Source organism: Sminthopsis crassicaudata, chromosome 5, assembly GCF_048593235.1.
Source record: "Sminthopsis crassicaudata isolate SCR6 chromosome 5, ASM4859323v1, whole genome shotgun sequence".
Taxonomy (NCBI): Eukaryota; Metazoa; Chordata; class Mammalia; order Dasyuromorphia; family Dasyuridae; genus Sminthopsis; species Sminthopsis crassicaudata.
The window spans coordinates 270,933,995-271,078,173 of NC_133621.1; the positions used below are offsets into that span (position 1 = coordinate 270,933,995).

The 144,179-nt window shown below is 34.9% G+C and overlaps 1 long non-coding RNA gene across 2 annotated transcripts; it reads right to left on the minus strand.

Moving 5' to 3' along the window:
- Nucleotides 1-241: 241 nt before the first annotated feature.
- Nucleotides 242-87,081, minus strand: LOC141544649 (uncharacterized). 2 transcript variants are annotated; one of them, XR_012482732.1, is made up of 3 exons: nt 51,203-51,313; nt 2,530-3,759; nt 242-1,339 (listed from the first exon to the last, which is right to left on the minus strand). It is a non-coding gene; the product is annotated as an uncharacterized LOC141544649 (long non-coding RNA). The 2 variants fall into 2 exon arrangements; XR_012482731.1 differs by lacking the exons at nt 2,530-3,759; nt 51,203-51,313 and adding exons at nt 61,131-61,184; nt 84,407-87,081 and having other exon boundaries at nt 1,190-1,339.
- Between the last annotated feature and the right edge of the window lie 57,098 nt (nt 87,082-144,179).

Here is a 144,179-nt window from a genome sequence, read left to right on the forward strand (position 1 = left end):
GTCAACATGTTGGTTATACTTGTGACATCGCAAGATCTAATCAAGAGATACATTCTCTCCATTGTTTGTTCCTTACCTGATGATATCCTGTAGAACTTCTATAACATTCTCTAACATTTAGCACCACAATATATTTTGAAGAGATTTGGACAATGGTTTGGCTAATTCAAAGCCCCACTGAGCAAGTAATAACTCCATCATCATATATGTATTATACTGTGTATATATTGTGGACAGCAAATTGGTCATCATTGATATATTTATTTGAAAAAGCATGTACTTCTTGGAAAGAAGGCCAATGTGTATATGAAGAATAAACAAGTAAATCTAGTTTGTCAATACTCAAATACAGAGACAAATCATGAAAATTTAATGACCTATAGGTATTTGGCTGAAACCCAGTATGAAATCTGTGGCAGTTGAAACACATTTTCATGAACTTTTAATGAATACAGATGAAAATAAACTAGATAAAAAATGGACAAATCATTCCTCTTACAATTATTGGTGATATGAATAGCTCCCAAATACCTAATATCTTTGTGGTTTATATACTTTTATCTCTGTTTTTGCTGCAAATTTACAACAAACAGTTGTACTTAAAATACTTTAAGTATTATCATTCCTGGCTAGGGAACACAGCTAATAAATGAAAAGGACTAGATTTGAACTCTGTTGTATAGATGGCAGATTTATTAAAGCCATTCTTTTGAAGTTTCTCCCTGGTTTTCCTACTTATGGGACACATTTGTATTATATGCCCTTTTCTCCAGTTGTTTTTGAGAAAATATAGATTATGTCTCCATCTGATTGAATCTATTTTTGTTAAGTCTTCCCATTGTTTCTGGAGGCAGAGCTTAGTTTGATTCCAATTTTTTCAAATACTGAAGCTTATGAATTGTTCACATGCATCAATTGGATTTGCTAGACTACATGGTTGAATATGGCTAGAACCAATGGCCATATTTGACCTACATATAACTTCAAATAGTGTAAAAATGCGGACCAACTTCAGAGAAGTCATTATTTGTACTATTTAAGAGTTATCTGTATACCAATAGTACTGGCTGAAGAATCCTCTGTCCCCCTCCTTAAATGTTCTTTTTCCTTTGTGTTGTCCAATCATAAGGACTCCTCAAAAGATTCATGGGAAAGTAGAGTAAGGGAATTGTGAAAGATTTATCTTTTCCAAAGTCATTAGGTGGGACTGAGTCCAAACCTCAAAATGGATGAGCCCAGGTGATCTTGTAAATTTCAGAAGGTCATGAGACTCTGGAAGGCCACTAGATCTGTGGCTCTAGTGTTTACTGGAGTGGACAGTTGTGGTGGTAGCAGCAGGCTGGAAGAAAAAGAAGAATTAGCATTTAAGAAAAAGGAGACACTGGAAAAAAAGATCTGCATTGGAAATACACACACACACACACACACACACACACATACACAGCGTTTGCTTGAACCTTGTTAATGAAAAAGGTGAACTCATTAATTTGAACAATTGTTGAACTGAGTTATGTGTGAAGACGTACTTTAAGCCTCCTGAAAGATAGTTATAATTTACAACTTGGCTTACAAATGAATTTACAAGTCCTATTTAAATTGTTCTTTTAATGCACACTCGAGTTCCCTTATGCTCATCCTTGTTTTCTAGGGGGGAAGAAAATAAATTATCCTATTATCTAAGGCATGGAATAGCAGTTTTAATTTCTTTCCATGGAGGAAAATTTAGATTCTCCAAAGTAACACTTGTGTAAACACTAGCTATTTTCCCTTTGAAGCAGGGTAACAGTGAGGAGAAGGGAGAGGGAGAAGCCAATGCATGTTCTAAAGGCTTCCAATTTTATTGCTTTTTCCTGCTATTTCAATGTCAGACTTTTCCCAAAATTGAATCTTGGGAAAAGGGTGAAGGCAGGTGAAAGGGAAAAAAAATAGTGAAGGTTCAGATTCTTTGTGGCTTTTGCCAAGGGGCATGTAGCTAACCATTTCAATTGATGTGGGGATGTTAGCACAATTTTGGAACCTTTGCATTTGTAGGGCTCAGTGGATTGAGTCCAAGACAGGGAGTGAGAAAGATCATAATTGTTTACTATGTATATGACAATAGACAAGACGCTTACCTTCAGTTTGCCTCAGTTTCCTCATCTGTAAAATGTGGAGAATAATAGCAACTACCTCCCAGCATTGCTGTGAGGATCAAATGAGCTAATATTCACAAAGTGCTTAGCACAGAACCTGGCATGTAGCACTATGTTAGTCATGATGATGATGATGATGATGATGATAATTATTAGAGAAGATGTTCCTTAGAGGATTCTTGTGAAGTTGTGGGAGGCTTTCTATATACCGTCGAGTGCAGACTTCATTAGCTAGATTTCTGGTAGGTCCTCTAGATTTCCTTTGACTTTTTTGGGTATTTTCTCTAGCACTAACCTTAAGAATATTGTAAGGTGCCAGAAGTAATGGATATTATCCTTTATTTTCAAAAAGATCATAATTGTTTACTATGTATATGACAACAGACAAGACGCTTACCTTCAGTTTGCCTCAGTTTCCTCAACTGTAAAATGTGGAGAATAATAGCAACTACCTCCCAGCATTGCTGTGAGGATCAAATGAGCTAATATTCACAAAGTACTTAGCGCAGAATCTGGCATGTAGCACTATGTTAGTCATGATGATGATGATGATGATGATGATGATGATGATAATTATTAGAGAAGATGTTCCTTAGAGGATTCTTGTGAAGTTGTGGGAGGCTTTCTATATACCGTCGAGTGCAGACTTCATTAGCTAGATTTCTGGTAGGTCCTCTAGATTTCCTTTGACTTTTTTGGGTATTTCCTCTAGCACTAACCTTAAGAATATTGTAAGGTGCCAGAAGTAATGGATATCATCCTTTATTTTCAAAGAAGACTAAAATGACATTACTGTCTTCACGTCAGCTTAGCATATCCAACTGTGGCTGATGAGACCAATACAACCTTGGAATCCTGTGCCACAGGCCAGACACAAATAATCCTCATGAACATTTGAGGTGGCTTCTCTGGGGCTAATTCAATCCTGTTTTGCTCATAGAGCACATTTTTCTGATGTGAGTACACCATGCTAAGTGGTACTATGCCAGTGTCTCCCATGACGTGCAATTAATTCTAAAGGTCTTGAGAGTATCTCTGTATTGCTTTTTCTGGCCACCTTGTGAGTGCTTATCCTGTTCCCCAATAAAAAATATTTTGGCAAGTGTCCATAAGGCATTCAAAACAATGTGGTCAGCTCAAAAGAGTTGTACTCTCTCTAGTAGTTTGGATGATTGGCAGGTTAGTTCAAGAAAGGCCCTCAGTGTCTAATATTTTATGCTATTTGATAGGAGCCTCAAATTCTTCTTAAGACTTCTAATGGAAGTAATTCCATTTTTTGGCATGGTGCTGATATACTGTTCAACTTTCACAGACATACAGCAACAAGGCAAGCACAACAGCTCTGTAGCCCTTTGGTTTGATTGTCAGTCTAATATGTCTTATCTGCCAAGCTTTCCCTCAGAGCCTCTCAAACAGTGAGCTAGCTCTGGCAAAGAATGTTCCAATTCCATAATCAATGGCAAGATAAGAGAATTTATCCACAGCATTCAAAGCTTCTCTATTTGCTGGAACAATGTTTCCACATATGGATGATGTGGTGCTGGCTGATGGAGCAACTATGAATTAGAGAATAGATCCATACTTGGTTGCATCTCAGTTTCACAGACTATACTGAGTGCACAATTATCTGCAACAAAATAGAAACAAATGTTTATACCAAAATGGTTGTAATTACAGTAGCAGTTGTGAGCTATTGCTGAGGGAATCGTTTTCATGGGGAGAGGAGGAGAGATGGAAACTATGAAGGAAGTGGCCCTACCCAAATCAAAATCAGAGACTCTCCAGGTAAAAAGCAAAAAGATATTATGATCTCATAAGAAATGGGAAATCCCAACAGATTTTTCAACCAACACCTTTACTGCCTGCTGTGCTAGACCTTATGCTGAGTGAATAGAGAGTATCATTGACTGATTGGGCTTCTGTGGAGCCAGGAGAAATTAGCAAAGTTCATTTTCTCTTAGGCAGAATAGTAACAAGTTTAGGGAAACTAGTTTTATACTCAGTACCACTATTAATATTTCTCATGGATTTGAATTCTTGTTCCTATTGCCATCTCTCCAGACAGAGAATGGTTTGTAGTCTGGAGATGTTTAACAGAATGACTCTCTTGCTTTGATTTTGTAAAGCTATTGTCCAGTGCTTTATCCACTGAGAGCAAAAGGATGAATGGGCTTCAAGAAAAAGTTGTATTCTTCTCTGTTTTGGCCACTTTAAAGTTAATTTTCAAGGAGAAGAATGTCTTAGAAATAAAATCTGGGGAAAAAATTAATACAAAGAAAGAAGTGATAATAGCAAGTCTAGAAAGGAACAAAAAATCTGAAGACTTATCAATTGGTACAAGATAAAGTGAACAGAACCAGGAAAGCAATTTATACAACAGCAAAATGTTTTGTTTTGTTTTTTTAATCTTCATTTTATTTTGTTTTTCTGTTAACAAGCATTAATTTTCTTTCCCTCCCAGGACTTTCCCCTTTTGAAAGAAAAACAAAAGCAGAAACAAAACGAGGGTATTAAACATGAATACTCAAACCAAACTCATCCCCACATTGTCCCTGCCCATAAATGTATCTATTTTTTTTTTGTGGTGATAAAAATTTGCAATAAAGGAAAACTAAAGCCCATGATTTTAATCTTAAGCATGTTCAATTTGTTATCAAAACTAATATTGCCAATGAAGAATGATCAATGGCTTCTCAGTAGCCAAAGAAATTGATCAAATATTCAGAGTAGTTATTTATGCAAATGATTACATAGGGTGCAATGATGCAAATTAAATTAAAACTGTGATTGTTTTAAAGCAGGGTTGTATGGTGGACTTAAATGTTATTAAACCATGCTGACTTGCAAGATCCCAATCTAAGGATTTATAGCAATGGGGAAAATTGAGTTGAACCACATCCTTTGGAAAGTCCCATACCAGATACCACTTGACAACAGAGACACCCAAATTATTAGGCAAATTATCTCCTTACCAGATTGATTCATCTACCACTTGTTTTCCTTATTTCCCTCCCTCCCAATGTACAACGCAACTTTCATCAAAGCAGATTATGATTATGCTTTATTTATATATCATTGTTCAGCTGTCATCCAATTGATGAATACATTGATATCTTTGACCTCCTGTTTCCCCCGCGCCCCCCCCCCCCCGCCAAAAAAAAGCGTTTCTTATTTTTATTTTTATATTCGTGGGTCCTTTTTCTCATTTTCCATCTCTTTCACATATAGGCTTAATGTGTCACTAAGTGAAAGGTATTCATGATTTAAGTATATACATACACAAAGTATACTTTGGGGCATAAGTCTGAAATTGCTCTGCATAATTTCTATACTAGCTCACAAGTCAGCCAACAATACATTAATATAAGTAATTCTACATTTTCTCCTCCAGAATTTTTTTTCTTTTTTATCTTTTCCCATTTAGTAGTTATAAGCTATGACATCAGACATATTCCAGTTTTTCATTTATCTAATTACTAATGACACAGGACATTTTCTATATGGCTATAACTTGTTTTTTTTTCTCCATGGAAATTTATGTCATATATTTTTCTTTTTAAAAACAAATATGATACTTTAATGTTTATTGAGCATTTTATGTTCTTATGATTATGCACATGCATTTATTTTATTTTATTATTTTTATGAACTGCTGCCAAAGCAGTGCCTACAGGAAAAAAAATATTTCTTTTTAATTTTTTAAATTAAGACTTTTTTATTTATAAAACATATGCATGAGTAATTTTTCAACAGGGAGCCTTGCAAAGCCTTCTGTACCAAATCATCCCCTCCTTCCACCCATCCCCTCCCCTAGATAGCATGTATTCTAAAACATGTTAATATGTTAAAATATAAGTTAAATTCAATATATTTATACAGTTATCTTGTTGAACAAGAAAAATCAGAACAAAAAGGAAAAAAACACTAGGAAAGTAATCAAAATGCAAGCAAACAACAACTGAAAGAGTGAGAATGCTATATGCATTCATTTTACATAAATTTCTATGTGCATTTTGTTGGGAGAAAAAAAAAACCAGAAAAAAACGAGAAAATCATGAGAAAAAAACAGAAGACAGAAACAAAGTGAAAATAGTATATGTTAGTCCACATTTAGTCTCTATAGTTCTTTCTTTAGATGTGGATGCCATTTTCTATCCAAACTATACTGAGATTACCTTGGATCTGTGAATTCCTGAGAAGAACCAAGTCTATTATAGTTAATCATGGAATAATTTTATTGCTATGTGCATTGATTTTCTGGTTTTCTTTGATTTACTCAGCATTAGTTCATGTAAATATTTCCAGATTTTTAATAAACAAGCCTGGGCAGCATTTTTTAAAGAACAATAATATGCAATCACTTCTATATAGCAAAAGTTATTAAGCTAGATATCTACTCTTTTTTCCCCCCAATACTTTATTACCACAAAAAGAGCTATTATAAACATCTTAAGCATCTAGGTAATTTGTATTCTTTTGTGATTTTTTTTTTGAGACACAAACCCAGTAATGGCTCTGTTCAATCAAAGATTATGCACAATTTGAATGTCTTTTGGACATAGTTCCAAATTGCTCTCCAGAATGGTAATATCAAATATCAACTCCACCATCAATGCATTAGTGTACCTATTTACCCATATCCCTTCTAATCTTTATCATCATATTTTTCTGTAATCTTAGCCAATCAGATAGGAATAAGATGGTACCTCAGGATGGTTTTAATTTGCATTTCTCCAATCAATAGATATTTAGAACATTTTCCATAAGTCTATATTTGGATTTAAATTCTTCATATACCAATTGTCTGCACATATATTTTGACTATTGTTCAATAGGTGAATAGCTTGCATACTTATGATTTGAGTCAATTCTCTATATATTTTATAAATGAGGCCTTGAACAGAAAAACTGGATGTAAAAATTATTTCCCAGCTTTCTACTTCTCTTATAACCTTGGCTGCACAGCTTCTATTAAAAAGTTTTTTAATTTAATGTCAAAAATTATCCACTTTACATTTTATAATGTTCTTTGCATCTTATTTGGTCATGAAATTTCCCTTTTCCAAATGAATTAATGGTAAATTATCTCTTGCTCTCCTGATTTGCTTTTAACTATCAAGCCTTATGCTTAACTCATGCACCCATTTTGATCAACATAGGATCAAGAAGTGCGATGTTGAGTTTTTGGCATACTATATTCCAGTTTTTTTTCAGCAATTTGGACAAAGAGTAAGTTCTTATTCCAGAAGCTAGAGTCTTACAGGGGTGGAGCTAAGATGACAGAGAGGACCCACATTTCTTTCTGACCTTCTCTAACAACCCTCAGACTAATTCACAAATCCAGCTTCTGAATTAGTTCTGGATAGCAGAATCCACAAATATTGGGAGTGCAACAAATTACCAGCAGAAGATAATTTCAAAGATAACCAGAAAAGGTCAGTTTCAATCCCACACAGAGGTAAGTGGGCCAATTGCAAGCAGGTGGAACACAGACACCAGGGCAGACAGCACAGATGGGGGTGGTGCAGACTCTGTGCTGTAGAAAATCTACAGGAAGGGATCTACAGCAGTGTTAGCCACTCTGCCCTGGTTGCAAGCTAGTAGATCAGCAGAAAAGTTAGAAAACATCCAACACAAATACAAAAAGGTAAATAGTAAATCTTAAAACTCCAGAATCTCATGGGACCTGGCCATGCCCACCCAGCACTGGGAGTGAGTCAGCACAGTCTCAGTGCAGCTGCAGCTGTTGCTGCTTGTAGAGAAAGCTTGGAAAACCTCACCTGCCCTAAAAACAAACATTATTTTTAAAAATGAGTTGAAAAAGCAGAGAACTCTCGCTATAGACAGTTTTATGGTGAAAGAGAAGAACAGATTTCAAATCTTGAGAAGACTAAAAGCAGATCATCTCCAGATGAAGCCTGACATAAATTGGTCGCCATCACACAAGCCTCTCCTAAAAGAAAAGAAAAAGTATCTTTAAAAAGAGCTGGAAGCAAAATAGGAAGGGAAATGAAAACTTGGCAAGAGGATTTGGAAAAAGCTTATAATTCATTAAAAAATAGATTTAATAAAATAGACAAACTCCCAGAAAAACAGAATTTGTGAAATGGAAAAAAAAAAATCCCATAAACAAAACAACTCATTTAAAAATTCAATTGAAAAAATACAAAAAGTAGGGGGGAAAAGTAAACGAAGAAAATAATTCATTAAAAATAAATTCAGAACTGAGCAAATGGAAATGAATGACTGAATGGACTATCAAGAAACAGTCAAGTAAAACAAAAACAAAAAAAAAATGTAAAAAACCTTGGGAAAAGGATTGATCTGGAAAATAGGTCTAAGGATTATTGGGCTTCTGGAAAACCATGATTTAAAAAAAAGAGCCTAGACACTTTTTCAGGAAATCATCAAAGAGAATTGCCCAGATGTCATAGTTATCAAAAGGTAAAGTAACCATTGAAAGAATTCACCAAATACCTCCTGAGACTCCAAAATTAAAATTCCATGGAATACTGTAGCTAAATTTCAGAACAATCAGACCAAGGGAAAATATATTACAAGCAGCCAGAAAGAAACAATTCAAATGCCAAGGAGCCACAATAAGGATTACTTAGGATCTAGCAGCTTCCACCTTAAAAGAGTGAAGGACTTGGAATATCATATTCTGAAGGGGAAAGTAACTTGGAATGCAGCCAAGAATAAATTACCCTACCAAACTGAGCATTTTCTTTCAGGGAAGAAGATGAACATTAAATGAAACAGTTGAATTCCATTTATTTCTCATGAAAAGACCAGAGCTGAACAGCAAATCTGACTTCCAAATATAGAACTCAAGAGAAACATAAAAAGGTAAAAAGAAAAGAACTCTTGAGAACTGTATTTCTGTTATGGATAGACATAGTGTTGTATAATTTGATTTTACTGTTATAAAAATAGAGGTGGAAAGGTGATTGTACTACAAAAACACGGAAATGAGGGAAATCATACCTTCATAAGTGGCAAAGAAGCTTGAGTTTTCCCGTTTAATCAAATAGCACCTTCCTATAGCCATAGACTATTGTGTCTTGTATACCCAACCTATTCTATTGCTCTACCAGTCTATTTCTCAAGCAGTATCAAATACTTTTGATGACTGCTCCTTTTATAATAGAGTTTTAGGTTTGGTATTGGTAGACTACCATCCTTTGAATTTTTTCCCATTAATTCTCTTAATATCCTTGAATTTTCTGTTTCCAGATTCATTTTGTCATGCCTTATAAAATAATTTTTAGGCAGTTTGATTTGTATGGCCATAAAGTGAATTAATTTAGACATAATTGTCATTTTTATTATGTTAACTTGGCCTAACAAAGAGCAACTTTCTTTGTGTGAAAAGTGTTTGGAAATTGTGTTCTTATAGACACCCAGGAAATTTATTTTCTCTAAAGTCATTTTAAATGGAATTTATCTATCTCTTGTTACTCAGCATTTTTGCCAACATGTAGAAATAGTGATGATTTATTTCAGCTTATTTTGTATCCTACAACTTTGCTAAAGTTATTTCAAGTCATTTTTGGTGGATTATCTAAGTAGACCATCATTTCAAGTGCAAAAAGTGATGAGTTTCTTTCTTCATTGCCTATTCTAATTCCTTCTAGTTCTGTTTTCTTATTGCTAGAGGCTACATTTCTAGTACAAAATTGAATGTAATAAATGGGATCTTTGTTTCATCACTGATGCAATCGGGAATGTATGCACCTTTTTACATTAGAAACAATACTTGCTAATAGTTTAAGAAAGAAGATGCTTATAATTTTAAGAAAAAATTCCATTTATTCATATAGCCTGAAGTGATTTTAATATTAATGGATGCTGTATTTTGTCAAAAGTTTTTTTCTGCATCTATTGAAATTATATGATTTCTGTTACCTTTCTTACTGATATGGTCAATTATGGCAATAATTTTCTTTATATTAAACCAGCTCTGCAGTCTAGGCATAATTCATATTTGGTCACAGTGTATTGTCCTGTTAATAAATTGTTGTAATGTTTTTGGTGACATTTTGGTGACAAATTATATGTATATATAGATCTATATATATATATATATATATATATATATATATATATATATATATATATATATAGATCTATATATACATATATATTATATATATGCATATTATATATACACATATATTATATATATACATATATATATGTTATATATGTATATATATATGTATATATATATACACATATATATATACATATATATTTGTTTTGGCTTGTCTTGTGTCTTGGTTTAGGTATCAGCACCATATTTTTGTATAAAAGGAAGTTGGAGTTGTTTTATGAATGATTGGTGTAATTGATTTGTAAATGCATCTGGGCCTCGGGAATTTTTTTTTCCTTAGGGAATTACCTGATGGCTTGTTCAATACCTCTTTTAAAAACAGGAATATTTAATGCTGCTTCTTTTGTTAATGTGGGCACTTAATATTTTTGTTAATATTCAACCATTTCAATTTGTCAGATTTATTAGACAAAATAGATCCTAATTAGTGCTATAATTTCTTCTTCAATGGTAAGTTAAAACTTTTCATTTTTCATGGTAGTAATTTTTTTTTCTTTTTCTAATTAAATTAACCAAAATTTATGTATTTGGTTGACTTTTTCATAAAACCAATTATTAATTTTATTAACTAGTTTAATAATTAGTTCAATTGTTTTGTTCCTTTCAATTTTATTCATCTCTTCTTTGATTTTCAGTACTTCTAATTTGGTATTTGATTTTTTTTAAATTATTCTTTTCTCAGCTCTTCTACTTCCATGATTCTCTTTCTCAATTTTATTCATGCAAGCATTTATAAATATAAAATTTCCCCTAAGAACTATTTGACTATCTCACAATATTATGTAATTGTCTCATTGTCATTCTCTTGAATGAAATTTTTGTTTCATTCATTCATTCTTTAGGATTAGTTAATTTGTAATTATTTTTAGTCTATCTTTCCCTGGACCTTTACTGAATTTAATTTTTATTGATTTTATCAGAAGAGGATGTATTTACTATTTCTACCTTTTTGCATTTCTTTATGAGATTTTTTGGTGCTATAGAACATCTTATCAAGACTTTTTTCCCCTTTATTAGGTCTGTTTTAGCTTTTTGCTAAAACTGGATGCAGATGGCATTTTCTGTCCAGAGACTATTGGAATTGCTTTGGATCACTGAACCTCTGAGAAGAACCAAGTCTTTCATAGTTGATAATTGTGAATTCTTGCTGTTACTTTATAAAACTTATTTCTGGTTCTTCTGGTTTGGCTCAGCATCAGTTCATGTAAATTTTTTCAGGCCTTTCGAAAATCACCTTATTCCTCATTTTTTACGCAACAATAATATTCCATTATCTTCATATGCCACAATTTGTTCAGCCATTCCCCAACTAGTGGGTAGATACTCATCTTTCATTTCTTTGCTATTACAAAAAGATATATCACAAACTTTTAAAAAATATAAATGCGGGTCATTTTCCTTCTTTTATGATTTTCTTAGGATACAGACCCAATAATGGCACTGTTGGGTAAAATATATGCAAGTTTAATAGTCCTTTAGTTCCAGATTGCTCTCCAGAATGATTGGATCATTTCAACATTCCACCACCAACAGTTTTTCCACAAACCCTCCAACATATATCATTATCTTTTCCTGTCATCTCAAGTCAATCTGAGAGGTTTGAGATGGCATTTCAGAGTTGTTTTAATGTGCATTTCTCTAATCAATAATCATTTAGAGCATTTTAATATGAATTTAGATGAATTTAATTTCTTTTTTTTACATTTTGTTTTTTTAATTAAAGCTTTTTTATTTTTTTATTATTATTGTAGCTTTTTATTGACAAAACATATGCATGGGTAATTTTTCAACAGTGACCCTTGCAAAAACTTCTGTTCCAACTTTTTCCCTCCTTTCTACCCCCTCCCCTAAATGGCAGGTAATCCTATACATGTTAAAGATGTTAAAGTATATGTTAAATTCAATGTATACATATGTATACATATTTATACAGTTATTTTGTTGCACAAGAAAAATCGGATTTAGAAAGAAGGTAAAAATAACCTGTGTTTTTTCGCTGGGTGTAGCTGGTTCTGTTCATTGCTGATCAACTGGAACTGATCTGGATCATCTCATTGCCAAAGATAGCCACTTCCATCAGAACTGATCCTCGTATCGTTGAAATGTATAATGATCTCCTTGTTTTGCTCATTTCACTTAGCATCAGTTCCTGTCTCTCCAAGAGATGGCTTTAATTTCATCATCTCTTCATATCCTTTGACCATTCATAAATAGAAGAATGACTTCTATTCTTATAAATTTGACACAGTTCTTTATATCATTTAGAAATAAGTCTTTTATCAGAAACACTGGCTGTGAGATTTCCCCAACTTTGTAATTTTCTTTTAATCTTGTTTCTGTTGGTTTTGTTTGTGCTGAAACAATATAATGTAATGTAATCAAAATGGTCTATTTTGCATTTCATAAGGTTCTCTAGTTCTCTACTTTTAAATTCCTCCTTTCTTCAAAGATTTCATAGGCAAACTATCCCTTGAGCTTCTAATGTGTCTATGGTATCGATCTTTATGCCCAAATCATGTACCCATTTTCACTTCTAAGCCACCATTCTTTGTCTTTTTTTCATTAATTCACTTGATATTCTTCCCCTTTTGTTTAGGTGATTTTAAAAAAAAAATTCTAGCTCTACAGAATAAATTTGGCAGTTTTATTGGTATAACACTTAACAGAAAGATCAATTTTAGGTAGAATTTTCATTTTTCTCATAATAGCTTGGCCTAACTATGAACAATTGATATTTTCCCAATTGTTTAGACTTTACTTCATTTGTGTATGAAGTGTTATGTAATTGTGTTCATATAGTTCCTGGGTTTGTCTTGACAGAAAGACACCCAAATATTTTATTTGGTCTACAGTTATTTTAAATCAAATTTCTATTTATTGCTACTGGACTTTGTCAGTGATATTTAGAAATAATGATTTGTATGGGTTCATTTTATATCCTGCAACTTTGCTAAACTATTAACTTTTCAAGTAGGTATTAGGCAATTTTCTAATATTCTCTAAGTATATGATCATTTCATCTTCAAAGAGTGATAGTTTTATCCCCTCATTGCTTATAGGAATTATCCTTTCATTTATTTTTCTTTTCTTAGTTAAAGTCAATATTTTTAGTACAATGCCAAATAAAAGTGATGATAATAGGCATCCTTATTTTGTCCCTGATCTTATTGGGAATATGTCCAGCTTCACTCCATTACAAATGAAACGTCCTGTGGGTTTTAGATACTGCATATTATTTTAAGAAAAAATTTATTCCACGCTCTCATGTTTTTAATAGAAATAGGTGTTGTCCTTTATCAGAAGATTTGTTGGCATCTGTTGAGATTATCATATGATTTCTCTTAGTTTTGTTATTGATATTTTTGATTATGGCAATAGTTTTGTTGATTATGGCAATAGTTTTCCTGATACTGAACCATCCCTGCATTCCTGCTATAAATCCCACTTGGTCCTAATGGTTATCCTGCTGATATGTTGCTGTAAACTCATTAATTTATTTAAAATGTTTTATTCATTAGGGAGATTGGTCTGCAATTGTCTCTCTCTGTTTTGGCTCTTCCTGATTTAGATTATCAGTTCCATATTTGTATCATAGAAGGAATTTAGCAGGAATCCTTCTTTGCCTGTTTTTTCCAAACAGTTTATTTAGTATAAAAATTTTTCTTTAAATGTTTGGTAGAATTCATCTGTAAATCCATATGAACCTGAAGATTTTTTTTTCTTAGGGAGTTCATTGATAGCTTGTTCAATTTCTTTTTTTCTAAAAGGAGACTATAATAATAATTAATTTCCTCTTCTATTAATCTGGAAAATTTATATTTTTTGTAAATATTCATCCATGTCAGTTAAATTGTCAGGTTTTCTGGCATAAAGGTGAGCAAAATAGCTCCTTTATTTTTGGTCTGTTCACCCTTTTCATTTGTGATTAAAAAAAAAAAAAACCCTATCACTATTTTTCTGATCAATTTAACCAAATGTTTTATTCATTTTATTATTTTTTTCCATAAAACCAGCTCTTACAATAGTTTTCTTAATTTCAATTAAGCTCTTTGCATTCCAGAATATCTAATTTGGTATTTAATTGGGACTTTTAAATGTTGTGCCTTTTTTAGTTGCATGCCCAATTACACTGAAATTTACTCATTGCCATGACAGGACACAGCAGGATTGGCATTGCTCTATGAAAAGTAGTTTTTACCATATATGTCCAAGCATTAGTAATAATCCCAGTCTTAGAGTGAGAAGATTTAAGGTTCAAGTCTCAAGTCTCCTACTGTTATAGCGCAGATTGAGAACTGGAAGGCACTGCAGGGGCCCAGGCCTAAGCCTCTAATATGTCTGTAAGAGATGTGTTAATTTTCATAAAGTTGCTAAATCACCTTCTAGGTAGGGATGTGGCTTAGTGAATAGTCAAGACCACCTGAATTTGAATCTGTTCTTGGGCTCTTGGCTAACTGTCCAAATGATCTAGACAAATCACCTAACCTCTTTTATAGCTTGTTTACTCATTTGCAAAATAATTATCAGTAGTGCTTTTCTCACAAAATTTTTGTGAGCAGGTTGTGAGATAATGTATGACAGATAACTGCTATGAAAACGTAACATGCTACATAAATATTAGCCATTGTTATTTTATGATAATTTTACATAAACTTACTACTTTACTTTTATGTATTTTGTAGGACAAAGGAAAGATAGCAGTAGATACTCTTGATGGCCTCACTCAGTCACCTGAGACACACAGAGAGGATTGTAATTTACCTTCCTCAAATTATACTAAGGGTAGGAATAGTTTTAAATTTTCTAATGGAATACCAGTGTTAACAGAAATGGAATCTGTATTAATATGCAAGAAAACAACACAAGTTCTATTCCATTGACCCATAGTATAATAGAGGTGACTTTGTGTTCTCTTGGAGGCTCTGGCATTGGTGTCTAATATCTGACAGGCTTTACCAAGCTAAAAAGGATGATTTTGGCTTCAGGGTGATGATTTTTCAGCTACAGAAGTTCTCAAAGATGAGTTACTACTTGTTTCAATGAAAAAAGAATTACATACCTATTGTGTGCCAAATACACAAACTTTAGATTAGAGAAAGTCCTTGTTCTCAGAGAGTCCTTGTTCTCTGCTAGCGAGATAGAGCCTACACAGATAACTTAACACAGATAATAGGAAAAAATAGATACTTAACAGTTTAATATTTATTTATTTAACAGTATTAACAATTTTAAGTATTTATTGTTTAACAGTTTATATTTACTTGGGATTGTATTATTTAAGTCATATTGCTATGTGAGGTATAAAATGGAAAAGAAAATAAATTATCAAGATTTTAAAAAAATTAATGAAGGTAGCATTTATGCTGTGTTTTAAAGGATGGACATGAATTCATTAGGTCACGGAAGTCCAAGAGGACTGGAATGAAAATGTCAAAGATGGAAATTGTGAGCAAAGAGGCAGGAAAATGACGGTGAAAAATCAAGTTTTACTGGACATAATATAGCAAAAATAAGTAAATATTAAAAGATAAGTTATTAAAATTGTAGGAGGACTAGCTTTGTATGTATAACCAAATCACTTAATCTTGAGTTCATTTTCTTAATCTGTAAAAGACTTACTTCACAGGATAATTTTGGGGAAATTATATTGTAAACCTAAATGTTCTACATTACTTAATGTGTATTATACATATTGAATTCAAGCATAAGGTGTATGAATTTTACTTTGTTTATAATAGAAAAGCACTGAAGAGACTGACATGATTAGGTGATTAAAGCGATCTCTTTCATGGAAAGAATAAGTAAAATAGTAGAATCTTTCTCTAAGTGACCAAAAATATTAACAATCTCACCAAATTTCTGCCTACTTTTTATAATTCTTCTATCAATCAGCATGGCATATATGATAGTGAACTAGACATGATGTCATAAATACTTAAGTGCAAATTCTGCCTTATCTACCCACTAACTGTGATTCTCAAAGAGTCGTCTAATTTCTCTGTGCCTGCTTGTGGCTTCTTTTGCTTTAAATCTTGCATCTTAGATATTCTTTACTGTCATATTCACTACCAAATATAATCAGTTCCTTTAACAACCCTGTTCTCCCTACATCCTTGCTGCTTCAATTCTGTTGAATATTGAAACATATAGAGAATTGAAAGTTGCCAAGGAAAACCCAATAACCAAATCTGTTAAATTTGTAACTTGATCAGGTATACTTTTCTAGTTCTGAGTTAGGTCTAAATTTAGCTATTGTTCCTTCTGCAGAATAATGTACCTGGGTTTTGTAACAGTTATTTTCCTAATGCACAGATGTTTTTGTTTTTTGTTTTTTGTTTTTTTTTGTTGTTGTTGTTGTTGTTGTTGTTTTCTTACTTTGTTGTGGCATTTCTGTTATCTTTTGGTTTAAGGTACCAGAAATCTGGCTAATGATTAAATGAGGAAGGATATTGCTGTGTATGAATAATTTATAGTATAAATCTCTAAAAGACAAGCATTATTTCCATGTAACTATTTGAGGTTAAACACATTTATACTTTTAAAGTAATTTACCATATTTGTAATTTATAGATATAAATTATAAATTAAATATATAACATATTAATCTTATTGTTCCCATTCACAGTATACATGTTTACTTTTCACTTATTTTTCTTATATTAAAAGGACTTCTAAGGTTTCAAATAGTGGTATTTAATAGCTTTTTTTAAAATAAAGTAATGTGTAACATAGAGATTCTCTTTAGTGGTCTACACTAACCCAAAATAGGTTTTTTAAAATCTATTGAGAAAATGACCTTTTGGTATAATCTTAGAGTCTATTTTATCAGAGCCAAAGGATCTGAATTCTAAATATACTGCTACTGCTGCACAGATTTAAACTCCTAATGTGTTTCTTTACCTTTGGGAAAATAAAGTATTTCTGACATATAAACTATCAGTACAATTTAAACATTCACAATGAACATGATTCAAAAGAGAATTTAAGCATTTGGTAAAGATAGTTATTGGACTACTGGACAAATTCTCAGAAATGAGGAAAACCAGTTAAAGAATCAAAAAGCAGAATGTGATTGAGAACTCTATGAAGGCAGAAATAATTTCTAATTAGTGCCCATTCTTATTTCATCTTATTTTTGAAGCACAGATAGTCTTTAATTGACATATTTATCAAGTGCCTTGTATGAGATTATCATTGTTGTTGGGTACTGAAGCTCTAAAATAGTGTTATCAGGAAGTTTATATTCTGAATGAGAATACAGGATGTAAATACAAAAGTAAATACAATAATGTCATGGAAATGTTGAGCACTAAATGAGGCATGGTTTTCAGGGGAAAACAGTAGCAGCAACTTCATAAGATACTGAAGCAGAATTTCAAAGAAACAAGAAATTCTAATGGAGGGGAGGTTAGGAAAGCAGCAGTGCAGTCCAGGCTGAGAAGACAACCAACACTAGGAGGTGGCTTTAGGAAATAAAAGTCCTGTGTAGAAGCAAAAGTAGGACAACTTGATTAGATTGTAGACTGCAAGGAGGTGAATAATGTATAATAAGGTCAGAAAGGTAGTTTCTGTTGCTGATATGCCGTAAATATCAGCTTTCTTCCAAATCCTCAGTAAATGTCCTAGTCCCCTGCTATACACAAAATACTTTGTGAAACTTTAGGGCAGATAAGAGAAGAATGTGACATGGCCTGAGCTGTTATAGAGCTTACACCCTTGGAAATGATACTGTTTTTCTTGGTGATCTCATCGGCTGCTCATGACTTACATTAATACCCTTGTGGAGGAAAGATTTCCACAGTGATATATACTCAGCCCTAGAGAGACACTAGAGCTCCTTCCATATGTCACAAATGTTTTGGTTATTCATTTTTTTTAAATTATTATAGAATTTATCTATTTACAAGATATATGCAAGGTAATTTTTCAGTATTGACAATTGCAAAACCTTTTGTTCCAACTTTTCCTCTCCTTCACCCCACCCCTTCCCCCAGATGGCATCTTGACCAATATATGTTAAATATGTTAAAGTATAAGTTAAATACAATGTGTGCATACATGTCCAAGCAGTTATTTTGCTTTATAAAAAGAATTGGACTTTGAAATAGTGTACAATTAGCCTGTGAAGGAAATAAAAAATGCAGGCAGACAAAAATAGAGGGACTGGGAATTCTATGTAATGGTTCATAGTCATTTCCCAGAGTTCTTTCATTGGGTGTAGCTGGTTCAATTCATTACTGCTCTATTGGAACTGATTTGGTTCATCTCATTGTTGAAGAGGGCCATCTACATCAGAATTGATCATCATATAGTATTGTTGTTGAAATATATAATGATCTCCTGGTCCTGCTCATTTCACTCAGCATCAGTTCATTTAAGTCTCTCCAGGCCTCTCTGAAATCATCCTATTGGTCATTTCCATAATATTCATATACCACAATTTATTCACTCATTCTCCAATTCATGGGCATCCACTTAATTTCCAGTTTCTGGCCTTTACAAAGAGGGCTGCCACAAACATTCTTGCTCATACAGGTCCCTTTCTCTTCTTTAAAATCTCTTTGGTATCCCAAAGCTCAGTAATAACATTGCCAAATCAAAGGGTATGTACAGTTTGATAACTTTTTGAGCATAGTTCCAAATTGCTCTCCAGAGTGGCTGGATGTGTTCACAAATACCAACAATGTGTCAGTGTCCCAGTTTTCCCACATCCCCTCCAACATTGTGTATTATCTTTCCCTATCATTCTAACCAATCTGACAGGTGTGTAGTGGTATCTCAGAGTTGTCTTAATTTGCATTTTTCTGATTAATAATGACTTGGAGCATCTTTTCATATGAGTAGAAATAATTTCAATTTCCTCATCTGAGAATTGTCCATTTATCAATTGGAGAATGGTTTGATTTCTTATAAATTAAGAGTAAATTCCCTATATACTTTTGAAATGAGGCCTTTATTAGAAACTTTGACTGCAAAAATGTTTTCCCAGTTTATTGCTTCCCTTTGAATCTTATCTGCATTAGTTTTGTTTGTACAAATTTTTTTCAATTTGATATAATTAAAATTTTCTATTTTGTGATCAATAATGATCTCTAGTTCTTCTTTGGTCATAAATTCCTTCCTCTTCCACAGGTCTGAGAGGTAAACTATCCAATGATCTTTTAATTTATTTATAGTCTCATTCTTTATTCCTAGGTCATGAAACCATTTTGACCTTATCTTGGTGTATGGTGTTAAGTGTGGGTCAATGCCTAGTTTCTGCCATACTAATTTCCAATTTTCCCAATAATTTTTGTCAAACAGTGAGTTCTTATCCCAAAAGCTGAGGTCTTTGAGTCTGTCAAATACTATTATAAGAAATTGACTACTTGATCAGCAAAATAGGTTAGTTTCAAAGGACATTGTCTTGTCCTTTGAACCTAACCTATTTTGCTGATCAAGTAGTCTATTTCTTAACCAACACCAAATGGTTTTGGTAACCACTGCTTTAAAATATAATTTTAGATCTCGTACATGTAGCTTGGACACCTTCATCTGATTTATTTTTGATATAATTGCATTGAAGTTCATGAACTTTTGTTTTTCCATATGGACTTAATTTTTTTCTAGGTCATTAAAATAGTTTTTTGGGAGTCTGATTGGGATAGTGCTAAATAAATGGATTAGTCTAGGTAGTAATGTCATCTTCATTATATTTGCTTGCCCTATCCAAAGGCATTTAATTGTTAATTATTTAAATTTAAAATTTAAATATTTTTCCAATTGGTTAGATCCGACATTGTTTGTTTGGAATATGTTTTGTAGTTTTGCTCATATAGTTTCTGATTTTCCCTTGGCAGATAAGATTTCTAAATATTTAATACTTTCGATAGTTACTTTAAATGGAATTTGTTATTCTAAAGTATTGGATTTTGTTAGTGATATATAAGAATGCTGATGATGGTTTATTTTGTATCCTGCAACTTTGATAAAGGTGTGGATTATTTCTAATACCTTTAGATATTCTACTAGAATCTAGGGTTCTCTAAGTATACCATCATATCATCTGCAAAGAGTAATTTGGTTTCCTCATTACCTATTCTAATTGCTTTAATCTCTTTCTAGACTCATTACCAAAGCTAGCATTTCTAATACAATATTGAATAGTAATGGTGATAGTGCACAACCTTGTTTCCATCCTGATCTTATTGAGAATGGTTCCAGTTTATCTCCATTAAATATGATGCTTACTGATGGTTTTCAACAGATACTACTGATTATTTTAAATAAAAGTCCATTTCTTCCTATACTCTTAAGTGTTTTTTAATAGGAATGGATGTTGGATTTTATCGAATGCTTTTTCTGCATCTATTGAGATGATCATATAGTTTTTGTTAATGTGGTTATTAATATGGTCAATTAATACTTTTTCTAATATTCAACCAGCACTGTATGCCTGGTATAAATCCTACTTGATCATGGTGTATTATTCTGGGGATGATTTTCTGTACTCTTTTTACTGATATCTTATTCAAGATTTTAGCTTCAATATTCATTAGGGAGATTTGTCTATAATTTTCATTCTCTGTTTTCAACCTACCTTTTTTAGGCATCAGTACCATGTCTGTGTCATAAATGGAATTTGGTAGGACTCCTTCATTCCCTAATTTTTTTCAAATAGTTTATATAGCACTGAGGCTAATTTTTCTTTAAATGTTTGGTAGAATTCACAAGTAAATCCATCTGGTCCTGGGAATTTTTTATTAGGGAGTTGATTAATAGCTTATTCTATTTCTTTTTCTGAAATGGGGCTATTTAAGCAATTACTTTCTCCTCTGTTAATCTGGGAAGCCTATATTTTTGGAAGTAGTCATCCATTTCACTTAGGTTATCAAATTTATTGGCATAAAGTTGGGCAAAGTAACTCATTATTACTCCAAGTTTCTCTACATTAGTGGAAAGTTCTTTTTCATTTTTAAGAATAACAATTTGATTTTTCTCTTTCCTTTTTCTAATCAGATTTATCAATGGTTTATCTATTTCATTGGATTTTTCATAAAACCAACTCTTCATTTTATTTATTAGTTCAATAGTTTTTTATTTATTTTTTTACTTTCAATATTATCAATTTTTCCTTTTAATTTTAGAATTTCAAATTTGGTATTTAATTGTGGGTTTTTAAATTTGGTCTTTTTCTAGCTTTTTAAATTGCAAGCCCAATTCATTGATATTCTCTTTCTCTATTTTATTCAAGTAATCCTCTAAAGTTATAAAATTTCCTTTTATTACCACTTGGGTGCATTCCACAATTTTTTTTTGCATGATTATCTCATTGTTGTCATCATCTTGAGCGAAATTATTAATTGTGTCTATAGTTTGCTGTTTCGCCCAATCATTCTTTAAGATGAGATCATTTAGTATTCATTTACATTTTGGTCTATTTACACCTAACTTTTTGTTGAATGTGGTTTTTATTGCTTTGTGATCTGAAAAGAAAGCATTTATTATTTCTGCCTTCCTGCATTTAATTTTGAGGTCTTTATGTCCTAATATATAGTCAATTTTTTATAGGTTCCATGAATTGCTGAGAAGAAAGTATACTCCTTTCTGTCACTGTTTAGTTTTCTCCAAACATCTATCATACCGAATTTTTCTAATATTCTATTTACCTCTTTCTTTGTTTTGTGGTTTGACTTATCTGATTCTGATTATAGTTTTGCTATCTATTTCTTCTTCCAACTCTCTTAACTTCTCCTTTAGGGAGTTAGATGCTATACCACTTGGTGCATATATATTTAGTATTGATATGGCTTCATTGTCTATGTTATCCTTTAGCAAGATATACTTCCCTTCCTTATCTCTTTTAATTAGATCAATTTTTGCTTTTACTTGATATAAGGATGGCTACTGCTGCTTTTTTTTTTACTTAACCTGAAGCATAATAGATTCTGCTCCAGCCTTTTATCTTTACTCTGTATAAATCTTCTTGCTTTAAATGTGTTTCCTGTAAACAACATATTTTAGGGTTTTGATTTTTGATCCAGTCTGCAATCCACCTCTGCTTAATGGAGAGTTCATCCCATTCACATTTATGGCTAAAATGACTAATTCTGTATTTCCTGCTATCTTATTATCCCCAGAGTATACGTATACTTTTATTTTTCTTGCCCCCCACCCTTATGCCCTTTCCCAGTATTAAACTTATCAGCCCCACTTGCATCACACAGATCTCCCTCTTTAGGATCACTTCCTCCCCACTTTGAATCCTTTCCCCTGTCTTGTACCCTTCCCTTATTACTCATTTCCTTATCTGAGGGAACTTAGTGAGGGGGAGAATCATTGTGTGAATCTTACTCTCATCAGAAGAGGCTCAAAGAGTAAATAATTAACATATTTGTTTTTCAGAGAATTTTCTCTCACCTCGTTAAAAGGGGGGAGAGGAAAAGGGGAAAGGAAAAGGAGAATAAGTGAAGGGACTTGGAGGGAGGGGGGAGGGATCCTAAAAAAAAAAAAAGAGGGAGGGTTGCGCGTCACAAGGGGGGTCTGTAAATTAAATATCGGGGAGGGGGATCAAGGGGGTCAAGGGAAAAAAGTATAATCTGGGGATAATACGATGGCAGGAAACACAGAATTAGTAATTTTAACTGTAAATATAAATGGGATGAACGATCCCATCAAACGGAGACGGATAGCAGATTGGATCAAAAAGCAGAACCCTACAATATGTTGCCTACAGGAAACACACTTAAAGCAGGGAGATACATACAGAGTAAAGGTAAAAGGTTGGAACAGAGCCTATTATGCTTCAGGTAAAGCCAAAAAAGCAGGGGTAGCTATCCTTATCTCAGATCAAGCAAAAGCAGAAGTAGATCTCCTTAAAAAAGATAAGGAAGGAAACTATATCCTGCTGAAAGGTAGCATAAATAATGAAGCCATATCAATACTAAACATATATGCACCAAGTGGTATAGCATCTAACTTTCTAAAGGAAAAGTTAAGAGAACTACAAGAAGAAATAGACAGTAAAACTATAATAGTGGGAGATCTCAACCTTGCACTCTCAGATTTAGACAAATCAAACCACAAAACAAACAAGAAAGAAATTAAAAAAGTAAATAGAACATTAGAAAAACTAGGTATGATAGACCTTTGGAGAAAACTGAATGGCAATAGGAAGGAATATACTTTCTTCTCAGCAGTTCATGGATCCTATACAAAAATTGACCATATATTAGGACATAAAGATCTCAAAATTAAATGTAGGAAGGCAGAAATAATAAATGCCTTCTTCTCAGATCACAATGCAATAAAAGCTACATTCAGTAAAAAGTTAGGGGTAAATAGACCAAAAAGTAATTGGAAACTGAATAATCTCATCTTAAAGAATGACTGGGTGAAAGAGCAAATTATAGAAACAATTAACAATTTCACCCAAGATAATGATAATGATGAGACATCATATCAAAATCTTTGGGATGCAGCTAAAGCAGTAATAAGGGGAAATTTTATATCTTTAGAGGCTTATTTGAAGAAAATTGAGAAAGAGAAGATTAACGAATAATGGCTAACTTATTGGGGAGCTCTATAATATACAATAATAATTTGTACACATCATGCATAATCTCTCTTGACTTTCCTATGGAAGTATTTGAGAATGTCCTACTGAAAATATAAAGGATAGGGAGAAATCAATCATTCCATATGGTTCTAATGCAACAGTATTAAAGGAGTATTTACTAATTATAATTATTTTATTTTCTCATTCATCATTGAAATTTATGAAAACATTGCCTCAATACCTCAATCATGGAGGGTTGTGAAATATTGAATATAATAAGTGAAAAATAGAAACAATATAACACATCTCTAATGAAACTTAGTCACCTTAGTTTTCATTTCAAATTCTGATTACCACTCCAGAGAATTGTCTTTTTCAGTATGAATAGTATAGGCAGGATTCTTGATTCCTCAGACACCTCCATTTAGCATGCAGTCTGCATCTTCAAACTTTAAAATACTGGTAAACGCAGACTGTAAGCAGATGCTTTGACTAGTATTGGACTTGAAATACTGATATCAAAGAATCTTGATGGATTTGGCTCTTTTCAACAACATGAAGTTATTCAGACTAATTCCAGTTTTCTTGTGATGGAGAGAGCCATCTGCATCCCAAAAGAGCACTGTGGGGAATGAATGTAAATCTCAACATATTATTACTTTTTTTTTTTTTTGTTATTGTTGTTTGCTTGTATGTCTTTCTCTTTTTTCTTACAAAGCATGATATCTATGGAAATATGTACAGAACAATTGTACAAATTTAACATCAAAGTACTTAAAATAGATTGGATTACTGTCTAGGGGAATGGGTGGGGGAAGAGAAGGGAGAAAAAAATGTCAAAAACAAGGTTTTGCATGGATAAGTGTTACACTATCTTTGCATGTATTGTGAAAATAAAAATGTATTTAAAAATGCAGTACAATAGGAAAAATATTAAATAAAAAAGATTTCTTAAAATTAAAATGAAAGTATCTTTCACAAAGTTCCCTGCAAAATTTCCTCTTGACTACTTTTTAATAATTTTTCAAGACTATATAAAATAATTATTTGCAATTATTTTTTTCCAAGTGCAATACTAAACTATAGATTGGAAAATAAAAACAAGTCAGAGAAAAACTACAGACAGAAATGTATTACCCTTCTTGTGCAAGTTCTGCTCCACTTGATCAGGATCATCAGACATCAAAACTAAACCTTCAGCACGAATGAAATGGCTTCTTTGAAAGGACCAACCAATAGATAAGATTGACATCCTGTGAATTCAGCTTTCTAAAGCTGAAGATGAGATCTACCAACTACTTGATTCCCTTAACATTACCACAGGAAAAACACAGAGAGAATTTAAAGCAACCCAACAATGAATTAAATGAACTCAAAAATGAAAATCATATAGAAAAGATAAAAATTAAATGGATCATTTCTCATAAAAGAGTCCATGCAAGAAGGATTAACCCAAATGCAGAGGGAAACCATTTAAAGATGCCCAAAACAAAGCCCATCTTCAAAGGAGTGATATTGAATGGTGTCAAGATACATTTTAAGGACAGTTCCATTATCCTTTATGCTGGGGGAAATAAAAAAGATTGTAAATATAAAGTCGATTGATAAAAGATAAGTATTGATTTAAGAGAGCAACTACATAAATTTGAGAATGAGAAGGCAAAAAGAAAGATGTCTATAAACAATACTGTCTGATAAATATTTAACATTTTGAAATGCAATTTAAAGCTATTTTGATCAAAATAAATTAGGAATTTGAATTTTCAGCAGGTTTCTGTTATTAGTTACTTTCAATGTAAAAATTCTGACATTCAAAAAAGAATGAGGAAGCATTCATGAAGAAAATCAACCCATTATACGTTTTTTTAGACAAGATGACCCATTTTGATTAAAAATATTGTGTAGGTAGCCCATGAAAATTTAAATGCATAGTATTTTGGTTAATGAATGTAGATGGAGTTAAGAATTTGTAAATAAATATTGTTCAATGTGTAGTTCTAATAATTTGCCTAGTATTACATGAAATGCTTTAGTGGAATAAATCATTAGAAATGCTGAAACAAGATAAATCCTGAAACAATATGCTAGGCATAATATAACAATTCAAATTACTCATCCAAACTGAGATGATGTAGGACATTATAGTTACCCTTTTCATAACTACTGAAACATGTTTATCAATCTGACTAGTTTTAATTCAATCAAATGTAAACTGATTTTGGAAATATTAAACAATTGATCATATTTTAATGAAATCATAAAGGTTATTAACTACTTTTATTTAAATTTTAGGACAATAATTCTCTTCAAAGAGATGGTGATTATGCATTAAGAATGAGTTTTGGTTGTGTGGTAGTAAGGCCAATTTTTTTTTAAAATGTGCTTTTGATTCCTTACTACATACTATTTATGCCAGTATTTTTTCGGTTCTTACTACTAATACTTACATAATGTACAGAATTGCAGTTTCTGGCATCAGTGTCTTTTATTTAATGAAATTTGTTAGTTTTTTGTTTTTTTTTTTACTGTCTAATAGCAGGTCTCATTTTCTGTGTTGCTTTTCACTTTTACAGTGAGCGGAAGAAGACCAACTATTGCAATATGTAGCAATTTCAGGTGAAAAAATTAGATTTTTATATTTAGTCTTTATGATCAGGTGTGTGAATCTATTAGTTTCTTAGTGGAATTTACTGTTTTTGTAGTAATTCGGTAAATTTTGCCAATTGTCTTTAGACAATGTTACATTGCCTTTTAACTTGTTTAATCCTTTTGAAAGATTACTAGACTTTAGTTGATTTTTACAAGTTAATGTTATCTTAGATAAAATTTTAAATGCTTTTTTTTTTACTTTTTAACTAACTTACTATTAATCAAAAATGCAATAACTTTCTTTACATTTTAGTGAACATACCCAGAATTTTATATAAGAATATTAATACATATGCACATATATGATTATATTTGTGTAGATGGTGGTCTTCCTACTCAGAGAATGAAATGAAATTATTTCCCTTTTTTAGTGACCTTGCCCCATACTATATATCCATAACTGGAAGAGCTACCATATTTTCTATAATTTTCCTTATTTTCTGTCCATTAATTGGAACACTGTAACCAGTAGTATAATTTAATCCCCTTTCATAATAAGGATCTACTCTGAAGACTTAACAAGGACAGCAACCCCTCTATTCACACACACCCACACCCCTTTTTTTTTTTCTCTCAAAAATTCAGATCAATCCCTTCAAGTAATTTTACGAGGCCTGACAAGCCTACCAGTGCATATTATCATGCTCCAGGGGAAACTATGAGAGGAAATAAAATTCATCTTTTTCTTATATATCCTTATTCATATAAGGGCAAATGATGCAAAGAACTTTTTTCTGAAAAATAGAAGGTTAAAAACCCTCATGTTTCTATCAGATATAAGAAACTATATATTCTATCCTCCACTATTCCCCCATTTTCTATGTGAATTGTACATAAAAAGCTTTATCTCTTAAATGGCTTTCTTGCTATTATAATTCTGAAGATGGGATGAGGAAATCAAACTGAAATTAATGTTTTAATGGAAGAGGTGTAGTATAGGGAAAAGAACTTTGCATTAACTTTGGCCCTAAGAACTAAGTTCCAATCCTTTTCTCGATGACTTCTTTTATGATTTAACTTATTTTCTTTGAGTCTTACTTTCTTCAACTGCAAAGTGAGGTAGTTGCATTAAACAGTTCCTAAGACTTTTTCCGGTTCTAAATTCATGATAATCATAAATATGTTCATGTCATGCTAGTAAGCTATATATGAAATCATTTATATCAATTAACTATGAAAATATATTTATTTCATATAAGCCAATTCTGATATATGAAATTAGTAGTAAAATTTTTACACACATATTTCTATCAGGATACAATAGGAAAGCTTCAACAAGAACTTGCAGATTCGCAAAAAGAACAATCCATGACTTTACAAGAGGTTCTGTCACCTTATCAAACAGTTTTGTAAATGACCCAAAAACTATAGGAGAAAGAATTTCAAACTAAAAATAAAGTATGTATGCAAAAATATCACTAATTTCTCATTAATGAAAAGTTTTCACAATAATACTTTTTTTCACCTATGTTTTCTGATAATTGTGACTGTCATTTAAACTGACAGAACAAGACCTCTACCATCTACCATTTGTACCCATTAGGTTAGATCAGCTAGTACTTAATGTAGTCCTCTTCTTCCCAACATGAAAAAAATACCCATTGCAAAATTTCTAAGTTAGCACCTCTGTTGAAGACGCAATTGCCAATTAGATAAATTTAATAACATATATTTTAGATAATTGCATAAATATAATTCGTCAAAAATCTACATCGCAAAGTTACTTTTCCAAAGATTACTTTTCTTTGAAACATGTATTTGTACTTTAGAGGGAAGTTTTATTATGTAGCTTTATAATCAACAAGCATTTTACGCAAGATATCTCTGGTATAGTGTGTTGTTTTGGAATTAAGAAAATTAAGTTCAATCATTCTTTATAATTTACTTGCTATAAGACCCCAAGAAACTTTCTTAAAGCTATTTACTTCAGACAACTCTTTAGGGTTTCTATTCTAGATGATTTGATCTACACTAATGAAGTGTCTTGTACTACATTTTAGTGCATTTTACTTATGTAATGTTGGGTGTATATGCCTATCTAAAATAATAAAAGTGGATTGAATATAGTCACATTTAGAGTATAATTATTCCTAACTTTGTCTATGCAATGGGCTACTACTTGATGGATTAGTACATATTTTGTGAAATTTTAATATGCATGTACACGCCTCACTAATTCAGAGTTAAGGAAAATATTGTGATTTAATTTTTTAAGATGAAAAATTTGAAACATTTTGTTTAGAATTTTTGTAGCTGCCAAAATGTCAAGAAAAGAATAAGCAGAAATTGCAATATGTTAAGGAGAAGGAAAATTATATACAAAAGTTAGAGTTAAAGCATTTTTATAATTTAGTATTATGACTAGTTGTAGAGCAAATCAAAATGATAAATTATCAAAATGTATTTAATAGAACATGATGCAAATCTACTTTTTCCAATGGAAAAGAGGAATGATCTACTAAATAATAATAAATAATAAATATTTAATAAACACTAATAAATACTAAATAATAATAACTTACTTAAGTATAACTTATTTTGAGATGAATAAATACATTGTACTCATCACTAGGAATGTAAATATCAAAAGTGTTTTGGGCTTCAAGCAGAACTTACCTCCTTTAAAGTGACTCATACTTTGATCCTAAGACTTCCAGAGATGAAAAATAAATTGGATGAAATGTTCCAAAAACTATTGGTGTTCATGTTGGCACTTTATTCAAGACTTGCACTTTGACCATAATGAAATCATTGGCATAATTTCAAAGGATAAGAGAGGGAAGGACTGATATACTTAGATTTTCATTTCATTCCACCAGTAAATGGGTTAAAAAATTCCAGTACAGTATTCCCCAAATGGGAAGGAAAGATTTTCCTCATGCTGAAAGAATAACAAATAAGTGAATACTGTTGTTTTTTTAAAAGATACTAGAATTTGACATTACTGAAACATTCTGATAGCTTACATCACTAAAGTTAGGGGAAAGACTTAAAGACCTTTTGAAAAATATAAATGCTTAAATGAGAAAACACTTGCAAATTTGTGCTATGTTGTTAACTAGTAGTAGTACTATACATGTGAATTCTGAAACTCCTTGTCAGGAAATGTTAAAATGCTCTTTTTACCAGTTAAGACAACTTTGATGGGCCCAGACTGCCTTACTTAGTACCTACGATGGAAGTCTCCCAGTTTGGTAAAACCCTGATGGGAATTATGTTTTCCCAGAATATCTTTAAGATAGGCTCAATATTTCAATCTATAACTTTTTATCTTCCCAACTCTTCTGTGCCATTTCTCTTCCTCTCCTAAGAAACACCAAATTTATATTTACTCTCTAAAAGGTATGCTTATTGTCCAGATCCGCTCATAGGAGAACTACTGGTGCCAGCCCTGTGTCCTGATTCAAAGACAAGGAGTGAAAAAGTGGGACTCAGCAGAGTTTAATCTATTCAGAATTACACCAGGGTTAATATACCTAAATTTTCCTAATCAGTTACAAATGCCTAAGTATTCGGTTAGATTATTAGTACATCTATATTCGAACAATATTCAAAACATCATACGCAAAAGTATTCAGATAGTAGGTGAGATAATAGAATGTCTGGCAGATGTCCTCCACATTAGCAGTCTGTAATCAATCATGCCTTCCTCCAAAGATCCTTGGGACTAGTAATCATCAAGGTTAGTCATGTCCCCCAACTTCTCAGAAGTCCTGCCATTTGTAAAAGGGATGGAGAAGCTGAGTCAGATGTGATTGGCAAAGTTCTCCAAGGGCAAAAGGGCCATGTACCTTTTCCAGGGATCTCTTTACATTCCGTGGTCCTCACAATTATAATTTTTGCTAAGTCCTTTTTAGGACTAAGCCAGCTGTGAGGTATGCTCTCACTCCCCCATCACATCTTCCTTTTAATGATGTCTTTCTCCTGACTCTGGTTAGACTGCTAAACTCCTCTATGGATTTAGCCTGCCATTCAATGTCAATGTCCTACTGATAGCTTCTGGCATATTTCTGTAATGGTTCCTTCCAAATACCTTTCTTTGCTAACTCTACTGCTCTCCTGAATCTATTTCTTTTTACCCCTTCTGGTACCTATTTTACATCTTCATTCTGTCTGTAAATTCTTCTCATTAATAAAGGTATGTGTAGAGGACCACAGATAGCGGGAAACTCTGGGAAAGGTTTACTTGAAGCAAGGATACTCACAGGAGGGTGTTTACTCAGTGTGACTGATGAGACAATGGATCTCTGGTTCAATATATTTATGTGATGTATTGATATAATTAGTCTAGTTAGCATATACTTAAGTGTGATATGGTGAGGTAATGGTTCTATATTTGGCACATGCCCAGTGTGTTGCAGTGATGTAATTGTACTAAGGTATTTAAGGCCTGAGAGGACTTGAAATAGACTCAAGACTCCATCCTTGACAATTTTCATGGTATCTCTCCTGTCTTCATCACTTCTCTTCTCCACCTAAGAACATGGCCTATCCAGAGATCCTCCAGAAAGCTAGTTCACTCATTGCAGGTATGTTTTGGCAAAGAGAATGTCTTTATGAATTTTCATATGTATCTTAGATTTTGTATTTAAAAGTAGGAGTGGCTACTCTCACCTCATCATTTCTTTAAACAATGACAAGTGACTAGAAACGTTTTATTTTACTGTCATTAATTTGCTGTCCTGCAGTTTTCATCAATATTTATCAAATAGAATTGACATCTTAACATGTATTGAATTTGGGCTCTTTAGAACTCAATAATGTCAATGTTTATGTGTCACATATTTCAGTCAGTCCTCCAATCCCTGGGGTTGAAGGAAAACAGGTAGCTATCCTGCTAAGCTTATTGGTTTGTTGAGCCTCATGGGGAGCATGAGAAGGGCACTTTCATGTAGTATATTCCCTGGGTACGATTACCAGAATTTTGTAGATGAGAAACACATTATTTTCTCTGGTTCTGCAATTGCACATATCACCTTGGTGACATTGTAATTAATCTAAATTTATTTGCTTTTTCAGTCAAGGCTATTACCTTAGAATCTTCTTAGAATGATAAAAAGGAATCACATTTCTTTGCAAATTCCTTTTAAGATCTATTGTTGCTTTAGGCCTAACATAATTTAAGAAGGATTTGTTGATATTCAGTGAATTTGCTTGGTATCTACTCACTGTAGTAAGAACTGGACAGAAAAGATGTATAAGAAAGAAAGAATAAAGTGGTAAATGTGGATTATTCAAGCTTTATAAAAGCTAGTAATGTAATTTTTGTGCTTTCTTCTTTCAATCTTACCTTTGTTTTAAATGTCTTAATGTGCTTCAATAATCATTTTAGGAAAAATTTTATAGCTGTAAGATAAGGATAATGATGTGTTTTCTTGAAACTTACAATTAAAAACAATTTAATCTTAATTTTAAGTTAGTATTTAACTTGAAAGATTTTTACTTCTATACTTTGCTAAACTGATACTTTATAGAAATATGCTGAAGGGCTTAAGCAAAAACTGGATGCAATATCTTCAAGAAATAGCCATGAATGAAGTTTTCAAGAAGAAGGTATGAAAAACTTGAAACAGAAATATGTCAGACCAGATTTTAAGCATCATTTAGAAATACCTAAATACAGTCAAGTAGAACAATATGACCACATATTAAAGATCAAGGGAAGGAAGGAAGAGACTGAAGAATTAAAAAGTCAATCCATTCTTAAAGGTTAATTTATCATTTTTATATTTTTAAAATATTTCCATGTAAATATAGCTTAATGATTTTTCCCTCTTGTGTAAATCCAGAAACTTTTTTTCTTAGAATTTTCCCCCTCTACCTTCTAGTCTCCATAAGCTTGATATCATTATTAAAAAAAAAGAAGAATAGTATATATTGCCTACTGATGTGAATTCTGAAAATAGATTATTCTCTTCCCTTGTCAGGAAATGTTAAATTACACATCCTGGATACTTTGTTTCCCATCTAGTTTTATAACCATAGTTAAGGCAACAACAATGTGCTCAGATTACTCTAATTTAAGATAGCAATAGGAGCACAATCTCTCCTAGATTGTCTTTGCTACTATGTTCAAGGCATTCTCCATACATCAGTATCTCCTTGTTCCTGCCTTTATTTTCCCTTTTCCCCTGAGATGGTGTGAACCTGAATCCTTTCCTGAACTAAACCACAAGTGAGGTACTCTCTACCTCATAGCCATCTTTCCTTTATTGTTTCCTTCCTCCTGCTTAATTGTGATTGCTAATAAGAAACTAATCTTTCCCTTTGTTAATTAATGTAATAAATAGCATAACCTTGGAAACTATGATAAATATCTAGTCATGATTATTCCATGTAATGAAACAAATTTTTATTTTCATATAATAAATTTTACAACTCTTTTCTCTCCCAAATCTAATTCTATTTATCACTCCAGGTGCCTATTTACACCTTTGAAATCATAAGCAAAAATAACCATATATAGTATCAAGTTTTTTTTTTAATAATTGGTATAATATTAAAAATAGAGGGAGTTGTTTTAACTTTTGTTTGTTTTTCAACCAAAATTTTAATTGGAAGAAAACATTTTGAAAGCTTTTGGAGGTATTTTTTTCCAAAAGTATATTTTATGTTTTTATCTAAGGAGACCAAGTTCAAGGACAAGAACTAGTGAATCCAATAGAAATGGAGCTTTTTTTTCCAGTTCAGATGTAATTCAACTGATCTTGTTCATGACTCCTTTCAAAGTGAGAATCTATTTTTAGGAATTTAGAATTGCTCTTTGAATCAATGACTGAAATTAAAATGAAGGCTAACCGAATATGGCAACAAAAGTTTTATAATTTTCAGGATAGAGTCAAGGATTTTTATTAACTTTGTTCTTGGTTTCCCATTTGGTTTAGATTCAAGAACTGAATTCTGTGAAAGAAAAATCTTATATATCAAGAGCTTAAGGCAGAACTAGAGAGATACAAAAAATAATTTTCTCAAAAATACAGGTACACCTAAACACAGACTGGAAGAAAAAAGTATATAAATTTAGATTGCTTTTGAAGATTTCCATTTGGAATATAACAGAGCTTTAATAATCACATTTATGACCTTAATGGGAAATGTGGTTTAATTGTGAAGTAATATATACATATACATATACATATATATACATGTATATATGTGCATATATATACATGTATATATATATATATATATATATATATATATATATATATATATATATATATATATATATATATATATATATATATATATATATATATATATATATATATGTATGTATAAAATGTCAACTAAGTACAGTCAGAGGACCTGGATTCAAATCTTTTCTCTGATGCTTGCAATTGTATGACCTTGGACAAATCACTGAATCTCCTGGTGCCTTTGTTTATATATGTTTAAAATCAGGATGTTTGATTATGGGGCTTTTAAGATGCCTTTTTAGTCCTCAATCCAATGAAAATGATCCAATGAAATTATTAATTTTTAATTGTGTTTCATTTATATGCCTTATTATTTCTTTTCACTATTTGAGGCAGCTCTTCCAGGAAGAAGTTAGAAAATTGTAAATTAGAAAAACATTATGATTTCACCAAATGACAAGAATAAAAATTTTATAGTATTTTGGGAAATGTATTAACAGGATCATAGCAATATATGAGACATTGTAACTACTCTTGTCCCAATAGTGAGAGAACATCTTGGTGATATTGGTGGTTTTATGGACTGTATCCATTTGAGAGCCTGAGGACTTGTTTTTTTTTAAACCCTGAGTGATTTGGATGCTACCTGATACCCTCAAAACCTAGTAATTTCACACAAATTTATAGAAAAGTGTTTTTAGTGGTGTCCTTAAAATTAGATTACTATAGAAATCTAGGATTTGCAAGTATCTTTTGTGGGGTGTTTTTTGGTTTGTTTTGTTTAGGCTTGGTTTGGTTTTGGTTTGTTTTTTGAGTTTCCCCAGGACTTTCTGGAAAACAAAAACAAAACCAAAAACAAACAAATTTTTCTTCACTTAATTTCTTTATACTATTTGTTAGGAAAAGACCTTAATGGAAATAATTATGTAAAAAAATGTATATCATATACTTTTATTGTTTTAAGAGTGAAGAAACTATTCAGGGACAAATCATAGTTATGATAGTATTAACAAAAAAAAAATCACCAACCAATAACAAAAATTGTTAGCCATTTATGTGCTTTGAAATGTTCACAGAACTAATGAGAGAGTACCTATTGCAGACTAATGAATGAAAAACTGAAACAGTAAAATTTCAATTAGATTTCCTACAAATCCCTTTCTGGAGCCAATGAATAACAAATTTCTTGATACTTCTATGGTGGTTCTTAGAAGAAATTCAATATATTTTATTGGAAAAACAGTCTTCAGAAAATTATAGGGAAGCCTGCTTTTCAAGGGTTTGTCATTTTGATTTTTTTCTTTCTCTTTATATTAAAGAAATAATGTGAAATACTCAATTTAGTGAAATTTGATGCTTATTTATTTTTGTGATTTATTTTTTAAAAAGATGATTTTTCTATTCATAATGCTTTAAATTTTTGTTTTTTGTTAAAGTTTAAAGGCTATGGTTTAAAGTTTTTTTTTAATCCACAAGTATTAGTCATTTTACTTCATGATAATTTAAAAGTGAAAAGGTATGTAGTAAACATTTCTTAATGTTCTTTTTGACTTTGTAACTTGTAACACGTTAGTCAAAAATTTGATTGTATTTAAAGTATCCTCCATATTAATGCTTTCTTTTCTTTTCTTTTCTTTTTTTCTTTTTTTTGGGTGGGGGCATAATCATTGTTTATTCCAATGATACAAAGCTGATGGGAACAAAACTCCTGTAGTTTACACAATTAAAAAATGAGGAAGAATGGACTTGGGAAAACCAATTTGATATTTTTTTCAATGGTTCCATAATTTAGTATCTTCAAATCATTTTCTTTTCTTTATACATATTTATTGACTTATGATAGCTTATTGAATGTAATTTTGTTTTCATTTAATACCAGTGCCATTTAATTAAACACACTTGTGTATGTACCTAACTTTATCATATTCCTTGTGTCTTTATTTCTTCATGGATTTTTAAAATGCTATCCCCTTCTTGTTGGTATTTGCCAAAAAAGGATTACTGCAAGGGCACAAAACACACACACACACACACACACACACACACACACACACACACACACACATACACACAGAGAGAAATGCATATACATATATGTGTATTGTAAGAAAAATATCAATTTTTCATTTTGGCTCTTATATGTTAAATTTCCTATTGAATTCAGGTTTGTTTGAGATAAAATCCTGAAAATATTAGTTTGGATGATACAAAGGAACTAGGGAAGGAAGCAGAGAAATAAAATGATTGTGAGACTCAGTGATGAAAAATGAGTAAGAAAAAACAAGGCAAAGAGTGAAGAGTGAGGAAATCCTAGAGTGCTGTCTCAAAGGCCTGGAAGGGCAGAAGAGTTAAATATATTTGAATAGTCTAAGGTATAGGAATTGTATTTAATAGTATTGTGTGTGTGTGTGTGTGTGTGTGTGTGTGTGTGTGTGTGTGTGCAAAAGAGTGAAAGTGAGCAGTAAAGATGAGAGAGGAATAATATTAGTTTAATAAAGACTATATTCTTTCAAAAAAGGAATAATTCAAATAAGTTGTTGAATGTAACAATTATTATATGGAATATAAATGATTGAAATCTAGTTTAAAGATAAAGAAGTTATCAAATGGATTAAAAATACTACTCATCAAGATTTTGCTCACAGGAAGTATACCTAAAACAAAAAGTTATTAAAAAATTAATATATAAACCTCTTTGGAACCACTTCCAAATAGTGAAATAACCAAAGGATTTGAGTTTTTTTAGAAACTAAAGGAAGATTTGAATCAGGTCTTCCCATGTCTGCATTCTCAATAGCTTAATCATTCTCTCTCTCATAATCTGACTTAATACCTTACAATTGTTAAGTCCAATAAAATTACTTTTTTTGGATGTGTTGAATACAGAGGCCTGCATAAAAATGTCAGTGGCATAAATACGTAGCAAATATAATACATGCATACAAGTCAAGAAGAAAAAACACAGGTTTTATGCCATACTTTGTAACGTTTGGGATATGAACCAAGCCTACCTATTAACTTGTCCTTTAAAATTCAGAGATTTATTTTGAAAAAAATATCTGCTTCATAACAAATTGTTCAGGAACAACATAGCTTGCCAGCTTATAGCATAGTCCCAGACACTTTGTAAAGACAATTCATCAAAAATTTTTGTCACAGGAAACATAAGTGGACTTCCTGGGAAGCAGGAAGAAAGGAATGACAGGCAATTGACTAAAACTCCAGAGCTAAAAAAACAACTACAATCTGCTTACAAGACTACCTGAGGCAGATAAGAGCTTAGAAAGTATTGTCCCAAGTCAAGACTGTGTGGCACAATCCAATAACCTTGCCTAGGACTGCACAGCACCTCCCATAGATTGGGGATAGAACAATTAGGGCAAGTCATCTTCCTAGAATTTCAACTGTTACCATCATTAGGTATAAAAACAATTCATAAGGCCTAGAAATACTGATAATAATAATAGAGATTGGAGTATGGTAGGCTTCCAAACATGGTATTAGAAATTCAATAGTGTAAGATGATAGGTGAATTTTGGGGGCATTGCATCTCCATGTTTGGCTGCAAAACTGGAAGAGAATGCCCCTTTGGAAAAAAAAAATACTCACAAAGAGTGAAGACTGCACACAGTTCACCCATATGTGGGCACTATAAGCTGAGATGGGACACCCTCTTTCTCTCTTTTTACCCTGTGGCTCTGACAAATGGCTAGAGTGTTTCTCCTCTGTTTTATTTGGCCTTATCTGTTTTCATGGCAGAAGTGATCGAATCCCCAAAGGAGTTAGGATTTTAAACCATAAGAAATATGGGATATTAAAGCCAGCCAGCTAGCCCAACAGAAAAGTCAGAAAAGTCCAAAAAACCACATGCCTCGTGCTCAAATCAAATGTGGAGTTTATATTTGGACTTGGAATTGTGCCTTGTAAGAAATTATGTAAATGATGAACCTAATCTTCTTCCCTTTGCAATGGTCTGAGGGGGTATAAAAGAAAGACGAGTCTACCCACATGTTCTGGAGTAAATGTGTATATTTTTTGTTATAATTTTGAAGTAAATATTTCTTTGTAAAAATTGATCCAAATAATTATAACCAAACCAAATGAAGTACAGGAAACTTGTCTATACAATGGAGGGAATACCATCTGTGGGGATCAAAGCAATTTTCAAAGAATCTGGAAACCCCCTACAAATCTTCTTTTATTCATTTTATAACTATAATTAATTTTTTACAGTACATAGGCATGGGTAATTAATATTTTTTACACGATTATCCCTTCTATACACTTTTCTAAATTTTCCCCTCCCTCCCTCTACTCCCTTCCCTAGATGATGGGCTATCCCATACTTGTTAAATGTGTTACAATATATCCTTAATACAATATATGTGTGCAAAACCAAATTTCTTGTTGCTCAGTAAGAATTGGATTCTGAAGGTATAAGTAACCTGTGTAGAAATAAAATAGTGCAAACGTTTTACATTCAATTCCCACTGTTCCTTCTCTGGGTGTAGCAGTTTCTGTCCATCATTGATCAACTGGAAGTGAGTTGGATCTACTTTATCTTGAAGATATCCACTTCCAACAGAATACATCTTCATACAGTATTGTTGTTGAAGTGTATAGTGATCTTCTGATTCTGCTCATTTCACTCAGCATCATTCATGTAAGTCTGTCCAAACCTCTCTGTATTCATCCTGCTGGCCATTTCTTACAGAGGAATAATATTCTATAACATTTAACATTCAACATTCATATTTTACCCAGAGAGATACATACAGAGTAAAGGTAAAAGGTTGGAGCAGAATCTATTATGCTTCAGGTAAAGCCAAAAAAGCAGGCTTTGCCCTCCTTATCTCAGCAAGCAAAAGCAGAAGCTAATCTAATTAAAAGAGATAAGGAAGGAAACTATATCCTGCTAAAAGGTAGCATAAACAATGAAGACATACCAATACTAAACATATATGCACCAAGTAGTATAGCATCTAACTTTCTAAAGGAAAAGTTAAGAGAGTTGCAAGAAGAAATAGCCAGTAAAACTATAATAGTGGGAGATCTCAAACTGGCACTCTAAGATTTAGACAAATCAAACCACAAAACAAATAAGAAAGAAATTAAAAAAGTGAATAGAACATGAGAAAAACTAGATATGATAGACCTTTGGAGAAAACTGAATGGTGATAGAAAGGAATATACTTTCTTCTCAGCAATTCATGGAACCTATACAAAAATTGACCATATGTTAGGACATAAAGATCTCAAAATTAAATACAGGAAGGCAGAAAGAGTAAATGCCTTCTTCTCAGATCACAATGCAATAAAAACTACATTCAGTAAAAAGTTAGGGGTAAATAGAACAAAAAGTAATTGGAAAATGAACAATCTCATCTTAAAGAATGACTGGGTGAAACAGCAAATTATAGAAACAATTAATAATTTTACCCAAGATAATGACAACGATGAGACATCATACCAAAATTTGTGGGATGCAGCTAAAGTGGTAATTCAGGGAAATTTTATATATCTAGAGGCTTATTTGAACAAAATAGAGAAAGAGAAGATTAATGAATTGGGCCTGCAACTTAAAAAACTGGAGAAAGACCAAATTAAAACCCTCAAACAAAAATCAAAATTGAAATACAAAAATTAAAAGGAGAAATCAATAATATTGAAAGTAAAAAAAATTATTGAATTAATAAATAAAACCAAGAGTTGGTTTTATGAAAAAGCCAATAAAATAAATAAACCTTTGGTAAATCTAATCAGAAAAAGGAAAGAGGAAAATCAAATTGTTAGTCTTACAAATGAAAAGGGGGATCTTTCCACCAATGAAGAGGAAATTAGAGAAATAATAAGGAATTACTTTGCCTAACTTTATGCCAATAAATTTGATAACTTAAGTGAAATGGATGACTTCCTCTAAAAATATAGGCTTCCTAGATTAACGGAGGAGGAGATAAATTACTTAAATAGTCCCATTTCAGAAAAAGAAATAGAACAAGCTATTAATCAACTCCCCAGTTAAAAATCCCCAGGACCAGATGGATTTACATGTGATTTCTACCAAACATTTAAAGAGCAATTAGCCCCAATGTTATATAAACTATTTGAAAAAATAGGGGATGAAGGAGTCCTACCAAACTCCTTTTATGACACAGACATGGTACTGATACCTAAACCAGGTAAATTGAAAACTGAGAAAGAAAACTATAGACTAATTTCCTTAATGAATATTGATGCTAAAATCTTAAATAAGATATTAGCAAAAAGAATTCAGAAAATCATCCCCAGGAAAATAACACTATGATCAAGTAGGAATTATACCAGGAATGCAGGGCTGGCTTAATATTAGGAAAACTATTAGTATAATTGACCATATTAATAATCAAATTAATAAAAACCACATGATCATTTCAGTGGATGCAGAAAAAGCATTTGACAAAATCCAACATCCATTCCTACTAAAAATGCTTGAGAGTATAGGAATAAATGGACTATTCCTTAGAATAATCGGGAACATATATTTACGACCATCTGTAAGCATAATATGCAATGGAGTTAAACTGGAACCTTTCCCAGTAAGATCAGGATTGAAACAAGGTTGTCCACTATCACCATTACTATTCAATATAGTACTAGAAATGCTAGCCTCGGCAATAAGAGCCGAGAAAGAGATTCAAGGAATTAGAGTAGGAAATGAGGAAATCAAACTATCACTCTTTGCAGATGACATGATGGTATACTTAGAGAACCCCAAAGACTCTGCTAAAAAGCTATTAGAAATAATTCAGAATTTTACCAAAGTGGCAGGATACAAAATAAATCCACATAAATCCTCAGCAATATTATATATCACCAACAAAATGCAACAGCAAGAGATACAAAGAGGAATTCCATTCCAAACAAATGTTAAGAGTATAAAATATTTGGGAATATATCTACCAAAGAAAAGTCAGGAATTATATGAGCAAAATTACGAAACACTTGCCACAAAAATAAAGTCAGATTTAAATAATTGGAAAGACATTCAATGCTCTTGGATAGGCCGATCAAATATAATAAAGATGACAATACTCCCCAAACTAATCTATTTATTTGATGCTATACCAACCAGACTCCCAAGAAACTATTTTAATGACCTAGAAAAAATAACAACAAAATTCATATGGAAGAATAAAAGGTCGAGAATTGCAAGGGAACTAATGAAAAAAGTCAGATGAAGGTGGTCTAGGTGTACCTGATCTAAAGGTATATTATATAACAGCAGTCACCAAAACCATTTGGTATTGGCTAAAAAATAGACCAGTCGATCAGTGGAACAGATTAGATACAAAGGACAAAAAAGGGTACATCTATAGCAATCTAGTCCTTGACAAACCCAAAGATACCAACATTAGGGATAAAAATTCCTTATTTGAAAAAAAAAAAAAAACTGTTGGGCAAACTGGAAATTAGTATGGCAGAAATTAGATATGGATCCACACTTAACACCATATACCAAGATAAGATCAAAATGGGTCCATGATTTAGGCATAAAGAGTGAGATAATAAATAGATTAGAGGAATAGAGGATAGTCTACCTCTCAGACCTGTGGAGGAGGAAGGAATTTATGACCAGAGGAGAACTAGAGATCATTATTGATCACAAAATAGAAGATTTTGATTACATCACCTAAAAAGTTTCTGTACAAACAATACTAATGCAAACAAGGTTAGAAGGGAAGTAACAAATTGGGAAACTATTTTTACAGTTAAAGGTTCTGATAAAGGTCTCATTTCCAAAATATATAGAGAACTGACCCTAATTTATAAGAAATCAAACCATTATCCAATTGATTAATGGTCAAAGGATATGAACAGACAATTCTCAGATGAAGAAATTGAAATTATATCCACTCATATGGAAGAGTGTTACAAATCACTACTGATCAGAGAAATGCAAATTAAGACAACTCTGAGATACCACTACACTCCTGTCAGATTGGCTAAGATGACAGGAACAAATAATGATGAATATTGGAGGGGATGTGGGAAAACTGGGACACTAATACATTGTTGGTGGAGTTTTGAAAGAATCTAACCATTCTGGAGAGCAATTTGGAATTATGCCCAAAAATTTATCAAAATGTGCATACCCTTTGACCCAGCAGTGCTGCTATTGGGCTTATATCCCAAAGAAATACTAAAGAGGGGAAAGGCACCTTTATGTGCCAAAATGTTTGTGGCAGCTCTTTTTCGTAGTGGCTAGAAACTGATAAATGAATGGATGTCCGTCAGTTGGAGAATGGTTGGGTAAATTATGGTATATGAATGTTATAGAATATTATTGCTCTGTAAGAAATGACCAGCAGGATGAATACAGAGAGGTTTGGACAGACTTACATGAATGATGCTGAGTGAAATGAATAGAACCCGAAGATCGCTGTACACTTCAATGCTGTATGAAGATGTATTCTGATGTAATTTGATATCTTCAACATAAAGAAGATCCAACTCACTTCCAGTTGATCAATGATGGACAGAAACAACTACAGCCAGAGAAGGAACACTGGGAAGTGAATGTAAATTGTTAGCACTACTGTCTATCTACCTAGGTTACTTATACCTTCGGAATCTAATACTTAACACGCAATAAGAAAATTGGATTTACACACATATATTGTATCTAGGTTATACTGTAACACATGTAAAATGTATGGGATTTCCTGTCATCTAGGGGAGGGAGTAGAAGGAGGGAGGCGATAATTTGGAAAAATGAGTACAAGGGATAATGTTATAAAAAAAATATTACTCATTCATATATACTGTCAAAAAATTTATAACTATAAAAAAAGAATAAAGGGAGATTGGTCTATAGTTTTCTTTCTCTGTTTTCAACCTACCTTGTTTAGGTATCAGTATTATTTCTGTGTCATAAAGGGAGTTTGGTAGGACTCCTTCATCCCCTATTTTTTCAAATAGTTTATATACCATTGGGGCTAATGGTTCTTTAAATGTTTAGTAGAATTCACATGTAAATCCATCTGGTCCTGGGGATTTTTAACTGGGGAGTTGATTAATAGCTTGTTCTATTTCTTTTTCTGAAATGGGACTATTTAAGCAATTTATTTCCTCCTCTGTTAATCTAGCAAGCCTGTATTTTGGAGTAGTCATCCATTTCACTTCAGTTATCAAATTTATTGGCATAAAGTTGGGCAAAGTAACTCATTATTTTTCAAATTACCTCTTCATTTGTGGAAAGATCCTCCTTTTCATTTTTATGATGAACAATTTGATTTTCCTCTTTCCTTTTTCTGATCAGATTTACCAAAGTTTTATCTATTTTATTGGCTTTTTCTTAAAACCAACTCTTAGATGTCGAATTGAGTTTTGAAATGAATTATTTTGCTTTGTGGAATTTTTTTTCTCTTTAACTATTTTTTTTAGTGAGTTATTTTCTTTTTCCAATTCACAAATCCTACAAATTTTTATCTTTTCCAATTCAGAAATCCTACTTTCCCGTGATTTTTTAACCTTTTCCAATTCACAAATTTTATTCCCATGCACTTCCTGTGATTTCTTTATCTTTTCCAACTCAAATTTCAGGATATTGTTGCTCTCTATCATAGCTTTTCTTTCCTTTCCCCAGTCTCCTAATTCTCTTAATGTTTTAATAGTCTCTTCTAGGAGAGAGTTAAGTGATGGGGGGCAGGTATTGTTCCCCTTTAGGGTATTATCTGGAGACTGTCTGCTGTTAGCTTTCTTGGGGTTGGATACCCGCTCTTACTCTGTATAGAAGGTGTCAATCATTCTCTTCAATTTCTTACTCATTGTTAAAACTCTGTGGGGTCTTCCCTTTGGGTAGGAAATTTACTAGCTTCCTTGTAGAACAGAAATAGCGTGGATTACAGCAATTTTGTGCCCAGGCTAAGAGAGAGCTCTGGGGGAGATTTTCCCCCTGCCCTCCCCCTCTGGAAATGACTCTGAGGTGGTTAACATGGCTGTGCTTTGAGGAGTGCCCAGTGAAGAGCCCTGCTGTATGGCCTAGCGGCTGCCCTGAGGCTAGAAACTGAATAGTGAAATAGTCACAACCCCAGGCCAAAGCCTGGGAAGGGTCTGTGGATATTAGCAGCTGACCAGCAACACAGACCGGAAGTTTCTGCTGGGGAAGCAGTGTCATTGCTGCAGGAGTTTCACTGCTGTGATAGTTCTGCTCCCTCAGGCTGAGCCCCGAACTGTGTAGATTAGAGGCTGCCCCGCTGTGCAAGTTCTCAACTGCCTCAAGGAGAAGCATATGGCGCACAGCTTTGCCAGATCAGTGTTGGTCACTTCTGGTATGGGGTTTGGGCCTTTTTTTGTTTGTTTGTTTGTTTTTTTAAGTTGCTTTCATTTCTCTTCTGATCTGCTATTTTACAAGCACAGTAGAGCTATTAGCCTAGGCTAGAGACTTCTGTCTCAGTATCTATTCTAACCCCATAAGTTTTCCCAGCCCGTTTGGCACAATGTGCTAGCCTTTAGTCTAACACTCTCTGTGCTGGTCCTTTTTTTTTTTTTTTTCCTCTCCTCTGGACCAACCTTTTCTGACAAAACTCCAGATTCTCTTCGGCTGGTAAGTTGTGCTTTTAATCTTTGTGATTTTTTTATCCAGCATTATTTTGGAGGCTGAGTTAGCTAATTGGTATTGAGTGTAGTAGGGAGCTTAGAAATTCACGTGTATATTCTCTGCCATCTTGGCTCCGATCTTCTTACAAATCTTCTTAAGAGTAATAGAAAACTCTAGGGGAGGGCTAAAATGAAAGACATTTTGTTTGCAAGCAGTGGACATCAGGATAACTAGTGTTACAAGTCTATAAAATCAGCCTACTTAAGATCAGGAAGTAGATTCACTAAGTATCCTAAGAAAAAGAGGAGTAATAGTAACACCTGCGTGCTAGGGAACATAGCCACAAGAGTGCTAGAGAACAGAATAACAAGAGTCTGCATTAATTTTGTGACCTTTCATTGTGTACCTTGCACACAATTCCTCATTTGTGTAAGCAAAAATTCTGTGCAAAAACAAGTCTTGTTCAAATCTGGCCCTTGTGGTCTGTGGTCTGTGATCTGTGGCTTTTGGTCAGCACTCTCTTGGGAATGGATGTTGAGGCCTCAGGTGTATGTTCTGCTTGGCTGACTACACATCCGGGATATACCCTGTAGACACATCAGGACAGGCATTGATCACATACCAAATCGAGATAGCTCCCACCGTCTCAGGAGTTGGGCTCCTGGATACAATAAGCTATACACATACTTGTTGCTGGGGCACGTTGGCAAGGGCAGATGAAAGGGGTATAAGAACAGGACAGCAGAGGGAAAGAGAGGAGAGGAAGGAGAGGTAAGATAATGTAACCACTCAATAAAGCTTCTCTAAATGCATAAATGGTGTCTGTCTACTCTGTAATATCCGGAAACATCCAAAGTTTGTAGAGGCGACAATAACTGTGGGTAAGTGCTCAGACCACTGGTGTCAGCAGTTCTGCACTAGCTGAGGACCCCAACACATTTGGTTAGAAGTTGGTAAACAAAGTGTCTACTTTGAATGTAATTATGTATTTGATATATCCCAAGTGATTCTTAAGGTACTGAAAATCTTAGCTCCAGAAAATAATGGAGCAAATAATGGATCACAAAGATGCTAAGACCCAGGATCACAGAGATTTTAGAAATTGTTACTAAATCTCTAATGAGATCACAGATTTTGAAAGACTGTCCTGAAGGATAAAGAATCCTTAGGGCCAATGGCAAAGCAATCAATCTAATCTTACCTTGTTTATTCATTCTCATATCCAGTCATAATGAACTTTGTTTTTTCTCCCCAAGTGTTCTATTGCATCCCCTGAACTTACCCTCTCTGCTGATGAACAGCAGAGTTTTTTTTTTTTTCGCTGAAAAAAACAAACAAACAAACAAAAAAAAAAAAAAACAGGTTATTCACTAAAAGTTTCCTTTTCTCCTATTTTTATCTCACATAACTCAGATATCTTCCACTCTCTCCTTTTCTATTTTGGGTCAAAAGGCAAGTCCATCTCCTTAACAAGAGCTATCACTTTACAATGATCTACTTGATCTACTTTTCTTCTTCAAAAGATTTCATCCTCTATCATGTATCATTTCCACTATTTCCAAATCTATATTCCCTTTTTGCAAACATCGCTATGTTACCCCATCTTTTAAAAGCCCTCATTGATCAGATTACTTCTAAAGCTGTCACCTTTTTAAAGCCCTTTCTCAAGTTATGGAAAAAGCCATCTATGCTCATCAGCTCTGCTTCTTCTCTTCTCAATCTCAGGTTAAGCCCCTCTAACCTGACTTCAAATTATTCAATTTATTTCTTATTCAATGTAACTGCTCCTCCAAAGTTACTAGGAATCTCAAAATTACCAAATTAACTGACCTCTTAGACATTACCTATAACCCTCCCAATTATTTTGTCTACAATTACTTTAAATGAAATTTATCTCTTGATGCTGTAATTAGTCAGTAATATATAGAAATGCTGATGGTTTGTGCAGGTTTATTTTATACACTGCAACTTTGTAAAACTGTTATTTCAAGGAAGTTTTTGGATAATTTTCTAGTATTCTAGTATATCATGTCATCTGCAAGGATTTGTAGTCTCCTTATTGCCTATTCTAATTCCTTTCATTTTTCTTTTCTTACAGCTAAAGCCAATATTTCTAGTGCAATACTGAATCATAATGGTGATAAGAGGCATTCTTGTTTCCCCACTGATCTTATTGGGAATGTGTCCAGGTTCTCTCCATTGCAAATGATGCTGTCTGTTGGTTTTAGATAGATAATGCTTATATTTTCAAAAAAATTCCCTTTATCCCGATTCTCTGTTTTTAGTAGGAATAGGTACTGTATTTTGTCAAAAGCTTTTAATGTATCTACTGAAATTATCATATGATTTCTGTTGCTTTTGTTATTGATATGATGGAATATAGCTATAGTTTTCCTGATATTGAATCAGGCCTGCATTCCTGGTATAAATCCCACTTACTCATAATGTATTATCTGTGAGGATTGAAAATCCTATCCAAAAATGACTTCTCAGAGACCTCTCAAAGTAAAAAGCAGAAGTTATTTAACAAATTCTCATGAGAATGAGCAATTCCACCGTGAGTAGGGAAAGAAAGCAAGCTCAAGGTAGAAAGGCTAAAGGACTAAGGGAACATATACAGTTTTTATAGGATTAATTGCAAAAGGATTACATCATGGGTTTGGGGAACATTAAGAGATAGGTGCCCCCCTCCTTCCCCACCAGTTAATTGAATGTCATCATATATCTCAAAAACTAAACAATTAGTAGCCTAAATAAACATCGATAGCCTGGACAGACATAAATGTCATAAAAAAATCTAAGCAATTAGTAGCCTAAACATTGAATTTAACATTGCTGTAAGTTCTTCACAATATCCTTACTTCATACTTGCTCCCCACAGCTCCCCACTCCTAATATGTAAGTGATTTTTATCACATGCTCTATTAAGAACTTACACATTGCTCAAAGTCAGTTAACAAGCTCATACATTGTTTATCAAGTTCACTATCAGATTTATCCCCTTCCAACACTCTCCAGCCTCTTTTCTGGAGAATCATCATTTTAACAGCACCCTCTGGATGCAATAATTTTGAAAGAGATCGGTGGACTATTTTGGTTATTAGTGTAATCATACAGGGTAAACATAATGGTAACAATATAATATCACTGATAGCAATTAGTCCATACCATAAAAGTTGTTTTCACCAGCTACCATCAAATCAAGACCACCAGCTATTAGAACTTTGGATACAGCGAATTACTGATCCATCATAACAAGTTATACTAGTTTGATTCCATCTATTCACATACCTACTGTAGTCTATGATAGCTCCCTTCTCTGACCTGCAAGTAAATGTCCATGTACACTTACTTTCTCCCATCCATGGCCCTGTACCAGTCTGATGTAGGCAATATCTCCCTAAACTGTACTAGTCAGGGTCCAGTGATGCTTTTACTACACAGCTCTCGAGGTACCAGTACAAAGGGTGTACCCACATAAAAGCATATATGCATATACAAGGCACAGTCTCCAACCCTTTGGGTTTGGTTCATACCCAATTCTCCTTACTAGTATATAATACCCCTAATTCCTAACAATACAGTTCAATAAATTGTAATATCTAGTACAAACAAGAAAAGTTCCAAGACAGTTCCCCAAATGAGACAAGTCAAAAAGATTTTACATGCACAATTAATCAGTCTTTGCTCAGCTGCACTTTTAATGTTCCTGGATCAGTCTCTACTGCTCACTTCTTTAGCAAATCCATGGGACCTTTGACTCGAATGTGATGTGCCCAACCTATCTTTTTGGTGCGTGTTGCTGTATCTGAAGTCAACAGGATCTGGAACGGTCCTTTCCAGCTCAGGGTCAGCTTGTCCTCCTTCCATGTCTGAACCAGGACCCTGGTCTCCAAGCTGGAACTTATGCACTGTGAATCCTAAGGGAGGAGTCTGAACAATAAGCCCTTTTAGGTGTAAAGTTTTTAGATGTTGCAATAAAGACATGACATATTTTCCTAAAAACAAATCCTTGGTCTCAAACATTGCATCCAAGGAGGAATTTTGAATCCCTTTTAGATAAGGGTGACCATACAATAACTCATAAGGTGATAATCCCACATCCCTTCGGGGTTTTGTTCTAATTCTTAATAAGGCAAGGGGAAGGTACCTGGTCCAGGGCAATTGTGTCTCTAACTCCAATTTAGTCAGTTGCTGTTTAATTTCCTTATCCATCCTTTCCACTTTACCTGATGAGGGCAGATGCCATGGGGTATATAAGTCCCATGATTGGGCCACAGATTGGAGGATCTTAGCCATGAAATGTGTGCCTTGGTCTGAATCTACCTGCTCCACCATCCTATACCCCAGAATGATATGCTCAAGGAGTACTTTTACAAACTGCTGAGGCAGTTGCCCATGTAAGGGGAAAGGCCTCCACCCATGAGGTCAGATGGTCCACTACGACCAGCAGATATCTGAGACACCCCACTGATGGCAGCTTGGTAAAGTCCACCTGTATGCTTTTGGAAAGGCCTGATACTAGGGGGCCTTCCTCCTTTTTGGACTTGTCATTGGGCCGCCCTATTCATACTCTGACAAACAGGACACCCACTGACCAATTGCCTGCTATTATGTACAAACCAGTGCCACAAACTTAGCACTATATCACACAGGCCTTGGAAACCCCAATGACTGCCCTGATGTAAATGTTCGGAGTACATGTCTCATACCTGCTGTGATCGGTACCTCTCTGCCGTCAGGGAGGAGCCAGTGCCCTCTTTATCCTCCTGAGCGCCAAGGCTTTGGGTTTCCTGCTTCCCTTCTGCGATAAAGGAAGGTGGAAGCATTGGAGGCAGAAATGCCAGAATTAGCACCATCATCTCCTCTGTACTTACAGATTCCTCTTCTCCAGGCCGTTTTGCCTCCTCATCTGCAAAGCAGTTTCTCCTTATCTCAAATGAATGTCCTCCTTGGTGCCCCTGCACATGAATCACTGCAATATTCTTAGGCAACATAAGATTAGTCAAAATTTCAGTGACCAATGCCCTGTGTGCCAATCCCTTTCCTTTACTGTTTCCATTCTTTCCCTCAAGTAATTTCAGGATCTAATTTCTTTTTTCCCTTCATTCATACAATGACCTAAATATTTTACCTCACATTTCACAAATTACAATGTTTCTTAAGAAATTCTCAGATCCTGTGCTCTTAAATAACTTAACAAACTGATAGTAACTTGGACAAGGCCACTCTTTTTCTTCCCTGCCACAAGAAGATCATCTACATATTGTAAGACTTTTAACAATAAGAAATTAATTCCAGAATGATCACACAATTCTTACATACTCAAGTGGATGTTCCATAAATTGAATATTATATCAATCATTTTGCTTTTTTTAAATACCAAATACACAGAAAAATCATAAACTACATATTGTCCATAACAAAAACATTTTCAAAAGGACAAAGGCAAAAACTACTATCCTTGGAGTCCCTCTAAATAATTGACATCAATATAGTGAATTAAAACTCTATTTTCACAGAAAAGAATCTGAAAAGTTTTTAAAAACATCAATTAAACTCTTTTTTTAAATAGCCCTTTCAGATTATATATCACATTTTTGATCGTATTCATTAAACACAAAGCCATTATGTATTTTACAAACAAATATTCACTCAATTAACATGTTGTATGAGTAACCAGATCAGTTTGCTTTCTTCAGCCAAAAATGGCTGCAGCTTTCCACTGCTGTTCTCCTCCTGCAAAAATACATCCCGTCTCACAGTCATCTCTCCAGGACTAACTTTCCAACAAGTTCCTTCTTTTCCCCCACTGATTTCTTCTTGAAATCATTTGCTCCCACTAATCAATCTTCTTAAATCACCTTCCTTCTCCTGTCCCATCTCTGTCTCTCTCCTCCCAATGCTTACTTACTTAAACCTTCTTCGACATACTTTAAACACTTCCAAACTAATAACTCTTCTGACTAGATGCTTCATTTAAACTATTAATTACTTTTGTAAATCAATCTCTTTTGTCCCTTTTCTTTAATCACCTTTTTTTTTAATTTAAACTTCAAGATTCATAACCCATAATGATAACAAATTACCCAATGTTTCAGAAGCAAACCAAATAGTTTTTCTTTTCTTTCTTTTTTTTTCTTCTGCCTTCTTCTGCTTCAAGGCCACTAGTAGGAAGCTTCCCAGGTAGTATTAAGCAGATAAGATTGTATTGCCATTACTCCTCTTTAGCGGACTTTGAAAATCTGCTTTTCAGAGAAAACTCTCCCACCAGTTTAAAATAGCCAAGTTCCATTTACTTACAAATTAGTACATCAGATTAAAAAGATTTAAAATCATGAACAAATTTTCAAATAATCAATTTCCAAACTTCTTAACATTATTCTTACAACTTAACAGGGCTTTTAAATCAGCCAAACAGACTAGGGGCTTTTCCCAGGACCCCTGCCCCTGGAGAGAATGTTTCACCTTGAACATTCTTCCCTCCCAGAATCCAAACGGAGTTTCTCTAAACTTCCAAGCCCATTTAGTGCATCTCTCTGCCTTCCCAGAGAATGCCTAGATATTGCATGATTTAAGACCAATGCATTCTGAGCCACTCTGAAAGAATTACTACTCTGACTGAATCCCAACTCCCAGCAATTCAGCCTGCTATTTTATTTCTCTAAGCCTGCAACACAGAGGCTGAACACTTTATCTCTTATGAACTTGCTAACTTTTAACACGGGATAAAAACAATACAAAGCACAAACATACATACACAGACACAAGTAGAGCTCTTATTTTCATCTTTTACAATTCTTTTAATACCTAGCTACCGTCCTGACAAATTCTTTTGACTGCTTCTATCCCATTTTCCCAACTTGGTCTCAAACCAAATTGTCAGCAAAGACCAATTGTCTTGCTGCAGTGGTCACTCCAGAGAGAATCATCTTAGGAAATCCTTCCCTTGGGGTCAGAGAAACAGTCCGAACAAAGCAATTTTGAGGAGGGCTAATCCCTCGGGTCTCCCTTGACCCAGCCAATAGACCCCCAGATTTCTAAGCTCACCTGGAGAAACACGTGTTTGCTTAGACCACCACCGGCTCCTCAGGACTCTATTTCTCCTTTTTATCTTCAATTCTGCTTTTCACTGAGTATCTCCGCCTCCGGTCTTTTGTCAGAGAGGGAGGGAGGCTACACACTCAGAGCCAGAGAACACGGGAAAAAAACTATCCATGGGCACGCCTATCTCCGTTTGGGATGTGCAGCCATCTCCCCCAAAGACTCATCCCGGACTGAGCCCCCAAACTGTGACGGATAGAAAATCCTATCCAAAAATGACTTCTCAGAGACCTCTCAAAGTAAAAAGCAGAAAAGTTGTTTATTTAACAAATTCTCATGAGAATGAGCAATTCCACCATGAGGAGGGAAAGAAAGCAAGCTCACGGTAGAAGGGCTAAAGGACTAAGGGAATATATACAGTTTTCATAGGATTAATTGCAAAAGGATTACATCATGGGTTTGGGGAACATCAAGAGATAGGTGCCCCCCTCCTTCCCCACCAGTTAATTGAATGTCATCATATATCTCAAAAACTAAACAATTAGTAGCCTAAATAAACCTTGATAGCCTGGACAGACATAAATGTCATTAAAAAATCTAAGCAATTAGTAGCCTAAACATTGAACATACCTATGCAGGTCACAGAGACCTAGAGAAGATAGAATACAGAAAAGGAATTTAACATTGCTGTAAGTTCTTCACCATTTCCTTACTTTATACTTGCTCCCCACACTGCTGAAGTTTTGCTATAATCTCTTTGCTAATATTTTATTTAAGATATTATATTCACTAGGGAGATCAATGTGTAATTTTCTGTTTTGACTCATCCTAGTTTAGCTTATTATTTCCATATTTGTGTCACTGAAGGAATTTGACAGAACTTCTTAGCCTTTTTTCCCAAAAAGTTTACACAGTATTGGAATTAATTGTTCTTTAAATATTTGGTAGAATTTACTTGGGAATCCATCTAACTGTGGAAGTTTTTTTAATTTTTTTTTAGGGAGATCATTGATGCCTTGTTCAATTTCTTTATCTAAAATAGGACTATTTAAGTTACTTAATTTCTCTACTGTTAAATTGAGCAATGTATACTGTTGTAATATTCATCTATTTCTGTTAAGATATCCAGAGTTGCTGGCATACATTTGGGTAAAATAGTTCCTAATTATTCCTTTAATATATTTTTCATTGGTGGTAAGTTTATTCTTTTCATTTTTGATGCTGATAATTTGATTTTCTTCTTTCCTTTTTTCTAATCAAATTCACCAAAGTTCACCCATTTTGTTCATTTGTTTTCTTAAAACCAACTTAGTTTCATTAATTCAATAGTTTTCTTTAAATTTTATTATTCCTTCTTTTGAATTTCAGAATTTCTAATTTGGTATTTAAAGGGACGTTTTTAATTTGTTCTTTTGCTAGCTTTTTTTTTAGTTACATGCCCAATCCATTGATCCCTTTCTCTATTTTATTCATGTTAACTGTGTGTATATACACACACACACATATATGTGTGTATATATATATATATATATGTATATATATATACACACATATATATATGTATATATACATACATATATACATACACACATATACATATACATACATATATATGCATATATGTGTGTGTTATAATGTAGGTATATATATAACATTTCCCCTAAGAACTGCTTTGGCTGCATCCCATAGGTTTTGGTACATTTTCTCATTGTCATTCTCTTGGAATAAATTATGGATTCTGTCTGTGAATTGTTGTTTGACACACTATTTAGAATTAGATTATTTACTTTCCAATTGGATTTTAGTCTATCTTTTCCTGACCTTTTATTGAATATAATTTTTATTGCCTCATGGTCTGAAAAGGAAGCATTTATCATTTCTGCCTTTCTGCATTTGATTGTGAGCTTTTTTTCCCCCCATGGTCAATTTTTGTGTAGGTGCTATATATTGCCAAGAAAAAGATCTATTCCTTTATGTCCCTATTCAGTTTTCTCCAGAGGTCTATCATATCTAGGTTTTCTAAGATTCTTCCCTCATTAACTTCCCTGATTTGTTTTATTTTGTGATTAGCTTTGTCTGATTCAGTGAGGGGAAGGTTAAGGTCCCCCAGTAGAATAGTTTTTTAGTTTATTTTTGTAACTGGCTTAATATCTTCTCTAAGAAATTGAATGTTCTAGAATTTTATGCATATAGATTTAAAATTATTCCTACTTCATTGTTTATGGTATCGTTTAACAAGATGTACTTTCCTTCTTCATCTCTTTTAAATAAATTCCTATTTATTTTTGCTTTATCTGAAATCAGGATGATTACTCCAGTTTTATTACTCCAGTTGAAGCATAATAAATTTTGCTCCATTTTACTCTGTAGCTCTGTGTCAAATGTGTTTCTTGTAAACAACACATTGTAGGATTCTGTTTTTTAATCTACTCAGCTATTCACTTACATTTTATGGCAGAGTTCATCCCATTCACAGTTAGAGTTATGATTATCAGCTCAGTATTTCCTCCATCCTATTTTTCCTTGTATATACTTTTGTTCTCTTTTTCCATATGTACTAGTGTTTTATGAATCCACCCCACCCCCTACCTGCCCTCCCTTCTATCAAGTCCCTCTTTTCCCTTTCGCCTTTCTCCTCCTATTTCTTTAGGGGTAATATCGATTTCTATATTCAACTCAATGACTAAGTTATTCCCTCTTTGAACCAAAACTGATTAAATACACTCTTAGAATATGCTAACCCCCCCCTCTGTTTCCTTTGAATGTTTATAGGTCTTTTGTGCATCTTCATGTAATCTAATTTGTCACATTTTACTTCTCCCAGTAATCCTTTTCCTACCCCTTAATGTATTCTTTCTTTTAATATCATCACATCAGAGTCCATTCAAAAGTACACCTTCTGTTCCCTCACCTCTGCTTCAATAATATATGTAGCACTCAAGAGTTACAAATATCACTTTCCTATGTAGGGATAAAATTTAAATGTATTTTTCCCTGTTTACCTTTCTAGGTTTCTTTTGAGTCCTATGTTTGAATTTTAAATACTGTTAATTCTGCTTTTTTCAATAAAAATTATTTCACTAGGAAGTCTATTCTTTGAAGAACTTTCACCTACCCTCAAAGATAATACTCAGACTCACTGAGTAATTAATTCTTCCTTGTAGCCCCAGGTTCTTTGTCTTCTGGAATATGGTATTTCGGGCCTCAGATCTTTTACTGTATATACTGCTAAATCCTGGATGATCCTGATTGTAGCTCTTTCCTACTTGAATTACATTTGTCTGGCATCTTGCAGTATTTTTCCTTGGGATTATACTTCTGGCATCCTTGGGGTGTTCCTTGTGGGATCTCTTTCCATATTGATGGATTCTTTAATAACTATTCTCCCCATTTCTAGAATATCAGGACAGTTTTCTTTGATAATGCTGTCCATGAATGCTCTTTTCAATCATGGCCTTCTAGTCTCTTTGCAGATATTTTACATTTTCTTTCATTTTTTCATTCCTTTTAGTTTGATTGATTCCTGAAATCGTTACCTTCCATTTGCCCCATTCTAATTTTTACTTTGTGATTTTCTTCACCTTTTGCATCCCTTTTTTTCCCGTTTGGTAAGTTCTACTTTCCAGTATTTTTTTTCTTTTTTCTTTTCTTTTTTTCCTTTGGACAATTATATTTTTAAAGGAATTCCCTTTTACAAACTGTTGAACTCCCTTTGTATCTCTCATTCTTTATCATTCTTTATTTTGCCTCTCTATCTTTTTGATGAGCAAGAACAAGAAGTCTCTTTGGCCTTGAGCCCAATTCATACCATTCTTTTCATTTCCTCTATGGCTATTTTGTCCCTTGTTTCAGTTGTTGCTTTGCTCTTCCCTATCATCATAGTAGCTTTCAATGGTCAAGATTCTTTTATGTTTCTGGTTTATTTTCTTTCCTTTTTTTGCATTTCCACACTCTCTTTCTCTTTCTCTCTCTCTCTCTCTCCTCTCTCCCCTCTCCCCTCTCTCCTCTCTCCTCTCTTCTCTCTCTCTCTCTCTCTCTCTCTCTCTCTCTCTCTCTCTCTCTCTCTCTCTCTCTCTCTCTCTCTCTCTTCTCCTAAAGGAGGCACTGTTTCAGGCTTCCTGGGTTTGAGCACAAGAACACTCTGTATTTGCAGGAGGTAGCTTTTCTTTCTCTCTTTAAGAAAAGCATGATTTCCCATAATTTCTCTTCTTAGCTGGGACTGAGGGTTACTCCACTGGTATCCTTAACCAGGACTGAGTGTCTCAGTTGCTGATCTGTTGAAATTAATACTCCCTCACTGTGTTTTCCAGACTCTGTCTAAGCTGGACTGAACATCCTTTTCACTCCAGTGAAACTGACCTTTCTTTAGTTTTTCTAATCTATCCTGACTGGAGAGTAGTTTCATTTGATTAGACTCTGTTCAGAGACTTGGTTTCATGTGGCTTCTGGACCAGATTTCCAGCTTCACTCTGCCATTGTGGCTCAGGATTATGTTTCATCTAAAATTTGTTTATTTGGTTTATAATAGGTACTTTTTTTTAATTAATAAATTTTTATTATATATATATATATATATATATATTTATAATATTATCCCTTTTATTCAATTTTTCCAAATTATCCCCCCTCCCTCTATTCCCTCCCCCCGATGACATGCAATCCCATACATTTTACATGTGTTACAATATAGTCTAGATACAATACATGTGTGTGAATATCATTTTCTTGTTGCACAATAAACATTAGATTCCGAAGGTACATGCAACCTGGGCAGACAGATATTAGTGCTATCAATTTACATTCACTTCCCAGTGTTTCTTCTCTGGGTGTAGCTACCTCTGTCCATCATTGATCAACTGGAAGTGAGTTGGCTTTTCTTTATGTTGAAGATTTCCACTTCCATCAGAATACATCCTCATAAAGTATTGTTGTTGAAGTGTATAGTGATCTTCTGGTTCTGCTCATTTCACTCAGCATCAGTTGATGGAAGTCTCTCCAGGCCTCTCTGTATTCCTCCTGCTGGTCATTTCTTACAGAGCAATAATATTCCATAACCTTAATATACCATAATTTACCCAACCATTCTCCAAAAGATGGACATCCATTCATCTTCCAGTTTCTAGCTACAACAAAAAGAGCTGCCACAAACATTTTGGCACATATATGTCTCTTTCCGCTCTTTAGTATTTCTTTGGGATATAAGCCCAGTAGTAGCGCTGCTGGGTCAAAGGGTATGCACAGTTTGATAACTTTTTGGGCATAATTCCAGATTGCTCTCCAGAATGGCTGGATTCTTTCGCAATTCCACCAGCAATGTATTAGTGTCCCAGTTTCCCCACATCCCCTCCAACATTCATCGTTATTTGTTCCTGACATCTTAGCCAATCTGACAGGTGTGTAGTGGTATCTCAGAGTTGTCTCAATTTGCATTTCTCTGATCAGTAGTGATTTGTAACACTCTTTCATGTGAGTGGATATAGTTTCAATTTCTTCCTCTGAGAATTGTCTGTTCATATCCTTTGACCATTTATCAATTGGAGAATGGTTCGGTTTCTTATAAATTAGGGTCAGTTCTCTATATATTTTGGAAATGAGACCTTTGTCAGAACCTTTGTTTTTAAAAATATTTTCCCAATTTGTTACTTCCCTTCTAATCTTGTTTGCATTAGTATTGTTTGTACAGAAACTTTTTAGTTTGATGTAATCAAAATCTTCTATTTTGTGATCAATAATGATCTCTAATTCTCCTCTGGTCATAAATTCCTTCCTCCTCCACAGGTCTGAGAGGTAGACTATTCCCTGTTCCTCTAATCTATTTATGATCTCATTCTTTATGCCTAAATCATGGACCCATTTTGATCTTATCTTGGTATATGGTGTTAAGTGTGGATCCATATCTAATTTCTGCCATATTAATTTCCAGTTTTCCCAACAGTTTTTTTCCGAATAATGAATTTTTATCCCTAATGTTGGTATCTTTGGGTTTGTCAAAGATTGGATTGCTATAGATGTACCCTTTTTTGTCCTTTGTATCTAATCTGTTCCACTGATCTACCAGTCTATTTCTTAGCCAATACCAAATGGTTTTGGTGACTGCTGCTATATAATATAGCTTTAGATCAGGTACACTTAGACCACCTTCCTCTGAGTTTTTTTTTTTTTTTTCATTAGTTCCCTTGCAATTCTCGACCTTTTATTCTTCCATATGAATTTTGTTGTTATTTTTTCTAGGCCATTGAAATAGTTTCTTGGGAGTCTGATTGGTATAGCACTAAATAAATAGATTAGTTTGGGGAGTATTGTCATCTTTATTATATTCGCTCGGCCTATCCAAGAGCACTGAATGTCTTTCCAATTATTTAAATCTGATTTTATTTTTGTGGCAAGTGTTTTGTAATTTTGCTCATATAATTCCTGACTTTCCTTTGGTAGATATATTCCCAAATATTTTATACTATCGACCGTTATTTTGAATGGAATTTCTCTTTGTATCTCTTGCTGTTGCATTTTGTTAGTGATATATAAAAATGCCGAGGATTTATGTGGATTTATTTTGTATCCTGCCACATTGCTGAAATTTTGAATTATTTCTAGTAGCTTTTTAGAGAGTCTTTGGGGTTCTCTAAGTATACCATCATGTCATCTGCAAAAAGTGGTAGTTTGATTTCCTCATTTCCTACTCTAATTCCTTGAATCTCTTTCTCGGCTCTTATTGCTGAGGATAGCGTTTCTAGTACTATATTGAATAGTAATGGTGATAGTGGGCAACTTTGTTTCACTCCTGATCTTACTGGGAAAGGTTGCAGTTTATTTCTATTGCATATTATGCTTACTGAAGGTCCTAAATATATGCTCCTGATTATTCTAAGGAATAGTCCATTTATTCCTATACTCTCAAGAGTTTTTAGTAGGAATGGATGTTGGATTTTGTCAAATGCTTTTTCTGCATCTATTGAGATGATCATATGGTTCTTATTAATTTGATTATTAATATGGTCAATTATATTAATAATTTTCCTAATATTAAACCAGCCCTGCATTCCTGGAATAAATCCTACTTGATCATAGTGTATTATCCTGGAGATGATTTTCTGTAGTCTTTTTGCTAATATCTTATTTAAGATTTTAGCATCAATATTCATTAAGGAGATTGGTCTATAATTTTCTTTCTCAGTTTTCGATCTACATGGTTTAGGTATCAGTACCATGTCTGTGCCATAAAAGGAGTTTGGTAGGACTCCTTCATCCCCTATTTTTTCAAATAGTTTATATAGCATTGGAGTTAGTTGTTCTTTAAATGTTTGGTAGAATTCACATGTGAATCCATCTGGCCCTGGGGATTTTTTCCTGGGGAGTTTATTAATAGCTTGTTCTATTTCTTTTTCTGAAATGGGACTATTTAAGCAATTTATCTCCTCCTCTATTAATCTAGGGAGCCTATATTTTTGGAGGAAGTCATCCATTTCACTTAAGTTATCAAATTTATTGGAATGAAGTTGGGCAAAGTAACTCATTATTTCTCTAATTTCCTCTTCATTGGTGGAAAGATCCCCCTTTTCATTTGTAAGACTATCAATTCGATTTTCCTCTTTCTTTTTTTTTGATCAAATTTACCAAAGGTTTATCTATTTTATTGGCTTTTTCATAAAACCAACTCTTGGTTTTATTTATTAATTCAATAGTTTTTTTTTTACTTTCAATATTATTGATTTCTCCTTTTAATTTTTGTATTTCAAATTTAATTTTTGGTTGGGGGTTTATAATTTGGTCTTTTCTAGCCTTTTAAGTTGTAAGCCCAATTCGTTAATCTTCTCTTTCTCTATTTTCTTCAAATAAGCCTCTAAAGATATAAAATTTCCCCTTATTACTGCTTTAGCTGCATCCCAAAGATTTTGGTATGATGTCTCATCATTGTGATTATCTTGGGTGAAATTGTTAATTGTTTCTATAATTTGGTCTTTCACCCAGTCATTCTTTAAGATGAGATTATTCAGTTTCCAATTACTTTTTGGTCTATTTACCCCTAACTTTTTACTGAATGTAGCTTTTATTGCATTGTGGTCTGAGAAGAAGGCATTTACTATTTCTGCCTTCCTACATTTAATTTTGAGATCTTTGTGTCCTAATATATGGTCTATTTTTGTATAGGATCCATGAACTGCTGAGAAGAAAGTATATTCCTTTCTATTGCCATTCAGTTTTCTCCAAAGGTCTATCATACCTAGTTTTTCTAATGTTCTATTTACTTTTTCAATTTCTTTCTTGTTTGTTTTGTGGTTTGATTTGTCTAAATCTGAGAGTGCAAGGTTGAGATCTCCCACTATTATAGTTTTACTGTCTATTTCTTCTTGCAACTCTCTTAACTTTTCCTTTAGAAAGTTAGATGCTATACCACTTGGTGCATATATGTTTAGTATTGATATGGCTTCATTATTTATGCTACCTTTCAGCAGGATATAGTTTCCTTCCTTATCTTTTTTAACGAGATCTACTTCTGCTTTTGCTTGATCTGAGATAAGGATAGCTACCCCTGCTTTTTTGGCTTTACCTGAAGCATAATAGGCTCTGTTCCAACCTTTTACCTTTACTCTGTATGTATCTCCCTGTTTTAAGTGTGTTTCCTGTTAGACAACATAGTGTAGGGTTCTGATTTTTGATCCAATCTGCTATCCGTCTCCATTTGATGGGATCGTTCATCCCATTTACATTTACAGTTAAAATTACTAATTCTGTATTTCCTGCAATCATATTATCCCCAGATTATGCTTTTTCCCTTGACCCCCCTGATCCCCCTCCCCGATATTTAATTTACAGACCCCCCTTGTGACGTGCAACCCTCCCATTTTTTTTAGTATCCCTCCCCCCTCCCTCCAAGTCCCTTCACTTATTCTCCTTTGTCTTTTACCTTTTCCTATCCCCCCTTTTAATGAGGTGAGAGAAAATTCTCTGAAAAACAAATATGTTAATTATTTACTCTTTGAACCTCTCCTGATGAGAGTAAGATTCACACAATGATTCTCCCCCTCACTAAGTTCCCTCAGATAAGGTGTATTTTCTATGCCATTTCCTGGGATGTAGTTTCCCTCTTTTTATCATCCCTTCCCCTTTTTCTGAAACAACCTCCTTCCCTTTACTACACCCCCCCTTTTTTTCTTTTATATCAGTAAAATCAAATTATCCTTGAGTACTTTTTATATACCTACAACAGAGTTACAGTTCTCAAGGGTTCTGTGTACCTTTTTCTGTTTCTCTTCAGTCTTGTGGATGTAGATCAAATTTTTTGTTTGAGTCTGGTTTTTTTCTTAGAAACATATAGAATTCCTCTATTTCATTGAATGACCATCTTCTTCCATGGAAAAAGATGCTAAACTTAGCTGGGTAGTTCATTCTTGGTTGCAGTCCTTGATCTTTTGCCTTACGGAATATCAGGTTCCAGGCCCTTCTATCTTTTAATGTGGAGGCAGCCAGATCTTGAGTGACCCTTATTGTGGCACCTTGGTATTTAAATTGTTTTTTTCTTGCAGGATTTTCTCCTTTGTGTGGTAATTCTGCAGCTTAGCCACAATATTCCTTGGTGTTCTTTTTTTAGGGTCTATAATAGGTACTTTTTAATGCATTGAAACAAATAGTATATCATCCTTGAGAAATTCTATGACTGAAAATCATCAGCCTGAATCAAACATAAGCTTGGTGAAATTTGCCGGAGATTAGACTCAATTATCAAGGCCTCCAAGAACCCAAAATCACTTCTCTTCTACTATGGGTCAATGGAATAGAACTTAAGTGATAAATTCTTTGATATAAACACATCTTTGGGTTCTGTTTAATGCTGGCATTGTGTTAGAAAAAAATTTTTAAAAAAATATTCTTACATTAAATCAACATAATATAATATTATTATAGTTTGAGGAAGCCACATCATAATCCTAAGTACCTGTGTCAGATGATTGAGTTCCTCCAGAGCATCTGCACTCATCTGTACTTTTTTCTATAAGATACAAAAATATTGTAGAATAATAAACTTAATGTAAAATGTAAAATTACTGTAAAATGACAAAGTTAAAAATAACAACAATGCTTAACATTTAGCATTTTAAACTTTTTACAACACTTTCTATATATTATCTCATGGCACCATATCCTTTTCCATGGTTTTAGTAAATCACATAAAATACAGAATATAAAAGTAATAAATCTTATCTATCATTGGTAATAAGCACTTATTTTTGCATCTTGAAAAGTTTTTTTTTAATTAAACTTTTATCTTTTTTTAATTTTTCTTATCAGCATTTTGTACAGTTGCTGTGGTCATCTACTTTCAGGAGTTTCAGCTCCAGATTTATACATTCACATGGGGTGAAAAGGGAAGGTGGGAGCCATAATTAAAGTAGGATGAAGTATATAAATTGTGATTGTCTGTTACAGAGAACTTCCAGAGAGGAAATAATGCAAGATAGGCAAGTAGTACATGTCACAGAGTTGCTTGACAGACATTCAAGAATTTGTTGACTTCTTGGAGGTCACAAATCAATTATGTGACAATGGGGAAACTTGAACCATGTCCTACTGCTTCTCTTCAAATCTTTCTCCTTGGACTCATGTTATTTTCCTCTTTTTGATGGATAGTCTTTCTCCTTCAGCTCAATCATGTAACATCAGTTTTTTAAGGGTTCCTGAATTTCTTTCCTATTAACGTTCAAACTTTTGACCTTTTTTTCAAAATTCATCAGAATTTAGGTTTCCAATTTATCTTCACAAGTCATTTTCTTCTCCTTTAATTCAGATCCTTTTCCTGCTCTTCTTTTCTTATACTATCATAAAAGAGCTCATCCTGTCTCCATTATCAGGAATAATGTAAATGCTGAAACAAGTCCATCCAGTTCCTATTAACAAGCATAATCTTATACAAAAAGATGTCAATTTCCTGTAGGAGCCTTTCCTTCCCTATTCTCTCAGACTTTAAAAATCCATGTCCCTGAAAGCACCCTGTTTAATCATATTTAATTTAACCCATGTGCTCTTTCACTTTAATGACATCCTTTGGGGATGGGGTAAATGTCTCATGTGAATTTGTCACATTAGAAATCACTCTCATCTGGTTATTTGGCTCCTTCATTTATTTGATTCTCCATCATGTTTTGGACAAAAATAGGAAGAAATGTTCCCAATATTAATCTTCTTTGTATCATGTGATTCTTCTCACCAGCCTTCTCACACACTAACTCCTTGTGTGTTAGGATTCTTACAAGGTGCTAAGTCACTGGAATGGATATAATTATCTCTTTTAGCATGGCATTTAACAATTCTCTAGTTCAGAGTTCACACCTTTCACACTTTAAAGAGAGCATACTTTTAAGGAGCTCTCACAAGCCCAGGGAGTACCTACAATCCCATTCTCTGGGAGGATATAATGAGCCAGGATTCAGGGAAAAGGAGTCAAGATTTCATTCCCACTTAGACATTCGTGCTGGCTGGTGACATTCTGACAAGAGCTCATCGGGAACCAAAGAGAGAGGAAGGCCTATAGAAAGCTAGCTAAGCCCCAAGTGAAGGAGACAAGGCTTGAAGGAGAAAATGAAGGATCTGGAGATAAGATTTGGAAAGAGACAGTAAAGGACTTTAACTCCTGACTGCATTTTGGGATTATTGAACTGAACTGAAGCCAAGGCTGCCTCCAGAAGCTCCCCAAGAAATCTGCCCCAAGAAAACGATCTACAATTTAGAGAAAAGGGAACATTACACTTTGGTGCCCGAATGTGGGACAGACATGATCCTGATTCCAGTGGAAAAGCCTTCAAGTCAGATTTCGGTGGAAAAATCTCTCTGGCCCAGAAATAAGAGTGAGTAACAAGGAAACTGTGTAAAGGAGCTAAAGTAGAATTTCAGTGAAATGGGGCAAATTTTTATAAAACAGACTTCTGTTTCTGTTCAAGGAAAATGTTTAGAGAGCATTGTCAAGGTTATGAAAAGCCAATTTCAATTATTTATATATATTATAATTATTATAATTTTATAATTTTGGATTATAATGTTGGAGATCACTGAACTTTTAAAAACTGTGCAGGTCATATGTCCTTGTTTTTCTATGGGAAAAGAATGGGATCTTGACGAGTGGGAATTAGTACGAGAGGAACTAGGTGAACACTACAATTCCAAACTAAATTTAATTTCCAAAGATACACTTTTTGTATGTACAGTTTAATCCAAGTGGCTTTTAAAAGTGTTAAACTAAAGAAAAGGAAGAAAAAAAAAACAGGAGGGGGAGGGCCCAACTAAACTAGGTGAAAAGGATGAATCAGGTAACAATGGAGTTAAGTACAATTCTGAGCAACAGGAGCATTTCCCATCTCCTCCTACCTCAATTAACCCTTCATGGGTGGAGGAAGGAGGAGGAGGGGAAGAGGCAGTGATACAAACAGAATGGCCTGTGAAGCAGCCTATGGCAAGATTAGAAAAAGCATTGGTTAAGGCTAAGAGAAAAGTACAAAATGTAAGTGATTTTATAGATGCATACCCTGTGATTGAAGAGCTTGACTCTTCAGGTCAAAAAAGGAGAAGATATACTCCTTTGATTTGGATAAAATTAAGGATTTGAAAAAAGGTTGCACTCTTTATGGGGCTACATCATCTTATGTTAAGATGTTACTAGATAGTTTGGCTTATGAAATCCTAACCCCAAATGATTGGAAACCCATAGCAAGGACATGTTTAGAACCTGGACAAAACTTGTTGTGGCTTTTGGAGTATCATGAATTATGCAGGATTCAAGTCAGACATAATAGGGAAACAGGAGTTAATACACAATTCACTTTTGACCATCTAGCTGGTGAAGGCCAGTATGGAGAAATTCAAAACATATTAATTACCAGTTTATGAGCAGATCGCCATGGCTGAAACAAAAGCTTAGGGTTCCCTCCCCAGACAAAAAAGATAGAAGGGAAGCCTTCAAAAAAATAGAGCAAAGTCCCAATGAAACTTTTGCGGATTTTGTGGGACATCTGCAAACTGCTGTCACAAGAACTATTGGAGAGGATGCAACTATGAAAATAATGACTAGACATTTGGCTATGGAAAATGCCAATGAGGTTTACAAGAGAATTACATGTGGACTACACAAAGATCCTCCTTTAGAGGAGATCATAAGATGCTGTACTACAGTGAGCACCAATGCTTATTATACTCAGACAATGATGAACATGGAAAGACAGGGTCCCTCTTGACAAAGGACTTCTAGACAAACCCATCGATGTTTTCAATGGGGAAAAGTTGGACATCTAAGAGCTCAATGTAGCTATAGAGACAGAGTGAGAAAACTGGCTGAGAGAAGACCTAAAACTCCATGTCAAAAATGCCACAAGAACTCCCACTGGGCCTCAGAATGTGGATTGACCCAGGGAAATAAATGAGAGAAGGACCTCAATCAAAAGACAGGTGGGGCATGATGGCAGCTGAGGTGATACCTCAGTCTTTAGAAGATCAGGACTCTGATGTGATCAACCAACAGAAAAGTAATCACATGGAAGAAAGGGATTACCTGATCAGTCAGCCACAATGCAATCAGATAGCAGAAATGGATTGCAATTGAGGAGAATACAGGTTTTTTAAACCAACAGGGCAATGGCTGTGCTGCATCTGGTCTCTGAGACTCTGAGGCTCTAAGAATCTGCTGAAACAATCTGGGGGTGGGGAGTGGGGAGGGTGGCCAGGTCCCCAGAGACCCTAGCTTTTCTGGATTATACTCTTTACCTCCTGTGTTTATAGCTTCTCTGCTGATCCTGGCTTGCTGCCAAGACCAAATATCCACAGTGTGTAAAGGTCTTGCCACAGAAAAGGCAGCGATCACATCCCTCCCCCCTCCAGTCTGTTCAGTGTGAGCTGCCTGCCACACTTTTGCTGCCTGCCCTCAGTCTATGCCTATCTAGCCTTCCCCACCCCCAAGCAAAAACAGATCTTTTTTGGTGAATTTCAAGGATGTTTTCTCTTGGTAATTATTTGTGGCTTTTTTTTTCCAATCAAGCACTAATTCCAAGGGTTGTCATGAAATAAATTCTGAGAGCAAAGACAGAGATTAAATACATGTGTGTCCTCTCCAACACCTTGACCGGAAGTTCCAGAAGGAACCTTCTTAAAATATTACATATCTGCCAGTGATTTGTTTATAATAACCATTTTTTTTTAATTTTTTTTTATTATATATATATATATATATATATATATATATTTTTTATAATATTATCCCTTGTATTCATTTTTCCAAATTACCCCCCCTCCCTTATTCCCTCCCCCCGACGACAGGCAATACCATACATTTTACATGTGTTACAATATAGTCTAAGTACAATACATGTGTGTGAATATCATTTTCTTGTTGCACAGTAAACATTAGAATCCGAAGGTACATGCAACCTGGGCAGACAGATATTAGTGCTAACAATTTACATTCCCCTCCCAGTGTTTCTTCTCTGGGTGTATCTACCTCTGTCCATCATTGATCAACTGGAAGTGAGTTGGATTTTCTTTATGTTGAAGATTTCCACTTCCATCAGAATACATCCTCATACAGTATCGTTGTTGAAGTATACAGTGATCTTCTGGTTCTGCTCATTTCACTCAGCATCAGTTGATTTAAGTCTCTCCAGGCCTCTCTGTATTCTTCCTGCTGGTCATTTCTTACCGAGCAATAATATTCCATAACTTTCATATACCACAATTTACCCAACCATTCTCCAACTGATGGACATCCATTCATCTTCCAGTTTCTAGCTACAACAAAAAGAGCTGCCACAAACATTTTGGCACATATATGTCTCTTTCCGCTCTTTAGTATTTCTTTGGGATATAATCCCAGTAGTAGCGCTGCTGGGTCAAAGGGTATGCACAGTTTGATAACTTTTTGGGCATAATTCCAGATTGCTCTCCAGAATGGCTGGATTCTTTCACAACTCCACCAGCAATGTATTAGTGTCCCAATTTCCCCACATCCCCTCCAACATTTGTCATTATTTGTTCCTGTCATCTTAGCCAATCTGACAGGTGTGTAGTGGTATCTCAGAGTGGTCTTAATTTGCATTTCTCTGATCAGTAGTGATTTGGAACACTCTTTCATGTGAGTGGATATAGTTTCAATTTCTTCCTCTGAGAATTGTCTGTTCATATCCTTTGACCATTTATCAATTGGAGAATGGTTTGGTTTCTTATAAATTATGGTCAGTTCTCTATATATTTTGGAAATGAGACCTTTGTCAGAACCTTTGTTTTTAAAAATATTTTCCCAATTTGTTACTTCCCTTCTAATCTTGTTTGCATTAGTATTATTTGTACAGAAACTTTTTAGTTTGATGTAATCAAAATCTTCTATTTTGTGATCAATAATGATCTCTAGTTCTCCTCTGGTCATAAATTCCTTCCTCCTCCACAAGTCTGAGAGGTAGATTATCCTCTGTTCCTCTAATCTATTTATTATCTCCCTCTTTATGCCTAAATCATGGACCCATTTTGATCTTATCTTGGTATATGGTGTTAAGTGTGGATCCATATCTAATTTCTGCCATACTAATTTCCAGTTTTCCCAACAGTTTTTTCCGAATAATGAATTTTTATCCCTAATGTTGGAATCTTTGGGTTTGTCAAAGATTAGATTGCTATAGATGTACCCTTTTTTGTCCTTTGTATCTAATCTGTTCCACTGATCTACCGGTCTATTTCTTAGCCAATACCAAATGGTTTTGGTGACTGCTGCTATATAATATAGCTTTAGATCAGGTACACTTAGACCACCTTCCTCTGAGTTTTTTTTCATTAGTTCCCTTGCAATTCTTGACCTTTTATTCTTCCATATGAATTTTGTTGTTATTTTTTCTAGGTCATTAAAATAGTTTCTTGGGAGTCTGATTGGTATAGCACTAAATAAATAGATTAGTTTGGGGAGTATTGTCATCTTTATTATATTCGCTCGGCCTATCCAAGAGCACTGAATGTCTTTCCAATTATTTAAATCTGATTTTATTTTTGTGGCAAGTGTTTTGTAATTTTTCTCATATAATTCCTGACTTTTCTTTGGTAGATGGATTCCCAAATATTTTATACTCTCAACATTTGTTTGGAATGGAATTTCTCTTTGTATCTCTTGCTGTTGCATTTAGTTAGTGATATATAAAAATGCCGAGGATTTATGTGGATTTATTTTGTATCCTGCCACTTTGCTGAAATTTTGAATTATTTCTAGTAGCTTTTTAGCAGAGTCTTTGGGGTTCTCTAAGTATACCATCATGTCATCTGCAAAAAGTGATAGTTTAATTTCCTCATTTCCTACTCTAATTCCTTGAATCTCTTTCTCGGCTCTTATTGCCGAGGCTAGCGTTTCTAGTACTATATTGAATAGTAATGGTGATAGTGGGCAACCTTGTTTCACTCCTGATCTTACTGGGAAAGGTTGCAGTTTATTTCTATTGCATATTATGCTTACTGACGGTCTTAAATATATACTCCTGATTATTCTAAGGAATAATCCATTTATTCCTATACTCTCAAGAGTTTTTAGTAGGAATGGATGTTGGATTTTGTCAAATGCTTTTTCTGCATCTATTGAGATGATCATATGGTTCTTATTAATTTGATTATTAATATGGTCAATTATATTAATAGTTTTCCTAATATTAAACCAGCCCTGCATTCCTGGAATAAATCCTACTTGATCATAGTGTATTATCTTGGAGATGATTTTCTGAAGTCTTTTTGCTAATATCTTATTTAAGATTTTAGCATCAATATTCATTAAGGAGATTGGTCTATAATTTTCTTTCTCAGTTTTCGATCTACCAGGTTTAGGTATCAGTACCATGTCTGTGTCATAAAAGGAATTTGGTAGGACTCCTTCATCCCCTATTTTTTCAAATAATTTATATAACATTGGGGCTAATTGTTCTTTAAATGTTTGGTAGAATTCACATGTGAATCCATCTGGCCCTGGGGATTTTTTCCTGGGGAGTTGATTAATAGCTTGTTCTATTTCTTTTTCTGAAATGGGACTATTTAAGCAATTTATCTCCTCCTCTGTTAATCTAGGGAGCCTATATTTTTGGAGGAAGTCATCCATTTCACTTAAGTTATCAAATTTATTGGCATAAAGTTGGGCAAAGTAACTCCTTATTATTTCTCTAATTTCCTCTTCATTGGTGGAAAGATCCCCCTTTTCATTTGTAAGACTATCAATTTGATTTTCCTCTTTCTTTTTTTTGATCAAATTTACCAAAGGTTTATCTATTTTATTGGCTTTTTCATAAAACCAACTCTTGGTTTTATTTATTAATTCAATAGTTTTTTTTACTTTCAATTTTATTGATTTCTCCTTTTAATTTTTGTATTTCGAGTTTAATTTTTGGTTGGGGGTTTATAATTTGGTCTTTTTCTAGCCTTTTAAGTTGTAAGCCCAATTCGTTAATCTTCTCTTTCTCAATTTTCTTCAAATAAGCCTCTAAAGATATAAAATTTCCCCTTATTACCGCTTTAGCTGCATCCCAAAGATTTTGATATGATGTCTCATCATTATCATTATCTTGGGTGAAATTGTTAATTGTTTCTATAATTTGCTCTTTCACCCAGTCATTCTTTAAGATGAGATTATTCAGTTTCCAATTACTTTTTGGTCTATTTACCCCTAACTTTTTACTGAATGTAGCTTTTATTGCATTGTGATCTGAGAAGAAGGCATTTATTATTTCTGCCTTCCTACATTTAATTTTGAGATCTTTATGTCCTAGTATATGGTCAATTTTTGTATAGGATCCATGAACTGCTGAGAAGAAAGTATATTCCTTCCTATTGCCATTCAGTTTTCTCCAAAGGTCTATCATACCTAGTTTTTCTAATGTTCTATTTACTTTTTTAATTTCTTTCTTGTTTGTTTTGTGGTTTGATTTGTCTAAATCTGAGAGTGCAAGGTTGAGATCTCCCACTATTATAGTTTTACTGTCTATTTCTTCTTGCAGTTCTCTTAACTTTTCCTTTAGAAAGTTAGATGCTATACCACTTGGTGCATATATGTTTAGTATTGATATGGCTTCATTATTTATGCTACCTTTCAGCAGGATATAGTTTCCTTCCTTATCTTTTTTAATGAGATCTACTTCTGCTTTTGCTTGATCTGAGATAAGGATAGCTACCCCTGCTTTTTTGGCTTTACCTGAAGCATAATAGGCTCTGTTCCAATCTTTTACCTTTACTCTGTATGTATCTCCCTGCTTTAAGTGTGTTTCCTGTAGGCAACATATTGTAGGGTTCTGCTTTTTGATCCAATCTACTATCCGTCTCCATTTGATGGGATCGTTCATCCCATTTACATTTACAGTTAAAATTACTAATTCTGTATTTCCTGCCATCGTATTATCCCCAGATTATGCTTTTTTCCCTTGACCCCCCTGATCCCCCTCCCCGATATTTAATTTACAGACCCCCCTTGTGACGCGCAACCCTCCCTCTTTTTTTTTTTTTTTTTTTTTTTTTTTTTTTTTTTTAGGATCCCTCCCCCCTCCCTCCAAGTCCCTTCACTTATTCCCCTTTTCCTTTTCCCTTTTCCTCTCCCCCCTTTTAATGAGGTGAGAGAAAATTCTCTGAAAAACAAATATGTTAATTATTTACTCTTTGAGCCTCTTCTGATGAGAGTAAGATTCACACAATGATTCTCCCCTCACTAAGTTCCCTCAGATATGGTGTATTTTCTATGTCTCTTCCTGGGATGTAGTTTCCCTCTTTTTATCACTCCTTCCCCTTTTTCTGAACCGACCTCCTTCCCTTTACTACACCCCCCTTTTTTTCTTTTATATCAGTAAAATCAAATTATCCTTGAGTATTTTTTATATACCCACAACAGAGTTACAGTTCTCAAGGGTTCTGTGTACCTTTTTTCTGTTTCTCTTCAGTCTTGTGGATGTAGATCAAATTTTTTGTTTAAGTCTGGTTTTTTTCTTAGAAACATATAGAATTCCTCTGTTTCATTGAATGACCATCTTCTTCCGTGGAAAAAGATGCTAAACTTAGCTGGGTAGTTCATTCTTGGTTGCAGTCCTTGATCTTTTGCCTTACGGAATATCAGGTTCCAAGCCCTTCTATCTTTTAATGTGGAGGCAGCCAGATCTTGGGTGACCCTTATTGTGGCACCTTGGTATTTAAATTGTTTTTTTCTAGCTGCTTGCAGGATTTTCTCCTTTGTGTGGTAATTCTGCAGCTTAGCCACAATATTCCGTGGTGTTCTTTTTTTAGGGTCTATTTCAGAAGGAGTTCGATGAATTCTTTCCACATCTACTTTCCCTTCTGTTTCTATTATCTCTGGACAGTTCTCTTTGATAATTTCCTGTAAAATAGAATCTAGGCTCTTTTTTTGGTCATAGTTTTCTGGAAGTCCAATAATCCGCAGATTATCTCTCCTAGATCTATTTTCCAGGTCTATAGATTTTCCCAGTAAGTATTTGACGTTGTTCTCCAGCTTCTCATTTTTTTTGTTTTGTTTGACTGATTCTTGGGTTCTCTGTGAATCATTCATTTCTATTTGTTCCATCCTGACTTTTAAGGAGTTATTTTCTTCTTTCACAGTTTTTAGTTCTTTTTGTAAATGCCCAATTTCGTTTTTAAATGAATTATTTTGCTCTATTGAATTTTTTTCCATTTCCCTAATTTTTTTTTTTTTGAGAATTATTTTCTTTTTCCAATTCAGAAATTCTATTTTCTTGAGACTTTTTTATCTTTTCCAATTCAGAAATCCTACTTTCCTGTGTTTTTTTTAACCTTTTCTAATTCACTAATTTTGTTTCCCTGCATCTCCTGTGAATTCTTTATTTTTTCCAACTCCAATTTCAGGACGTTGTTATTCTCTATCATAACTTCCCTTTCCTTGCCCCATTTTTCTTCGATCTCCCTCAATTTCTTAAGAGCTTCTTCTAGGAGAGAGTTATGTGATGGGGGGCAGGAATCATTCCCCTTTAGGTTGTTATCTTCTGAATCTTTGCTGTTAACTTCCTCGGGGTTGGATACCCGCTCTTTCTCTGTATAGAAGGAATCTATAGTTTTTCTAGCTTTTTTGCTCATACTTAAAAAATGTTTTGGGGTCTGTCCCTGGGGTAGGAAATTATTTACTTCTTTACCAGCTTCCTCCCAGACCGGATGGATGCAGCGGCCCCTGCGCCCGCGCTAAGAGAGAGCTCTGGGAGAGAGTTCCCCACCCCCTCCCTGGAAGCGCCTCAGAGGTGATTAGCACTGCTGTGCTTTGAGGGCGTAGAATAGTGAAGACAGCAAGAAGCTCAGCCTATGTGTCCGGGTGGGGAGTGGACGTCTGCAGCAGGTGACGTGAGAAGCCCCTGCGCTCAAACTGGAAGTGTCTGCCAGAAACCGCGGTCCCTAGTTCAAAGGTTCTGCTTCTCTGGGACTTCCTGGAGCTGAGTTCCACTCCCTCCAGCTAAGCTAGGCCGTGTGTGTTGCCTTGGGCCGTATCCACCCACTTGTCAGTCTCTTAACTATTCTCAGGAGGTAGCTGAGGCCACACCCCCTGGTGCCGAGTCTGCCGAGTCACCCCCAGGGTGGGGTGGGAGGCGGAAATCTAATCTGAGTTTTAAAATATTTTGGCTTTCTCTTCTGAACTGCTAAATAATTAGCAGAGAAGAGCTAACAGCCTGTGCCAGATTCCTTTACCTCAGTGGCTTCTCTGATCCCAGAGCCCCTCCCAGCGCAATGGGCGCAGTGTGCCCCTACCCCACCGTCTGTGCTGGTCTTTCTTATTCCTCCCCTGAGAACTGACCTTTCCTGTTGAAACTCCAGATTCTCTTCAGCTGGTAAGTCGTGCTTCCAGTCCTTGTGGTATCTATCAGTCCTGAGCTAATTTTGAGACTTAATTTATCTAATTGGTTGTGAGGGAGTGAGGACGTTCACTGAGTAGTGTGTTTCTTCTCCGCCATCTTGGCTCCGCCCCCCTATAATAACCATTTTATTAGCAGAGTGCTTCACAATGACAAAGCATGATCTCTCCAGCAGATATCATAAACGGAAGGAACTGACATAGCATAATTAATCTTGGAATTTCATGTAGGTAGATTGAGAAAGAACACATTTGTTTCACCTTTTTCAACATAGTCCTCACAGATGTAATGTTTGGAAATATAGTACATGCATTAAGAAGGACCATTTGGTAAATCAGAAGATCCAGAGACTGATTTGTTTAGTATGACATATTCCTATCTCATTTCCTTAGGCATGTGGTCACACAATAATGTATCTTGTATATATACATAAAATCACAAGAAGAAAAAAGTTGATGAGCTGCAAACTAGTATATTTTCTGTTTCCAAGACTTCATTGGGGGGTAGGGGAGGGCGGAGCCAAGATGGCAGAGAAGGCACATGCAACTTTCTAAGCTCTTCCTCTCATGCCTTCATGATCAATTATTAAATCCAGCCTCAAAAATAGTGCTTGACTGGTAAAATTCATGAAGATTAGAAGTACAACAATTTACCATCCAAAGGTAATCTGGAAGATCGCCAGAACACATTTGTCCTGAGTGGCTAGAACAGATCATCACAAACAGGGAGATAGGAGAGGCTACTGTCCAAAGTGGACCAGGGACGGAGGTAGCTTCTGTGGCTAGAAAAGTTATAGAGACAACTCTGCTACAGGCTGCCTGCTCTACCTTGATTGCAAAGCAGTAAACCAAAAGAGAAATTAAAGCCCAAGATAGAAGATACTCTAAAAACACCAGAACCTAACAAGACCTGCCTATACCCACCAAAATCTGGAAGTGACTTAGCACACACCACAGCACAGCTTTGCAGCTTCATTCTGCAGCATGGGGCAGTCACAAATCTGCACGGAAGAGGGGCGTAGTCCGGGGCACTCTCTAATCTGCACCGTGGGGGGGCTCAGCCTGAGGCAATAGAACTTCTGCATCATGACTGTGCTTCCTTGGGCAGAGCTACTTCCATTGCTGGTGCAGGACTATTTGCTAGGCAACTGCTAATACCCACAGCCCCAAAGCAGGCTTTGGTTTGGGGCAGTGACACTTTCACTGCTCAGCCTCTAGACCCAGGGCAGTCGCTAATCCGAACAGTGGGGTTCTTCATTGAACACTTCTGAAAAAGACCCTAAAATAAAAACTCCAAGGAATATTGTGGCCACATTTCAGAACTATCAAACTAAGGAAAAATATTATAAGCAGCCAGGAAAAAAAAAAACAATTCAAATACCGAGGTGCTACAATAAGTGTCACTCAAGATCTGGCTGCCTGATATTCCAAAAGGCAAAAGAACTTGGAATGTAGCCAAGAATAATAAACTACCCAGCTAAGCTGAGATTTTTCTCCCATGGAAAAGAACATGGAATTTAATGAAACAGATGAATTCCATTTGTTTCTAAGAAAAAAAAAAAAAAAAAAACAGACCTAAGCAAAAAAATTTGATCTCCAAACATCGGACACAAGAGAAGCATAAAAACATAAAAGGAACTCATGAAAACTGTTCTTCTGTGGTGGATATACAAAAAGACCACATGTATAATTAGATTTTACTCATATAACATAAAAAAGGGAAGTAGAAATGTAAAGTGGATAGTGTACTACATCCCACAAAGAGGCAAAGAAACCTATCATATCTGAGGGAATTTTAGAGGGAGGAGGAACATAAAAAACAAACATAAAAACATAAAAAAAAATGTTCCTCCTCCTCTCTAAATTACCTTTTTATTTGCCAGATAGATATATGCATGAGTAATTTTACAGCATTGACAATTGCCAAACTTTTTGTTCCAATGTTTCCCCTCCTTTTCCCCACTCCCTACCCAAGATGGCAGGTTGACCAATATGTTAAAGTATAAATTAAATACAATATATGTATACATATCCAAACAGTTATTTTGCTGTATAAAAGGAATCGGACTTTGAAATAGTGTATAATTAGCTTGTAAAGGCAAATAAAAATAAAGGATTGGGAATTCTATTTAGTTGTTCATAGTCATCTCCAGAAGCTCTTTCACCGGGTGTAGCTGGTTCAATTCCATTACTGTGTTATTGGAACTGATTTGGTTCATCTCATTGTTTAAGATGACTGCATCCATCAGAATTGATTATCATATAGTATTGTTCTTGAAGTATATAATGGTCTCTTGTTCCTGCTCATTTCACTAAGCCTCAGTTCATGTAAGTCTCTCCAGGCTGTTCTGAAATCATCCTGTTAGTTATTTCTTATAAAACAATACTATTCTATAATATTTATATACCACAATTTATTCAGCCATTCTCCAATAGATGGGCATTCACTCAGTTTCCAGTTTCTGGCCTTTAGATTTGAATAAAATTAAAGATTTGAAAAAAGGTTGTACCCGTTATGGGTCTACATCAGCTTATATTCAAATGTTATTAGATGGTTTGTCTTATGAAGTCCTAACCCAGAATGATTGGGAATCCATAGCAAGAACATGTCTAGAACCTGGACAAAACTTATTGTGGCTTGCAGAGTTTCATGAATTATGTAAGATCCAAGTCAGACACAATTTGGAAACAGGAGTTGACACACAATTCACTTTTGAGCACTGCTTGGGGGAGAGGGTTTGCCTGTATTTCTTCCGATGGAGAAGGAATCAGATGGGTGCCCATGAGTCTTATTCGTCTTGTCTATCAGAGAGAGATAGAAAAAGAGAAAGACCTCAAAACAAAGGAGAAAAGCTAAGAAACATCTGACACTGAAAGAGCATGGCTGATAAGAAGACTGTTAAAGAACTTTAAAAACTTGCAGGAATTTTTGGATTTCTGGCACATGAACTAATGGACAATGGACTTATGGAAATGTATAAATTCTCAATTTATGATTATTTGATCACGCTATTTGTTACATCACTTCTAGCATGTGTTATGTTACTATGTGTTTATGTAATTTATGTAATTATGTGTAAAACCTCCCATATTGATGAATTTATGTTTCAAGTTCATGACCACCCTATGTTCCAAATCAAAAGAAAGGGGGAGATGTTAGGTTCTTACTAAGTGCTAAGTTGGTTCTTAACAATTCTCTAGCTCAGAATTCACACCTTTAGTTCAAACCTTTAAGGGAGTTTTCACTTTTGAAAGGAATGCTTTAAAGAAGCAAGTTCATTGGTTGAAGTAGTTGCCACAAGCCCCTGCAGTTCCCACAAGCCCATTCTCTGGGAGGATTAAAAAGAGGCAACATTGAGTCTGAACAACAGTCTGGATTGAGTCAAAGAAAAGATGTCCCGTGCATTCACAAGTCCAGCAATCCCACACTTTTGGAGGGGAAGGCTCCAGAAGCCTCGCAAGAAACCTGCTCACAGAGGAAAAGATTATAAAAAAAAGAAACCTCCTCCCAGAGAAGGATTATAATCTACAGACATCAGAACTTTACATTTTGTTGCCCACAACATGGGACAAAGACTTTTGCTTATCCTTACTAGGACTGATTCTGAGCCTTTCAGAGGAGGTAGCCTGGACTTGACAGACTGTTACAAACATTCTTGCACATACAAGTCTCTTTCCTTTCTTTAAAAGCTCTTTGGGATATAAGCCCAGTAGTAACATTACTGGATCAAAGATTACTGGATTCATAACTTTTTGAGCACATTGGGGAGGAAGTAAATTGCTTAAATAGTCCTACTTCATAAAAAGAAATAGAACAAGCTATTAATCAACTCCCTAAGAAAAAATCCCCAAGACCAGATGGAGTTATATAAGAATTCTACTAACTATTTAAAGAAAAATTAACTCCAATGTTATATAAACTATTTGAAAAAATAGGGATTGAAGGAGTCCTACTAAATTCCTTTTATGACACAGACATGGTTCTGATACTTAAACCAGGTAGGTTGAAAACAGAAAGAAAATTATAGACCAATCCCCCTAATGAATATTGATGGTAAAATCTTAAATAAAATATTAGCAAAAAGACTACAGAAAATCATCCCCAATATAATACATCATGATCAAGTAGGAATTATACCAGGAATATAGTTCAATATTAGAAAAACTATTAGTATAATTGGCTACATCAATGACCAAATTAACAAAAACCATATGATCATCTCAATAGATGCAGAAAAAGCATTTGATAAAATCCAACATCCATTCCCAATAAAAACACTTAAGAGTATAGGAATAAATGTTTTTTTTTTCCTTAAATTAATCAGTAGCATCTATTGAAAATGATCAATAAGCATCATATGTAATGGGGATAAACTGGAACCATCCCAATAAGATCAGGAGTGAAACAAGGTTGTCCACTATCACCATTACTATTCAATATTGTATTAGAAATGCCAGCTTTGGCAATAACAGCTGGGAAAGAGATTAAAGGAATAAGAGTAGGTAATGAGGAAACCAAAATTATCAGTCTTTGCTGACGAATGATGGTACACTTAGAGAACCCCAGAGATTCTACTAAAAGGCTATTAGAAATAATCCACACCTTTCGCAAAGTTGCAGGATACAAAATAAACCCACATAAATCATTAGCATTCTTATATATCACTAACAAAATTCAACAGTTAGGGTTACAAAGAGAAATTCCATTTAAAGAAACTACTGATAGTATAAAATATTTAGGAATCTATCTGCTAAGGGAAAATCAGAAACTATATGAGCAAAACTACAAAACACTTCCCAGACAAATAAAGTCAGATCTAAGAATTGGAAAAAAATATTAAATGCCCTTGGATAGGGCGAGCAAATACAAGAAAGATGATAATATTACCTAATCTATTTATTTAGCACTATTACCAATCAGACTGAAAAAAAAAACTGTTTCATGAAATAGAAAATATAACAAGAAAGTTTATATGGAAAAACAAAAGGTCAAAAATTTCAAAGGAATTAATGAAAAAAAAAAATAAATGAAGTTGGCCTATCTACTTGTACCAAATCTAAAATTATATTATAAAGCAATGGTTACCAAAAATATTTGGTATTGGCAAAGAATAGTTGATCAGTTGAATAGGTTAGGTTCAAAGGATAAAACAGCCAACAACTTTAATAATGTAGCATTTGCCAAACACAAAGACCCCAGCTTTTGGGATAAGAAATCACTATTTGACAAAAATTGCTGGGAAAATTGGAAATTAGTATGGCAGAAAATAGCACACACTTACCACCATACACCAAGATAAGGTTGAAATGGGTTCATGACCTAGGCATAAAGAATGAGACTATAAATACATTAGAGGATCATGGGATGGTTTACTTCTCAGACATGTGGAAAAGGAAGGAATTTATGATCAAAGAAGAACTAGAGATCATTATTGATCGCAAAATAGAAAAGGTTGATTATATCAAATTGAAAAGTTTTTGGAGGAACAAAACTAATGCAGTCAAGATTAGAAGGGAAGGAATAAACTGGGAAAACATTTTTATCATCAAAGGTTCTGATAAAGACCTCATTTCCAAAATATAGAAAGAATTGACTCTAATTTATAAGAAATCAAAAGATATGAACAGACAATTCTCAGGTGAAGAAATTGAAACTATTTCTAGCTACATGAAAAGATGGTCCAAGTCATTGTTAATCCGAGAAATGCAAATTAAGACAACTCTAAGATACCACTACACACCTGTCAGATTGGCTAGAATGTTGGAGGGGATGTGGGAAAACTGGGACATTGATACATTATTGGTGGAATTGTGAATACATCCAGCCATTCTGGAGAGCAATTTGGAATTATGCTGAAAAAGTTATTAAACGGTGCATACTCTTTGATACAGTAATATTACTACTGGGCTTATATCCCAAAGAGATTTTAAAGAAGGGAAAAGGACATGCATGTGTAAGAATGTTTGTGGCAGCCCTCTTTGTATTGGCCAGAAACTGGAAACTAAGTAGATGTCTATCAATTGGAGAATGGCTGAATAAATTGTGGTATATGAATGTTATGGAATATTACTGTTCTGTAAGAAATGACCAACATAATGAATACAGAGACTATGGGAGAGACTTACATGAACTGATGCTGAGTGAAATGAGCAGAACCAGGAGATCATTATACACTTCAACAACAATACTGTATGAGGATGTATTCTGATGGAAGTAGAGATTCTTGACAAAGAGATCTAATTCAGTTCCAATTGATCAATGAGGAACAGAATCAACTACACCCAGAGAAGAGACACTGGGAAATGAGTGTAAATTGTTTACATTTTTGTTTTTCTTCCCAGGTTATTTTTACCTTCTGAATCCAATTTTTCCTGTGCAACAAGAAATTCGGTTCTGCACATATGTATTGTGTCTAGGATATACTATAACATATCTAACATATATAAAACTGCCTGCCATCTAGGGGAAGGGGTGGAGGGAAGGAAGGAAAAAATCGGAACAGAAGTGAGTGCAAGGGATAATATTGTGAAAAAAATGACATGCATATGTACTGTCAAAAAAAACTGATAATGATAAAATAAGATAAAAAAGATTAAAAGAAAAAGAAAAGATTAAACTTACCCCCACTTATCTCTGCTACTTCAGTTATGGGTACTCTAGTTAGTCTGAGGTGAAGTTTACTTTGCCTTCCCTCTCCCCTGCCTTTTTAAAGGTGGAGTGGGGGAAAGGGCAACCATGTGGGATCCCCCCTTTCTTCTCCATTAAACGTGTTCTATCAGCTTTCTGCAGAGGCTTGGCTTTGGCAAATGATTTCAAGAGATAGGCCCACTTTTATCTATAGTTTGGTAGGCCTATTTCTAAAAATGTAAAAGATATTTTAAAGAATCTTTCAGATTCTTTTATGTGGAATTGGGTATTCTGAATAAGTTTAATTAATTGTATCCTGATGTTATTCCCATCCTTTAAAGGGCTTTTGAAAATAATAGATTTTCCCTGTCCTGTTGAAAATGTTTCTGTTAAATATGAAAGATAACTTGTGAACTTACTGAAACAAATTTATTACTGTTATCAATATGAGGTTATGGTACTTGTAAAAGTTTAATAGTTTTAAGAATCTCTTGGATTCTTTTATGTGGTATTAGAACTGTATAGCATATTCTAAGTTTTAATTGATTGTATGGGGTCATCCTGAGGTCATTTAAAGAGCCTCTGAAAATATTTTTTTTGTCCTTTTGAAAAAGTTTCGGTTATGGACAATATGCAATTTGGGATATTTATCTATGTATTGGGTATTTTTAAAAGCAAACTGATCTGTATGTATAATGTTCACTTGTGGAAACACCTTAGAAATGAAAAAAGTGAACTTATTGAGACAAATTCTTACTGTTATAAATATAAGGTTATGGTAAATCCCTGTTTAGGATTTCTCTGAAACTTTAGTTAATGGGATTTGTTATTGGAAGTAAAATTCCTTGGGCTTATAGTTAATGTTATTTGGGAGTTTTAAAGCTCCACCCTGTAACAGTTAGTGGGACAATTAACTTTAATAAATTAAAGCTATTTTATCCTGTTTTGCTGAGAGTTAAGTTTTAACTGCTTTTGGTTATAGTTATATCCCTGCATTCTCTTCCTGTAACTAATTTCTAAAATCAGAGTAATGGTCAATAAGAAACTGTTAATTCAATTCAATTATGTCATACCTTGCTATTTCCAACCTGGCTATATGTCATACCTTGCTGTTTTCCACCTGGTTATATGAATTCATTATATCCTAAATACTTGGCAAATGAGTATTTACATTTAACCTGGTCATCTTATCCATTATTGAATATTTATATCTGTGGATATTCAGGTTTTTTTAAAGGTTTCTAAATAATGAGAGGACAGTGAGCACAGTGAGACCTAACTGCTATTTATTTATGAGGTGTATAGTTGACAGCCATTTGCCTGTCCTGTGAAGAAAACCTATTAAGCTGCTGACCAAATCATACTGGTCTCTTCACATTTTGTATCAGTCTTTTCTAGCCTTTATTTGTTAGATTTGTGTTTTTTGTTCCAGATTTCGGTCAAATTACAGGTATTGATTTGTTTCTGGAACCGAGATCAGCTTTGATTGCCAGCATTCCAAGCCATACTACATGTATCCTCTGCATGGACTGACAATCTCCTGCCAGGGCCCATCCTGAAGCAGGTTTTTTTTTTCCTTTACCAAAAATAGTTTATTGCACAAAATTAGGAATTCCTATATACACTTAAACCTTTTTTAATTAATATGCTGTATGAGATAATCATTCATTGTACATGGTGTCACATTTTCCTCAAATTATTCCACCAAAAAAGAGCCCCAACCTCATGAACAAATGTGTATGCATGAATAATTTTTTTGCTTGCATATGAATCTTATTTTGATTAGCTAATGAATATCTGATTAGATAACTGAAAACCATTCATAATACTACAGCCTCCCTGTATTACTATCTTTGGGTCCCTATTGTGGGACCATAGTTGAGGTGAGACCATGGTATATAACACAGTGCTTCTGATAACTCCACTCACAAACCTGCCTTGGATAAGGAATGCAAGAAACCCTTGGGTCTATACCCATTTTTCTGCCAAATGAGTTCTGGTTAAAGTGATGCTCCAGGGCATCTCTTTTTTAAAAACCAGATGGTTTCTTTCCATGATATCTACGCAAGACATTTTTTTTAGCACTCAAAGTGTCCACACATACCCACGCCAGCTCTATAGGTCTATCATTTGAATCGCTAATTCTTATTCAAGGAAACTTCACCTGTACAGCAAATGGGTACTGTCAGTGAAACAACATGGCAAGCTTCACGAAGCACTGGCCAACCATACCGCTCAACATACACCTTAGGCCACCTCTCTTGGAGACCTTTTTAATTTGGACCTAATCTGTACCAACTATAGTAATAGCCACTTTTGCATCCTACAACATGATAAAAATCAGCTGTCACATTCTCCAGTGGGAAGAAAAGTTTCATGAATCTATAAGATCCACAGTATTTCTTGGAGATGTTGTATACCAAAGAAGGTATAATGACAACAAGGTTGCACAAAAGATCTGGGAATAAACTGCAGGACTCAGTACCGATTCCACTGAGTATGAACTTTCCCTTCTGCACCAGATCCAGATACCGCATTCATTACAGACATTGACAAGAAAGCTGGGAGTGGAGTCTCTGCTTTATAAAAGAATCGTCCCTGCTCTTTTTCCACTTGTGGACTCACAAGTCAATTTTGAAACTATGGTTCCGAACAAAGAGTGGATGACAGAGACCTTTCTTCACTAGACTCTGGCTGGGGGAGGTAGGACAGTGAGACGGCAACAGGAAGCAGAGTCCCTCCCAGCAAAGAGACCCCCACATAACTCCAAAGTAGGCAACTTGGAGATTGTCTCCCAGGTTATGGAGGCACCAGTTTTCCTCTGTAAAGTGAATTCTTGGAGAAGCATAATGTCAGGGGACATTGAGAGACCTCAGACATATTTCCCCAGCCTGGAACATCCCAGGTACTGGGGAAGAAAGGGAAAGGGGGTCAAGGGCTAACGTTCAGCAGCTGTAAAGGTAGGAAACAGAGGGAGCCAAGCACAATCCTGAGCTCCAGCCCCCTCCCCACTCCAGCAGCAGGCCCTGAGCCCAGAGAATCGTGTTCAGAGTGAAAACACTCCCCTCTGTGAATTCTCCTGGAGCCAAAAGGGAGGGAACCCGCTGGGACTTTGGGAGGAGCATAGAGTCAAGTAAATTACCATATTTCTTAGGGTGGGAGTGGGAATGAGAAAAGAATGAATGTGAGGAGTAACCAAGAGCAGAAAAAGGGAAAATGCATCTGTTGGGAAGGATGATTTTCCAGTCTGGCAGTAAGGATGACCCTTGCACAAATGACAATTCTTTAGAAATGCACTTGATGGGAGCATTTTTTTAAACATTACTAAGTGTATTTAACTTTAATGTTATTTTAACCTTATCAACTAACAATAGGGTATTTTTATTTCCTCTTGAAACACAGTTCAAGAGGCAGTTTTAAGAACACAAGACATGGCTGAAGAATCACATCCTGTTTTCTCCACGAGAGTAATTAAGCTTCTGTCATATATAGCATAAACATGAGCACAGCTGGATTGATCAGTAACACTGAATAACATCATTTTCCTGAAGCAGTTTTGAAAGAAGCTTCATCCTTTACCCCTGATGGACTGATATGGGGGAATTTAGGCACCCTAATTGGGTCATCTGTTACTGTGTGTTTAAAGTTGGGGATGGATTTGTTAAAACTGTATAACTATTGCTATATGTTTAAGGGGTTTTTAGAAAACTTACTGTACTAGTTTGTTATGTATAGGAATTTTGATTCACTCTTGGGATTTATATATGGAATGGTTATTTGATAATTCCTTTCCTTGAGAAAAAAAGGGAGGCAGAAACTGGTTAGCAAATTGGGGAAACATGTATTTTTCTTAGGTACTTCTGCCCTGCCCCCTATCTCATTAGTTCAGATTGAGAAATTATTTAAACAGTCCTTTTCATTTTTACTCCTTGCTAAAAATTACTGGACTATGATTTGCTGGTTTTATTTTAACTTTGAAATCCCTTATTCTGCTGGAATTGTCCTGGTAGACCCAGTTTTGGGGATTATTTTTCAGAAACAACCAGAAATCAGACACCTGTTTTGGGACTGGCCATCTCTCTGATCTGTTTCTCCACTCCTGTTACCCCAGTTCCTTAATTAACATTTTGGCCTCAGGCCTAAGCTAATAGTTTGGGGTTGCCTTCCTTGGTCTAACTGCATAATTTACTCAGACATCTGGATCCTAGTAGCAGCTCCTGTTCTATCAAGAGGGGACTAGTAGAGCTACTCCAAGTCCCACTTTTCCCCCTTTTGGGGTCGCTCACAGACTTGGGGTGCCCCTCTTAGGATGGGCAGCAGGACTGTCTTGAGCACTGCTATTCCAAATATAAGCAGAGGCTGAGTTAAGTGCACAAATGATCACAGACTTAACTCACAGTGAACTGTCTATCTCAAAGTGTATTCTCTGGCTGGCATGCTCCTCAACTGCAGGTGATCTGCTATTTCTGCAACAGGGAGGCTGTTATGAGGAATGCTATTTTTATGCTAATAGATCTGGGGTTATCAGGGAGAGACTTGTTCAGGTAATTAAGTCCTTGCATTTTTCTAGTTTTATTTTGGTTTGTTTGCTTTACATAGGCTTGGTCAAAGTTATGGTGCTAAGACCTTCTAGAGGAAGGTAATTCAAAGATTTGACTAGTCAGAAGAGAGAGAGTGTGGAATGTTATGCCACAGTTCTCTTTTGTTGTCCTGACTCAGTTTTCCTAATTGTTTTGCCTCAGTTTATAGTTGTTCTGCTCAATCCCCTAAAACCACCCCTCCCTCTTAATCAGAATATTTGATAAGGATAAAAGATTTTATATTTTAGAATATCAGAATGCCTCTCCCCATCCCAAGCTATCCGAATATCAGATACAATCTTATCAAGATGCCTCTCCCCATCTCCAGGGTGCCTCCCCCCATTATGTCATCCCCATCTCCGGTGGCTCATCCCACTCTGTCAGAGTCTCATTCCAGCTCCCAGCTGCCTAACTCTGTCCTGCCTCAGTCTACCCCCGGAGTCTGAGCCACCTCACTATATGTCAGTGAGAACTCACATTACTTGCTGTATTCTTGGAGACAATAGTCGCACTCAGCCCTGGGACCAAATCATGGATTCCTTTGGCCCCAGTAAATCTCTCCCTTCTAAATAAATTATTAAATACTCTCTCATCTCTATCTCAGTTTCTCCAACATTACACCACTTCAGCTTATAAGCATCTGGTTTATACTTGTTTTTCAACATTACTTTTTACTCCCTGAAAACCCCTCACTTTACATTTCCTCAACTTCCTCATTTTATACAGCCTTGAATAGTGATTCAATGCCCTTTGTTGCCTTTGCCCACATACACATGCTGCTAAATAAAGGTAGAGAAAATCATGCAACTGTGCTTACTAGGACCACTACAAATTTGGACTCTCATTGATACAAGACTATTCTTTTATATCTCCCTCATTTACTTTGCCACTTACCACAGAAGCTCTTCAAAACCATTTCATCCCTCCTCAAACCTTCCATGATTCATTTTGAACTTTCTCAACTAAAAATCTTGGTCTCAGGGGCAATTGGAAGGCGAAGAAGATAAAGCACCTGCCCTGGAATTAGGAGGATTTAAGTTCAAATTTGGCTTCAGACCCTTAACACTTCCTTGTTGTGTTACCCTAGGCAAGTCACTTAACTCCAAATGCCAGCCAAAAAAGCCAAAACAAAACAAAGCCAAACAAAAACAGATACTTACAGTTGTGTGAGGCTGGGCAGGTCACTTAAGCCAGTTTACCTCAATTTCCTCTTTTGTGAAAATGAACTTAAGGAAACACAAAGCATTCCACTGACTTTGCCAATTAAATTCTCTTCAAACAGTCGTTTTAGACTGTTCTGTTTTTCAGCAAAACAGAATAGTGTTTGCTCCCATGTTGCCACTGATTTGAGCAGTCAGTTGGGCCCCAGCTAAAAGTAGAAAGGAGTTTCCCGTTCATTAAAAATGAATAGGCAGGAGGGAGAAGTGATGCCAGCTTTCAGGACTTGCTATCTAATGTCCAGGAGGCAAAGTCTGACCCTGATCCTGATGCTGAGGGGAATGATTTTCCAAGGGTTAGCTCAGGCCTGGGGGTCAAGGATTTAAAGACGGGGGTGCCTTAGCTTCCTCCTGTGAGGACCTTCCCTTCTCCGCCCCTCCCCCAAACTTTCTTCCTACGTCATCATTTTTTATAGATCATTCACGTTGTGCTTTCCGAGCAGCAGCAGCTGCTGCTCTTTCGCCATGTCCCCATCGAGTCAGCTTTGTGGAACTTCCCGAGATTCTTTTCCTGGATCAGGTATCCTGCCCTGGAGTCGGTCTCCGAGGCTTCTAAGTAACTCCGCAGGGCCGGAGAAGTAAACTGCCCTTTCTTGTCCAAGTTGAAAATCTTCATCCTGGAGGCCGGCTTCAAGACCAGACATGAGACATCCCGGGGGCAGTCCTCTCCTGGGCCTTCAGCCTACTCGGAAGGGGAATTGAAGCGGAAAATGTCTATAACCCGCAGACGGAGGTTTAGAGATCTGTGAGGCCCCAGCAGTTATAACCGATTCCGCCCGATTGTAACCCTGGCAACAGCATGAGGGGAACTGAACTGCACGTGCTTTTGTCGGGTCACTGGCTCCCGCGAATGCTGGAGGCAAGTCATACACTGATGAGTGCGCAAGTGCTGGCTCCGTTTCACTTTCAGTGCCAGCGGTCCAAAGCTCCAGATCACGAGATTGGGTGAGCTCCAGGACTTTTGTTCACATCTCGGGACCCGCTCTGTTGCTTACCTTTGTGATGTGGGAAAAGTATTTCCTCTCCGAGACTCCATTTCTTCTTTTGTAAACTGAAGATATTCTAATGTAAAGTAGAAACTAGAAACATTTTGATTTATTTTGGATTTAATCCCCAATCCGAAAGAAAATTCTGCCAACTGAAACAGTACAGGCTATTACCCATCTGCCTTTGTTCTTCACCAGCCTCCCACCAAGTTTTTGTTTTTTGTTTTGTTTTGGTTTGATTTGTTTGTTTGGTTTGGTTTGGTTTGGTTTATTTGATTTGGTTTAGTTTGTTTTGGTTTGGTTTGGTTTGTTTGTTTTGGTTTGGTTTGTTTGTTTTGGTTTGTTTGTTTGGTTTGGTTTGGTTTGTTTTGTTTTGTTTTGTTTGTTTTGTTTTGTTTTGGTTTGGTTTGTTTGTTTTGTTTTGGTTTGGTTTGGTTTGGTTTGTTTTATTTGGTTTGTTTTGGTTTGGTTTGGTTTGTTTGTTTTGTTTTGGTTTGTTTGTTTTGTTTTGTTTGTTTGGTTTGGTTTGGTTTGTTTGTTTGGTTTTGGTTTAGTTTGTTTTGTTTTGTTTTGTTTTGGTTTTGTTTGTTTGTTTTGGTTTGGTTTAGTTTGGTTTGGTTTGGTTTGTTTGTTTTGTTTGTTTTGTTGGTTTGGTTTGGTTTGGTTTGGTGTAATTTGGTTTGGTTTGTTTTGGTTGGTTTGTTTGGTTTGGTTTGTTTCTTTGTTTGGTTTGGTTTGGTTTGGTTTGGTTTGGTTTGGTTTGGTTTGGTTTGTTTGGTTTGGTTTGTTTTTTCTCCTCTCCTGCTTCTCATTCATTCATCACAAGCTCATATGATTTCTTATTTCAGTTCCAGGACCATTGAACTTTAGAATACAGAAATGTATATGCATCCTGATGACCCACTGCTACAACTGCTGCTAGTTTACCCTCCTCATCTTTACCTTCCTCCTTATCTTTTCTGTCCCCCTTTTTCCCTCTTTTCCTCCTCCCTTCTGTTTCTTCTCCATTCCTCCCGTTTACCCCCCTCTTCTTTTTTCTTTTCTTCTAACTTCTGCTCCCTCTTTTGATTGCTCCTGCATTTCCTTCTCCTATCCCTTCTTTCCTTTCCCCTCACCTTCTTTTTCCCTCTTTTCCTCCTTTTGTCCAAATAACCAAAATGTAAGCTGATTCTGTACGGTTTTTGGTCTCAGTCTGTATGTTGTTGGGTATTTTTGTGACATGACTTGTCAATACCTCCGCAAGGGATAGATGTTCTATATTATATCTGCCATGCCTAATGATATCCTGTAAAACTTCAATACTCTCTAAATGGCATGAGATGTTATGTAATACGTTTCATTATCTACCACCTAAGATTCAAATACAAGTTCTAAAGGTCTAATACTTGGGCTTCTTGATCTAATAGCTTGAATATATTTAGCTTTTGGCTTGCCTAGTTATGTGTCTTATGGAGCAAATAATATTATACACAGTATTATATATTCATATATCCATTATTATATACATATTATATTTGTATTATTTGTGGAGAGTTGATGAATTGTATACTTTTAGAAATACTTGAATTTGAAATATACTTATTAGGAAGAGGATCAGTGTATATAAAGAATAAGTAAATTAAATTTGATAATATTTCATCTATTGAAGCAAATCATTATTTAAAACCTCATGGCTTAGTTACAGATATTTGGATTTGCCAAAGGTGACCTTGTTAAGTCTTAAAAGTTCATGAGGTCCTAGAAGGCCACTAAAGCTGTAGGTTGTAGGGTTTAGTGAAGTAGTCAATAATGCCAAAAGCAACTGGCTGCATCAAAAGGAAGAATTCACCCCTTTCCCTTCCTTCTTGCCTCCCTCTTCCCCCCTCCCCTCCTCTCTCTCTCTCTCTCTCTCTCTCTCTCTCTCTCTCTCTCTCTCTCTCTCTCTCTCTCTCTCTCTCTCTCTCTCTCTCTCTCTGTCACACTCATAAACAAAACAATGGTTGACTGCAGCTTGCTAATGAAAAATATGAAACTGCTTATTAGATGAATTGTCTAACTGAATTATTTGTCAAGACTTCCTCTTGATCTCCTTGCAGATTAACTTCTGACAAATCGTATTAGTTATTCCTAAAAGTCCTATTAGTTATTCCTAAAAGTTATTTTTTTTAAACATACACTATAATTAACTTATGCTAATTATTGCTTTCTACATGGGAAGAAGCAATTTGTCCTATAATCCAATGTATGGGGTAACATTTTTATTTTCTCTTTTTTGTGAAAATTGTAGTAAAGCAAAAGTGAGTGGGAATTGATAGGTGTTTTAATAGCTAACAAATTTTATTGCTTGATCCTGCTATTTGAAAGTTAGGCTTTACTCAGAACTGAACCATTGGAAAGGGTGGTAGGTAAAGGAAAAAAATTGTGGAGCTTGATTATCTTTGTAGTTTCAGCCAAGGGGAAAGAAGCTAGCCATTGCACTTAATGTGGGGACTTTGACATCATTTTTGAATCCTTTACATTAATAACTTTATTTTCAAAATGTTTGCAAAGATATTTGTCAACATTCACCCTTGCAAAACCTTGTGTTTCAGATTTTTCAACCTTCCTTCCCTAGACAGCAAGCAATCCAATATATGTTGAACATATACACTTCATATATATATATATATGTCCATATTTATCATGCTCCACAAGAAAAATCAAATCAAAAAGGGAAAACCCTGAAAGAATAAAAGAAAATGAAAAAAAAACATAATGAAAGTACTATGCTGTGATCCACATTCAGTCCACAGAGTCTTTCTGGATATAAATGTCTCTCTTCATCACAAGTCTATTGGAAATGGCCTGAATCACTCATTGTGGAAAAGAGTCACATTCATCACAGTTGGTTATCATATAATCTTTTGTTGCTGTGTATAATGTTCCTTTTTTAAAAAATATTTTAATTTTCAAAATATATGTACAGATCATTTGACAGTGTTGACCCTTGCATAGCCTTCTGTTTCAGATTTTCTCCTCTTCCCACCCCCCATCCCTTCCCCTAGATGACAAGCAATTCAGTATATTTTAAACATGTTAAATCCAATATGTATAAATACATTTATACAATTGTCTTGGTGTACAAGAGAAACCAGATAAAAAAATAAAGTAAATGTGCAGGAAAACAAAATGCAAGTGAACCACAACAAAAAGAGTGAAAATGGTATGTTGTAATCCACATTCAGTTCCTACAGTCCTCTCTCTGGGTGTAGATGGCTCTCTTCATTAGAAGATCATTGGAACTGGCATCAGTCATCTAGTTTTTGGAAAGAGTCATCAGAATTGATTATCGTATAACATTGATGTTGTCATGTACAATGATCTCCTTGTTCTGCTCATTTCATTTAGCATCAGTTCATGTAAATCTCTCCAGGCCTTTCTAAAATCATTCTCTCTCTTGATCATTTCTTTTAGAACAATAATATTCCATAGCATTCATATACCATAACATAGTCAACCATTCTCCAACTGATGGGCATCCACCCAATTCCCAGTTTATTGTCACTACAAAAAGGGCTGCCACAAAAATTTTTGCACATGTAGTTCCCTTTCCTATAAAATCTCTTTGGGATATAGGCCCAATGGAAACACTGCTGGGTCAAAAGGTATGCACAGTTTGATAACTTATTGAACATAGTTCCAAATTGCTCTCCAGAATGGCTGGATCTGTTCACAACTCCACCAACATTATATTAATGTACCAGTGTTCCCACATTCCCTCCAACATTCATTCTTGTCTTTTCCTGTCATCTAGTAATATTACTTGCACAGGAAATGTTATTAATGACTGTGTATTAACAATGTCAGTCACTAATTAGCCACATTCTTCAATTGTACTACCTTTCTGTCTTATAGAATAACTTATTCTTCCTTGATAAATTTCACAGAAATCTCATGACCAATGAGATTATTATTATTTTTAATGTCATTTTCTTTTTATTAGCAGTGTTAAAAAAAAAAAAAACAAACTAGTAGATAAAGGGAATATTATTGACAAAATTTGCCTAAGTTTTGACAAAGTCTTTGATAATTCTATCTTCATAAAAATAATTGTTTAGCTCAAATTTGTCAGTGTACTACAGAGGTTTGAGAATTGGTTGAAAGAACAGACCTACATTATAGTCATTAATAGTTAAATGATAACTTTTAATGTATATATATGTATATATATATATATATTGAAGCTATTTATTTTCAAAACATAAAAAATGATAATTTTTCATCATTGATTCTTGCAAAACCTTGTGTTCCAATTTCTCCCCCTTCCCCCATTTCCTATCCTAAATGGCAAGTAATCTAATATATATTAAATCTGTTAAAATATGTATGTAAATCTAATATAGGGATAAATATTTATACAATTATCTTGCTGCACAGAAAAATCAGATCAAAAAGGGAAAAAAAGTAAAAAGAAAATGAAATACTAGCAAACAACAACAAAAAGAGTGAAAATACTATTGTGTGATCCACATTAAGTTCACAGTCTTCTCTCTAAGTATAGATGGCTCTCTTCATTACAAGAGCTGACCTGAATCATCTCATTATTGAGAGGAGCCACATCCGTCAGAACTGATCATTGTATAATTTCCTGTATAATTTCCTGTATAATTGTATAAGTTCCTGTGTACAATGATCTCTTGGCTCTGCTTATTTAGCATCAGTTCATATAAATCTCTCCAGGCCTCTCTGAAATTATCCTTCTGATTGTTTCTTATAGAACAATATTTCATAACATTCATGTACCGTAACTTATTCAGCCATTCTCCAACTGATGGGAATCCATTCAGTTTCCAGTTTCTTGCCACTACAAAAGAGGCTGCCACAAACTTTTTTGCACATGTGGGTCTCTTTCCCTCCTTCAAGATCTCTTTGTAATATAAGCCCAGTAGAAATATTTCTGTATCAACATTATGCACAGCTTCATAACCCTTTCTTTTATATAACTTTTTTATTAATTTCTATAACTATAACATTTTCTTTGACAGTACATATGCATAGCAAATTTTTTTTACAACATTATCTCTTGTACTCCCTTCTGTTCCAAGTTTTTCCCCTCCTTCCCTCCACCCCCTCCCCTAGATGGCAGGCATTCCCATACATGTTAAATACCTTATAGTATATCCTAGGTATAATATATATGTGCAGAACCAAATTGTGTTGTTGTTGTTGTTGTTGCAAAGGAAGGATTGTATTCGAAAGGTAAAAATAATCTGGGAAGAAAAACAAAACAAAACAAAACAAAACAAAACAATACTCAGAATTTACACTCATTTCCCAATGTTCCTTTTCTGGGTGTAGTTGATTCTGTCTATCATTGATCAATTGGAACTGGATTAGCTCTTCTCTATGTTGAAGATATCCACTTCCATCAGAATACATCCTCATACAGTATCATTGTTGAAATGTATAATGATCCCCTAGTTCTACTCGTTTCACTCAGCATCAGTTGATATAAGTCTCTCCAAGCCTCTCTGTATAACTCCAGATGGTCATTTCTTACAGAACAATAATATTCTATAACATTCATATACCATAATTTACCCAACCATTCTCCAATTGATGGACATCCATTCATTTTCCAGTTTCTAGCCACTATAAAAAGGGCTGCCACAAACATTTTGGCACATACAGGTCTCTTTCCCTTCTTTAGTATTTCCTTGGGATATAAGCCCAGTAGTGGCACTGCTGGGTGAAAGGGTATGCACATTTTGATAACTTTTTGGGCATAATTCCAGATTGCTCTCCAGAATGGTTGGATTTTTTCACAACTCCACCAACAATGCATCAGCGTCCCAGTTTTCCCACAGCCCCTCCAACATTCATTGTTATTTGTTTCTGTCGTCTTAGCCAATCTGACAGGTGTGTAATGATATCTCAGAGTTATCTTAATTTGCATTTCTCTGATCAATAGTGATTTGGAGGGGCGGAGCCAAGATGGCGGAGAGGAAACACACGACTCAGTGAACGTCCTCACTCCCTCACAACCAATTAGATAAATTAAGTCTCAAAATTAGCTCAGGACTGATAGATACCACAAGGACTGGAAGCACGACTTACCAGCTGAAGAGAATCTGGAGTTTCAACAGGAAAGGTCAGTTCTCAGGGGAGGAATAAGAAAGACCAGCACAGATGGTGGGGTAGGGGCACACTGCGCCCATTGCGCTGGGAGGGGCTCTGGGATCAGAGAAGCCACTGAGGTAAAGGAATCTGGCACAGGCTGTTAGCTCTTCTCTGCTAATTATTTAGCAGTTCAGAAGAGAAAGCCAAAATATTTTAAAACTCAGATTAGATTTTCCCCGGACCCTGGGGGTGACTCAGGCACCAGGGGGTGTGGCCTCAGCTACCTCCTGAGAATAGTTAAGAGACTGACAAGTGGGTGGATACGGCCCAAGGCAACACACACTGCCTAGCTTAGCTGGAGGGAGTGGAACTCAGCTCCAGGAAGTCCCAGAGAAGCGGAACCTTTGAACTAGGGACCGCGGTTTCTGGCAGACACTTCCAGTTTGAGCGCAGGGGCTTCTTACGTCACCTGCTGCAGATACCCACTCCCCACCCGGACACATAGGCTGGGCTTCTTGCTGTCTTCACTATTCTACGCCCTCGAAGCACAGTAGTGCTAATCACCTCTGAGGCACTCCCAGGGAGAGGGTGGGGAACTCTCTCCCAGAGCTCTCTCTTAGCTCAGGCGCAGGGGCCGCTGCATCCATCCGGTCTGGGAGGAAGCTGGTAAAGAAGTAAATAATTTTCTACCCCAGAGACAGACCCCAAAAGATTTTTTTTAAGTATGAGCAAAAAAGCTAGAAAAACCATAGATTCCTTCTATACAGAGAAAGAGCGGGTGTCCAACCCCGAGGAAGTTGACAGCAGAGAATCAGATAACAACCTAAAGGGGAACGATTCCTGCCCCCCATCACATAACTCTCTCCTAGAAGAAGCTCTTAAGAAATTGAGGGAGATCGAAGAAAAATGGGGAAAAGAAAGGGAAGTTATGACAGAAAATAACAATGTCCTGAAATTGGAGTTGGAAAAAATAAAGAATTCACAGGAGATGCAGGGAAACAAAATTAGAGAATTAGAAAAGGTTAAAAAAACACAGGAAAGTAGGATTTCTGAATTGGAAAAGATAAAAAAGTCTCAAGAAAATAGAATTTCTGAATTGGAAAAAGAAAATAATTCTCAAAAAAAAAAATTAGGGAAATGGAAAAAAACTCAATAGAGCAAAATAATTCATTTAAAAACGAAATTGGGCATTTACAAAAAGAACTAAAAACTGTGAAAGAAGAAAATAACTCCTTAAAAGTCAGGATGGAACAAATAGAAATGAATGATTCACAGAGAACCCAAGAATCAGTCAAACAAAACAAAAAAAATGAGAAGCTGGAGAACAACATCAAATACTTACTGGGAAAATCTATAGACCTGGAAAATAGATCTAGGAGAGATAATCTGCGGATTATTGGACTTCCAGAAAACTATGACCAAAAAAAGAGCCTAGATTCTATTTTACAGGAAAATATCAAAGAGAACTGTCCAGAGATAATAGAAACAGAAGGGAAAGTAGATGTGGAAAGAATTCATCGAACTCCTTCTGAAATAGACCCTAAAAAAAGAACACCACGGAATATAGTGGCTAAGCTGCAGAATTACCACACAAAGGAGAAAATCCTGCAAGCAGCTAGAAAAAAACAATTTAAATACCAAGGTGCCACAATAAGGGTCACCCAAGATCTGGCTGCCTCCACATTAAAAGATAGAAGGGCCTGGAACCTGATATTCCGAAAGGCAAAAGATCAAGGACTGCAACCAAGAATGAACTACCCAGCTAAGTTTAGCATCTTTTTCCATGGAAGAAGATGGTCATTCAATGAAACAGAGGAATTCTATATGTTTCTAAGAAAAAAACCAGACTTAAACAAAAAATTTGATCTACATCCACAAGACTGAAGAGAAACAGAAAAAGGTACACAGAACCCTTGAGAACTGTAACTTTGTTGTGGGTATATAAAAAATACTCAAGGATAATTTGATTTTACTGATATAAAAGAAAAAAAGGGGGGTGTGGTAAAGGGAAGGAGGTCGGTTCAGAAAAAGGGGAAGGAGTGATAAAAAGAGGGAAACTTCATCCCAGGAAGAGACATAGAAAATACACCATATCTGAGGGAACTTAGTGAGGGGGAGAATCATTGTGTGAATCTTACTCTCATCAGAAGAGGCTCAAAGAGTAAATAATTAACATATTTGTTTTTCAGAGAATTTTCTCTCACCTCATTAAAAGGGGGGAGAGGAAAAGGGGAAAGGAAAAGGAGAATAAGTGAAGGGACTTGGAGGGAGGGGGGAGGGATCCTAAAAAAAAAAAAAAAAAAAAAAAGAGGGAGGGTTGCGCGTCACAAGGGGGGTCTGCAAATTAAATATCGGGGAGGGGGATCAGGGGGGTCAAGGGAAAAAAGTATAATCTGGGGATAATACGATGGCAGGAAATACAGAATTAGTAATTTTAACTGTAAATGTAAATGGGATGAACGATCCCATCAAACGGAGACGGATAGCAGATTGGATCAAAAAGCAGAACCCTACAATATGTTGTCTACAGGAAACACACTTAAAGCAGGGAGATACATACAGAGTAAAGGTAAAAGGTTGGAACAGAGCTTATTATGCTTCAGGTAAAGCCAAAAAAGCAGGGGTAGCTATCCTTATCTCAGATCAAGCAAAAGCAGAAGTAGATCTCATTAAAAAAGATAAGGAAGGAAACTATATCCTGCTGAAAGGTAGCATAAATAATGAAGCCATATCAATACTAAACATATATGCACCAAGTGGTATAGCATCTAACTTTCTAAAGGAAAAGTTAAGAGAACTGCAAGAAGAAATAGACAGTAAAACTATAATAGTGGGAGATCTCAACCTTGCACTCTCAGATTTAGACAAATCAAACCACAAAACAAACAAGAAAGAAATTAAAAAAGTAAATAGAACATTAGAAAAACTAGGTATGATAGACCTTTGGAGAAAACTGAATGGCAATAGGAAGGAATATACTTTCTTCTCAGCAGTTCATGGATCCTATACAAAAATTGACCATATATTAGGACATAAAGATCTCAAAATTAAATGTAGGAAGGCAGAAATAATAAATGCCTTCTTCTCAGATCACAATGCAATAAAAGCTACATTCAGTAAAAAGTTAGGGGTAAATAGACCAAAAAGTAATTGGAAACTGAATAATCTCATCTTAAAGAATGACTGGGTGAAGTGTGGACCCACACTTAACACCATATACCAAGATAAGATCAAAATGGGTCCATGATTTAGGCATAAAGAGGGAGATAATAAATAGATTAGAGGAACAGAGGATAATCTACCTCTCAGACTTGTGGAGGAGGAAGGAATTTATGACCAGAGGAGAACTAGAGATCATTATTGATCATAAAATAGAAGATTTTGATTACATCAAACTAAAAAGTTTCTGTACAAATAATACTAATGCAAACAAGATTAGAAGGGAAGTAACAAATTGGGAAAATATTTTTAAAAACAAAGGTTCTGACAAAGGTCTCATTTCCAAAATATATAGAGAACTGACCATAATTTATAAGAAACCGAACCATTCTCCAATTGATAAATGGTCAAAGGATATGAACAGACAATTCTCAGAGGAAGAAATTGAAACTATATCCACTCACATGAAAGAGTGTTCCAAATCACTACTGATCAGAGAAATGCAAATTAAGACCACTCTGAGATACCACTACACACCTGTCAGATTGGCTAAGATGACAGGAACAAATAATGACAAATGTTGGAGGGGATGTGGGGAAACTGGGACACTAATACATTGCTGGTGGAGTTGTGAAAGAATCCAGCCATTCTGGAGAGCAATCTGGAATTATGCCCAAAAAGTTATCAAACTGTGCATACCCTTTGACCCAGCAGCGCTACTACTGGGATTATATCCCAAAGAAATACTAAAGAGCGGAAAGAGACATATATATGTGCCAAAATGTTTGTGGCAGCTCTTTTTGTTGTAGCTAGAAACTGGAGGATGAATGGATGTCCATCAGTTGGAGAATGGTTGGGTAAATTGTGGTATATGAAGGTTATGGAATATTATTGCTCGGTAAGAAATGACCAGCAGGAGGAATACAGAGAGGCCTGGAGAGACTTAAATCAACTGATGCTGAGTGAAATGAGCAGAACCAGAAGATCACTGTACACTTCAACAACAATACTGTATGAGGATGTATTCTGATGGAAGTGGAAATCTTCAACATAAAGAAGATCCAACTCACTTCCAGTTGATCAATGATGGACAGAGGTAGCTGCTCCCAGAGAAGAAACACTGGGAGGGGAATGAAAATTGTTAGCACTAATATCTGTCTGCCCAGGTTGCATGTACCTTCGGATTCTAATGTTTATTGTGCAAAAAGAAAGTGATATTCGCACACATGTATTGTACCTAGACTATATTGTAACACATGTAAAATGTATGGTATTGCCTGTCGTCGGGGGGAGGGAATAGAGAGAGGGGGGGTAAACTGGAAAAATGAATACAAGAGATAATATTATAAAATATATATATATATATAATAAAAAAAAATATTGAAAGAAAAAAAAATAGTGATTTGGAACACATTCATATGAGTGGAAATAGTTTTAATTTCATCATCTGAAAATTGTTCATATCCTTTGACCATTTATCACTTGGAGAATGGCTTGATTTCTTATAAATTAAAGTCAATTCTCTGTATATTTTGGAGATGAGGCCTTTATCAGAACCTTTAACTGTAAAAATGTTTTCCCAATTTGTTACTGCCCTTCTAATCTTGTTTGCATTAGTTTTGTTTGTGCAGAAACTTTTTAATTTGGTGTAATCAAAATTTTCTATTTTGTGATCAATAATAGTCTCTAGTTCTCCCTTGGACACAAACTCCTTCCTCGTCCACAAGTCTGAGAGGTAAACCATCCCATGTTCCTCCAATTTATTTATGATTTCGTTCTTTATGCCTAAATCTTGGACCCATTTTGATCTTATCTTAGTAGTTGGTGTTAAAAACGGGTCCATGCCTAGTTTCTGCCATACTAATTTCCAGTTTTCCCAGCAGTTTTTGTCAAATAATGAATTCTTATCCCAAAATTTGGAATCTTTGCATTTATCAAACACTAGATAGCTATTTTTATTTGCTATCTTGCCCTGTGAACCTAACCTATGCCACTGATCACCTAGTCTATTTCTTAGCGAATACCAAATAGTTTTGGTGACTGTTGCTTTATAATACAGTTCTAGATCAGGTATAGCTAGACCACCTTCATTTAATTTTTTTTCATTACTTCCCTTGAAATTCTCGACCTTTTGTTGTTCCATATGAATTCTGTTGTTATTTTTTCTAGGTCATTAAAATAGTTTCTTGGGAGTCTGATTGGTATAGCACTAAATAAATAGATTAGTTTAGGGAGTATTGTCATCTTAATTATATTCGCTAGGCCTATCCAAAAGCACTGAATGTCTTTCCAATTATTTAAATCTGACTTTATTTTTGTGGCAAGTGTTTTGTAATTTTGCTCATATAATTCCTGACTTTCCTTTGGTAGATATATTCCCAAATATTTTATACTATCGGCAGTTATTTTGAACGGAATTTTTCTTTGTATCTCTTGCTGTTGGATTGTGTTGGTAATGTATAAAAATGCTGAGGAGTTATGTGGATTTATTTTGTATCCTGCAACTTTGCTAAAATTCTGAATTATTTCTAATAGCTTTTTAGCAGAGTCTTTGGGTTTCTCTAAGTATACCGTCATGCCATCTTGATAACCCTTTCAACGTAGTTCCAAATTGCTCTACAGAATGATTGGATCTGTTCACGATTCCACCAATAATGTATTAGTGTTCCAGTTTTCCCACATTCCCTCCAAATTCTGTAAGGCAATTATTGAGATAATTATTATCTAAGTTGGATTAGGGATTTTAAAATACTGTTTATAATTTTTATGTATGGTTAAAATATTTATTTTATTTTTAAATTATTATTTATAAATATTTTTGACAGTTTATATGCATGAATAAATTTTTTATAACATTATCCTTTGTAATCATTTTTCCAAATTATCCCCTCTCTCCCTCTACTCCCTCCCCTAGATGACAGGCAATCCCATACATTTTACATGTGTTACAATATAATCTAGATACCATATATGTGTGTAAATCCAATTTTTTTGTTGCACATTAAGTATTAGTTTCTGAAGGCGTAAGTAACCTGGATAGATAGACAGTAGTGCTAACAATTTACATTCACTTCCCAGTGTTCCTTCTCTGGGTGTAGTTGTTGCTGTCTGTATGGTTGAAATATAATAGTAGTTATTGATGAATAGAATTTCATTTTTTCCTCTTTAAATGCTTGTCACAACAAATTTATGTATATAGCTAGGAATATACTACTTTATAAAGTAATAAAATAAGGAAAAGGGAGGATCAGTTGTGAACTGACTAATAGTGCTAATTTATTTATTGGAAAAGGACATTTTTAGGCAGTAGTAAGATATATTAAAAATGCAATACTTTCTTGTGCATTGTGTTTTCATTTCTTCTATAAGGAAAGGTTTGCATAACTCAGCTTTTTCTGACATATATTGTAATGCCTGGTAGTTAAAAGTACATGAACTATTTCCTGTAATCATCTAAACTTTCTGCTTCTTACTTTCATCATCATGTCATCATATTCCTCCCATGGTAATGGATTAGTTGTTTTGAAAAAAAATCTTATTAATGTGAGATGAATTTATTGTTACGAGCCCAGGTCATTTAGATTTCAAATGATCCAAGTAGCAGAATAAAATGTTACGAGTTAATGTTAGGAAAAAATGTTCTCTCTTCTAATGTTTAAGTGCCTGAATAAGGAAATTGCAGTTTTCTAAGGTTCATATTGGAGTTCAGCATGTATAAAAATATCTACTGAAAATCTAGAAACATATTCTTTACCTGCTTCTTTGTACTATGGTCCCATTAACTCCTATGAATTTTTCTCTGTCATTAGTATGTGTGAAGAGAAAGCTGTATGACTACTACAAAATTTGAAAACATTTAAAACTCATTTCCCAAGCTTGAATAAATGATTTACACAGAGTCTATAAAAGGCGGACAAAAAAAAGAAAGAAAAAAAAAAGAATGAGAACTCTGTTCTCATGCTGTTTTATTGTTCTTTCTATCTATCTATCTATCTATCTATCTATCTATCTATCTATCTATCCATCTATCTATCTATCTATCTATCAGTTTTGATCAGTTGATCTGTGGTTGTGAGTGTGCACACATTACATATACAGGAGACTCGTGTGTGTGTGTGTGTGTGTGTGTGTGTGTGTGTGTGTGTGTGTGTGTAGAGAGAGAGTTTGTTTTTTTCAGATTTAAAAATTAGAAATGAACAAATTTGTTAAATATAATATATATTTATAATTTTTATTTTATTTACTTAATAGTTCCCCAATAATATTGAGTATACTTTTTTTTACATTTGTTTTTAAAATTTTTGAGTTCTAGGTTTTTTCCCTTATCCCCACCCATAATTAAGAAATCATAGATAAAAGTCCTCAAGAAAAAGTAAAGAAAAGAGAGATAGAGAGAGAGAGAAACAGAGAATGATTCAATTTGTATTAAGAAACAATCAGTTTCTTCTCTGGGACTGGATAGGATTTTTCATCATAAGTCCTTCAGTGTAGCTGGGGATGATTTTACTACTAGAAGAGCAAAGTAATGGACAATTGGTCATTACAGAACATTGCTGTTACTTTGTATGCAGTACATTTCATTTTGCTTCAGTTCATGAAGGACTTTCCTGATTTTTTTTTTCCTCTGAGAGCATACTGTTCATCATTTCCCATAGAAAAAACAATATCACATCAATAACATATACCACAGTTTCTTAAGCCATTCCCTAATTGATAGGCATCCCCCCAGTTTTCTTTTTTTTTCCCTGAGAAGAGAGATGCTATGAATATATTGTGTACTTATATCCCATTTCCCATTTTTTAAAATCTCTTTTGATATTCATTCCTAGAAGTGGTATTGGTAGGTCAAAGGATATGCATAAATGTATGGCATTTGTGTGCAGAGCATATATTTTGATCATTTACCTATAGGGGCATGGATCCTACTTTTTATAAATTTGACTCAGTTCCCTCTATATTTGAGAAATGAGGGCTAATCAGAGAAACTTGCTTGGAAATTCTTTTTACAATTATTATTGCTAAGTCTTCTTCTCCAATTTATTCTTTCCTTTCACCCTGTCCCTCCTCAAAAGTATTTTCATATTGACCACTGCTTCCCCTGATATGCCCTCTTTTGTACAACCTTCCCCGCATTTCCCATTCTTCTCCTATTTTCCTGCAAGGTAAGATAGATTTCTATACCCCATGAGTATGTATGTTTTTAACCCTTTTAGCCAATTATGATGACAGTAAGGTTCACTTACTCACTCCTCTTTTTCTCCCTCTCCCCCTCCAATATAAAAGATTTCTCTTGTCTCTTTTTTTATGACAGATAGTTTTCACCATTCCACTTCTCCCTTTTCCTTCCTCCCAGGACATTCCTCTCAAAATCCTTAACTTCATAATTTTTTTAAAAAAATACTATCCTTTCATATTCAATTTGTGGTTATGCATAGGTGGCATAGTGAAGCAAGTAACAGTTCCAGCTTTCCCAATTTCCCTTAAAAACCCCATGAAACCAAGCCTCTGACCAGAGTCTGATGGAATGAAACCACGTTCCAGTTAGAGATAAATTGGAAATACTTATAAAAAGCCAACCTTAATGGGATGAAAAAGGGTTCAGCTCAGCTCAGACAGACTCTGAGAAAACAGATGAGATGATCTTAATCACAGCCAATTTGCAAATAAGAGCTTTGGTCTTGGCTCAGTAGAGGAGCATATCAGTGAGGCAACCTCCAGTCCCAGACCAGAAGGCAAATTCAGGGTGTTTTCTGAAAAGAGCTACACCTTACACACTCACCAGTGCTCAAAGCCAAGCCTCAGCACTGTCCAGAAAGCTTGGGACAGCATCCCTTACCATAGGAGCAGAACTTGATTATAAAAGTAAAAAAAAAAAAAAAAAAAAAAAAAGGAAAAAGTGAGCAAGAAACAGAAAAGAACCTTGACCATTGAAAGCTACTATGGTGATAGACAAGACCAAAGCAACATCTTGGGTGAGGATGAAGAAATCTCAAAGAGTGATATGAATTGGTCTCAAACCCAAAGAGGCTTCTCGGAAGTACTCATGAAAGACTGTACAAAGGAAATAAGAGAGATAGACCACAAAATGAGAAAAGAAATGAGAGGAAGGCATGAGAGAGTCAACAGCTTAGAAAAGGAAGGAAATTCCTTAAAAATATAATTAAATGCAAATACCTACTGGAGAAAACACCACCTTATAAAGTATAACTAACAAAATGGAAAAAGAGATACAAAAGCTAACTGAAGAAAATCATACATTAAAAACTAGTATGTGGCAAATGGAAGCTATTGAAGAATCAGTCAAAAAAATTAAAGACAAATTAAAGAAAATGTGAAATGCATCATTTAAAAAAAAGCCAGCCTGGAAAATAGACCTAAAAGAGACCTTTAAAATTTATTAGTCTACTTGAAGGCCATGACAATAAAAAAAAAAAAAAAAAGACATTGGATATCATTCTTCAAGAAATCCTCAAGGAAAGCAGCCTTAATATTGAAGAAACAGTGGGGAAAATGCTCATTGAAAGAATCATTCAATCAACAGCTTCAAAAAGAGACCCCACAAGGAATACCCCACTTAACTTACAAAACTCCAATACTATAATTTCAAGAAAAGTACTTCAAACTCCCAGGCAAAAAATAATCCAGATATCATAGAGCAACAATCAGGATTAACCAGGATCCAGCAGTTTCTACACTAAAGGATCAAAAAGCCTGGAAAACCATACCAGAGAAGGCAAAGTATCTGGGGTTACAATGAAGAATTAACTATCCAGAGAGACTGAGCATCATCTTTCAAGGGAGAGGATGGATTTTCAATGGATTAAGAGATTTTCAGTCATTTCTATTGAACTAAATAGAACTAAACAGAAAATTTAACCTTAAACACAGAACTCAAGAAAATCAAAAAGGTAAACAGGGGAAATATATGTTATTTCAAGGTTAAACTGTTTAAATCTCTAGATGGAAAAATGATGTCTGTAACTCTTGGCAACTATTTGTTACTGGGGAAGAAAAAGGGGGAATCACATGGATGGAGGGTATGATTGTGGATGGACTCTGATATGATGATATCAAAGATAAAGACATTAAGGGGTGAACAATGTTCTGTACTGAAAGAAGAGGAAAGGGGAGGTAAAATGGGATAAATGAGATCACATGAAGAGTACAAAATACCTATTACATAAGAGCGAAAAAAGAAGGGATGTGAAAAGTGTCTGAAGCTTGATCTCAGAAATTTTGGCTCTAAGAGATAATAACTTAATCATTCAATTGGGAATAGAAATCTACCTAACCCTACAAAGAAGTAGGAGGAGAAAGAGGACAGAAAAAGGTAGGGCTGAAAAACTGAGGGAAAAAAGAGAAGGGAAATAATTTTTTTTATTTTTTTTAATTATTATATATATATTTTATAATATTATCCCTTGTATTCATTTTTCCAAATTGCCCCCCCTCCCTCTATTCCCTCCCCCCGACGACAGGCAATACCATACATTTTACATGTGTTACAATTTAGTCTAGGTACAATACATGTGTGTGAATATCATTTTCTTGTTGCACAATAAACATTAGAATCCGAAGGTACATGCAACCTGGGCAGACAGATATTAGTGCTAACAATTTACATTCGCTTCCCAGTGTTCCTTCTCTGGGTATAGTTATTTCTGTCCATCATTGATCAACTGGAAGTGAGTTGGATCTTCTTTAAGTTGAAGATTTCCACTTCCATCAGAATACATCCTCATACAGTATTGTTGTTGAAGTATACAGTGATCTTCTGGTTCTGCTCATTTCACTCAGCATCAGTTGACCTAAGTCTCTCCAGGCCTCTCTGTATTCCTCCTGCTGGTCATTTCTTACAGAACAATAATATTCCATAACCTTCATATACCACAATTTACCCAACCATTCTCCAACTGATGGACATCCATTCATCTTCCAGTTTCTAGCTACAACAAAAAGAGCTGCTACAAACATTTTGGCACATATATGTCTCTTTCCGCTCTTTAGTATTTCTTTGGGATATAATCCCAGTAGTAGCGCTGTTGGGTCAAAGGGTATGCACAGTTTGATAACTTTTTGGGCATAATTCCAGATTGCTCTCCAGAATGGCTGGATTCTTTCACAACTCCACCAGCAATGTATCAGTGTCCCAATTTCCCCACATCCCCTCCAACATTTGTCATTATTTGTTCCTGTCATCTTAGCCAATCTGACAGGTGTGTAGTGGTATCTCAGAGTGGTCTTAATTTGCATTTCTCTGATCAGTAGTGATTTGGAACACTCTTTCATGTGAGTAGATATAGTTTCAATTTCTTCCTCTGAGAATTGTCTGTTCATATCCTTTGACCATTTATCAATTGGAGAATGGTTCGGTTTCTTATAAATTATGGTCAGTTCTCTATATATTTTGGAAATGAGACCTTTGTCAGAACCTTTGTTTTTAAAAATATTTTCCCAATTTGTTACTTCCCTTCTAATCTTGTTTGCATTAGTATTATTTGTACAGAAACTTTTTAGTTTGATGTAATCAAAATCTTCTATTTTGTGATCAATAATGATCTCTAGTTCTCCTCTGGTCATAAATTCCTTCCTCCTCCACAAGTCTGAGAGGTAGATTATCCTCTGTTCCTCTAATCTATTTATTATCTCCCTCTTTATGCCTAAATCATGGACCCATTTTGATCTTATCTTGGTATATGGTGTTAAGTGTGGATCCATATCTAATTTCTGCCATACTAATTTCCAGTTTTCCCAACAGTTTTTTCCGAATAATGAATTTTTATCCCTAATGTTGGAATCTTTGGGTTTGTCAAAGATTAGATTGCTATAGATGTACCCTTTTTTGTCCTTTGTATCTAATCTGTTCCACTGATCTACCGGTCTATTTCTTAGCCAATACCAAATGGTTTTGGTGACTGCTGCTATATAATATAGCTTTAGATCAGGTATACTTAGACCACCTTCCTCTGAGTTTTTTTTCATTAGTTCCCTTGCAATTCTTGACCTTTTATTCTTCCATATGAATTTTGTTGTTATTTTTTCTAGGTCATTAAAATAGTTTCTTGGGAGTCTGATTGGTATAGCACTAAATAAATAGATTAGTTTGGGGAGTATTGTCATCTTTATTATATTCGCTCGGCCTATCCAAGAGCACTGAATGTCTTTCCAATTATTTAAATCTGATTTTATTTTTGTGGCAAGTGTTTTGTAATTTTTCTCATATAATTCCTGACTTTTCTTTGGTAGATGGATTCCCAAATATTTTATACTCTCAACATTTGTTTGGAATGGAATTTCTCTTTGTATCTCTTGCTGTTGCATTTTGTTAGTGATATATAAAAATGCCGAGGATTTATGTGGATTTATTTTGTATCCTGCCACTTTGCTGAAATTTTGAATTATTTCTAGTAGCTTTTTAGCAGAGTCTTTGGGGTTCTCTAAGTATACCATCATGTCATCTGCAAAAAGTGATAGTTTAATTTCCTCATTTCCTACTCTAATTCCTTGAATCTCTTTCTCGGCTCTTATTGCCGAGGCTAGCGTTTCTAGTACTATATTGAATAGTAATGGTGATAGTGGGCAACCTTGTTTCACTCCTGATCTTACTGGGAAAGGTTGCAGTTTATTTCTATTGCATATTATGCTTACTGACGGTCTTAAATATATACTCCTGATTATTCTAAGGAATAATCCATTTATTCCTATACTCTCAAGAGTTTTTAGTAGGAATGGATGTTGGATTTTGTCAAATGCTTTTTCTGCATCTATTGAGATGATCATATGGTTCTTATTAATTTGATTATTAATATGGTCAATTATATTAATAGTTTTCCTAATATTAAACCAGCCCTGCATTCCTGGAATAAATCCTACTTGATCATAGTGTATTATCTTGGAGATAATTTTCTGAAGTCTTTTTGCTAATATCTTATTTAAAATTTTAGCATCAATATTCATTAAGGAGATTGGTCTATAATTTTCTTTCTCAGTTTTCGATCTACCAGGTTTAGGTATCAGTACCATGTCTGTGTCATAAAAGGAATTTGGTAGGACTCCTTCATCCCCTATTTTTTCAAATAATTTATATAACATTGGGGCTAATTGTTCTTTAAATGTTTGGTAGAATTCACATGTGAATCCATCTGGCCCTGGGGATTTTTTCCTGGGGAGTTGATTAATAGCTTGTTCTATTTCTTTTTCTGAAATGGGACTATTTAAGCAATTTATCTCCTCCTCTGTTAATCTAGGGAGCCTATATTTTTGGAGGAAGTCATCCATTTCACTTAAGTTATCAAATTTATTGGCATAAAGTTGGGCAAAGTAACTCCTTATTATTTCTCTAATTTCCTCTTCATTGGTGGAAAGATCCCCCTTTTCATTTGTAAGACTATCAATTTGATTTTCCTCTTTCTTTTTTTTGATCAAATTTACCAAAGTTTTATCTATTTTATTGGCTTTTTCATAAAACCAACTCTTGGTTTTATTTATTAATTCAATAGTTTTTTTACTTTCAATTTTATTGATTTCTCCTTTTAATTTTTGTATTTCGAGTTTAATTTTTGGTTGGGGGTTTACAATTTGGTCTTTTTCTAGCCTTTTAAGTTGTAAGGCCAATTCGTTAATCTTCTCTTTCTCAATTTTCTTCAAATAAGCCTCTAAAGATATAAAATTTCCCCTTATTACTGCTTTAGCTGCATCCCAAAGATTTTGATATGATGTCTCATCATTATCATTATCTTGGGTGAAATTATTAATTGTTTCTATAATTTGCTCTTTCACCCAGTCATTCTTTAAGATGAGATTATTCAGTTTCCAATTACTTTTTGGTCTATTTACCCCTAACTTTTTACTGAATGTAGCTTTTATTGCATTGTGATCTGAGAAGAAGGCATTTATTATTTCTGCCTTCCTACATTTAATTTTGAGATCTTTATGTCCTAGTATATGGTCAATTTTTGTATAGGATCCATGAACTGCTGAGAAGAAAGTATATTCCTTCCTATTGCCATTCAGTTTTCTCCAAAGGTCTATCATACCTAGTTTTTCTAATGTTCTATTTACTTTTTTAATTTCTTTCTTGTTTGTTTTGTGGTTTGATTTGTCTAAATCTGAGAGTGCAAGGTTGAGATCTCCCACTATTATAGTTTTACTGTCTATTTCTTCTTGCAGTTCTCCTAACTTTTCCTTTAGAAAGTTAGATGCTATACCACTTGGTGCATATATGTTTAGTATTGATATGGCTTCATTATTTATGCTACCTTTCAGCAGGATATAGTTTCCTTCCTTATCTTTTTTAACAAGATCTACTTCTGCTTTTGCTTGATCTGAGATAAGGATAGCTACCCCTGCTTTTTTGGCTTTACCTGAAGCATAATAGGCTCTGTTCCAACCTTTTACCTTTACTCCGTATGTATCTCCCTGCTTTAAGTGTGTTTCCTGTAGGCAACATATTGTAGGGTTCTGCTTTTTGATCCAATCTACTATCCGTCTCCGTTTGATGGGATCGTTCATCCCATTTACATTTACAGTTAAAATTACTAATTCTGTATTTCCTGCCATCGTATTATCCCCAGCTTATGCTTTTTTCCCTTGACCCCCCTGATCCCCCTCCCCGATATTTAATTTACAGACCCCCCTTGTGCCGCACAACCCTCCCTCTTTTTTTTTTTGGATCCCTCCCCCCTCCCTCCAAGTCCCTTCACTTATTCTCCTTTTCCTTTTCCCTTTTCCTCTCCCCCCTTTTAATGAGGTGAGAGAAAATTCTCTGAAAAACAAATATGTTAATTATTTACTCTTTGAGCCTCTTCTGATGAGAGTAAGATTCACACAATGATTCTCCCCCTCACTAAGTTCCCTCAGATATGGTGTATTTTCTATGTCTCTTCCTGGGATGTAGTTTCCCTCTTTTTATCACTCCTTCCCCTTTTTCTGAACCGACCTCCTTCCCTTTACTACACCCCCCTTTTTTTCTTTTATATCAGTAAAATCAAATTATCCTTGAGTATTTTTTATATACCCACAACAGAGTTACAGTTCTCAAGGGTTCTGTGTACCTTTTTCTGTTTCTCTTCAGTCTTGTGGATGTAGATCAAATTTTTTGTTTAAGTCTGGTTTTTTTCTTAGAAACATATAGAATTCCTCTGTTTCATTGAATGACCATCTTCTTCCATGGAAAAAGATGCTAAACTTAGCTGGGTAGTTCATTCTTGGTTGCAGTCCTTGATCTTTTGCCTTTCGGAATATCAGGTTCCAGGCCCTTCTATCTTTTAATGTGGAGGCAGCCAGATCTTGGGTGACCCTTATTGTGGCACCTTGGTATTTAAATTGTTTTTTTCTAGCTGCTTGCAGGATTTTCTACTTTGTGTGGTAATTCTGCAGCTTAGCCACAATATTCCGTGGTGTTCTTTTTTTAGGGTCTATTTCAGAAGGAGTTCGATGAATTCTTTCCACGTCTACTTTCCCTTCTGTTTCTATTATCTCTGGACAGTTCTCTTTGATAATTTCCTGTAAAATAGAATCTAGGCTCTTTTTTTGGTCATAGTTTTCTGGAAGTCCAATAATCCGCAGATTATCTCTCCTAGATCTATTTTCCAGGTCTATAGATTTTCCCAGTAAGTATTTGACGTTGTTCTCCAGCTTCTCATTTTTTTTTGTTTTGTTTGACTGATTCTTGGGTTCTCTGTGAATCATTCATTTCTATTTGTTCCATCCTGACTTTTAAGGAGTTATTTTCTTCTTTCACAGTTTTTAGTTCTTTTTGTAAATGCCCAATTTCGTTTTTAAATGAGTTATTTTGCTCTATTGAATTTTTTTCCATTTCCCTAATTTTTTTTTTTGAGAATTATTTTCTTTTTCCAATTCAGAAATTCTATTTTCTTGAGACTTTTTTATCTTTTCCAATTCAGAAATCCTACTTTCCTGTGTTTTTTTAACCTTTTCTAATTCACTAATTTTGTTTCCCTGCATCTCCTGTGAATTCTTTATTTTTTCCAACTCCAATTTCAGGACATTGTTATTCTCTATCATAACTTCTCTTTCCTTTCCCCATTTTTCTTCGATCTCCCTCAATTTTTTAAGAGCTTCTTCTAGGAGAGAGTTATGTGATGGGGGGCAGGAATCGTTCCCCTTTAGGTTGTTATCTTCTGAATCTTTGCTGTTAACTTCCTCGGGGTTGGATACCCGCTCTTTCTCTGTATAGAATGAATCTATAGTTTTTCTAGCTTTTTTGCTCATACTTAAAAAAATCTTTTGGGGTCTGTCCCTGGGGTAGGAAATTATTTACTTCTTTACCAGCTTCCTCCCAGACGGGATGGATGCAGTGGCCCCTGCGCCCGAGCTAAGAGAGAGCTCTGGGAGAGATTTCCACACCCCCTCCCTGGAAGTGCCCCAGAGGTGATTAGCACTGCTGTGCTTCGAGGGCGTAGAATAGTGAAGACAGCAGGAAGCCCAGTCTATGTGTCAGGGTGGGGAGTGGATGTCTGCAGCAGGTGACGTGAGAAGCCCCTGCGCTCAAACTGGAAGTGTCTGCCAGAAACCGCGGTCCCTAGTTCAAAGGTTCCGCTTCTCTGGGACTTCCTGGAGCTGAGTTCCACTCCCTCCAGCTAAGCTAGGCAGTGTGTGTTGCCTTGGGCCATATCCACCCACTTGTCAGTCTCTTAACTATTCTCAGGAGGGAGCTGAGGCCACACCCCCTGGTGCCGATTCTCTGCTGAGTCACCCCCAGGGTGGGGGAGGGGGGAATCTAATCTGAGTTTTAAAATATTTTGGCTTTCTCTTCTGAACTGCTAAATAATTAGCAGAGAAGAGCTAACAGCCTGTGCCAGATTCCTTTACCTCAGTGGCTTCTCTGATCCCAGAGCCCCTCCCAGCGCAATGGGCGCAGTGTGCCCCTACCCCACCGTCTGTGCTGGTCTTTCTTATTCCTCCCCTGAGAACTGACCTTTCCTGTTGAAACTCCAGATTCTCTTCAGCTGGTAAGTCGTGCTTCCAGTCCTTGTGGTATCTATCAGTCCTGAGCTAATTTTGAGACTTAATTTATCTAATTGGTTGTGAGGGAGTGAGGACGTTCACTGAGTCTTGTGTTTCTTCTCCGCCATCTTGGCTCCGCCCCCGAGAAGGGAAATAATAAAAGATAAGGTCTGGTCAGGGTGGGTTAAAAAATACTACTAAGAGGAAGAATGGTGATAGAAGATAAGGTAATGGGTAAGGTGTGTCAAAAACACTACTAAAGATTGTGGAAAGAGAAAATGAAAGTATATGCAATGGAGAAAATAGAATGGAAGAAAATACAGAGCTGGTAATCATAACTGTGAATGTGAGTGGGGTTGAACTCTCCCATAAAATGGAAAATGAAAAGGTATCTACCACAACATGGATAAATGACAGATGACCAAAAGATTTATAATGGGTCACATCCATTTGCCAAATTTCATTTGGCCTCAAACCACAAGGGTTCTTCCCTGGAGGGAGTGTAGGAGCCTGGAAAGGAAGGCAAGCTGTACAGGCTTTTACTATGCTCTTAGCTTCTTTCGTTATCTCAAATTGCAAATGTAATGCTTGAGCAGCCTGATTATGTGTAGAATTAAATTTTGGGGTTTCTTGAAATAAAGGAGTATTGACCATCATAATCTGCCTTTCAATTACCATCAAAAATAGGACCTGGAATTCCACTATGAGAGTGGACATGAAAGATATAAATCTTATCTGGATGCTTTCTCACTTGCTCTTGAAGTTCCTGATATATATTAGATCTAATATATATATTAGAGGCTACACATTTTATACCTACTGAATAGACTGAATCAGATATTATATTAATATCTCCTGCATAATAAGAAAGAGCTAGAATGATTGCATACATAAAATTCATTCTGCTGAGTGGACTGAAAAGGAGTTCTGACTATTCTCTTTATACTTGTCACGAGAATATACAGCACAAATATTATGTTTGGATGCATCTGTAAAGATAGTTGATCCTTTAAGAGGAATTTTAGAAACCTTTTCTTCAAGAACCCATCTCCAGTTATGTAATAGTCTGGTTATCTTTAATGGAGACCCGTGTGTAAAATGTGGAGCTGTGGCCAATAAAATTTGGCACTCTGGGATGGTTTCACAGCATACATTAATTGTTGCAGTAAGTATAAAAGGTGTATATGTTGTCAGGTCTTATCCCAGATAATTATACTGCTCACTTAATGGCCTTTAATAAAATTCTGGCTACAAGTACTGGGTCAGGAGTAAGGCTTTGTTCTGGTTGTGCCGGGAAGTTCACCTACTCTATCACTATCTCCTTGATGGACTGCTGTGGGTGCTTCTTTTGTAGCAAAAACTGATATTTCCAAGGTTTTTTGAGTGTCTCAGCCACATTTAGATGGCCAGTTCAAGTTCTCTCAAAGCCTCTTGAGCTTCTTTTTTATGGTGGCATGGTGGGTTTAAAGCACTACCTTCTCTTAAAATGTCATATAAGTGTTGATAGTAATTGATAGGTAATTAAGCCTAACACTGGATGTATCCATTGGATATCACCTATCAGTTTCTGAAAGTAATTTAAGGTGTTTAGCTTCTCTGTTCTTAAGGAAAATTTTTGTACTGTAAGCACTTTAGGATATACTTCATATCCTAAATATTGAAAAGGAGTGTGTATGTATCTTCAAACTTTTTCTGGAGCTATATATGTATATATATATATATATATATATATATATATATATATATATATATATATATATAATTTGTACTTCCTTAGTGTTTTTATGGTCTTTTGTAGGTATGCTTCTAACATTTGCTCCTCAGGTGCTTATCTCAATCCGTGTAATGTAATAACATTACTTTTGGAAATGCTTGACAGTAAGAGCAGCAGCAACATACATTTGACACATAGTAGGGCAATTTTTCATTCCCTGTTGCAAAACTGTCCATATCTTTTATAAAGCTTAGCTAAGTTAACAGTGGGCACTGAAAAGGCAAACCTTAGAAATTTTTTCTTCAAAAATCCACTGGCAATTATGTAATAACTAGGTTATTGTTAATGGAGACATATGTGTAAAATTTGGAGCTGTGGCCAGTAAAATTTTCCAGTCTGGGATGGTTTCACAGCATATATTAATGTATGCATTGGTATAATTGTGCATTGAATAAAGCCAGTTCAACTTCTCTCAAAGCCTCTTGAGCTTCTTTTGTAAGCTGGTGTGATGGGCTTAAAGCACTGTCTCCCCTTAAAATGTCATACAATTGTTGCAAATGATAGGTAGTCAAGCCTAACACTGGACACATCCATTGGATGTCTCTATCAATTTCTGAAAGTCATTTAAGGTGTTTAGCTTCTCTGTTCTTAAGGAAAGTAAATACCTTAGGGTATACTTCATATTCTAAATATTGAAATGTAGCATGTCTTTGAATTTTTTTCTGGAGCTATATGCAATTTGTAGTTCCTTAGTCTTTTATAGTCTTTTGCAGACATGCTTCTAACATTTGCTCCTCAGGTGCACATCACAATATAACATCCATGTAATATAATAATAAGAGCAGCAGCCTCGTACATTTGACACATAGTAAAGCTTTTTCATTCCCTGTGGCAAAACTGTCCATTCCCATCTTTTATAAGGCTCAGCTTAGTTTACACTGGGCACTGAAAAGACAAATCTTTTCATATCCTCCTTATCTAGAGGCATAGAATAGAAACAATCCTTAATGTCTCTAACCCAAAGAGGACATTCTCTAGGCAATTGAGTAGGAGATGGAAGGCCCGGCTGAAGAATTCTCATAGTTTCTAATGTACATTTACTTTTCTTAAATCAGTCAACATCTTCCATTTTTCAGATTTATTTCTTGCAACAAATACAGGGGAGTTCCAAGGACTTAGAGAAGGTTATAAGTGTTCTTGTTCAAGTTGTTCCTGTACTGTATCTAATAAGGCCTGCATTTTATTGCTAGCTAAGGAGCACTGTTCTAAGCACACTGGTGTAGTAGTTTACCATTGAATAAGAACAGGTGAAAGTGTTGGCAGGCCTTCAACAGCAACCCTGCCTAAAAACCCCAAAGTACTCATTTTAATTCTAACTGTTGTAAGATGTCTCTTCTTCACAAATTGATGGGGGATTTTTCAAATTTAAAAGAAGAAAAACTCCTGTTTCATCTTCAAATATCCATCTCAAAGGGTAGCACTAACTTCAGCTGCTATTGTTCCTCCAACACCAGACATATTAATTTTTGGCTAATTGGGACCTCTTATGACTATGCAATCTGCGCCTGTGTCTACCAACCCTTCTAATGGTATGCCATTTATAAATAATGAGCTGTTTAGAGTTAAAATCTGGGCATCTATCTCCAGATTGCCTATTAGGAATCTGTATCAGTAAACCTGATGCTACTACTTCTCCTGGTTGATAAATCATACATTGTCTACCTGTATTAGTGACTGGGATATTATTTACACATTCCCCAGTTTCCCACATCAATGTATGGATGGATACTAAGTACTCTCGGGAGTCAAGCTTACTGTGCCTGGAGGCAAGAGATCCATAGGCTGGGGAGGAACAGATTTCACCTCTCCAGGGGATATCTCAGTAGTGCCAGCTGTGTACAACTCTATTCTCTCCATTTGTAATCCCTTTCTCCCATCAGATAGCTTCTTGGCCTTGGTCATGTCTAAGTACTGAAATTTTAAAGACACTCCTGGTGTAGCATCGGCTGCCAGCATGCCCCAAGTGTTTTTTGCCTTGGGACTGGGAGCTGGCCTTGCATCTCATTTCCCTGAATCAATCTACATTCTGATGCCCAGTGGAAGCTTTTGTTGCATTTTGGACATGGGGTTTTGGGTCTTGTTCTCTCACCCTGTCTTCTCTGTCTTTATGTCAACATTGAGTTTTCAGATGTCCTACTTTACCACATTGAAAGCATTGACGATCTCTTTGGAAGTCCCTTGCCAAAAGGGACCCTGTCTTCCCATGTTGGGATCTTGGGAAGTCTGCATCATAGCCTGGCTATAAAAGGTGTTTGTGCCAACTGTGGCACTGTGTCTTATGATCTCCTCTAAAGGAGCATCCTGTGTATTCCTAGTATAATCCTTCTACACACTTCATTGGCATTTTCTTTAACAAGTTGCCTTACCAAAGTGTCTGTTACTGTATTTTCACCATTAGTTCATATGACAGCTGTCTGCAAACGTCCCACAAAATCAGCAAAGGGTTCATTTGATCCTTGTACAATTTTTGTGAAGGCCTTGCCTTTGTTACTTTTATTGGGGAGAGAAGTCCATGCTTTGATAGCAGCAGCAGCAATTTGCTCAAATGCTGCTTTGGAGTAATTAATCTGTACTGAAGCTTCTGCATAAGAACCTACACCTGTTAGTAGGTCACAGGTGATTGAAGTATTAACTCCACTTTGACTATTTTGTTGGGCTTGTATCCCATAGAGCTCACTAAATTCAGAAAGCCATAACAAGTTTTGACCAGGTTCTAAGCATATCCTTTCCAGTCCCTAGTCCTAATATAATTCTTCTACAAACTTCATTAGCATTTTCTTTAGCAAGTTGTCTTATCAAAATTTCTGTTGCTGCATTTTCACCAACAGTTTGTATGACAGCTGTCTGCAGATGTCCAATGAACTCAGCAAAGGGTTTATTTGGACCTTGCTCTATTTTCATGAAGGCTTCCTCCCTATCTTGCCTTCCTGGGAAGGTGCCCCAGGTTTGATAGCAGCAGAAGCAATTTACTCATATGATGCTATGGAGTAATTTATCTGTGCTGAAGCGTTTGCATAAGGATCTACACAGGTATATTAACTCCAGTTTGCCTATTTCTTAGGCTTGTATCCTACAGAGTTCACTATACTCAGAAAGACAGACAAGTTTTGTCCAGGTTCTAAACATGTCCTTGCTATAGATTTCCAATCACTAGGGATTAAAATTTCATGAACCAAATTATCTGATAACATCTTAACAAAAGATGATGTAGACCCATAAAGATTTGTGCAAGCCTTTTTCAGATCTTTGATAATTTCTAGATTGAAAGGAGTGTATCTTCCTGAAGAGTTAAGCTGTTATCAGAGGATAAGTTTCTGTTCTTAAATCAGCTGTATTCTGCCTTTCCTCTTTGGCTTTAAGTATGTCTTTTGCAATGGAGTCATGGGGAGGGGGTTTCTGGGGGGGAGGTGCTGGTGGTATCACTGCTCTTCCCACTCCTCCTCCTCCCTGAAGTTGATGGGGGAGGGTCAAGAGCCTGCTCCAGTGTAGGAGCTGTCAGAGTGAGAATCAGAGTCAGTTGGTCACTCTACATTATACATAGCTATTTCTGTTCTCTTTGTCCACTGAATGCTTCTCTCCCTTTCCAATACTCCTTCTATAATATTTTTTTCATGTTCAGGTAATCCTTTCATGATATTGCTTATAGGTTCTATGAGTAGTACTCAGACTTCATGCAATTTCTTCTCTATTATGCATCTGATCATAGACTCTCTTCCAGCTCCCAAGACCCATCCCCTATTTCTTCACCTCCTAGATACCATTATTCTTTCTTTCTTTTTTTTTTTTTTAACAGAAAACCCACTATCTACATAATATAATCTTACTTTCACATTGTCCTGATGGAATACTGACTTTTATGTTTTGAAATTTGGATACATGTAGAAGTCTTGCAGCTCTTTCCAGGATACTTCCAGGGGCATACAGCCCACTGATGAAAACACTCCAGAATGTTTTCTAATGATAAATTATTATTTCCAAATAATTAGAAATTAAGTGTTCTTCAGATAATAAAATATTTTCATAACATTTTCTTCAAAAAGGAAAACAACCTCATGCTTACATTTTGCAAGTTTACTCTTTTTTTTTCTTTACAGAGAGGTAACTCTGGTAAACATAGTGTTGCAGCCAGGAGTATACAATTTTCTCTACAGAAATGGCTAAACTTGTAAGTAATGATAAAATTATAACTCAGGGTATTATCCTTATAATTATCATGATTATATTACTTAATATATATTAAATAATACTTTTCAAAATGCTTTCTTAAAATATTTCAAAATAGTATTATACTGAATAAGAAATAACAGTGACTTCCCACACTATCTCTTTTACAGAAAATAATTTATGTTCCTACTATAGGTTCTCTGTCATAGTACAGTGTTTACATTACTTGCAAGCATCCATACTTTATTCTGCCTATCTTCTTTTTTTTTTTTTAATTAAAGCTTTTTATTTTCAAAACATATACATGAACATTTTTTTAATTTTTTATTATATATATATATATATATTTTTATAATATTATCCCTTGTATTCATTTTTCCAAATTATCCCCCCCTCCCTCTATTCCCTCCCCCCGATGACAGGCAATCCCATACATTTTACATGTGTTACAATATAGTCTAGGTACAATACATGTGTGTAAATATCATTTTCTTGTTGCACAATAAACATTAGAATCCGAACGTACATGCAACCTGGGCAGACAAATATTAGTGCTAACAATTTACATTCACTTCCCAGTGTTTCTTCTCTGGGTGTAGCTACCTCTGAACATCATTGATCAACTGGAAGTGAGTTGGATCTTCTTTGTGTTGAAGATTTCCACTTCCATCAGAATACATCCTCATACAGTATTGTTGTTGAAGTGTACAGCGATCTTCTGGTTCTGCTCATTTCACTCAGCATCAGTTGGTTTAAGTCTCTACAGGCCTCTCTATTCCTCCTGCTGGTCATTTCTTACAGAGCAATAATATTCCATAACCTTCATATACCACAATTTACCCAACCATTCTCCAACTGATGGACATCCATACATCTTCCAGTTTCTAGCTACAACAAAAAGAGCTGCCACAAACATTTTGGCACATATATATCTCTTTCTGCCCTTTAGTATTTCTTTAGATATAATCCCAGTAGTAGCGCTGCTGGGTCAAATGGTATGCACAGTTTGATAACTTTTGGGGCATAATTCCAGATTGCTCTCCAGAATAGCTGGATTCTTTCACAACTCCACCAGCAATGTATTAGTGTCCCAGTTTCCCCACATCCCCTCCAACATTCATCATTATTTGTTCCTGTCATCTTAGCCAATGTGACAGGTGTGTAGTGGTATCTCAGAGTGGTCTTAATTTGCATTTCTCTGATCAGTAGTGATTTGGAACACTCTTTCATGTGAGTGGATATAGTTTCAATTTCTTCCTCTGAGAATTGTCTGTTCATATCCTTTGACCATTTATCAATTGGAGAATGGTTCGGTTTCTTATAAATTAGGGTCACTTCTCTATATATTTTGGAAATGAGACCTTTGTCAGAACCTTTGTTTTTAAAAATATTTTCCCAATTTGTTACTTCCCTTCTAATCTTGTTTGCATTAGTATTGTTTGTACAGAAGCTGCTGGATCGCTCTCTGGGAAGAGATCTGCTGTGTCTACTCAAATCTTTCAGACAGATTCTTCTTCCTGTAACGAACCGTTGTCTCCAGGCAGTTGCTGTTAACTCTTGTCCAGAGAAATGACTTCCCTTCCTGCAGGTAGCCCCGTCAAGCCTGATGCAATGCAGAGTCTTTCTTCTTGAATCCTGGCTCTGAATCTCCTCCAGCTCTTATCCTTCTCCAGGCCGATCTGCTCTCTGGGCCCAGTGCTGTCTCTTTTATCCTCCCAGAGAATGGGCGTGGAATAATGCAAGGGCTTCTGGGAAGAACCACCCCAGCCAATGAACTTGACCCCTCTATCAAGTCAACCTGAGTTCTCACCTTGTAATTGTCCAGAAAACCTGAGTTCTCACTTAGTAATCCTAACACCCTTCCCCTTAGCTTACTCCTTCCCTCTCACTTTTCAATGATGTGGAAGAAGTTTCACCATAAATCAAATATGTCTATTGATACACACTATGCTCATCTCCCTCCTTTCTTTCTCTCAGATATAATAGGTTTCCTTTGCCTCTTCATGAGATGTAGTACCACCACTTTATACTTTTTTATGATATAATTTCCTTTCCACCTCTAGTTTCTAGGACGAATTATACATGTGTTCTTTACATATTTTTATGGCAGAAGTATAGTTCTCAAGATTTCTTTTTACCTTTTTAGAAATCTCTTGAGTTCTGTATTTGAAGATCAAACCTTTTATGTAGTTCTGATTTTTTCATCAAGAATAGATGGAATTCATTTATTTTGTTAAATGTCCATCTTCTTCCCTGGAAAACGATGCTCATTTTTGCTGGGTAAGTTATTCTTGGCTGCATACCAAGTTCCTTAGCCTTTCAGAATATCATGTTCCAGGCCCTTCATTCTTTTAATGTGGACGCTGCTAGATCCTGGGTTATCCTTATTGTGGCTCCTCCATGTCTGAAATGATTTTTTCTAGCAGCTTCTAATATTTTTTCCTTTGTCTACTGGTTTTTGAACTTGGCCACTATATTTCTTGGTGGTTTGATTTTAGGGTCCCTTTCAGTAGGTGATCGGTGAATTTTTTCAATGTCTATTTTACCCTCTGTTTCCAAAACATCTGGACAGTTCTCTTTGATAATTTCCTTGAAAATAGTATCCAATCTCTTTTTTTCCTCACATTTTTCAGAGAGTCCGATTATTCTCAAATTGTCTGTCCTGGATCTGTTTTCCAGGTCTGTTGTCTTTCTAATAAGGTACTTGACATTCTTTTTGATTGTTTCATTTCTCTGGTTTTGCTTGACGACTTCTTGGTTTCTCCTTGAGTCATTCATTTCTACTTGTTCTAGTCTAATTTTCAATGATGTATTTACTTCACTCACTTTTTTATATCTTTTTGTAATTGCCCAATTATGTTTTTAAGTGAGTTTTATTCTTCTATGGACTTTTTTTCCATTGCATCCATTTTATTTTTTAGAGAGCTGGTTTCTTTATCCAGCTCACTAATCCTGTTTTCCTTGGAGTTGTTTGCCTTTTCCAGCTCACTAATCCTGTGTTCCTTGGAGTTGTTTACCTTTTCTAATTCACTAATCCTGTTTTCCTTGGAGTTGTTTACCTTTTCCAATTCACTAATTTTGTTTCTCAATGATTTGATCTCTTTATCCACTCTGGATAACTTCTCCAGACTCTCTTTCCAAGCTTCCCTTTCCTTTTCCAATTTCTCTTCTAGCTCTTTTGAGAGCTTTTTTGATTTCCTCTATGAGATTCTTTTGTATTAAGGAGCAGATCACATCCCCCTTAGGGGGTTCCTCTGGGGAGAGTCTGTTTTTAGTATCCTCAGTATTTGAAGTCTGCTCTCTCTCCATACAGAAGATGTCAATAGTTAGAGCCCTTTTGAATGTTTTGTTCATTTTGTCAAGAGCAGAATCAAAGAAAACAAATTGACAAGAGAAACAATTGGTCTGTTTTGGGGGGGATGGGGCTGGATGGTGTTAATGGGCTTCCTCTACAGACTGGGGGTAGGGCAGCAGAGAGCCACTAACAGGACAGTGATGGCTGCGCTGAGTCTGGGCTCTGAGAACTCCAGTTGGGGGTTGGGGGTGGCTAGGTTCCGAGAGACGCTAGCTTTCTGGGGTTTTAATCTTCACCTCCGGTGTTTACACCCTCTCTGCTGCTCCTAGCTTGCTGCCAAGAGGAATAGCCACACTGGGGTAAAAGTCTTTTTGCAGAAATGGCAGAGATCGTACCCCTCCCTCCTCAGGTCTGAGCTGTGTGAGCTGCCTGTCTTGCTCTGGCTTGCCTGCCCTCAGTCTTTGCCCAGTCTGTTCGACCCTCCCCCAAGCAAACACAGACCTTCTATGGAGAATTTCATGGATTTCTTCTGTTGATGATTATTTGTGGGTTTCTTTTCCCGTCAAGCATTAATTCCGAGGCTTGTCATGAAGTAAGTCCTGAGAGAAAACACGGAGCTCAAGCAGCTGTCTGCCTCCATGCCGCCATCTTGGCCAGAACAATGGACCTTTTCAATAATCAAAAACAAACATCTGGTGATTACTGGCCTTAATATCATTTTGGGAAATAAAGAAGAAAAGAGTTGGAAAAGTGGGTAAAACACTGAGATAGCTTAGAAAGTGGATAACATCATGAGGATAGGAACAACACAATAGACTGATAGTTGAGCATACAAGGTTAGTAACACGCACTTCTTTCTGTTTTGTGTCTAAGAAGTATTCATTTTTTGAATCGTTCTCCAAGGTCAGAGATATTGGACTCGACTTGTTTGGATTACAAGCCAATTAGAACCAAATTATTTCTTTGTGTTTTGAAGATCATAGACCATATGTATCCTTCAAGGGCAATAGATTTCCATACACAAGAATAGAAACATAATTAACAAGAGAATTGGATTTCCAAACTTAATTTATGAGTTGACATATGAATTTTTGAAATAAGTTTAGAGACAAAAAATCATGACATAAGCAGAAATAGCAGAAATAGGATAAAATCAAATTGTAAAAGACAGAATGAAACCTATATTTAAAAACACAGAGAACATCATATGGATGGTAACTGTGAAACTGAAATTTCAAATCAAATTCCAAATCCTAAAGCTATCATTCCAAGGCATCCACTGACACTCTTTTTTTATAGAAAATAATCCATGCCTTTTATTAGTAGACCTCTGAAATAGCTAAATCTCAAGATTTGCATAGTTTGCAACCATCCTTAGTATCTTCTCTGTCTCTGTGTGTTTCCCCTCTTCCTTTCTGTCAGTCTAAACATGACCATATCATTATATTCTAATTTTTACCTTTTCATTAAGTCTTTCCTGATTCAACACAACTAACTCTTCCATTTACCTTTGTACTAGCCTTAGCTCTTGTGTATAGAATTTACACAGAAATTTACTAAGAGTTGTTCATAACATCAACTTATATAGATGCCTTTGTCCTGTCCCCTAATTTATGAGCTGATCATGTAGTAGGGAATTAGGTTTCTATTTGTCCAAAGTGTGTTACTTTACTACAATATATCTTAATACTAGAACAGCATAATATACTATGATACTTGTTCATTGAATGACAGACTGAGAGGCACTTTGAAATTGATAAGGTGATAAGGAGTAGAGTAGAAAGCATGAAGTCCTGAAAGTTAGGACCATTGAATCATCTTCTTAACTCCTCACTAAACTAATAAGTGAATACATAAATAAGTTAGCTGACTTCTCTGGGGTGGGCCTTCCCCACATCTTAAATGGGTAGTTGTACTAGATTATTTCTGAAATCCCTTCCAACTCTAAAATTCACATTCTAATTCCACCCAAGCAATTGCAGAAATTAGTAAATCAGAAATCTAAAATGTAATTAAAAGTAACAATCAAGATTGCAGTTTCAAAATAACTTAATAGAAAATACTTCTGAATCCCAAGGTGACTCTGTATCTTCTTCCTCTTCCAATTATAATGTTGATAATTATGGCAATAAAATGTAGGTAAATATTCATATTAATAACTGAAATATATCTTAGTGAGAAAATGAAAGCTGTTCAAATATGTCTACTCAGAATTGCTTCAGGAAAAAGTAAATGAAAATGAATGGAGACAAAAATTCCAGAACAAAAATAAGATTAAGAGAGGAACAAACATTTGAATTTAGGAATTATGGACAAAGGAGGGTCTTTCAAAGAAAAAACAAAAACAACAACAGAAGTTAGGGACTCAGTGGTAATTTTACGTGAGGATATGGAATATTTTTTTTTAAACATCCTTAACATTTAATAGTATATAAAGGCATTTTACCAAAAGAAAAGTTTGTAGCATATTCTACAACTTGAGTCTAAGCATGAGTGCAAGCACTGCCTAAAGACAGTGGATACTTGGTCAATTTGGCATTAGGAAGCCCTGTGTTCAATTTCCATTGTTGATATTTTGGTTTTATGACCATAGGCAAGACACTGAACTTCTTAGCCCCTCGGCTTCTTTGGAAGACTCTATGCTGTAGAACAGTAGCCAGTGGGAATCACTAGAAATTTATTCCTTGTGGATTTCCTAAAATGATGAAATCAGGAGCCCTGTCAAAACAATAACTTACCTTTTCTGGCAGCATATTTCTCAGATGGACTGTGAGCCTGTTGCTTATTGGGAATATTTGGAGTTTCAGAAGTTGTTTCTTTACTTTGTTGTCAATTAACATGTCACTTTTCTTTTCTTCCACCTCTGAATCTTTTGGATATTCCTATAATTAATAAGAATGACATGTACAATATCTTCCAATTTTTTACTTTCATATATAGCTTACATAAATAACATGAAACTCCTACCACTCTCTACTTGCCAGAAGGTAAAGAAACTAACAATCAAATCATGCAAAGAATTAGACGTTTTCAATTAGACATTTGGTTTATAGAAAACCTCTTCTTCATAACAAAAAGTATGAATTTACCAGAGCACATAGGCTGATAAATATTTTAATTATTACTTCAACAAATTCAAATACTAGGAATGGAAAAATAATAGGATACACAGTTGTTATCCTTAAGTGACAATAATGTAGAAGGTAAGATAAAATACCCTCTGACTGTAGGGAAGAGCCATGAATTTCAAAGGAGGGGACTCAGAATAGACAGACTTGTCATTTCTGGCTTTACTGCACTCTTTGGGACTTCTCTGACTTTTCCACCATGTTGCAGCAATATGTGGATTCCATGAACCCCCAATTTCTTGGTTTCCTTTCATGTTATTTGTTGTTTATATATTTTGCTTTTTGTTTTTCTATCCATTGAATACTGCTTCTTACATAGTAGCTACTTTTTCATTGTTTACTAAGCTACAAGTATGGGAGAATGAAGAATCTGTGAGATGTTTTACGGAATTGCAAAGAATTTTGAGAGTTTAAAAGGAACAATGAAAGCTTTATCTACATGTTATTGTTTGATGTGAGTTTTGAAATAGTTAGAATTTCAGATGGAAAAAAAATGACTCAGGAAGATATTCCAAATACAGTGAACAATATAAGGAAAGGTACTGAAGGAGATAAAAATAAGGAAGTATTCAGAAAATCTTTTACCTGAAATAGAGATGCATGAAAAGGAAATAGATTTAACTGAATTAATAACTTATTATTCATATAAATTTATTCATTCATTTTATTTAGTATTATGTATTGATAAGTAAAAATTAGTATTTACAAATAGTAAAGTCAGTTTTTATCTGACTTTTTCAATAGTTATAAAAAATACATTTTTTTTTGTGGATACCTTAGATTCCAATTAAATTATACAGTACCAGATGGCAGGACCTGAGTCTTCTTTGTTTATGAATGCTATATAACAAAATACTTTGCATATTAGATTTTATGAAGGTGTTATTGAACTGGATTACTAAAAGATGAGAGGCATTCATATGTAATGGAGAAATAGGAAATTATATTTTAAAATGTAAGGTTACCATTCCTTTTTCCCACTTTTATATGAGGTCACAACATAATGTGTACTAATAAAATTTACTGCATGTAACAGAAATTAAAGTTTTAGAAATCAGATATATTTTTATAAAAAGGTTAGGGCACAGAATTACAATAAGGTTATTATTCATATTCTGATTTAAATTCCTCTCTTATATGTTAATTATACCTTAGCAGAGGTTCTCAAACTATGGCCCAAAGCTATATGTGGGCCCTGAGGATGTTTATGGGGCAGCCGGGTTATGGCAAATGGGCTGAGGGGCCGAGACAGAGTGTGAATTTTTGTTTTTAGTATAGTCTGGCCCTCCAACTGTCTGAGGGACAGTGAACTGGCCCCTTATTTAAAAAGTTTGAGGACCACTGCCTTAAAGAATTAATGTCTATTTGAAGAACAAAGATAGGTGAGCTTAAAATTGGTGAGAAATAAATAGGAAATTTCTTTTGAAATAACATCTTTTGACTATAATGTACCTTAGCTGCAGGTAATCTTTGATAATGATCACAAAAAGCTTTCCTAAAATATGCTTCAATATATTATTAAATTGCCTAAGGAAAGACTTGCTGCAAATCAAATCCCAAATCCTAAAAGCTATAATCCAGGGTGTCCATTCACACTCTTTTTATGAAAAATAATCTATGCCTTCTATTAGTGGCCCTCTGTTACAGCTAAACCTCAACATTTGCATTTCTTGCAAGCCCCATTACTATCCTCTCTCTCTGCATGTTTTCCTGCTTCCTCTCTGTCAATCCAAACATAATCCTATCATTATGCCCTAATTATTACCTCTTTCATAAAGTCTTTTCTGATTGAACACAACCAACTCTGCCGTTTACCTTTGTGCTGGCCTCAGCAGTTATATAGAAGTTGTACAGAAATGTATTAAGCATTGGCCTTAACATCAACTTATATTGGGCCCTTTGTCCTTTCCCTTAATTTATAAGTAAGCTGATCATGTAGTAGGGAAGTAGGCTTTTGTTTGTACCAAGTGTATTACTTTACTGGAATATATCTTAATACTTAGAACAGCATAAAGTGCTATGATACTTGTTTGCTGAATGACTAACTGAAAGGCAATTTGAAACTGATAAGGTGTTAAGGAATAGAGTGGAAAGGTAAGGCCATTGAATTTTCCTCCTGGCTCTTCACTAAACTAGTAGTGAGAACATAAGCGGTCTTCTCTGGGATGCACCTTCCCCACATCTTAAATGGGTAGTTGTACTAGATTATTTCTGAAAGCTCTTCCAGCTCTAAAGTTCACATTCTAATTTGACCTATGTGATTGAAGTAATTAAAAAATAAGTAAATCTAAAATGTAATTTAAAAGTAACAATATCAAGATTGAAGTTTCAAAATAACTTAATAGAAAATACTTCTGAATCCCAAGGTGACTCTATATCTTCTCCCTCTTCCAATCCTTATGTTGATACCATGGCAATAAAATATGAATAAATACAGTAATAATGGGAACATTTGCTAGTGAGAATATGAAAACTGTTCAAATATATCTATTTTGAATTGTTTTGGGAAAAATTAATTGAACATGATAGGAGATAAAAAATTCCAGGAGAGAAAATCAGATAAAGAGTGTACATTTGCATTTAGGGAATATGTACTTTGTACAGCTCTATGTTATAGAACAGTAGCTAATAGGCATCATTAGAAATGTATTCCTTATTCCCAAATTGATGAAATCAGGTTCTCTGTCAAAATAGTAACTTACCGTTTTTCACAGCACATTTCTCTGATGCATTGTGAACTTGTAGCTGATTGGGAATATTTTGAGTTTCATGAGCTGATTTTTTTTTTTTACCAGTAATGTTGTCAACCAATACCTATTTTTTTTTCCTTCTCTGAGTCTTTTGAATCTTCCTATAATTAATAAGAACGAAATGTACAGTGTCCTCCAAATTTTCTCTCAAATATATGGCTAGCACAAACAATGTGATCCTATCTACCATATTGCACTTGTCAGAAGGGGATGGACCTACCAATCAGAGAAATGTAAAAATCAACATGAGTTTATTATATCCACTAAAAGGTCCAAAATTACAAATAGGGAGGATTCTGGGAAAATGGAAGAGAAGGTTGATACATTTTAAATTCTCCAGATTTTCCCTATAAATAGAACAAATTTGTGCCTCAGGGTGAACAAAGACTGATGATAAATCAAGGAGACTTGGGGTAGAACAGGGATCCTCCTGATACAACCGGAGAAGATCTGAAATACTTTGGTCTGGAGGTTAACTTGTGTGAAATGCCAACACCTCTGGGCTAACTCTACAGAAACATAAGTCAAGACCCTTCAGCCTGAGTATGGCTGGAACCTGAGTAAGAACTACAGAGACTTTCATCTTCAGGACTGATTGTCATAGGGTTTGGATTCTGGGAAGACCAAATGAAATGTGGTTATTTGGGAATGCCAGGTCAAGTTGTGCTGCTGGCACTGGATGAGGAGTGCAAAAGCAGTAGGACAGTTATGCTGCTGGCACAGGTGGGCACTGGTAGGAAGGTGGAAGTCTTGGTTTGGTGGATCAGAGTGGAGAGCTCAAAATTTGAGGCACAATCCTTCCACCCAATATTAGAGATGCTTATATTAATACTTCTTATTTTAAAAATGAACCAGCAAAGAAAAAACCCCACCATTAAAACATATTATAGTAACAGGAAAGGCCAGGATTCATCTTTAAAGGAGTGTAATTTACTAAGAAAAGTATTGCCCCGCCTAAAAAAAAGCTACCCCAAAGAGTAATGTAAAATAACTCCCTGCCCAGAACTCAAAAAAGAAGTTAAAAATCAAATGATAGAGTTTGAGGAAAAATAAAACCATCCAAGAAAAACAATGATTTTGAAAACAAAATTAACGAATGAGGAAAGATGGTACACAGTCTCAGAGTTGAAAATAATTTTTTTTGAAAGTTAGAATTGGAGAGAAATGCAAATTAAGACAACTCTGAGATACCACTACACACCTGTCAGATTGGCTAAGATGACAGGAACAAATAATGATGAATGTTGGAGGGGATGTGGGAAAACTGGGACACTAATACATTGTTGGTGGAGTTGTGAAAGAATCCAACCATTCTGGAGAGCAATTTGGAACTATGCCCAAAAAGTTATCAACTGTGCATACCCTTTGATCCAGCATTGCTGCTATTGGGCTTATATCCCAAAGAAATACTGAGGAGGGAAAGGGACCTGTATGTGCCAAAATGTTTGTGACAGCTCTTTTTGTAGTGGCTAGAAACTGGAAAATGAATGGATGTCCATCAATTGGAGAATGGTTGGGTAAATTGTGGTATATGAAGGTTATGGAATATTATTGCTGTGTAAGAAATGACCAGCAGGAGGAATACAAAGAGGCATGGAGAGACTTACATCAACTGATGCTGAGTGAAATGAATAGAACCAGAAGATCGCTGTACACATCAATGTTGTACGAAGATGTATTCTGATGGAAGTGGATATCTTCAACATAAAGAAGATCCAACTCACTTCCAGTTGATCAGTGATGGACAGAAACAACTACACCCAGAGAAGGAACACTGGGAAGTGAATGTAAATTGTTAGCACCTTCAGAATCTAATACTTAATGTGCAACAAGAAAATGGGATTTACACACATATATTGTATCTAGGTTATATGGTAACACATGTAAAATGTATGGGATTGTAGAGGGAGGGAGGGGATAATTTGGAAAAATGAATACAAGGGATAATGTTATTTTTAAAAAGTACTCATGCATATATACTGTCAAAAATTTATAAATAAAAAAAAGAAAGTTAGAATTGGGCAAGCCAGCAAAGTTATGAGAGACTAATAAGTAACAAAACAGATTATAAATAATGAGAAAATAGAATAAGATGTAAAGCATCCCTTAGGAAAAATGATAGAAGTAGAAATCAGATCTCTCTCTCTCTCTCTCTCTCTCTCTCTCTCTCTCTCTCTCTCTCTCTCTCTCTCTCTCTCTCTCTCTCTCTATATATATATATATATATATATATATATATATATATATGCATATATATATATGTATATGTATATATATATATATATATATATATATATATATATATATATATATATATATATATATATATATATATATTTAAGAATCATTGGATTGCTAGAATGTTGTGACGAGAAAGACAACCTTGACCCAATAAGCAGGAACCAATCCAAGAAAATTGTCCTGAAGTGACAGAAGAGGAAGGGAAAGTAGAAATAGAAAATAGCAAAAAAAAAATTCACTGGTCACCACCTGGAAGAGGTTCTCTGTGGAAAACACACATTATTGCCAATTGTTAAAATCTCCAGATCAAAGAGAAAATTTTGCAAGAAAAAGGGGAAAAAATCAAATATGTTGGAGCTACAATTATAATTGTACAAGATTCATCAATATTTACAGTAAAAGACCACAATTCCTGAACCATATCTAACCAAAAGCAAAAGACCCAACACCTGAGACCAGCAAAATTATCTGCAATTTTGAATGAGAAAAAAATGGACAATTAATGAACTTGCAGATTTCAAAGATCTATCAATCAATCCTGAATTTCACAGAAAACTTAACATACAAGAACCTATATAAAATATCACCATGAAGGAATTATACATGTCTATAAGTCCTAGAAAGAGAGTATATGAATAACAATCACACACATTCCTCCTTTAGCAGACAAGAGATAGTCCAAAACCAATCTATTGTCCATTACTTTATGTGTCAGGGAATCCAACAATTCCTGCAGATTTTGAAATCCCGCAGCATTCTTATTGACAATTTTTGTTGTGCATTGGCAAATGTAGTAAGAGATGGAACTATCTATGTTCCTTGGGTGGTCTTTATTTCAAGGGTCTTTTCTTTTTCTGTCTCTCTTCTCAAGGTAAATATGGCTTGTTGGTATCCATCTGATTCCTTCTCTATCTGTAGAGATATAAGCAAAAACCTCTCCCCCAAGCAGTTAACCTATCTGGTCCCTTCCATTCACCACTTTCTGGATGTCTAAGCAGGTGATTATTTAAAGATAGTGGAACTGCTCGCTCTAGACACTGTCCTTCTGGTGGGTTATAAAAACTATCTGCATCTTCATCAAAAATTTAAAAAAAATTAATAATATAAAGAGTTCAATTTAAAAGATCTCTAGGGTTACCTGTGGCTCCCACTTTTTTTTTATGGTTTTTGGAGGAGCAGCTTGATGTCTCTGATTCTCCTCTCTACTATTGCCTGTCCTTGAGGATTAAAAGGTATTCCAGTGGTGTGTAAAACCTGAGAGTTTGCACAAAAGTGTGCAAAATGTTTAGAAGTATGTGCAAGTCCATTATCTCTCTGTATTGCTTGTGGCACACCTATTAATTGCAAAAGCTTGTATAAGGAATTCAATGATCACTTGGGCTGTCTCTTTTGCTGCTGATATCACAAAAGTAAATCCTGAAAAGATGTCTACTACAACATGGATAAAAGACAGACAACTGAAAGATTTATAATGAGTCACATCCATTGCTGAATTTCACTGGGTCTCAAACCATCAGGTTTCTTCCCTGGAGGGAGCATAGGAGCATGGAATGGAAGGAAAGCTGTACAGATTTTTACTATGCTACTAGGTTCCTCTTTGGTTATCCCAATTTGCAAATGTAAAGCTCGAGCAGCTTGATATTTAGAATGAGATTTTTGGTATACATGAAATAAAGTAGTATTGGTATCATGGTTAGAAGGTGATCTGCCTTTGAATTTCCATAAAAAATAGGACCTGGACATCCACTATGAGAGTGGACATGCAAGATACAAATCTTACCTGGATGTATTCTCATTTGCTCTTGAAGATCCTTAAAGAGCAGATATGTATTAGAAGATACAAATTTTATTTGGGCTGTGGCAATTCTTTGTACAACACCTAATGAAAAGGCTAAATCAGATATATTTACATCTCTTGGATAATAAGACTTAGCATAATTGCATACAATTCATTCTGCCGAATGGACTAAAAGGAAGTATGGACTACTCTCTTTATAATTGTCATGAGAGTATACAGCACAAATATTATGTGTGTATGCATCTGTAAAGAGGACCCGCAGAAACCTTCAAGAATCCATCTTGGCAGGTTATTGTTAATGGAGATCTGTGTGTAAAATTTGGAACTGTGGCCAATAAATTTGCCATCTTCCATTCCAGATTTTTTTTACAACAAATACAGGGGAAATTCAAGGACTTAGAGAAGGTTGTCAGTGACCTTGATCAAGTTGCTCTTATACTATATATAATAAGGGCTGAATCTTAGCACTTGCCACTGTATAATATCCACATTGGTGTATAAGTTTTCCATTGAAAAGAAATAGGTGAGAGTGTTGGCAGGCTTTCAACAGCAGCCTTACCTAAAAAGCCGAAGTACTCATTTGTAATCCTAACTGTTGTAATATGCCTCTTCCCCACAGATTGGTGGGGATTTTTCTTTTTCTTTTTTTTTAATAATTTTTTTATTAATTTTTATAATTATAACATTTTTTGACAGTGCATATGCATGGGTAATTTTTTTACAACATTATCCCTTGTCCTCCCTTCTGTTCTGAGTTTTTCCCCTCCTTCCCTCCACTCCTTCTTCTAGATGGCAGGCATTCCCACACATATTAAATAGCTTATAGTATATCCTAGGTACAATATATATGTGCAGAACCGAATTTTGTTATTGTTGTTGTTGCAAAGGAATAATTGGATTGGCAAGGTAAAAATAATCTGGGAAGAAAAACAAAAAAAATTCTCACAGTTTACACTCATTTCACAGTATTCCTTTTCTTGATGTAGCTGATTCGGTCCATCATTGATCAATTGGAATTGGATTAGCTCTTCTCTATGTTGAAGATATCCACTTCCATCAGAATACATCCTCATACAGTATCATTGTTGAAGTGTATAATGATCTCCTAGTTCTGCTCATTTCACTCAGCCTCAGTTGATGTAAGTCTCTCCAAGCTTTTCTGTATTCCTCATTGGTCATTTCTTACAGAGCAATAATATTCCATAACATTCATATACCATAATTTACTCAACCATTCTCCAATTGATGGACATCCATTCATTTTCCAGATTCTAGCCACTACAAAAAGGGCTGCCACAAACATTTTGGCACATACAGGTCCCTTTCCCTTCTTTAGTATTTCCTTGGGATATAAGCCCAGTAGTAGCACTGCTGGGTCAAAGGGTATGCATATTTTGATAACTTTTTGGGCATAATACCAGATTGCTCTCCAGAATGCTTGGATTCTTTGACAACTCCACCAACAATGCATCAGTGTTCCAGTTCCCACAGCCCCTCCAACATTCATCATTATTTGTTCCTGTCATCTTAGCTAATCTAACAGGTGTGTAATGATATCTCTCTCTGATCAATAGTGATTTGGAACACTCTTTTATATGAGTGGAAATAGTTTTAATTTCATCATCTGAAAATTGTCTGTTCATATCGTTTGACCATTTATCGATTGGAGAAGGGCTTGATTTCTTATAAATTAAAGTCAATTCTCTGTATATTTTGGAGATGAGGACTTTATCAGAACCTTTAACTGTAAAAATGTTTTCCCAATTTGTTACTTCCCTTCTAATCTTTTTTGCATTTGTTTTGTTTGTGCAGAAACTTTTTAATTTTGGTGTAATCAAAATTTTTTATTTTGTGATCAATAATGGTCTCTAGTTCTCCTTTGGACACAATTCCTTCCTCCTCCACAAGTCTGAGAGGCAAACTATCCTCTGTTCCTCTAATTTATTTATGATTTCGTTCTTTATGCCTAAATATTGGAAATCTTGGACCCATTTTGATCTTATCTTATTATGTGGTGTTAAATGTGAGTCCATGCCTAGTTTCTGCTATGGTGGGTATTTTTTCAACTATAAAAGGAGTAAAAACTACTGTTTCATCTTCAAATGTCCATCTCAAAGGGGTAGCATTAATTTCAGCTGCTATTGATCCTATTACACCAGACATATAGATGTGTGCCTTAATATTTGGCCAATGACTGGGCTAATTGGCACCTCTAATGACTGTATGTTCTGCACCCATGTCTAACAACCATTCCAGTGGTTATGCCATTTACATTGATAATGGGCATAAGTTGGCCAGCTGTAATAGCTGCAGTCTAGAATATTCCTGGATTCTATTTTTGGGAGTCAAAATCTGGGCAAATATCACCATATTACCTGTTATCAGTAAACTTTGTGCTTCTTCTCCTGGTTGATAAGTCACCTGTATTACTGACTGGGATGTTAACTACACATTCCCCAACATTCCCCAGTTTCCCACATCAGTTTATGAAAAGACATCTGTTGTGAAATGGTCAAGCTTATTATGCCTGAAGGCAAATGATGCATAGATTAGACAGGGACAGTTTTTCTCTTTTTAGAGGATATCTCAGTAGTCCCAGCTGCATACAACTCTATTCTCCTTAATTGTAAACCCTTTCTCCCATCAGATTGCTACTTGGCTCATTGCTCATGTAATCCTTTTCTCCCTTTCTCATCTGATTGATCATGTTGGGGTATTGAAGTTCTAAAGATTCTCTGGATGTAACAGCAGCTGCCATCATGCCCCAGGTGTTTTTTTGCCTGGGGCCCTGGAGCTGGGCCATGCTTCCTGTTTCTCTGAGTCATTCTACATTCTGATGCTCAATGGAAGTTTCTGTTGCATTTTGGACATAGGGTTTTGGTTCTTGTTCTCCCACCCTATCTTCTCATTCCAGCTCTATGCCACCGTGAGCTTTCAAATGCCATCCTTTGCCACACTGAAAGCATTGCCGAGTCTCTCTGCAAGTCCCTTGCCAATCTTCCTATGTTTAAATCTTGAGAAGTCTGTATCATAGCCTGGGTGTAAAAGGTATTTGTGCCCACTGTTGTACAGCATCTTATGATCTCATCTAAAGAGGAACATCCTTGTGTAGTCCTAGTATAATTCTTCTATAAACTTCATTAGCATTAACTTTAGCAAGTTTTCATTTTCACTAATATTTTTTCATTTTCACTAACAGTTCATATGACAGCTGTCTGCAGATGTCCCACAAAATCAGTAAAGGGTTCATTTGGACCTTGTGCTGTTTTCATGAAGGCTTCCCTTCTATCTTGCCTTGCTGGGAGGGTCTCCCATGCTATAATAGAAGTAGCAACAATTTGCTCATATGCTGCTATAGGGTAATTAATCTGCACAAAAGTGTATGCATAAAGACATAGACCTGCTAGTTGATCAAAGATGACTGGCATATTAACTCTAGATTGCCTATTTTGTTGGGCCTGTATTCTATAAGAGTTCACTATACTCCAAAAGCCAGAACAAGTTTTATTCCTTGCTATAGATTTCCAATCACCAGGGGTGAAAATTTCAAAAGCCAAATTCTCTAATATCATCTTAAAATAAGATGATATAGACCTATAAGGAGGGCAAGCCTTTTTCAGATATTTGATAATTTCTAGATTAAAAAGAGTGCATCTTCTTTTTTCTTGACCTGAAGAATTAAACTCTTCAATCAAAGGATGCATTTCTATTCTCAAATTAGATGTATCCTGTCCTTCCCCTTGAAGTTTAATTAACACCTTTTGTAATCATGTCATAGGGGGTAGACAAAATTTCTGTATATTTAGTGCTGGTGGTTTCACTGCCCTTCCCACTCCCCTTCCTCCTTCCAACCATTAGGGGAAATTGAGGGGGGAGAGTCGCAAGATGGGAAATTCCCTAAGGGTGCCTGCTCAAGTGTAGACAGAGGTGAAACTGAACTAGCATGGTACTTGATTTGGTCTAATTGGCTATACCCTCCAGCTACATTGTTAGCCCCATTCTCCCTCTTCCTCTTTATCCTCACACTTCCTTGTCTGGCTGTGCTTATCAGCATAGTACTCAAGATCCAACTCTCCATACTTCAGCTGCTTTCTTAGTACCCTCCCCTCTCCTGATCTTTCTTCTTTTTCCTTATTTTAAAACTTATGTAACTCCTTAAAGCCAATTGTATTATATTGTTTGTATAGAATGCTTCTTCAGGATCCAATGATCAGGATCATTATTTTCATAATATTAAAATAGTTGTTCTCCTACTACTTTCCACTTCTCTTGTTCTAATCCTTCTTCCTTAGAAAACCAAGGAGATGTATACTTTAATGTTTCTAAGAGCCCAATGATCTGCTTCCAAGTTACAATCAAACCTTGTTTTTTTTTTTTTTTTTTTGTTTTTTTTTAATTAACTCAACTATGCATGCTACATACTTCCCTTAGAGTGGGGAAGGCTCTTAGTATTTGCTCCATTTCAGCTGAAAAACAAAAGTGACTAGTTTAGCCCTTACCAAAGTTTCCTGCTTGTCTATTTTTATACTCACCCCATTTTCCTGGTCACAAGGACTACTCTACTGACCTTATAATCTTGTCAGTTGCGCTGCTGAGTATGGGTTCTTAGTCCATGTTGAGCGCCAGAGTGTAATGTCCAGTCTAGCTCTCTGGAAGACCTCAGGATCAGCCTTGTTCTTTAGGTGGAGAAGTGAAGGAGGCAGGAGAGAAGCTACCACTTGGCTGGAAATGGAGTCTGAACTCTAGAATCTAAAACCTGAAGTTTTCCCAGATTGAAAGCTGACAGCCAAGAGAGCTCCATAATCCTCAGTCCCTAAATTCTTCAGTATGATTTCCTCCATACACCACATTGAGCATGCCCAGCCATAAGGGCCATGTTGTGATTCAAGTATACCTTTTCAGAGTTCAAGCCCTCTACAGGTTTTTATTTTCATTAGGGTGAGAGATCTATGTTTTCTTTTGTGGTGTCTTAATTCAATTTGCATGTGAAATTATGCAAAACAATGAGGATAAGGGAGAGAATTAGAACTCAGAAATCTTCAAACCAAATGTAAATAAAGTTTTGAAATTAAAAAAAGAAAATGATAAGCACACACACATGCATGTATATACAAATGTGTGTTATTTGCATATTGTTTTTGTATTGTATATATGCACCAACGTGTATTTGTACATATATGTGTGTGTATATATATAAACATACATGCATATACACACATGCATATTTGGTGTTTAGTAAACCAATTTTTTTGAAAGATAATGAAGCAAAAAAAAAGAAAGAATCAATGTGATAGTGGGAATTGGTTAAATTGAAGATATGTCTTTTAGGGGCATGAGAGTCTGCTTTGACTTGGAGTGAAAAACCTCTTGAAGACTAGACCATGAGCATTAATTAAAAGAAATGTTAACCCGCTATGAAGCCTACCTACCTGCTTATAGACTCTTCTGTAGAACTTTTTTTGGCTACTGTAAAAAAAATTAATACAATCAAAACTAAAATCTTAATATCCTTCATTAATATGAAAAGCATATTTTAAAGCATTGCTACAATGATTTTTTTTTTAACAATGATAATGTGATTCAATAGAAAGAGGTGGGTAGAAAGAGATGGCCTTAAAGTATTGGATATCTGTTAGTGATTTGGTTACATTAACTTTGCATGAGCAGGCTGCTTCACACTGACAGCTTATCTCTAGCAGATATTGTGGAAGGAACAAGAAGGAACAAGCTTCCAAAACATGATTCATTTGGATTTTTTTTTTATGCAAGTACATTAAGACCACATTTGTTCAAGCCTGAATTTTTGAGTATTGCCACATTCAGTATGACATCACATATCTTGTTTGGTGTATTCTGTATATCAGGGCAAATTCAGAGAATGTTCTGTTTAATATGACATTACATTTTTAGCTTTTCTCCATGGGCAAGTGGTCCAAAACAATGTACCTTGTCTAGATCTCTACAATCCCTAAAAGGGGCTGATGAGTTGCAAACCAATATAATTTCTCTTTTCAAGCTTTCCTGTGGAGAGAAGCTAAAAACAAAATTAAAATTTATGATATATAATGCAATCTATTATTTCTTCTTACCTTCTCCAGCAAAACATATTCAAATGGGCAGTGAAATAAGCATTTTTTTTCTTTCAACCATCACATTAGTACAAGGGAAGGAAATAAGAGTTAACGATTTGCTGATTTCACTGGGTATATTATTTTATTATTTGATTTATAACCATTCTCCAAAATTTACTTTCTCCAAAGATGCTGCCAGATTTTTTTTGGACTACTTATATTTAACTAGATTTCATTTGTATGAGAATCATAGTGGTAAAAATTATCTCCACTAATAAGGCAGGCAATTTATCTGCAAATTATATTATAAATAAATTAATAACTTGAGGCACTGAGAGTTAAGCAGGATGTGCAGAATCAATCAGCTAGTATATATTAGAAATAGGTTTTAAACCCATGATTTCTTACTGTAAAGGCCAGATCTTCAGTTTTTTTCCAACTGGTTAGGACCTACAAGAGTATTCATTGTATCTACTCAAGCTAAAAATTTAGAGTTCCTAATGTATTTTGGAATTATGTAATAATCTTCTCTTAATTATAATCATTTTCTGTGAGCAGGTTTCTTGGGGAGCTTCTGGAGGCAGCCTTTGTTTCAGTTCAATTCAATAATCGCAAATGCAGCCAAGAGTTAAAGTCCAGATCCTTTACTTTCTCTTTCCAAATCTTATCTCCTTCACTTGGGGCTCAGCTAGTTTTCTGGAGGCCTTCTGAATCTTGCATTCAGTGTTCTCCTGCCACCCCTTCTCTTTCTTCCTTCTTTCTGCCCTACTTGTGAATCTCCTCGACTTGTGAATCCTGGCTCTGAATCTCCCAAAGTCCCCAGCCAGCACACAGGTGGAAGTTGGAATGAATCTTGACTCCTCCTCCCAGGCTTGTGGGTTTCTAACTTGTGAATCTCCCAGAAGTCCAAGAGTGTGCTTGTCCTTTAGAGGGTTTGTGAACTCCTCCTTATATATGCTCTCTAAAGGTGTGAATGTGTGAACTAATGTGTGAACTGTTTTAAAGGTATGAACTACTCCTTTAAAGGTGTGAACTAAATACACAAGCATTAGTACTTTGTTTCAAGTTCTGGCGAATAACAGAATTAGGTTTCAGTATAGAGCATAATACATATTGAGTACCTAGTACTGATTTTGGAAGTAACAAAATTGACTCTTACATTCTTCCTCCCCATTTAAACATAAGTAAGTTAAAAATGTTATGCCATATTTTGTAGGATAAAAGGGTATACCTACATACTTTCCCAAAGGGTGGAGAATCAGAAAAAGTCAGCTCAATTCATATAGAACATGCTTTTCCTTACCTTTGTTCAGGAAATATTATTTTTTAAAAGGATAAAAGTTATAAACCCTTCAAAGCTGGTGGCGCATTGTGTCTAGCCTTATTTCAAACCCCAAACATGATTCCAGGAGGCAGTCTTAAGTTAGGTGGCAAAGTAAAATTTACAGAATAAAGCAAAGTAGAAAAATCATACTCTGTGGGCTTGTAACAGTTTCTGGTGAGACAGGATCTCAAGAAGCTTAAGTTCCATGGTTTAGAATCACATTTTTTTAATTAGAATGTATTCAATTGGTAATATAGAATGATTGAAGCAAAATTTTTGTATAGTTGGCAATTACAAGGACACATTGACAACTGAATCAAGATCAGAGTAAGTGGAAGGTTGATATTCCTTCCCTTAATCACATAAGTAATTAAAATGAATTGGATACATAGGTATACAAAAATTATACAGGCTGCAAAACTATCTTATTAGTTTATCTTTTTATGTATAACAGAGTGTATTTATAACAGGAATATGATAATTAATGAATGGAATATCAATGAATAGAATTAAGTCAAACCAATGATGAATAATTAAAAAAAAAAAAACTACCACCCCAAAATAGTTTTAACAATAGGAATTTGAAACAAAAATCTTTATATTTTAGGTAAAAAGTTAAAACAAGATTTTTTTTTCAAAAAAATTCTAGAAATGCTAAACAGATTCATTTATTACAATTTTTAATCATTGTTAATAAACTGTTTAAGCATCTCAACTTCAAAAACTGTACACAACTTTCTACTGGCATTCCAGAGAGAAAATATCAACATGGATCATGTCCTTTTTTGTTCTATGTAATATTTATGCTAAACAAAAAGTCAGACAACATCCCAAATAAAATTTAAACTAGAGCAAAACCTTGACTAGTTTAATTATTATTTGAACAAACATGTTAATTTGGTTATTTCACATATGTTTCCCTGAAATTTTTGTTCCTAATTTCTGCACTGGAGTTTCCTGCATTTTTGTATCCCTCTAGGAATAGACAGAAATGGGATACAATATGAAACAATGAACTCAGAAAAAAAAAATGTGAAGACAAGCAACTCTATCCTAAAAGGAATGTAGGAATTGTTTATACAATCTATTTCATTTACTAAAGCATATTTAAAGAGCTAATTATTAAAATACTAATTATTAAAGTACATTTACTAAAAGAACATTATTAAAACCTTAATGAGACAGAATCAACTGATTTCCCCTTACTAACTGTGCTTAACTTCCTCATTTCCAAAGTTTATATGCCATTCTGCCAAATAGGATTTCTCTTCAAAAACACATAACTATCAGCCATTCAATTAAACCATTACTTATATGGTTCTCTTTATTTACTTCCAATCTTGTTCCTTATCTAATAACACAATACTAAAAACACAGCAAAGTCAATAAATGCTGTTGTATAAAATCATTACATCTGACTACAAAAAGAGCAGGCAAAAAGTGAAAAGCAATTCACCCATCCAATACAAGTACAATGACCTCCCCCCCCCCATGACCATGGGGATATGAAATATTGTTAAATTTAAGAGAATTTATCTTTGCTAGGAACAAAATAAGTTTTTTTTTCATCTTGTATGTTTTCCCATTCCATAAAGAATAAATTGTTGTTTTACATGAAATACATGTAAATAATGAGTTGAAATATATATGTATGTATATATATATATATGTATAAATATATATATTATATAAATTACCAATTATCAAAAAACTAAAATAAATAGTATTTCACTCTAAAAGTACATTCAATAAAATTTAATTTCTAGAGGATTTATAACATCTATCATCATTTTTATAAGTTATCAGGTATATAAATTATCATTATCATATGGAGATATACATACATGCACACATATATGAAACTGAAATTGATAGAAAGCAACTTTTTTGAGAATATCATTTAGAATCTATAAATAAAATCAGTTTAACCAATACAATTAAATATTGTTCATTTTGGCTATGAACTTTGATGATAATTGGAGAACATTTTATTTTATTGTCTTCTCCACCCCTCAAAATATGACATTACTTTAAAATGCCTTGAATACCCAGAATCAGTTTTTCAAGCATGTCATATTCATTGAAGAACTGCACATTTCATTGTGTGGGCAGAAAATACATAGATTTTATTCCCATTAATCTCTTTTAAAATGATGTTTCAAATACACATAAATATTAAACTTTAAAACCATCATTTAATGAGCGATCACTGTCTATCAAATTAAACATGATTTCATAGAAGCATACAATTTAGAACTAAATGACTTAGAAGTTGTCTAAAAGAATTTCTTTGCCTTAGAGATAATAACATTAAAGACTAAATGATATTCCTAAGGAACTCCAGGATGTCCTGACTCCAAAGCTAGCTTTTTTACCACTGCAAAATGATGTCCCTTAAATCAAACCAAACCAAACCAAAACAAACCCCAGAAGTATGAAAAGTACAAATCTTTTCCCAAGACTGAAGGAAAACTACCGTATTTAATAGTAAATTTTCACAAATGATGGCATTGGATGGGATTGCCTATAAAGTAATTTCCATTCCAAATTTTTGAGTCTGTATTCTGATCATTTTTCATTAAAGGTAAAACATTACTTAAAAAAAATTTCTAGAAATGCCCCCTAATGGATAAATTTCAAAGCTTATAAGTTCAAAAGTAATGTGAACAAAATAATTTGAAAACATTAAAATACTATTTTAATGTGAGTTATTCCTGTTATACATCAGAGAGAATAAAATACAGAAGAATTAAGAATTAAGCAACTACATATAGCTACATTTTGTTAATTTCCAAAAATTTCAGAATATTTGAACTTTCATTTTATGGCTTATGTTCTTTTTCTTTCTTCCTTCCTCCTTTCTTCTCTCTCTCTCTCTCTCTTTCTCTCTCTCTCTCTCTCTCTCTCTCTCTCTCTCTCTCTCTCTCTCTCTCTCTCTCTCTCTTTAGCAGTAAAATACTACAATAGCAAAGCTTAAGTTAGAAAGGTACTCAGAGGCCATCTACTCCAACCTTATTATTTTAGAGGACAAAACTGTAGGTGAGAAATGCCAAATCATTTGTCCATAAAGGGAATATGAGGGGTGGGATTTGAACCCAGGAGGTCTGACTTGAATCTGTTTGAATCTGTATTCTTGTTACCATATTTTTTCAAGTTCTCTTAATTAAAAATGCTAAGATTAATAGAATATTTCCCAAGTGCTAGGCACATAGCACTCTATCTTCAGTCTTACCCAAAACAGACTAGTGAAAGAAAGTACTGGTCATGTAGGTCTGAGTATGAGTTTAGCAGTGATATTTATGACCAAAGGGTTTTACAAATTATGAATCTCATTAAAAGATTTTCAGGCAATTATGGAGACAAGTTAAGAAATGCTTGAAATGATAAATGCACAATGAAAGGTGGGTTTTTTTTTGTTTGCTTTTTTAATGCTATAAGCTAGTATTTATGTGGTATAAAATGTTTTCCAAAGAGGCAAAAAACAATGAGCACTACCATACTTACCTACCCATATTATTCATGATATGAATGAAAAAAATAATTCAAATGAAAGATATTGAAATTTTAATTAACAGAGAAATATAATGTTTTAGAATTCAAAAAAAAAAAAAAACAACCCAAAAGAAAACATATTCAAAAAGGTGAAAAACCTACTTTGTGGTAGAGCCAGGACTAGAGCATAGGGTCCTAGTTGCCTTCTCTTATCTACATTATGCACTGTCTCAGTTGAAAAGAATATTTTTTATTTGTTGGCATTTGTTATTCAGTGGCTCATAGTATTAGACATGGTGACTTACAGAGGAAGTATGAAATTACACAATTAAAATTATGGTTGTGCACAAAAGAAAACAGCATCTGTTTTCAGAGAGCAGAGAAAGAAAAAGAACTTTTGGAATTAAATGTTATGGGCAAATTGTGTTTTTTTTAATTAATTTATTTATTAGTTTCATAATTATAATTTTTTTGACAGTACATATGCATGAGTAATTTTTTATAACATTATCCCTTGTATTCATTTTTCCAAATTTTCCCCTCCCTCCCTCTACTCCTTCCCCTAGATGACAGGCAATCCCATATATTTTACATGTGTTACAGTATAACGTAGATACAATATATATATGTGTAAATCCAATTTTCTTGTTGCATGTTAAGAATTGGATTCCGAAGGTATAAGTAACCTGGGTAGAAAGACAGTAGTGCTAACACGTTACATTCAATTCCCTGTGTTCCTTCTCTGGGTGTAGTTGTTTCTGTCCATCATTCATCAACTGGAAGTGAGTTGGATCTTTTTTATGTTAAAGATATCCACTTCCATCAGAATATATCTTCATACAGTATTGTTGGTGAAGTGTATAGTGATCTTCTGGTTCTCCTCATTTCATTCAGCATCAGTTCATGTAAGTCTCTCCAAACCTCTCTGTATTCATCCTGCTGGTCATTTCTTACAGAGCAATAATATTCTATAACCTTCATATGCCATAATTTACCCAACCATTCTCAATTGATGGACATCCATTCATTTTCTAGTTTCTAGCCACTACAAAAAGAGCTGCCACAAACATTTTGGCACATACAGGTCCCTTTCCCCTCTTTAGTATTTCTTTGGGATATAAGCCCAGTAGTAGCACTGCTGGATCAAAGGGTATGCACAGTTCAGTAAAGAAGTTGTAAAACATCCAACACAAATGTGGAAGATGAAGAGTAAACCCCCAATGGCCGGAGTCTCACAGGACCTGGCCGCACACACACACAGTACTGGGCATGATCCCAGAGCAGTGGTTACCACTTCCGGGTGTCTGTAGAGGAAGCTCACTATCTCCTTACCCTAAAAGCAGATCCCACTTTAAAAAAAATGAGTAAAAAGGCAAAGGGAGCTCTAACTATAGACAGCTTTTATAGTGAAAGAGAACAGATTTCATACCCCAAGGATACCAAAACCAGATTGTCTCCAGATGAAGTAGCAAAGGGGGATATATGCTAGTCCCCACCACACAAGGCTCTCCTAGAAGAAATTAAGATGGATCTTAAAAGAGAGCTAGAAGAAGAATGAGGAAAGAAAAGCAAGACTCTGCAAGAGAGATTAGAAAAGGCATACAACTCCATAAAAGATAGATTTGATAAAGTGGAAAAAAGGGAAAAAACAACTCTGAAATGTGAAATGAAAAAGGTAAAGAACTCACCCCCCCCAAAAAAAAAAAAAAAGAAAACCAGAATTTGTGAATTGAAAAAAAAATAACTCCTTTAAAAAGTGTGAAATGGAAAAAAAATATATTCTGTACAACATGACAACTCATTTAGAAACTCAATTGGACAAATACAAAAAAGAAATTAAAAAAATGAAGAAAAATAATTCATTAAAAATCAAATCTGAACAAATGGAAGTGAATGACTTCATAAGTCATCAAGAATCAGTCAAGCAAAATTAAAAAAAATAGAAAAATAGAAAAAAATGCAAAATACCTACTTGAGAAAACAACAGACCTGGAAAATAGATCTAGGAGAGATAAGCTAAGGATTATGACTCTCTGAAAATTATGTTTAAAAAAAGAGTCTAGATACTATGTATAAGGAAGTCATCAAATAGAACTGCTTGGATGTCATAGTATCAGAAGGTAAAACAACCATTGAAAGAATATATCCAACACCTCTTGAAAAAGACCCCAAGGAATATTGTTTCTAAATTTCAGAACTATGAGACCAAGGAAAAAATTTTACAAGCAGCCATAAAAATAAATAAATAAATACATACATACATACATACATACATATATACATACATACAAAAATAAATAATTCAAATACTGAGGAACCACAATAAGAATTAACTCAGGATCTAACAGCATCCACATTAAAGGATCAAAGGGCCTGGAGATATTCCAAAAGGCAAAGGAACTTGGAATGCAGCCAAGAATAAACTACCCAACTAAACTAGCATTTTCTTCCAGGGAAGAAGATGGGGTATTTAATGAAACAGGTGAATTCTTTTTATTCATAATGAAAAAAACAGCTAAACAAAACAAAACAAAACAAAAAATTGACCTCCAAACATAGGACTCAAGAGAAATGTAAAAAGGAAAAAAAGAACTCTTGAGAATTATATTTTTGTTATGAGTATACATAGAGAGTGCATGTATAATTTGAGTTTACTGTTATAATATAAAAAAGGAACTAGAGGTGGCAAGGGGATTGTACCAGAAAAAGGTTAAATTAGAGGTAAAAATAGGGATATTAAATCTCACAAAGAAGCAAAGGAAACATTGTATTTGTGGGAAAAAGAGTGGGTGATTCACACATTTTGTGAATCTTAACTTTCATCAGATTTGGCTCAAAGAGAAAATATTAGGCATATTTGGTATACAGAGAACCTTCTCTCACTTCATGGAAACCTGGGAAGGGGAAAAGTGAAAACGAAAGGGGATAGGTTAAATAAAAGGGAATACAGAAATAGTAGGAGGAAGGTATATGAAAGGGGGAAAGCTGCCTGAGGCAAGTAGTGCTCATAAGTTAAATACTGAGGAAGGGGGTAAGGAGGAAGGAAAGAGAAAATTATAATTTGGAAATAAGATAGCAGGAAATACGGAATTAGGGTTTTTGTTTGTTTGTTTGTTTGTTTTTAATAATAGTTTTTATTTACCAGATATATGCATGGGTAAATTTTACAACATTGACAATTGCCAAACCTCTTGTTCCAATTTTTCCCCTCCTTCCTCCCTACCCAGATGGCAGGTTGACCAATACATGTTAAATATGATAGAGTATAAATTAAATACAATACATGTATACATGACCAAACAGTTGTTTTGCTGCACAAAAAGAATCAGACTTTGAAATAGTGTACAATTAACCTGTAAAGGAAATCCAAACTGCAGGCAGACAAAATTAGAGGGATTGGAAATTCTATGTACTGCTTCATAATCATCTCCCAGAGTTCCTTTGCTGGGTGCAGCTGGTTCAGTACATTACTTCTCTATTGGAACTGATTTGCTTCATCTCATTGTTGAAAATGGCCACATCCATCAGAATTGATCATCATATAGTATTGTTGTTGAAGCATACGCCGATTTCCCGGTTCTGCTCATTTCACTCAGCATCAGTCCATGTAAGTCTCTCCAGGCCTCTCTGAAATCATCCTGTTGGTCATTTCTTACAGAACAATAATATTCCATAACATTTATATACCACAATTTATTCAGCCAATCTCCAATTGATGGGCATCCACGTAGTTTCCAGTTTCTGGCTACACAAAGAGGGCTGCCACAAACATTCTTGCACATACAGGTCCCTTTCACTTCTTTGGGATACACACCCAGTAGCAACACTGCTGGGTCAAAGGGTATGCACAGTTTGATAATTTTTTGAGCATAGTTCCAAATTGCACTCCAGAAAGACTGGATCCACCAACAATGTATCAGTGTCCCTGTTTTCCCACATCCCTTCCAACCTTCTGCATTACCTTTACCTGTCATTCTAGCCAATCTGACAGGTGTGTAATGATTTCTCAGAGTTGTCTTAATTTGCATTTCTCTGATTAAAAATGATTTGAAGCATCTTTTCATATGACTAGAAATAGTTTCAATGTCTTTATCCGAGAATTGTTTGTTCATATCCTTTAACCATTTATCAATTGAAGATTGGCTTGATTTCTTATATATTAGAGTCAATTCTCTATATTTTAGAAATGAGGACTTTATCCGAACCTTTGACTGTAAAAATGTTTTTTGCAGTTTATTGTTTCCCTTCTAATCTTATCTGCATTAGTTTTGTTTGTACAACACTTTTTCAATTTGATATAATCAACGTTTTCTATTTTGTGATCAATAATGATTTCTAGTTCTTCTTTGGACATAAATTCATTCCTTTTCCACAGCTCTGAGAGGTAAACTATCCTATGTTCCTCTAATTTATTTATAATCTCATTCTTTAGAATTAGTAGTTTTAACCATAATTGTGAATGGGGTGAACTCTCCCATAAAGCAAAAGCAGATAGTAGACTGGATTAAAAGTCAGAATCCTACAATATGTTGTTGACAGGAAACACATTTAAAACAGGGCCATACATATTGAGTAAAGGTAAAAGACTGGAGAATAATCTGTTATGTTTCAGGTGAAATCAAAAAAGCAGGGATAACCATCCAGATCTCAGATCAAGAAAAATCAATAATTGATCTAATTAAAAGAGATAAGGAAGGGCACGATATCTTGCTAAAGGGCAGCATAGATAATGAAGCAATATCAATACTAAACATATATGCACTAAGTAGAATAGCATCTAAATTCCTAAAAGAGAAGTTACAGCTGTAAGAAGAAATAGACAGCAAAACTATAACAGTGAGAGATCTCAACCTTGCACTATCAGAAATAGATAAAACAAAGCACAAAATAAATAAGAAGTTAAAGAGGTAAATACAATACTAGTAAAGTTAGGTATTTTAGATCTTTGGAGAAAACTAAATGGAGACAGAAAAGAGAACACTTTCTTTCCAGCAGTTCATGGAACCCATACAAAAATTGACCATACATTAGGACATAAAGACCTCAAAATCAAATGCAGAAAGGCAGAAATGTTAAAGGTTCTCAAAACTTTTTGGTATTGGCTAAGAAATAGACTAGTTGATCAGTGGAATAGGTTAGATTGAAAGGACAAAATAGTCCATAACTTTAATAATTTAGTGTTTGACAAACCCAAAGACCTCTGCTTTTGGGATAAGAACTCACTGTTTGACAAAAACTGCTGGGAAAATTGGAAATTAGTATGGCAGAAACTAGGCATTGCTCCATATTTAATAACATACAGCTAGATAAGGTCAAAATGGATTCATGACCTAAGCATAAAGAATGAGATTATAAATAAATTAGAAGAATATAGTATAGTTTACCTCTCAGATCTGTGGAAGAGGAAGACATTTATGACCAAATAAGTGCTAGAGATCATTATTGATCACAAAATAGAAAATTTTGATTATATCAAATTGAAATATTT